General features: G+C 32.9%; 11 protein-coding genes across 13 annotated transcripts in view; 7 read left to right on the top strand and 4 right to left on the bottom strand.

The window, feature by feature from the left end:
* The first annotated feature begins 1,003 nt into the window (after positions 1 to 1,003).
* On the top strand, positions 1,004 to 9,858 carry LOC131603647 (puromycin-sensitive aminopeptidase). The gene is made up of 32 exons (XM_058876046.1): positions 1,004 to 1,259; positions 1,465 to 1,545; positions 1,656 to 1,700; positions 1,863 to 2,000; positions 2,104 to 2,179; positions 2,271 to 2,347; positions 2,592 to 2,705; positions 2,838 to 2,912; positions 3,016 to 3,123; positions 3,202 to 3,414; positions 3,506 to 3,567; positions 3,714 to 3,741; positions 3,821 to 3,907; positions 4,020 to 4,045; positions 4,277 to 4,340; positions 4,493 to 4,573; positions 4,738 to 4,785; positions 4,888 to 4,906; positions 5,070 to 5,074; positions 5,180 to 5,191; positions 5,278 to 5,334; positions 5,460 to 5,569; positions 5,643 to 5,723; positions 5,838 to 6,021; positions 7,015 to 7,163; positions 7,273 to 7,411; positions 7,510 to 7,656; positions 7,773 to 7,854; positions 8,111 to 8,286; positions 8,739 to 8,966; positions 9,142 to 9,213; positions 9,340 to 9,858. Exons 1-32 carry the CDS (start codon positions 1,182 to 1,184, stop codon positions 9,418 to 9,420), a joined length of 2,943 nt encoding a protein of 980 aa, XP_058732029.1. The 5' UTR covers positions 1,004 to 1,181; the 3' UTR covers positions 9,421 to 9,858.
* A 9,897-nt stretch (positions 9,859 to 19,755) lies between these two features.
* LOC131608059 (clathrin light chain 1-like) lies at positions 19,756 to 21,753 on the bottom strand. The gene is made up of 3 exons (XM_058880000.1): positions 21,349 to 21,753; positions 20,620 to 20,773; positions 19,756 to 20,518 (listed from the first exon to the last, which is right to left on the bottom strand). The coding sequence occupies exons 1-3, from the start codon at positions 21,723 to 21,725 to the stop codon at positions 19,964 to 19,966; spliced, it is 1,086 nt and encodes a 361-aa protein (XP_058735983.1). The 5' UTR covers positions 21,726 to 21,753; the 3' UTR covers positions 19,756 to 19,963.
* Positions 21,754 to 38,407: 16,654 nt separating this feature from the next.
* Positions 38,408 to 40,927, top strand: LOC131603646 (uncharacterized protein At1g76660). The gene is made up of 2 exons (XM_058876045.1): positions 38,408 to 38,738; positions 39,310 to 40,927. The coding sequence occupies exons 1-2, from the start codon at positions 38,601 to 38,603 to the stop codon at positions 40,546 to 40,548; spliced, it is 1,377 nt and encodes a 458-aa protein (XP_058732028.1). The 5' UTR covers positions 38,408 to 38,600; the 3' UTR covers positions 40,549 to 40,927.
* A 22,221-nt stretch (positions 40,928 to 63,148) lies between these two features.
* Positions 63,149 to 64,841, top strand: LOC131603645 (BTB/POZ domain-containing protein At5g41330). The gene has a single exon (XM_058876044.1). The coding sequence runs from the start codon at positions 63,336 to 63,338 to the stop codon at positions 64,704 to 64,706; it is 1,371 nt and encodes a 456-aa protein (XP_058732027.1). The 5' UTR covers positions 63,149 to 63,335; the 3' UTR covers positions 64,707 to 64,841.
* A 1,807-nt stretch (positions 64,842 to 66,648) lies between these two features.
* On the bottom strand, positions 66,649 to 68,278 carry LOC131605920 (uncharacterized). Its single transcript, XM_058878208.1, has 5 exons — positions 68,139 to 68,278; positions 67,575 to 67,944; positions 67,363 to 67,432; positions 66,827 to 67,227; positions 66,649 to 66,687 (listed from the first exon to the last, which is right to left on the bottom strand). The coding sequence occupies exons 1-5, from the start codon at positions 68,276 to 68,278 to the stop codon at positions 66,649 to 66,651; spliced, it is 1,020 nt and encodes a 339-aa protein (XP_058734191.1).
* A 15,957-nt stretch (positions 68,279 to 84,235) lies between these two features.
* Positions 84,236 to 86,447, top strand: LOC131603644 (cytochrome P450 86A22). Its single transcript, XM_058876043.1, has one exon. The coding sequence runs from the start codon at positions 84,643 to 84,645 to the stop codon at positions 86,194 to 86,196; it is 1,554 nt and encodes a 517-aa protein (XP_058732026.1). The 5' UTR covers positions 84,236 to 84,642; the 3' UTR covers positions 86,197 to 86,447.
* A 22,353-nt stretch (positions 86,448 to 108,800) lies between these two features.
* LOC131603642 (mitogen-activated protein kinase kinase kinase YODA) lies at positions 108,801 to 115,771 on the top strand. The gene is made up of 12 exons (XM_058876041.1): positions 108,801 to 108,960; positions 110,743 to 111,481; positions 111,584 to 112,315; positions 112,527 to 112,614; positions 112,839 to 112,901; positions 113,031 to 113,191; positions 113,287 to 113,362; positions 113,496 to 113,555; positions 113,647 to 113,754; positions 113,878 to 114,114; positions 114,369 to 114,472; positions 114,774 to 115,771. The coding sequence occupies exons 2-12, from the start codon at positions 110,898 to 110,900 to the stop codon at positions 115,507 to 115,509; spliced, it is 2,949 nt and encodes a 982-aa protein (XP_058732024.1). The 5' UTR covers positions 108,801 to 108,960; positions 110,743 to 110,897; the 3' UTR covers positions 115,510 to 115,771.
* A 66-nt stretch (positions 115,772 to 115,837) lies between these two features.
* On the bottom strand, positions 115,838 to 118,452 carry LOC131603643 (short-chain dehydrogenase TIC 32, chloroplastic). Its single transcript, XM_058876042.1, has 8 exons — positions 118,282 to 118,452; positions 117,967 to 118,198; positions 117,497 to 117,576; positions 117,106 to 117,259; positions 116,863 to 116,941; positions 116,559 to 116,643; positions 116,299 to 116,345; positions 115,838 to 116,189 (listed from the first exon to the last, which is right to left on the bottom strand). The coding sequence occupies exons 1-8, from the start codon at positions 118,385 to 118,387 to the stop codon at positions 116,025 to 116,027; spliced, it is 948 nt and encodes a 315-aa protein (XP_058732025.1). The 5' UTR covers positions 118,388 to 118,452; the 3' UTR covers positions 115,838 to 116,024.
* Positions 118,453 to 121,524: 3,072 nt separating this feature from the next.
* Positions 121,525 to 125,677, bottom strand: LOC131603641 (UDP-N-acetylmuramoyl-L-alanyl-D-glutamate--2,6-diaminopimelate ligase MurE homolog, chloroplastic). Its single transcript, XM_058876040.1, has 5 exons — positions 123,702 to 125,677; positions 123,428 to 123,544; positions 123,104 to 123,279; positions 122,184 to 122,329; positions 121,525 to 122,032 (listed from the first exon to the last, which is right to left on the bottom strand). Exons 1-5 carry the CDS (start codon positions 125,530 to 125,532, stop codon positions 122,014 to 122,016), a joined length of 2,289 nt encoding a protein of 762 aa, XP_058732023.1. The 5' UTR covers positions 125,533 to 125,677; the 3' UTR covers positions 121,525 to 122,013.
* A 9,345-nt stretch (positions 125,678 to 135,022) lies between these two features.
* Positions 135,023 to 137,345, top strand: LOC131608058 (uncharacterized). Of its 3 annotated transcripts, XM_058879997.1 has the most exons (5): positions 135,023 to 135,115; positions 135,507 to 135,741; positions 135,893 to 135,969; positions 136,072 to 136,522; positions 136,631 to 137,345. In XM_058879997.1, the coding sequence occupies exons 2-5, from the start codon at positions 135,591 to 135,593 to the stop codon at positions 137,224 to 137,226; spliced, it is 1,275 nt and encodes a 424-aa protein (XP_058735980.1). In that variant the 5' UTR covers positions 135,023 to 135,115; positions 135,507 to 135,590; the 3' UTR covers positions 137,227 to 137,345. The 3 variants fall into 3 exon arrangements, with proteins under 3 accessions (XP_058735980.1, XP_058735982.1, XP_058735981.1); XM_058879999.1 differs by lacking the exon at positions 135,023 to 135,115 and having other exon boundaries at positions 135,364 to 135,735; positions 135,899 to 135,969; XM_058879998.1 differs by lacking the exon at positions 135,023 to 135,115 and having other exon boundaries at positions 135,368 to 135,741; positions 135,899 to 135,969.
* A 2,935-nt stretch (positions 137,346 to 140,280) lies between these two features.
* The window catches only part of LOC131603640 (uncharacterized), a 2,888-nt gene continuing 1,723 nt past the window's right edge, over positions 140,281 to 141,445 (top strand). The window contains exons 1-3 of the mRNA XM_058876038.1: positions 140,281 to 140,923; positions 141,052 to 141,302; positions 141,400 to 141,445. The exon at positions 141,400 to 141,445 is cut by the window's right edge and continues 330 nt beyond it. Coding sequence (XP_058732021.1) covers positions 140,372 to 140,923; positions 141,052 to 141,302; positions 141,400 to 141,445 — 849 coding nt within the window. The 5' untranslated portion in view covers positions 140,281 to 140,371. The remainder of the gene's footprint in view (positions 140,924 to 141,051; positions 141,303 to 141,399) is intronic.

The raw sequence follows: 141,445 nt of genomic DNA, 5'->3' as shown, positions 1-141,445 counted from the left end.
TTATTTAACTTTTATTAGATTTTGGAAACAATTGAAACAAAAACATTGAGAAAAGCAATGAGAAGACAACAAATTGAATGCTGAAACCATAAGGCATCCACGTGGAGCAAGAGGGGCATAATAGTATTTGGTAGAACATTAAACTTTCTTATATTGTAGATAACTCGATCCAGGCTTAATCTTAAGAATCTACCGTACCTGAAATTGACACACACTAAATCAGAAGATATAAAAAAAAACCAAAAGAGAGAAGAAGATGTGGTGATGATGTTGTTACATAATAAAGGTTGAGGAAGACGAAGAAGAAGAGGAAGGTTGAGAAAGAGGAAGAAGGGGAAAGGTGAGGAAGAGGAAGAAGAATAGGGCACACAAAGAGATAGAGAAAAAAAAACAGAGAATGAGATAGTGGAAAAGGACGTGAGAGAGAGAAAGACAGGTTGAGTGTTGAAGATGAAGAGAGAGAAATGGAATGACAGAGTAGAGAAAAGAAGTGGTTATCGAAATGAGAGAATTGAAATGAGTAAAAACCATTTGAGAAGCAAAAGTGATGGTTTGGGTTATGACAAGACCAATTGAAATTATATTTATTTAACTTTTATTAGATTTTGGAAACAATTGAAACAAAAACATTGAGAAAAGCAATGAGAAGACAACAAATTGAATGCTGAAACCATAAGGCATCCACGTGGAGCAAGAGGGGCATAATAGTATTTGGTAGAACATTAAACTTTCTTATATTGTAGATTTACAAGAAAACATGTTTTTGCATTAAAAAACTTTTTATACAAAAAAAAAAACCTTAAAATCAAGAAAATAAATGATCATGGACCCAATGTTCTAATCTCTCTCTATATATTCCATTCTTGTTTCATCCATCCCTACAATCACTTTCTCCGTTCGCCGCACTTCATCGTTGAACCAGGTGAAGCTCAAACACTCCTTCTCCAGTGTTCACCGATTTTATTTATTTTTATTTATTTATTTTCCCCACACAATATAAATGCATCAGGTTTATAATTATCCAATATTTTCCTTTGAATTTTTACGTCCATAATCGATTTTTACCCCACTTATCCTTAAATCCACTTATAAGACTCAGGATTCTCTGCCGTTAACTGATCTAGGGTTTTTCAAAGTTCCTTTCTTTTTTTCTGGAAATCCCAATTAGGTTTTCGTCACTAATGGCACGTTTGGTTCTGCCATCGAAGACTTTCGCTTTTTCCAGGAAGAGTCTACTGGGTTTGATCGCACCTGCTCCTGTGTGTGATTGTTTTGTCCATGCATCCATTTCTTCACTCCTTAATTTCTCTGATTCTGTTTTATATCATCAAAAGATTCAAAACAGTGATGAAATGAAGTGTTTACAAGTTTCTTAGCTTTTATGAACTGTTGCTTAAGTCATTTGTATAGTTTTATTGCTTTTCAAATTATGGAATTTGATGATTGGTTACTTCATTTCTGCAGATTCAGTTTAATTGCGGCGGTAATTATTTTCAGAAAATCTCGAAAAGTAGTGTCCGATATAGGCATTTCCTTTCATCAGAGGTTTTTTTATATTCATTTCTTATATTAAAACTTAAAATTTTTGTTTCATGACTTTACTCAGTTTACTGAACTGATTGGTTGATTGATTGGTATGATAATGATATTCGCAGGTCATTCTCCGAAAGAATTGTTGCCAGTTTTATTCTTCTGTACCAGTAAGTTTTTGTGCTGGAACTTTAATGTTTCTTGTTTATGTAGCTGTGTGTTCAAAGATATTATACTCTGCTTTATGTCGATAGCCTCGTTTGGACTTTGTGATTTTGTAAAGTTTTCATGTTTAATTAGTTGGTTATTTATGTTCTTGTATTATTTATCAGGCTGTTAAGAAAGCAAGTAGGAAGTTAATTTGTTCGGTTGCTACCGAGGATTTAGCCAAGCAAGAAGAGCCGAAAATGGCGGCGCCAACAGAAATATTCTTGAAGGATTACAAAAAGCCTGATTACTACTTTGAAACTGTAGGTTTATATGAGTTTTTTTTTTTAGATTATGTTTCATTCACACTGTTGCTAATTTAAATTTTTTTCATTTCTTTTCTTGTGCTGCATGTAACTATTCCAGGTGGATCTGAAGTTTTCATTGGGAGAGGAGAAGACAATAGTTAGTTCTAAGATTGCTGTTTTTCCTCGCACTGAAGGTAAACTTTTATGGTTCCATTCTTGGCTTTGTAATTTTTTCCGATCAGCAGAAAATATATGCAGCATTAATCACCCTTTGTTATGAAACAGGTTCTGCTCCCCCACTGGTTTTGGATGGACAAGACATGTCTTTAGTGTCGGTTAAGATTAATGGCAAGGCCTTGAAGGTATGCATATATTTTTGAGCTGGGCACTACCCGCTTTGCCAACATAACCACTGATGGAATTTCTTCGTCGTCTTGCTAGTTTATCAAGCAAGGATGTTCACTTTTTATTTCCCGATTTCTTTGCCTGCTGAAATGTTAGACATTGTTCACTTCAGAAACACTATACGAATAGCAATCATGAGGGATTGGAGGGTTGTATAGATTTATTTTAAAGATTAATATATTATCTTATGTTTATCCACAGGAGGAAGATTATCGTGTGGATTCACGTCATCTAACAATCCAGTCACCTCCTAGTGGTAAATATGATCTTGAAATCGTTACTGAGATTCTCCCACAGAAAAACACATCACTAGAGGTAAATAAAATTCTGCTTGAGCGTTGTCTTCTTTGTATGTATTGCTTCTTATTTTCTGCATTGCTCCAATTCAAAGTTTGAAGAGAGGAGATGGCGGATGTGCTTACTTACTATGAATTTGATTTCCTACAGGGGCTTTACAAGTCATCTGGGAATTTTTGTACTCAATGTGAGGCAGAAGGCTTCCGTAAAATTACATATTATCAGGTTGGCGTCTCAGAAGAGTTAATATGATGATGATCAGATCCTTACATTTTAAAATTAATTTCCACATCAAATTAAGGTATCCTAATAACCTATCATCTAACAGGATCGGCCGGATATAATGGCAAAGTATACAGTTCGCATTGAGGGAGACAAATCACTGTATCCAGTATTGTTGTCTAATGGAAACCTGGTTGGACAGGGTGACTTGGAGGTGGTTTTTTGTTACATTGCACAGGCTTCCTCGGTGGTTAGTTCACTATTTATAGACATTAACTATGCCTTGCTGCAGGGTGGTAAACATTATGCTATTTGGGAGGACCCCTTCAAGAAGCCTTGTTATCTGTTTGCTTTGGTTGCTGGGCAACTGGAGAGCAGAGATGACACATTTATTACCCGCTCAGGTAGGAAGGTGTCACTTAGGATCTGGACGCCTGCAGATGACGTGCCTAAGACTGCTCATGCTATGTATTCTCTGAAAGCAGCTATGAAGTGGGACGAAGATGTCAGTTATTATTTGGTTTTTACTTTTAGATAGCAACTACACAGTTTCAGATTCTGAAGAATTTTTCTGTTGTCATATGCTTTACAAACAGGTTTTTGGACTTGAATATGACCTAGACCTCTTCAATATTGTTGCTGTACCAGATTTTAACATGTAATTTCTGTCTACCTTTTTGTTTGCGATTTTTCTGTCATGTAACCTTACATGTATTGCGCCATCGTACATTTTATTAGATGATATATCATGACGAGATTAGGTTGCAGAAAGTAATATTGTTTTCTTGTTTTTGTAATGATCAGGGGGGCCATGGAAAACAAAAGCTTGAATGTAAGTCTCCTTGTCATATTGTTTTGGCGGGTTGTTTGTCTTAACTCTGACATTTATACTTCCCTTGGCTTATTTGTAGATTTTCAATTCCAAGCTTGTATTGGCATCTCCAGAGACTGCTTCAGATGCAGATTATGCTGCAATATTGGGAGTTATTGGCCACGAGGTTTGTAACTACCACATATCAGCAAATGTGTGGGATCTTTAGTTTTTGAATAACTCAACTTCCTTGGCATTTGTTAATTGCAACTAAAGCTTATTTCTTATCTAATATGCAGTATTTCCACAATTGGACTGGCAACAGGTGACGCTTCTTATGATCTTGCTATCTTAGTATCATTCAAATCATTCTCTAATGTTTTTTCCTACTCGCTTCTATTTATGGATTTATATTTGAGATATCAGAAACCTGACTTTTCCACATGAAAATATTTGACATTTGAATTTGAGCTCATGCAGTGCATTTGTAATTTGTATTTTTATATCTTTCCATTTTCACACGTAATTAAATATTTTTATTTAATAATGATATCAGAGTGACATGTCGCGACTGGTTCCAACTTAGTCTGAAGGAAGGTCTCACTGTTTTTCGTGATCAGGTACTGTCTCCTGTACTCAGTTTCTATGTTTCAATTGGGACATCATGGTATTGCTGGATCAGGCTTTCTCCCACTGTCCAAGATTCCCCCAACATTACATTTCTTTTTTTGAGTATTTTAATATAATAATGCGCTGCCTCAATTATTGGCAGGAATTCTCATCTGACATGGGAAGTCGTACTGTAAAGCGGATTGGTGATGTTTCAAAACTCCGGAATTACCAGTTTCCACAGGTTACATATCCTTTTCATTTTCCATTTCTGATTATTCCTTTGTTCAAATTCTGTATTGGAGGATTTTCTGTCCCAATGTTATTTATAACTGGTACTGTCATTATTATTCATCTTTTACTGTCCTTTTTAACTAGAATTCTTATACTTTTATATTCATTTTCCAGGATGCAGGTCCCATGGCCCATCCGGTGCGGCCACACTCTTACATCAAGGTTAGAATTTCCGTCACTCTCATCCATTTGTCTCCAAAACTCTCCCTTAACCCCCTGATGCTTTATAAGTTTGTATTTATATATATTTTTCTTTCTTGACAGATGGACAATTTCTACACAGGCAAGCTGCTTTATTTTTAGAATTTCAGATTGAGTCAATATCATATTTGAAATTTTACTCCTGTATGATGATTTCTTGTTCTGTTATTGCTAACTTATCTACTATCTTGACAACCTTCTCAATTAATATCTGATTTGGCTCTGTCTTCAATGTCAAAATACAGTCACGGTATGTTCATGTGTTTTTTCTCTCTTCAGATTTTGATCAGTTTGCTCCAGTTTCTCTCATCAAGATATAGAATTGTTCATAATCATATTTTCTTTTCTTTTGCAGGTCTATGAAAAGGTGTGATATTTCCTTCTAAAATTTTAATCTCCCTCCACGTCCATTAGTTTTCTTGGACAGTTTGTTCTTATGATCCTATGCATCAGGGGGCTGAAGTTGTTCGAATGTACAAAACCTTATTGGGAAGTCAAGGGTTCCGAAAGGTAAGAATGCTTGTTTATCCATCCAATGCCTATGATAATTCTCTTACTTGCAATGTCATGATTCTATGCTATCAATCTTGTACTTCATTTTAGAATTCAACTCTCACAGATTCTCTGTATTTCAGGGCATGGATCTATATTTTAAGAGACATGATGGGCAAGCTGTAACATGTGAAGATTTTTATGCTGCCATGCGGGATGCAAATGATGCAGATTTTGCCAATTTCTTATCGTGGTTTGTATTTTGGGTTTTCTTTTCCAGCATTATTATGCTAATTTCATACTCTGACTGATCGGAAAATGTACAGGTACTCTCAGGCTGGGACTCCTATTGTTAAAGTCAATACTTCTTATAATGCAGAAGGACATACATTTTCCTTGAAGATTAGGTATACAGACTTCAACTTTTCATTTTTTCTGATTGAGTTATCGGTAATTAAATTTTGACTTCTATTTTTGGTTATTTATCTCTGATAATATGTTTGATGGGGACACTTCTGCAGTCAAGAGATACCACCAACTCCAGGGCAGTCAGTTAAGGAACCCACATTGATTCCTATTGCAGTAGGTTTGCTTGATTCAACTGGCAAGGACATTCCTCTTACCTCTATTTATCATAACGGAGCTTTGCAATCCGTTTCAAGCAATGACCAATCAGTCTCCACTACAGTACTTAGAGTCACTAAGGTGGTTTGGAACTTTTCTTTTAATATGAATTTCTAACTCATGTTTTAAGCAGGTCTCTTAATTGTACCTTTAATGTCAACCAAGGCCCCAGCTTTTAGATGCATTTAAATGTTTCGCTTTCTTCGATGTTAACCTTATATGCATTGTTCTTAATACTGCCTTTCTTTAATAGGTTAATATTTAAATTTCTGAGTATTTAGGTTCAGTTAGTTCTGTTCAGACTGGTTTCCTGCCTTCTCATCCTTAACTAATTTTTTTGAATCAGAAAGACTCTGCTATTCTGTGGCTATATCTTTGTTCTCCTCAAGAATTGATCTTACCCCCTACCTTTTTAATATGGGATGTCTATGGAGATGAGGGTTATACTTTCCAACAACAGAAGCTTTCTGTTCCGTGTAGACATTGATGAACCTTCCAAATTTAAAAAAATTCTAATACTATATTATCAGTTAATAATTTTTTCTTAATATATTAGTTTTCCAAAATTTGTCCCTTGTCACATATGCTATTGAACTGTTCCCATGCTAACAAATTTTTCCAAAAGAGAGTCATATTGGATAGAACATTATGGTGGAACTTGATCCATGTAGCCGATCTCACTTAGTGGGATAAGACTTGGTTGTTGTTGTTGTTGATGTTGTAGAGTCATATCAGTCAATTACTCCAAACACCTACATCCATCCTCCTCAAATTGTAAACTCCTCTCATAATACATTCTTTCTAATTTACTAATTTTTTCTCCTTTCTCCCAATACCTATGTTTTTCTCATCTTATGAAATATAATTTGAAGTGAAAAAAATGAATGCAAGATTTTAAAACCATGTTGCATGTCCCTTCACTTGTCAGAGTTGCTGAAAGAAATGAATTATCTTTTTTATCTTCCTAATATTCTCAAATATGACAGCTATTATGTTGAAATGTTATTAGATGCTGTTCATGGTGGAAATTTTCATCATTCATTTGAATGACAAGTTTGTTTGTATCTACTGCAGAAAGAAGAAGAGTTTGTATTCACTGATATCTTTGAGAGGCCTGTTCCATCTTTGTTAAGGGGATACAGTGCACCTATCCGTCTTCAATCTGATCTTACTGATGACGACCTGTTTTTCCTATTAGCCAACGATTCTGATGAATTCAACCGGTTTGTTTTCTTCAAAGTTGCATTTTTGTTCTTTTTACAGAAGCATTTTGCTCTTTTTTATTTGATAACATAATGGAAATTCTTTTTCTGCCTTGTTTAAATGACTTAGATGGGAGGCTGGACAAATTTTGGCACGAAAGTTGATGCTCAGCTTGGTGGATGATTTCCAAAATAATAAACCATTGGTTTTAAATTCCAATTTTGTTGGTGGGTTCAAGCGTATACTAACCGACTCAAGTCTGGACAAAGTATGCTTTGAAACCTGTTTTACGTTTTTCAGTTTTTTCTTGTGGGATTTATATCATATGATTGCATTGATTGAACATTATGCGCTTTTATTATCTAGGAATTTGTGGCCAAGGCAATAACTCTGCCTGGTGAGGGAGAAATAATGGACTTGATGGAAGTTGCAGACCCTGATGCTGTTCATACTGTTCGGTCTTTCATCAGGAAGCAGCTTGCTAGTGAACTGAAATCAGAGTTCCTTAGCACTGTATGCATTTTTTCATCTGAAGCTGTCCGGGGTTATTAAAAGAAACTCCTTTTAGTCTTCCTCATATGAATCTCTTCCTTATTTCTTAATGCATATTATTGTTTACCTTTTTGCAGGTAGAAAATAATAAGAACTCCAGAGAATATGTGTTTGATCATTCAAACATGTCTAGACGAGCTTTGAAGAATGTTGCTCTTGGTATACATTTTTGTTTTTGTATAGTTTGTAATTTGTGTATAAATCAGACCACACTCACCTATGCATAACCTGTAGAATAAATACAATACATGCTAATTGATATACCTTGCTAATTCAAATCCTTATCGATGATTGTAATACTAATAATAAATAGACGTGTTTTATATTTTTATTGTAACTATTTTACATAGAAGATAAATTTTCATTCAAATTGGTAGCAAGTCATCTCTTTAATTTTTGTCTGCGTGATTGGCAGCTTATCTTGCATCCCTTGAGGAACAAGAATTCACCAACCTTGCTCTTCAAGAATACAAAACTGCTACAAATATGACTGAGCAGTTTGCAGCATTGGCTTCCATAGCCCAGAACCCTGGTAAAAATCGCGATGATGTTCTTGCTGACTTTTATGAGAAGTGGCAGAATGATTACTTGGTAAATCTCTATCTCTATGTTAAAAAAAAACTAGTTTTGATTTGTTGTTAGGAATGTGACAGTTTGATCTTTTTGGCCAATTTCGTGGGGGTGGTTGTTGGGCATGTTTTTTTTCTTCTATTCCTTAACAACATATCCATGCTATAAACCGTAACTATTATCCATGAAGAGCACCAAGGCACCTTTCCTTCTTACACATTACCATGAATATGAAGAGAAGCTCTCCTTTTTGATGCATTATCTAGGATGAACACCGTCCTTTTGCCACCTAACCTAGCTTTTCAAAACGTTCTTTCATATTTTGGCTGGTTGACTGCTAATGCAATCTCTTGTTGTACTTGTCTCATCCAAATATGGACAGCTCAGTTTTTTATTGTAAAAGTGATTTGGTTTATGCTATTAAATTGTGAATTATTTTGGATTGCTAGTTTATACTTGACCTTCCTTTCCAGGTTGTGAACAAATGGTTTGCTCTTCAAGCTGTGTCTGACATTCCTGGTAATGTTGAGAATGTGCGGAAACTGTTAAGCCACCCAGCATTTGACTTGCGCAATCCCAACAAAGTATACTCTCTCATTGGAGGTTTCTGCGGGTCCCCTGTGAATTTTCATGCAAAGGATGGGTCTGGCTATGAGTTTTTGGGAGATATTGTGCTGCAACTTGACAAAATAAATCCTCAGGTCTGTTCATATTACCTTTCTTTAAATTATGGGTTCTTTTACGAACATGTTAGATAAAATCACTGCTGTTGCCTAATGACTTGAGGTTTTTTGAGATGATTGGTTCACGACAGTATTGTTGTCAGTTACATGGTCTTTGCATAGTAATTTTTGAATTTGATTTTGTCTAATGTAGGTGGCCTCAAGAATGGTGTCTGCCTTCTCAAGATGGAAGCGTTATGATGAGACCAGACAAAAACTTGCAAAGGTAATACAGTTATTATTTTTTGCCACATTAGCTGTTATTTTGTAAATTGCGTTACTAGTTCGCATAATAACAATCTTACCTCCGGCTGTCGTGACTTTTAAAAATAATTGTGTTGTGTTGTTACAGGCCCAGTTGGAGAAGATCATGTCTACTAATGGCCTATCAGAGAATGTGTTTGAAATTGCTTCGAAAAGCTTAGCTGCTTAAAGTGCCAATGGGGTTGGTAAGGAAAACTACAAAGCTGTCTTTTAAACTGTTATGGCGTATTTTTAGCCAAAATAATTGTTTCTGGCTATACTGGTAGCCCTTACACATGCAGCATCTCTCAATTTGGGGCGGTTTCCTTTACCCGATTTCATATCGATCTTCCAAGGATGTATGCTCTATTTATGCAATAAGGCGGAGAACAGAAGTTTATCTTTATTTGATTCCCCAGGCTCGAAGTTTATCTTATTTGATTCCCCAGGCTCAACATTATAACGAAAGTTAGATTGTGATAACTCAGATTGTGATAACTCTGCTATCTTATTGGTCATTTCATTAGCAAAGTATTTATATTTAATCAATGACTATCGAAACTTATATTTGAACTGCGTAATGGATACACAATAAATGATAAAGAAGTCAATTGAAGAATGCCATCAACTAGTCGTTAGTTATGCTCATCTACATTAGTAACCATGGTACTTAGAATGCACTCCCATATATTCATGTTAGCTATGATCAATTAAGTCAAGTGAGCATTTATATACTTCATGGTATCATCAGCTTTTTGACCCTTCTATGACGCGTTCTAACCTTCTATGTTCATTCGAGCGAAGAACCTTCATCTGTAAATTACACTCTAGTTCTTATCGACTTCAATTATCATTCTTGGACATGTTCACTTACACTAGTTCTCATCGATTTCAATTTTATTGATGGCACCAGTGATGTTCCTACTAATCCTTTTGATCCCAACTTGCGCTCATGGAATATGGAGTAGATGTAACATGTTTGTTCATTCATGAATTAAGAATTCAATGTTTGAATCCCTAGTGTTCATGGACAATATTGTAGATGCGTGGAATGATTTGAAAGAACGATTTTTTTACAAAATGATCATCTCATTCGAATTTCAGAACTACACTAAGAAATTTACTTTCTTAAACAAGATCTATGACAGATTTTCTTTTCAAATTTGAAAGTTCTTCCTGAGGAATTAAAACTCTACTTCCCCATTCCAACTCACATGGAGTCAAGTGCTATTTTTTTGAAGCCATGAAAAGTGCTGGTAGGAATTACAAGATTCTTTACTCATCATTTTTCTCATTGTTCTCAATAATAACTTTTGTAATTATCAAATTCAAACATACACATTCCTACCTTTCAGATTTTATATGTGCAATATTTCAACTAATTCAGTATACACAAACTCCTCATGTATGTTTTATCCTATCAATTCTTATCATTCTTTTGACACATTTATCACAAACACATTGGGAATACACTGCATATATGACACAGCATCGAACCTAAATCACATGATGAAGCATGTAAGTATGAGCATTGTTTAATGGCTATGAATTGTGAACTAGACACACTTGCTAAAAATGGCACCTGGAGGTTTGTTGATCTGCCACCTTATGTCAAATCTATTGGTAGCAAATGGGTTTATAAGGTCAAACATAAGATTGATAGTACAATTGAGAGGTAGAAAGCCAGATTAGTTTTTAAAGGTTACTACCAAGTAGATGAATTAGATTTCTTTGACACATTATCACCTATTGCAAAGTTGTCAACCTACAAGAGTTCTTCTTGCAAATTGCAATTGCCTCAATCAATAACCGAAACTTGCATTACTTAGTTAGATGTTAAAAATGCATTTTTCTATGGAGAATTGCAACAAGATATCTACATGGCCATATCTAAAGGTGTCATATATATACTAAACCTAACTAAGTATACAAGTTACTTAAAAGCTTATATGGCTTCAAGCAGGCTAGCAGAAAATGGTATGAGAAATTGACTTCTTTATTACTTCAACAAAGTTACAGACTATTCTCTCTTTACCCTACAAATTAATCACAATTTCACGTATGAGGAGGGATATATTTACTCCAAGAGTAAGTGTAGAAAACTTACTTGCTCCCGAAATAACTTTACAATCCAAGCAAATCTTTCTATCCGACTTCCTAATAAGAAAGAAATCTATCTGAAAACATGTCACCCTCTTTTATATGTGATAAGATGCTCACCTCTTTTTCTAAATCAGATATTTGGTATAGTAAAATCCAAAGCAGACGAAAACTCGAAGATGAATTTATTGGTATAGTAAAATCCAAAACAGACGAAAACTCGAAGATGAATTTACCCTCCACATTTATTTCCCCTAGACCATACCCCCACGCATGCTCGCAAAACCTCTTGCTACGCTTCCTACATGACCATTTAAACCCCCTCCAAGAAAAAACTTCTCTCCTTGGAGTATATCCTAACGTAGGACTTCTAAATCCTCCCAAAACCTATTCTGCAGTGCATAAGCACTAGTAACATACTAAAAGAACTTTATCATTTTTTCAATCTCTTTTAAATCCTCCTAAAATTGTACCTTAAAGCATTCTGTTAACCCAACATTCAGAGCATAAGCACTAATATTTCCCTTATTACCATACTAAAAGAAGTTTATCATTTTTTCAATCTTCTCTAAAGGAAGCAAGTAATAGAAAAAAATAAACAAACTGTTAAAGAATGCAAAAGTGGATTAAGAAGTCAATTAAAGAATGTCATTAACTAGCCTTTAACCATTTCTTATTTTCTGTAATGACATTGTATAGATTGCTAAAGAAGTTAGTTTGTTATCAGTTTTAACTATGCTTCTCTATTTGAGTAACCATTGTACCTAGAATACACTTCCATTTCGTGTATATATTCAAGTTAGCTATGATCAATTTAGTCAAGTGAGCATTTCTATACTTAATTTTCAATTTTGTTTTAGTTTTCAGTTATGAAATACATTAGACTTCGTCACTATTGACATAACATCATTGGATTTTTGATTATTTTTCAATGCATTCTAGTCGTTTCTCTTCATCACATGTTCTTGCCTGGCTACTGTTGATTTAATTCTTGATCAAACAAGTTCCTTCTATGTTTATCCAAGTGATTGCCGTTCATTTGTCACTATCACTCTAGTTCTCATCAACTTTATTTATCATTCTTAGACATGTTATATGTGTCGTGCTCAAGGAGGTAAGGTGAAGATCAATTTCATTGATGGCACCGTTCCTACTAATCCTTTTGATTCTAGCTTGCACGCATGAAACATATGTATCATACTTGTTCATTCATGGATTATGAATTAAGTTTCCGAATCGCTAGTGTTCATAGAGAATGTTATAGACACGTGGAATGATTCAAAAGAATGTTTTCACAGTCATTTGCAATTTCAAAATAGCAATAAAAAATTTACTCTCTTAAACAAGATTCAAGATCTATTACTGATTTTTTTTCAAATTTAAAAGTTCTTTAGGAGCATGCAGGGGCGGATGCACATGGTAGTTTACTGTGGCTAAAGCCACACTAGAATTTTCTCTATTTATAGTAGTACTATGTAAAGTGAAAGGTTATGAATTTTCCTTAAGAGCAAAAAGAAGGACAAAGGATAGGTTCTGAGGGGCTGAATTCATAATATAGATCAAACTAAATATTAAAACAAGTAGTAGCAGCACGTGACTGTTTGTAGCTATAATATAAAATAATGATGTTAAGCAATTGTAGATGTGACCAACCATATAAGTACATGTTGAAACGTTAAGTTATTTAAAAACAATATATAGCTTGTTTATATATGAAATCAATTGAGTTAATTTATTTATTGTCATTTCAATATTAGCCAACCATTGATGGCTGTTGAATCTAAAACTAAGGGAAAAGCAAGTAGTAGTGGTGGTGACGTGGGTTTCTTATCCTTTGATTTAATGATACAATAGTTTTAGAGGAATACAACACAATCAACAAAAAGATCATAGGTACATCCCTTTATAGATTTAACCATTACTGTTATTGATCAATAAGATATATAAAGTATTGGAATTTTTTAATAATTGATTATGAACGGTTTAATCTAAGTTTCATATCTAGAGAATATATTTGTCAAATAAGGTTCATTTGATTCACTTAAAGTGTTTGATATGAAATTATTATTAAACATCGTTGAAATTTATTCAAATTATTTTATAGACGTGTTAGAAATCGTGGTTCAACATCAACTTAAGAATTATGTTAGAAATGTTTGATGTGACCCAAAATAAGTTAATAGATTTTTTATATTTTTGAGAAAAATTTGTGAAAACAAATAAGTGCAACACATCTGGTATGATTTATTAGTTTTTGAAATTGGCTTTAAGCTTACCGATAGCAACTGCAAGCGCCGAACAAATTTTTTCCCTTGTGAAATTTGTGAAGAATGAGTAGTGTAATAAAATGAGTGATTAATGATTAAATAACCTTGTAACTTTTATAGAAAGATATGTTTTTGTAACAATTAACAATGAAGTTATTTTATCTAATTTTCAAAGAATAAATGGTAGATAATTTTCAATTGTAAATATATTGTATTAAATAATATTATTTTTTTATTTTTTTTTACAATTTAGTTCATAGTTTTTGTTCATGTTTAGCCACACCAATATGTGACGTCTGGATCCGCCACTGGGAGCATGATACTATGATGATTGGTTCCGGTAATTTTTATGCTTGTGTCATTGATACCTCAAGACCAGTCACTCTTCAGAATACCTTTACATAAAACTAGACAAAACATTATCAACTTTATTAATTTAATTGGAACAAAATACAAATGGTAAAATAAAGATTGTTAGGCCAAATAATAGACCAGAACGGTATTATGTATCAGAAAAGTTATGCAAAAACATTTTGGTCTTATGCAGTGTTACACATCTAAGTTCATTGTGAATAGAGTTCTAACTCCTATCATTCACCATTCACAATTTATATACTTTCCATAATTATTAATCACACCAATCAAATACCTAAATACCTAAAGCATAATTATGACATTTAGGAGGTCAGATACTAATTGGGTAGGATGCAATGACAATAGAAAATCTATCGCAATGTATTGTTTTTCTAAGAACATTTATGGAAATTCAAGAAACAATTGACAATATCTAGATCATTTTCTGAAGGGTCATGCTAACGAGTGCCCCAGGGACACTGGTTAAGCATTCCAAATAAAGAAATTATTCTAGATCAATTCATTGAATAAACATAATATTCTTTAGTAAAATTAATTGTTTATAATTTCAATGCATTGAATACATATATTTTAGGTAAAAAACTTATCTTTTTAATCTATTAAACAATGTTCTACTTACCTTTTTAATCTCTTAACCAGTGCCCACGGGGCACTCGTTAGCATTACCCTTTTCTGAAAAAATAGTATAGGGCATTATCTACTGTGAATTGATTTGACAACTTTTTTTATGAGAGAACCTAACATCTAAAAACAATTCTCTCTACACCCTTATGCATTGGAGCGTACATCTCCCAACGCAACAAATTTCATTTTTTACAAAAATTTAGTTCGGATATATATCTCCAAAGTTTTTTTTATCTCCGAAAATACCATTTGTTTCAATTTCTATCAATTTCTCAACAAATTTGAATAAATAACCATATAAATTTTCTTAAAATATAAATTTTCTATTATTCCTATAAATATTAATATTATTTATTATTTACTATAATAATTATTTTTTGACTAATATATAATTCACATAATAATAATAGTTATAATTATTTTCTTGACTAATATATATTTCATATATTATTATTTTCGATAATAGTTATTTCCTATATTACTATATTAATATTTTAGTAATAAAACAAAACGATTTAGATTGATATATTTTAGTAATAAAACTATGTAAAAGAAAATCTATCAAAATACACTGAAAACAATAATATTTTATTTATTTTAATTCAATATTTTTTTGGTACTAAATTATAGTATTATTTTAAATCAAGATTTATTATTATTATTTTTATTAAAAATGAGTTATTTGTTGTGCTCCTCTCAAGGTCTCAGTTTCGAAACCCATTTTATCAGAAAGAAGAAGAACTAAGTGACTTTTTAAAAACACCAACCTCAAAACTCAACAACTAAATTGAGCATGTTTGACAAATACAAAACAACAATTTCATAACTAAATTGAGCATGTTTGACAAATACCATGCTCCAACTTGTGGAGAAACTTTTAAAAAAAATGCCAATACAAATTTAAAAAATGTCTGTTTATTTCATCAAGTATTTGAACTAAAAAAATTGCGTTGAATTAAAAAGCCTCATAGGCATGTGTACTCTTTCTGTTGAAACTGCCGACATGCACAATATAACTCTCACCTATCTTCCCATTTATTTAGCCAATTAAATTTAAAGACTAGTTTTTTCCTTGATCGGTTAACAAGTACATACATTATAAGTTTATTGTTACTTTCATGATACGGTAAAATCACAATTATATAAGTAAAAAGTTGTTAAAAATTCTAAAAGTGTGTTTGAATGAGATAATTGAAATTTTTTTAAAAATTTAAAATTCAAAACAATTTAAATTATTCTATTGAAATCTATTTATTTTTAAATTATTTTGTTTTGATGGAGTATTAAGATAATTCATTGTTAGATTTTTGAGATTATTTTTTATAAAATTTAAATTTTTTGAATCAAATTAAAAAATTAAAAAGTAGGAATCAATTTGTAATTTTTAAAAATTTGAAAGACCAAATTGCAATTTTTAAAAAATTTTTGGGGTCAATTTTATAATTTTGGAAAATATGAGGATCAATTTGTAAAATATGAAAAAATAATAGTAACAAATACATTCTATGGAATATGAGAGGAATTTCAAATTCTTTGATTTTTGGTATCATTTCAAAATGATTAAATTTAACTTAAATAAAATACTCCATAAATTTCCATCATTTTAACCATTCTTCACTTTTGTATCCAAACAATAAATTTAATGCAAATCATTTTAAATTCCCTCAAAACATTACGTTACCTTATTAAAATACACTCTAAAACTTATGCGAAACCAGAAACCGTATAACATAATGTGTTTCTTTTGAACTCTGTTTGCGACACATTCTACTAACATCAACAGAATTTTTGAAGGGTGGGTAGAATATTACCTGCCAATTTTAGTCTGTCTTGTTTTGATTTTTGGTGTTGAAATATTGAAGAATACAAGTGATTTTTATAACTAAGGAGAACATTAAGTAAATCATAATCTATTTAACACCGACACTTAAAAAAATTGTGTTTGTGTCAGTGTCGGACACGACACCGACATTTACGATTACGTTTAATTTATTTAACTTTTTAAATTATTACAGGTGTCTCCGTGTTAGTGTCAGAGTCATGTTCGCGGTGTTCGTGCTTTATATAATGCAAGAATATGAACATATTTGATAAAAACATAAACGCTAAAAATAACCAAACTATTACGTAGTAAGTTAAAGGATACCAAGTTGCCCATAAAGAGGTAAAATGTGTTAAATTACCTAGCTAGTATCAAGTTACGAGCTAACTAAACTCATTTTGAAAGGAGTAGAAATCAAGCATAATGTGCTGCATGGTTGTTGCACCATATGTGCTAGTTATACTATACCCTGTACCCTTATCAGGGAGCTTGCCTCCTTATCAGGCTATCTTGTTGGACCTTTATCAAGATCCTTGTTGCCTTATTAGGTTGTCTTGCTAGATCCTTATCAATGATCCTTGCCGCCTTATCAGACTATCTTGCTGGTCCCTATTGTTGCCGCCTTTAGGCTATTATCTTGATGAGGAGTCGAGGTTGCTCTAAAAGGCTATCTCGTTCGAGTCAAGATTGAAAATTGTCACCGTTCCTCAGAGTTAAGTATCACGGGTCATTTCCCCCAACTCAAAAAACAAATAACTAAGAAGAACGAATAATAGAACGACGATAACACGAAATCAATAAAAATATAATCGAAGGCGTGAATAATTCAAGAAACCCGCTAACGAGAAAACAATGCAGATAATACAAGAGAAAAGGCCTAGTAGTTGAACGAGTAGGACTCCTCTTTTCAAGTCTCGGCAGAGTGAGTGGCCTTTTCAAGTTTCTCACGAAAGACTCACTTTTTCAAGCTCATATGAGGGAATCATCTTTTCAAGTCTCGCCTAAAGGATTCGCCTTTTCAAGTCTCGCTTGAGAGACTCGTCTTGCCTCACTTTTCAAGTCTCGCCTAAGGGGCTCGACTTTTCAAATTCTATCTCTGAGGGACTCTCCTTAACAATTCTCGTCCGAGGGACTCAGTTTTATAAGTCTCGTTTGAGGTACATGTCTCGCCCAAGGGACTTGTTTTTTCAAGTTTCGCCTGAAGGACTCAACTTTTCAAATCTCGTTCGAGGGATTCACCTTTTCAAGTCTCATCTAAAGGACTCAAATTTTCACGCCATAGGACCTCATCTTTTAAATCTCGCTCGATGGATTCAAAGTTTTAAGTCTTGCTTGAAGGACTTGCCTTTTAATGTAACGACGGAGGAACTTGATTTCCTAAATCTCACTCAAAAAAGGAGTATCATCTATCTTGTTTAATCACTTCGTCCTTCCCAAGCCCCGCGCTTTAGAAACTGTTTAGTTAGGTCCTAAAAGAGTACAACTCATAACTGAATCAACCCAAACAATGTCTTAAAAGAGCCATAAGACGAATCAGGCGGACACTATATGCAGGGGCGGATCCAGACAATATATATTGGTGTGGCTAAACATAAAAGAAAGTACGAATTAAATCATATTAAAAATGAATAATAATATTGTTTAATGCAATATATTACAATGAAAATCTCCTATCATTCATTTCTTGAAAATGAGATAAAATAACATCATTGTTTATTGTTCCAAGAACATTTCTTTCTATAAAAGTTATAAGACGGTAATTTAACCGCTGATCACTCATTTTGTTACATAACTGACTCTTCACAAACTTCATAGCTGAAAAAACACGTTCCACGCTTGCAGTTGCTACCGGCAAGACTAAAGCCAATTTCAAAAGCTTATAAACCATATCAAATGTGTTGCACTTATTTGTTTCCACAAGTTTTGCACAAAGATCTGAAAGTCCTTTTAACTTTGCAAATTTTGGAGAAAAAAATAAGGGGTTTTTAGATTAGGAAATATGAGAATAAGAGACAAGTATGAGAGATGACAGGGTTTGAGAAGAAGAGAAAAAGAAGTTATTGCGTGAGAGAGAAAGAAAAATGAGAAGAGATAAGAGAAAAGTGAGTTGGTGTGTTGGTAGTACTTTTTTAATTTATAAATTAACTTAATTTTAATACAACTAAATATTATATATAATATAAAAAAACTGAAAAATCTGGTGTGGCTAAAGCCACACCCTGCCTCAAGGTGAGTCCGCTCCTGACTATATGGCAGGTCATGGATCGCCCCACAAGATCCACCTTGCTTAAGGCATGGGTCGTCTGACCCAAACTTATGTTATTAAAATGACAACTACACTAATACATGTGAGGCCACGTGTTCTTTAAAGGGTCGGTATTTACTACTTCACCAAGAAAGAAACCACTCTTCCTATTCTTTAAAAAAAACGAGTCTTTCTATTCTCACGTCATTGCCAAACAGTTCTTCACCCACAATTTGACCTATATATATATATATATATATATATATATATATATATATATATATATATATATATATATCAACCTCAATATTGAGAGAATGAATTTAGTATTTTCAAGAAATTCAGGCTTTCGCTCAGTTCATCATCGGCGTGACCCACTCTATTGTATTTTTTGCAAGTACTATTCTAAAAGTTATGCATTTTCAAACCAAAATTTGAGGCTAAAACACTAAGAAGTGAGAGCAATATTAATGACATTTCAGTGTAGTAAAATGGTAATATATTCTTCTCTCCAAATATTTGCAGCCAGCTAGTGACACTTGTTGTAACTGCCTAACTCTTCTAACTTATCATAATATCATATCTCAGATGAAGACGTGAGCAAATATTTCTCCAAAGGATTCTAATAGCACAAACTCTTTATCTGATTTCAATTTCATTATTACACCTCATAATCCCATTCAAGGAGCCATAATGAGTGAAATCTCAAATAAGTGGCAGCCTGAAATTTACAATGAATGAAAGTTATCCATGGCAAGGAGTTGAACACAAAACCTGAATTGCAATGTGAACCTTCTGCAACAACTCTGTGCTTTTTGGTGATCATCACAAGTAAAAAAATTCACATGTTATAATGTATCTCCTGCTAGACTATGATTGTCTTTTTCAAAAATTTCTTAAAGTTTGATCAATTCAATTGTCTCAGATTTCTTACTAGTTGAGCTGAATTAGTTATATCATTATAACAGTGCATCTGTTCAACCAGATCACCAATGAAACAAAGTTAAATGAGCAACATAAGCAAATATGCAAAAGATGAGAGAGTGGAGACAAATTGTACTTTCATACAGTATTCCAAAGTGGAATCACCACAAACAGATTTGCATCTAAAACCTACAAATCTAGGACAATAGTTTAGACTGATGCTCTCAACAGGCCATGCTGCAAAGTCAAAAGTATCTTCTTATAGCCATCACTTATTCTCAACGAATGTAAGAATCTAATTTAGCAACGACGAATGAATAGGTATATATATAAAAAAGAATTGCTAAGAAAAAAGAATTTCATTTTGTTCACATCACTAAGCTGCTGGTGGCTCAGTACTAGCCACTTGCTCACCCTCAGCTGCAGGAGGATCTTGCAGTTCACCATTAGTAGCAGCAGCAGCATCTTTTTCTGGTGTAGTTGGCTTATTTTCTGCAGAATCTGCGGTGGCCGCAGCAGTTGGTGTTGAGGTTTTCCCACCCTTGTCATTTCCACTTTCCTTTGCATCTTTAGGGTCTTTGCCATCCTTTGCATCTTTAGTGTCTTTGCCATCTTTGTTTTCTTTTGCATCTTTTGCATCTTTGCCATTTTTGTTTTCTTTTGCATCTTTTTCTTCTTTTGGCGGGGGAGGCATCATATGAGATGGAGGGTTTTGCTTAAGCTTCAAAATCATTTGGCGCATTCGAGCAAGATCGGTAGGTTTCCCAGGCTTCGGACCTTGAATAACATGAACCGAAGGTTTATTCTCGGCTTCTTTTTTCCCTCTCCTCTTCTCGATATTAGGAACCTCGCGAGGAATGATCTCAGCTATCGCTTTCCAGTAATGTTTGTCAGCTTCTTTGTGAAATTTCTCTTGGTTGGCCAAGTATATCTACACACACATACATACTCATACTCATTCTCTTCATTTGCATGATGCATAAAACAGAAAAGGCCTATACAAATTGAGAAGAATAAAGTTTAGTATCATACCTTCTCTTTTTCTCTGTTGTTCTGTTTGTTTGTCTCACAATTGAGTTTTCTTTTCTCATGGAAAGCTTCCTTATAATCCTCAGCTTCCTTTATAATCTGATTTCTCATTTCCTTTTCTCTTTTCTCCTTTTCCTCAAGATGAATCGCATTTTTCCTGCATAGCTTCAAGTTATAAAGATTCTACTATCATAAAAGCAAATGCCAAGATATAACAAATACTGAAATACACAACCACCAGGACCGCCCATTAGGGTATGCAAGACGGCCTACAGCATAGAGCCTAGTACTTTTTCGTGATTAGGTTATGGCAAGGTCTTCATGCACATATTCCATGGTTAATTTACGGTTAAATATGACTCATTACAAAAATTTCACGACTCTTTAGCTTCTCTGCTTCTTATACAGCGCCTCTCTAAAGTTTGAGACGACTCTCACAATCATCACAGTAATACTTTCTTCATCACCATACAAATTCAGTTCGATTTGATTCTCGAAAAGACACAACACAATAATTATACAACTTTCATTAGGGTAAGAAAGAATGTAACTAAATTTTGATCTACAAGTTTCATGCACATTATAGATAAACTCTTTCAATAATGTAACATATGTACTCATATCTTAACGAGTGCACGCAGATTCAACTATAAATCGATCCATGCATGCATGATAGAAATTCATATACCAATTATATAAACATTAACGTAAGAAAAAGAAAAGAAATGTAACCGTCGCCATTCACGTCTAGCATGGCCTTCTTCTTGCATTTGTGTAGGATCAGGGAGAAGAGGGCCTTCAGAAGAGAACAATCCATCGTCAGTTTCGTTGGATTGAAAAGGAGTAACGAAATCAGGGTTAGGAGTTGAAACACCGAATCCATAAACAGTAGGAGAATCCTGGCTGTTGTTGTTGTTGGTATTGACGGCGAGGTTGTCGTCGTCGGAGTTATTGGTAGGGTAAGAAGATCCATAATCGTAATGCTGTTGAGAATCGTAACCTTCATAGTTCATGGTGTTGTCATCGTCGTAAGGTCCTCCTGTGGTTGGAGATTGATGATGATGATGATGATGTGAGTGCTCATCCTCGAACGAGTCCAGAGACTCCATAGCTGTCTTGCTTTACCTTCGGATCACAATTGTGAGTTATGTTTGTTTTGGTTATTCATCAATTGCAACAACCATTACTAACTTGGAATTGAAACGTGTCATGTATTACATATCTTTCGATTGTTTTTGTTGACAAAGACATATATATACACATAGCTCAAACTATATTATTAAAATGTACATTTTTTTTTGGGAACTAAACCTAGATAATTTGTCACATTTTTTTTAAGGAAATGATATTTGTACAGCAGGGATTACACTTACACCGTACAACTATAAGGTTTTGCTTTTTTAGAATATTTAACAATTATATATATTTTTTTAAACACACCAACACATTTTGATGTTGTATTTCTATACGGTGTAGAGGTAAGAAGTTGGATTTTTGATGTAAAGATAGCACCTCTCTTTTTTTATTGCGCATATGTTTGTCCATTTTTTTCTTTCTCATAGAGTTTAGATATATTCTTAGAATAATTGGTATAACAAACTCATATTGCTTGAGGTGATATCACAAATGGAGATACCGTAAAATCTATACATGATACAAAGGTTCAAGAACTCGAGCAAGATGACGATGATACTCGTGAGCTTTTCCCTCTTATTTGGAGTGGTCCAAATGGATGTGGGTTAGTGACCCATGTGTTTGTAATTCTTTGTTGTTACCCAACAAAGAGAATTATGTCCTTCATTGATTGTGTGAGAGAAACAACAAGAAAAAGCTAGAGAGAAAACATTATTTCCGCACAGTGTTTATAACTCATTGGAGCAAATTCTGAGCGGTGGAGATTGAATTCTGAGCTTTGTAAGTCAGTTTGCCGAATTGATCTTTGAGGTCAAAATTTCTTGGTGTTTTTGGTTTGTTTTGTCCCTCTCTGTTCTTGTTGTATTCCAAGATTGATTGTAGATCTTAGTGATGTTTATGTATGCCTCTAACTAGTGTTAGAGAGAACCTTGCTTGTACCCATTGTTGATTACAGTGGAGATTTTAAGTGGCCTGTGGGTCCTGTGGTTGTTTACTCCTAGTTAACAAAGGTTTTTCCACGCTAAAATTGTGTTGTGTTGTGTTGTTTGGTGTGTTTTTTTTGTTGATTGTCTCTAAGTTGCATGTGATATTTAGGAGAGTTTGTGTTGTTGATTTTTTCATTGCGTTGTGGATTTTCTCCTAACAAGTGGTATCATAGTCGTGACTTGATTTGTGTAACAATGGAGACAAACACATCTAGAATGGTGAGTTTGAATGGTTCTAACTATAATATTTGGAAATGAAAGATTTGCTCTATGTGAAAGGTTTTCACTTACCGATTTTCTCTAATGAAAACTCGATGGAAAGAGTGATGAAGAATGAACTTTGTTGCAAAGACAAGTTTGTGGTTATATTCGCCAATGGGTGGATGATAATGTTTTGAATCATGTAAGCTCGGTGACTCATGCTCGCTCTCTTTGGACCAAACTTGAGGAGTTAAATGCAAGAAAGACGAAGAACAATAAGTTGTTCTTATTCAAGCAATTGATGTCATTGAGGTATACACCAATGACCGATCACTTGAACACTTTTCAAGGGATTATAAATAAATTCTCGCCGATGAATCTTACGTTTGTTGATGAAATTCAAGGTTTGTGGCTTCTTGGTACTTGGCCTAATTTTTTAGAGACTTTTAGGACATCCTTGTCTAACTCCGCTCCGAATCGTATCATCTCGATGGACTTGGCTAAAAGTAGTGTGTTGAATGAGGAGTTGAGGCATAAGTTACAAGGTTCTACTTCATATTCCGAGGTGTTAGTTACCAAATCAAGGGGGAGACATCAAAGTAGAGGTTCAAGTAATTGTGGAACTTCACGTGATAAATTACAAAGAGGCTCTAATAGATTCTTTCATATTGAGTGTCATCATTATGGAGAAAATGGACACATAAAGAGGTATTGTCGTAAGTTGAAAAGGGAAAACAAGAAGAAGAACTACAACAACGAAAAAAGGAAGATAACAATAATGAAGATGTTGCTATTGTTGATGATTTTTGTATTGTTTGTGATAGTTGTGTAGAGAATGACAATCTATCATGTGATAAGATGGATTGGGTGGTTGATAGTGGTGCTTCTACTCATGCAACCTCAAAACGTAATCTTTTTTCAACTTATGAGATCGGTGACTTTGGGGTTGTTCGTATGGGAAATAATGGGCAAGCTAATGTCATCGGAATGAGAGATATTTGTTCGATCCAATCTTTTATCTGTTGAAAATTTGGATAATGAAGGATATGATAATTCTTTTTTGGGCATTGAATGGAAGTTAAAGAAAGGCTCAATGATGGTTGTTAAAGGAAAAAGGAATTCAAACTTGCATGTCGTCCAACTTGGGGTTTTGAAGTACTACATTAACACTATTGACAATGATAGCTCATCAGAATTATGGAACAAGCATATGAGTCATATGAGTGAAATTTTTTTAGTATTTTGCCTAAGAAGAATGTGTTGTTTGGTATTTCCGATGCATATTTGAGAAAGTGTTCACATTGTTTGGCAGGTAAACAAAGGCGAGTTTCATTTATGTCATTTGAACCAAAGAGAAAATCATAAGTGTTGGATTTAGTATATTCCGATGTATGTGGTTCTATGAAGACACGACCACTTGGTGATGCATATTACTTTGTGACTTTCATTGGTGATTGTTCTTGGAAAACATTGGCTTATACCTTGAAGATGAAAGATCAAGTGTTCGATACCTTCAAGTCGATTCAAGCATCAATTGAAAGAGAAACGGGGAAAAAGCTCAAGTGTATTCAAACCGATAACGGGGGAGAGTATATAGTGCCTTTCGACAAGTATTGTCAAGATCAAGGTATACGTCACAAAAAGTCTCCTCCAAAGACACCATAGTTGAATGGGTTAGCCCAAAGAATGAATATAACTTTGGTGGAAAGGGTGAGATGTTTACTTTCTCAACCAAAGTTGCCGAAACACTTTTGGGGAGAAGTATTGAGCACGGTTGTACATCTTTTAAACCTCACTCCATGTGTTTCGTTGAAGTTTGATGTTCCAAATCATGTTTGGGGTGGTAAAGATGTTTCCTACACCATCTTCGGGTGTTTGGGTGCATGGCTTATGTGCATATTCTGAAGGATGAGATATCAAAATTGGATGAGAAGTGAAAGACATGTGTGTTTTTTGGGTATGGACTTGATGAGTTTGGGTATCGATTCTTTGATCCGGTTTAATAAAAGCTTATTTGTAGTCATAATGTCGTATTCATGGAGGATTATACCATTGAGGACATCGAAAAAGTTGATAATAAATATCCGACTTTTGAAGATGAAGAAATGGTTGATACAAACTCAAATACTATTGCTCCTACCATTATCACTTTCGAAGATGTTCAAACTGAAAATCAAGGTATGGATTTGAATGTTAATAATGTTTTAAATCCTAATGATATTGTTGATGTAGGTGCTACGGAAGATGTTGTTAAAAATGAGGTTGATCAAGAGGTTGAAAATGTTGAGAAACTGATTGCTTCTAATGAGTTGAGGAGGTCTACTTGTGATAAAAGGCCTTTCGTTCGATACCCCTCGAACAAGTATGTTTTTCTTACCGACAGTGGATAACCCGAAAGCTTTAAAGAAGTTTTTGAGGATGAGAACAAAAAGGAGTGGATGGATTCCATGGAGGATGAAATGCAATAACTTTGTAAGAATAATACCTTTGAATTAGTGAAGTTTCAAAGGGTAATAGAGTATTAAAGAATAGACGGGTTTATCGGATTAAGCAATATGAGTGTACTTCTCAAATAAGATTCAAGGCTCGTTTGGTGGTAAAAGGTTTTAAACAACAAAAAGATATTGATTTTGGCAAGATTTTTGCTCCGATTGTGAAGATGCAATCTATTCGAGTGGTTCTTGGGTTAGCCACTAGTCTTGATTTCGAAGTAGAGAAAATGGACGTGAAGACGGCTTTCCTTCACTGTGATCTACATGAAGAAATTTACATGGAGCAACCTGATGGATTCCTAGAAAAGGGAAAAAGAAGACTATGTTTGCATGTTGGTAAAAAGTATTTATGGTTTGAAACAAGCATCTCGCCAATGATATCAAAAGTTCAAATCAGTGATGATTAAACATGGGTATAAGATGACCAAGGCTGATCATTGTGTGTTTTTCCAGAATTTCTCCGAAGGTGATCTCATTATTCTCTTGCTTTATGTGGATGATATGCTAATTGTTGGAAAAGATATTTCAATAATTAAAGATTTGAAGAACACTTTGAGTGAATCTTTTGCTATGAAGGATTTAGGAGAGGCTCATAAAATTCTTGGAGATCGAAATGAGAAGTTGTACTAGTCACAAGAAAAGTATGTGGAGAAATTTCTTCGGTGTTTTAGTATGGATAAGACTAAAGCAGTGAGCATTCCACTCGCTTCTCATTTCAAGCTTAGTCATAAAGTATGTTCATCTACGAATGAAGAAAAATGGAGTATGAAGAATATTTTGTACTCGTCGGTCGTTGGTAGTTTGATGTATGATATGGTTTGTATAAGACCCGATATTGCTCATGCCGTGAGAATGGTGAGTCGTTATCTCTCAAATTCGGGAAAAGATCATTGGGAGGCAGTGAAGTGGGTGATGAGATATTTGCGTGGCACTTCGAATTTGAGACTAACGTTGGGATGTAAGAAGCCTATGTTGGTTGGATGTACAGTTTCAGATTTGGGCGGAAGCCTGAATGATCAAAAATCTACTTCGGGATATATGGTGACTTTTAGCGGGGGAGCCGTGGCTTGGCAATTATAGTTGCAAAAGTGTGTTGCACTCTTTACTACCGAAGTCGAGTTTATAGTCGTCGTGGATGTGTCAAAATAATTGTTATGGTTGAGGAAATTTGCAATGGAACTTGGTGTGAAGCAAGAAAAGTATTTCTTATTTTGTGATAATCAAAGTGCCATTCAGTTATCGAAGAATTCCTCCTTTCACTCGAGGTCGAAGCATATTGATGTTCGTTATCATTGGATTTGTGATGCATTAGATTCTAAGTTGATGGAGCTTGATAAGATTCATATCGATGACAATGGTTCAAACATGTTCACAAAGGTGTTGCCTAAGGAAAATTTGAGTTTTGTTGTATGGAAGCCAGATTGGTATTGCCCTCAAACTAGTCGGTCGAGGGAGTTTGTTGGGTTTTTTTCTCTTATTTGGAGTGGCTCAAATGGATGTGGGTTAATGACCCATGTGTTTGTAAGCCTTTGTTGTTACCCAACAAAGATAATTAGGTCATTCATTCATTGTGTAAGAGAATAACAAGAAAATCTAGAGAAAAAAACACTATTCCCGTAGCCTATTTTCTGCACAAATTAGTTTCAGAAAATCGTAGCTTGCGCAAAATCTAATGGTCGGGTCATCTTGAAATATTGGGACAGTGTTCATGGCTCATAGGAGCATATTCTGAATAGTGGAGATTGAATTCTGAGCTTTGTAAGTCAGTATGTCGAGTCGATCTTTGAGGTCAAAATTTCTTGGTGTTTTTGGGTTGTTTTGTCTCTCTTTGTTCTTGTTGTATTCCAAAATTAATTGTAGATTTTGATGTTGTTTATATAATGTATGCCCCTAACTAGTGTTAGAGAGAATCTTGCTTGTATCAATTGTTAGTTATAGTGGAGACTTTAAGGCCTACGAGTCCCGTGGTTTTTTACTCCTAGTTAACAGAGGTTTTTCCATGCTAAAATTGTGTTGTGTTGTTTGGTGTGTTTTTTGTTGATTGTCACTAAGTTGCATGTGATATTTGGGAGAGTTTATGTTGTTGAATTTTTCCGTTGCATTGTGAATTTCCTCCCAACAAATACCAAAGTTAAAGACGAGTATGATAATGTGACCTTAGTCAAATATTAATTAAATGTATATGATTAAAAAAAATTCTTGCTAGAACTCGGTTGGCAGAGGTTATGCTCAAAGTCTGACATTTTAGGTTAAAAACGACATAGTCTTATATGCTAAGGGCATATTTATTTATATATGCGAAGAGATAGCCAATTCAGATATAAGGCTCTTTATTGATATGGGTTGAGGTCGTCTCAAAGTGATACAAACTGATTTAATATTTATTTTAGTCCAAAACTGCCAAGCATGAAAAACCATATAAAAGAAATACTCCTTCCGGCCATAATTATAAGCAAAGGTTCTCTTTTTTTAAAGTTTATTAAGTAATGAATGTATCTAATCTACATAATAGACCAGATACATTTATTATTTAATGAATCTAAAAAAATATTTGCTTATAATTATGACCGGAGGGAGTACACATATTAGGGTAATAATAAAAAAGCGGACATAGAGACGCATCACTTACATTAATTAACGCTAATATTAATATAAAATTATTGAAAATATTTAATTATTAATGGGCTATTTATTTCTCTCATGCCACAAACTCACCTCTTTTTAACACTCCAAATTAGTTTCCAAGTTTTTGTATTTTAGGATGTGTTACAAATTTATACTTACCAAAAGCTTAACCAAACACATACTAAATTCGTTATCTAAAGAATAGAAAATACATCTGTGTATATAATTTCAATACATGGGACTATATAATGACAACATCTTTAACATTAAAAATTAAAATATTATTTTTCTATCTAGAACTGAATGGTATAATAAATAATTAAGTGCATAATAGAGACAAAACTAAGTAAATTATGGAGTATAACTGTTTTGGCAGAAAAATTCTGTTTGGAGGCTTATTTTCTTTACAATTAGTTATTACTGTATTATTAAATTTAAAGGTAAAGTTTGATAGATTAGCAATAGCATGCTTTGGTAGGTGACTATAGTGGGATCTTGCATTTAACAGATTTAAGGCTATAATTGGCTTCTATAAAGTTTAGGTAGATAATTAATTATTCATTGCGTGTTCAGGTAAACAAAAATTACTACTACTATATTACTAGTACCAATTTACAAATAGCACGTGTTAACTAATTAAATAACAATAACTATTCTTTTTGTTGAATATAAATAACAAAAATGCTAACATGGGCTTTACAAATGAAAAATATTACAAATTGTAGGTTTAAATATTCAAAATATTATTCTTTTTTGTATAAATAAAATATTATACTTTATTTCAAAACACACAATTTCTATTTTTGAAATCACCACCTTATAAATAAACTTTATGTAAGTTGGGCCACTTTTCGATATCCTGGAGTTGTTCAATGTTTTGGTTTTTTTTCAAACATGTTAGTTCAACAACAACATAGCAAAATTTCAACCTCGTAGATAAACTATAAATGCATTATATGCATATACAATAAGGGTTTTGTCAAGCTTAAATATAGTAACCTTTATAATTAAATAATGTTGGCCAGGGCCGGCCCAAGGGCAAGCCAAACAAGGCGATTGTCTTGGACCTCACTTTTTTGGAATAGAAACAAGCCTCTAAATAAAATGGTTAACTAATATATACAATAGCAAAATTATTATTTTCATAAGTTTCCTAGTGGCGCAGTGGTAGTGACTACACAAAAGGTCTCTGATTTTCATACAAAATATATAGGTTTCATTTTTTATTTGATTTTCATATGTTATGTAATTTTCTTTGGTCTTAAAATTTTTAACTAAGAATTATTATTTTTTCCACACGAAATAAAAATAAGTTTCTTCAACTACTAATTTTAAATTAAATTTCTAAAATAATATATGCCTTTAAATTTAATTTTTAAAATATGTAAATATAATAAGTAATAATTTTTATTATGTAGTTTAATAAATAAATAAAATTAGTCAGTTTAATTCACGTTATTAAGATATTAAAAATTAATATGATGATTTTTTTAAATTTAATTTAAGATTAAATTTATCAGTTTGATATGTTTTAGAAATATTAATTAATTTTATATTAAAAAACAGTAATTTAATTAATTTATTGATTTTTTTAAAAATAAAAAATTAATCTTATTTATTTATTTTTTTTATTGTAAAAAAGTTTTATTGAAATTTTTGCCTTAGGCCTCCAAAGTTGTTGGGTCGGCCCTGATGTTGGCATATTTCCTTAAGTAGGCCATGCATCTAAAATTGTTTACTTTACAATTAATCATGATTCGTCATGCCAAATTTTGTCAATAAATATGTAGAAACATTTGATTATTGAGATATAGATTTAAATATGTTTTGGGCCGCTCACAAGATTCACATATCAAAATCAAAATACAAGCAAAGCACATAGGAATGAATATATGCGACCTCAATCAAACTCGGAGCACACAATTCCGACGTCCTTCCAAATTCTCACCGTTATGGCATTAGGATCAATGCTACCTCCAATATCCTCTTGTGTTGGCATTGTGCCCTCATAGCAACTATGATTGAGACCAGTTATGACTAGGAGTGGAGATTTTGGTGAGTGTCAAAGTGATGGTAATAATGGAAGGTGGGGCGCAAGTTAGTTTTACGGGGTTCCATGATGGACGTCACTGTACTTTATAAAAGTTCAAATGCGTGAAACTCTTATGCTTGTAGGAATGACTAGAGGCTTTAAGGATTTTCGATGGTTTTAGGGCTTGCTCGCAGAGGTGAGAAACCTTGTTTTGAGGTGATGGTGTTGAGGAAAAAGCAAGCTCACGTGAGGTAAAAAACTTTGTATTTCTTGGGTATTTCGTGTGTATTGAATTGTCTTTTTTCATTCTAGAGATGAGATATTTATAGAAGTTAATGAGCCTGGATTGAGGGCTCTGAGAAGTTGCAACTGCTCCATCTTGACTAGGGAGGTTGTTGACTTCCTATTACTTAGGGAATCGTGACCATAGCTTCTCACACATGCAATTATGGGTTATTTAAAAGTCATTGTCCATGTTTCTCCTTAAGGTGGTCCTCATACTACGTGAGGGTTATGCGTATGATGAAGACAAGTCATGTGCCTCTCCATTTCTGACTTCTCACAAATATATCACTACATCTTGAAAGAGATGAACTTGATGATTCACACTAGGCAATGTTTGTCTGATGACATGAAGATGTCATAGTAACACCCGATGGGAGATTGTTGACGAAGACATGGGGCAACTGTAGAGAACAGAGAAAGAGCTTTTGAAGTTTTACAAATGACGAAAATAATGATTTATATCCAAAAGCCCTTATATATATATATATATATATATATATATATATATATATATATATATATATATATTCTTTAAGCAATTGTTCGATCCTTGATAACATGCATAGGAAAATGTGACCACACCACTGACGGATGTGACCTTACATCGAAATCTTTAGAACGCTTGTGTGCCATAAGATAAAAATGCATCATTGCTGATAATCTTAGAGCCACGCGTCACAACTCTCTAGTAAGGTGTTATGAGTTACAAGGAAACATTTGATGCACATGATCCTAATGTCACCGACCTCATAACTATCTGTCTCCCTTCAACCAAGAGTCAGACTGAGATTCCACGCGACAAAACTCTAGTTCTAACAAGCAGGAACAAGGGTTTGGGGGCAACAGTTTTTGGCAACTCACAAGAGTCACATGTCAAGGCATATATACAAGTAAATCACTAAGGAATAAATACGAGCTCAATCATATTCGGAGCACACAATTTCGATCTTTTACCAATTTCTCATCTTAGATCTAACCCGACGATGATCTACACGAGACGCGAGATTAAATGGGAGTAATTCTACCCACCTTCTCTATATAAAACCCTTAACGTGTTAAGACTCAAATATTTTACTCATTATCATTCTCATATTACTTCTCTTTCATTCACTTACTTAGACGTTTGAGTGCTAACCTTATAGGTTCGTCCGCTTCGTTGTACCAGAATCTCACTCCACCGTTCCTGAATACTATTTTACTCATTCATCAATTATTTTTATTTTTAAAAAGAGATACAACCAGCGACATGCAAGTCATTTACTGATGAAATTCTAACCATTATATTAATAGATAAAAAGATTACCCAATCAAATTTATTTAAAAGTTTAGTAAATATAATATGATAAATTGAAAAACGTTATCACTAAATTTTGGTGTAAAATAACTTTAAAGTAAATTTAATATTTTATGTTATTATTTAAATTGCTTAAAATATCAATATTACATAGAATTTAATAATAATAATTATTATTATAATAAATGTAACAATTTTTTAAAAATACTGATAGAATCGAAGTTTTTAGCATAACATGAGATTTATTTCCATGTCTATAGTATTTGACGCATTCATGTAGTCAGTACTCTCTAAAAAATCAGACCGCTCGCCCCGCCCCGTCTTATGTCCGACAAAAAACGAGCGGGACGGACAAACCCGCCAAGTGAAATGGGCATAAAAATCATGTTCGTCCCGCCCAGATGGCGGGCGGTAGACTTGTCCGCCTATTTTTTAATAGATTAATAGACTTTTTTTACCTTTAAATTAAATTTTCCACTTAGTTTTTAAAATAATTTTTTATAAAAGCATCTTTTTAATAAATTTTACTTAAAAAAAATACACATATTTACAAATAAATGTATAAATTCAAACCATCAGGAATTGGAATTATTAGAATTAGAATTAACTAAAAACTGACGGATTTAAGGCGAGACGGACTGGACGAATAGGCGAGGTGGATTTTGGCAGACGGCGGGCTTTGGCGCGGCGAGCTTTGGCGGACGACGAGTTTTGACGGGGCAGACTTTGGTGGACGAAGCACCCAAAATCTCAATCCAACTCATTAATTTTTGGCGGGTGCACGGACCGACCCGACATGCCACAACCCGTTTTACCCTCCATATATATATATATATATATATATATATATATATATATATATATATATATATATATATATATATATATATAATTTTCTTTAAAAACTCATGTAATCATGTTAATTTTTAAGTGAATTTATCTTAGCCATATTATTAACAATGATAAAGGGACAGAATTTGGTGTCAAAGTTAATGTTTGACACCGATGTCAAATGATCCCACACACACACACACACACACACACACACACATATATATATATATATATATATATATATATATATATATATATATATATATATATATATATATATATATATAATAAAATTATTTTTCATTAATTTTATGAAAAAAATAAATTTAAAATATCAAAAGATAAGAGTATATTAAATACTTAAAGATATAAAATATTTTGGGCTCGACCGACAGTCACAAACAGCCCAATCTATACCTACTCCGGGACAACTCAATGACCTTATCTCAATCACTCAAGGGCAGAAAGGTCGTCACCTCCCCGATCTGATACTAAGGCCGTTCCTCCGTCCATGACCAGAGACAACTCAAGCTTTAGTAGTCGGGCATCCGACTCCTCGGATACCGCCCACAGTTCCTTCGTGTCGATCAGGAGCATCCTTCTGCTCGTCCAACGGCTAGTTCTGAGCAACTTCCCAGGATTTCTAGATTTGCTCCTAGAATCCTGGCAGTCACGCGTTTTGGGCCTAAATCCACGATCCAGCCTAAAACACTGACCATTGGCCATGCGCTGGGGTATTATATAAATTCTCTCCCTCGAGAGAGTCATGTAACACAATTTCAAAGCCCTAAACACCAAAACGTATAAGTGCTCCTACTTACTTGATCGTCGGAGTAACTTGCAGGTACACCCCCTTCTCTCCATCATCCACACTATGCAAGACGTCCGTGAGCCTTTCTGGTTCTGATCCTCTGGTCAGTATGTAAAATATCATTAATAATTCTTTGATATTTATAAAACAATTTATATTTTGGTACACAAATTTTTTTCTAAAGCAATTTATAAAAAAACCGGAATGAATATTTAATAGATTGATTATAGTTAGATATAGATTGAAAAAACTAAATTTTATTATAACTTAAAAAAAATTGTTAAAATTAAAATTGAAATCATTTAAAAAAAAAAGGAGTTTTTTTGTTTTTTCATCACTGACTTAATCCGGTTCGTAAGTCAATTATGATATTAAGTGATTCCATCACTTCAATCACCACTAGACCAGCACAATTAGAGTTGTTAAATAGGTCGGTCCGACTCAACCCGTTTTTGCCCGATAGGCCAGTATATTTAAATGGGTTGGGTCGGCCCGGTCTGATTGCTTAATGGGCTGTATAAAATGAGCTCGACCAATTTTTCAAAGGTCCGTGCAGCCCAATGGGCCAGTCCGGCCCGTATTTTAATATTATAGTTTTAATTTTATAAAAAGGGATGTAATGGATAAAAACTACATAACATTAGTAGAGAGTCATCATAAACTTAGATAAGTGATGTTTAAAATATTTATCCATAAATATGTATAAATACCACAAAAACATTTATGTAAAAATACAAAGTAACTTAATATTATCACCATTACTTATCAAATTTTCTCTTCATCTCATCACCATATTTCGTTGATCACATCGTCTTGAAAATATATCTTCATCCTCTTTAACTTTTCTTTATCAATTGAAAACACTTTTGTGCAATCATATCTTATTTCAATCTTTTTTCTCTAAAATTTATCAAAATTTTTTTTAAAGTATTTTACGGTTCGACTCACGCTTTATAAATCGGCTTGATGAGGCGAGTCTATTTTAACATCTCTAAATACAATTGATACTTTACTACTTTTTATTTTTTTATGGATACTACCCCTTTACATATACAAGGTTTCAATTTTAAAAAATTACTATATTGAGTGGGTACTTTTATTATGTCATGGATTTCAGTGAAAATTTACTTACCAACATAAATTTGGATTAAGGAGGCAAGTGTGCTAGTTGTTGGAATTTGAAAAGTGGTGGGTGTAAACGGTAAAGGTAGTAGGAGTACTAAAAAGGAACAAGTTTGGAAGTTGCGGTATAGATAGCGGTAGGTCCCAGTATGATAATGCGCACCAAATGAGTATGCACACGTGCACTCCCACTAACGTAACTCATTACTCCTCTTTCATTTTATATACACTTACTTTTCAACAGCATAACAACTTTTTTAAAATAAAAAAAAAATTTAACCCAAAATATTAAAAGACGAAAATTTGTATTATCAGATTTACTTTTTTTTAATCTCTAATTTTCGTTGTAATTTCATTTTTTTTATAATAATATCAAATATTAACCTAAATAAATTTGTTTACTATATTGAATTGTGGAGTCTCAAAACATGACTGGCTTTTAATAATAATTCAACCAAATAAACTGACAAACTTGACTTAAATAGTTTGGAATCAATACACAACAAAAATATGAATTTTTAAACAAAGAAAAAGGCAAAAAAGAGCATCAAAATAAAACAAAAAATTAACATCACATGCAAACATACCACTACAGTAGACACTTTGTTTGAAGCACTAATCAAAAATATCTAGAGTTTAAACCCTAAACATGACTAGTAATAGTATTAAGTTTCTTAAACCTACTCCATTAATAATTAATAAATGAATAAAAGATTAACTTACTTTATGAGACTAGTCAAAATAGCATCTTCTAGCATATGACAAAAATAAAAATAAAAATAAAAACTTGTCATCAAGGCTAGTTGGGTTAATCAACAACATTGGTAACATCATGTGGTAATCACATTAATAATGATAAATAGAAAATTATATCTTAATATATATAAATCCAAGGTTGTCATGATGGCAACCCTAGCCACATGTCACCTTGGTAGTATCTCTAAACCAAATTTGTCACATGTCACATCGATAATAAATCTAAACAAAAATTATAATTTTGACTTTTATTAATTTAACTCTATATAAAAAATAAAATAAATAAATATAATAATCGTAATAATAATATAATATGAAATCACAAATAATAATAACAATTATATAAATATGTAATATATAATATCTAAATATATAAAACATTTGAGAAATAACTTATTTATGTAAAAATAAATTTTTCTTAAATTATATTAAAAACTCTAAATAACTTTTATATAATTAATTTATAATAGAGAAAAAATAAAAATATATATAAATACGATTTTAATTTATTTGCAGCAAATAAATATATTAAATAAATTTTTCTTAAATTATATTAAAAACTGTAAATAACTTTGATAATTTTTTTCTATTTTGATCACACTAATTTTCCAATTTTTCTGTTTTAAATAATTTGAATAATGTTCTTTTTTTAGGTATTGCATAAAATAATTTAAATAATTTGAATAATTTTCTAATTTTTTCTGTTTTGGTTTTAATTTAAAAAATAAAAAATAAATTTTATTTTAATAATCACTAAAATTATAACTAATAATGATATGTAAGTATAAAATAAAATAAAATTTCATTTTAATAATTATTAAATTTTAACTAATACACTTTAATGATGATTTTATCTTTAATATTTTTTTATATTATTAGTTTATAAAAAAATCAAATTATTTTTATGAATTTCTAAATTTGAATATTTTATTTTACAAAAATTTGTCTTAATTGAAAATTAAAAAATTCAGAGGTTAGATTATATAATATTGTTTCTATAGTGTATATTAGTTATATTTTTTTTGTTTTTAAAATTTTATTATTTATATTTATACAAATTAATATTATAATATAAACTAAAATGTATTCATGTAATATTAAAAAAATATAATAATAATTATTTAAATTATTTGAAATTAAAAAAATAAAAAACAATTTATATCTATGAGTTTCTACAAAAATGTTTATTAATCATAAAAAAATCTAAATTTTAAGTTAATTATATTATAAAGAGTATGTAATAAGTATTCAATTACGTTTTTTTTACAAATTGATTACATTCATGTAGCATAAATAAATAATAATAAATAGAATAATGAGTAAATGGACAAAATAAATAACAATTGATAAATAAATAGTGATTAATCCAATAATCATTGTTATTTATTTTATGTAACGTAAAAGAGTTAAAATTTTAAATTCTTCTATTTTTTATGGAATGTTTTAATGAAATGTTGTTAATATTATTAATAGTATTAATAATAGTCTACAAAAACGGTTATAAAATAGTGTCTTTTTATATTTTTACACACCTTTATAATCACTCCTGATACTACCTTCATCATTTACCAATTTCATTTGGTATCATTTTTCACCTATTTGTTCTTTTCTAGGATTTTCATATCTCATAACAACGATTTTTTTTCCAATTTCATTTGCTAACATTTTCTACCCATTTATTCTTTTCTAGGATCTGCATGTCTCAGAACTATTTCAATCAGTAAGAATATTTTTTTCCTAATAACTATTTATAAATTTGTTTATCTTTTTGTCAAACTTCATACACATTTATTTTATTTTCATATAAAATATAATATATATTTTTGCAGGTTTCGCGAAGATAAAATATTGCAAGGAAAATCATATTTACTTTGAAAAACCTCTGTCAAAAGTGATTCAATGGAGGCACTTTTGGGGGGGAAATATTTAGATAAAATTTTCTAGAATCTAAAAATTAGAGCTTAAATTGTAAGCAACCTAACAAATCTTTGGAATATAAGAATAGTGGTCAAACTGTATGTCACCTAATAAATTCTTGGATATAAGAATAGGGGTCAAATTGTAAAGTCATTTAACTTAAATCTTTAGGATAGGAGAATAGTGGTCAAATTGTAAAGTCATTTAAATTAAATCTTTATGATATAAGAATAATGGTCAGATTGTAAAGTCATTTAAATTAAATCTTTAGGATATAAGAATAATGGTTAAATTGTAAGTCATTTTACTTAAATCTTTAGGATATATGAATAATGGTTAAATCGTAAGTCACTTAACTTAAAAATAATTTCACATCGATACATTGACAAATTGACAAGCCAATAACATATCCTACAAAATTTTACATAATGAAATACATATTTAGATTTTCTAATTTATATTTTTATATTTTCATCTTTTATTTGTTTTGTTTTTATTTTTTGGTTTTTTTTATTTCTTTAAGATAAATCACGCTCTCCCACTATTGAATCACGCTCTCCCACTATTGAATTTTTTTCTTTTATGTATATTCGATTTACAATAAACCAAACAACATTATACATTTTGTTGATAATATGTGTTTAAATTTATTATTAATTTAAATACAAATGATTCACGAAAATATTGATATGGTGTAATCAACAAATATTTGAGATCTATAAATATTATTTATTTCGTTAAATAAAATTTATATTCTATGTTCTTTTATTTAATTTTTAAATATCTTAATTGAAATTTATTATATTTTTATTAATCTTATAATAATTATTTTTAATAGTGTTAGCTGAATATATTATTATTAATTATTATTAATTCTTATATCATTGTCGCTCATTGTTGCTCTTGAGATTTATGAGACTGTTGTTGACATAAATACATCTATTTTTATTATATTCATTTGTACTAAAATTAATTTAAATTGTAAGTTAAATGCTAAAATTAATATAGTTCAAATAGTTTTATGCTCATAATGTTAAAAATAACTTACTTATTTTAATATATAAAGTGAAACATAATAGATTTTCTGATAACCTTAAAAAAACAATATTATAAAACATTTTTTACATTATTGTTTCTCATTAAAAAATTAATAGTATAATTATAAACATAATTTAAATATATGCAAATAAAATATCAAATATTAACTATTATTAAATAATGCAATTTTATTTCTAATATACCCGTGCGGAGCACGGGTCGACAATCTAGTAATATTAATAGAAGCAAAGTCTTTGTTAAACCACACGAGTGATTGCCGTGTTTGACCTGGACTCACATAACCTTTGGCTTATACTCTCTCACACGACACAAACTACACGCCAATCTCAGATTTCACTTCTCAACTTTTCATTCTTCCTTCTTCTTCATCAATCAATCTATCACCACATGCTTCTTCTACATGCTCATCGATCTTGCTTTTTCTGATCGCTGAAACATGACGAGAGTTAACAGGAATCATGGAAGAGATTCCAACAACAACAATAACAATAACAATAACACTTTTGATACTATAAACGCTGCTGCTTTTGCTATAGCTTCTTCTCAGAATCGCGTTTCTGAATCTGTTAATAAGGTATGTATAATCCAATTATAATAATCACTTTTTTTTTATGGTTAACAAGTTAGAAAGTGTTATTGATTTTATGAAAGTGAAAGTAGAGTAAATTTATGTATTTACTATTATCTATTTTTTTTTATTCTTTTGATGATATAAACTTTTAGCCTTTTTTGGTTCAACTTCAATAATTGATCTCTTTTCCAAAAAGAAGACATCTTTTTTGTTTCCATATATGTCTATGATTTTCTGTTTTCAGAAAATTGTCAATTTTGTGTGCTTTTTCATTATTTTTTAATAATTGAGATTTTATTTTATGGTAATCAAATTGATTAATACCAAAACTTTAGATAGGAGTAACTAAGAAGTTGAAAATTGGATCAGAATCACAAGCTTAAAAAGTGATTTTGTATGTTGTAGGATTAATTTAACTACTGTTTAATGTTAATTCTCAAAATTAAGGTCTTAGTTAATTTCATTTTTGTGTGTGTATAATTCAGTTATGAGTAACTGTGATTTTTCAATGTAACTCATAACAATGTGTTCTATGACTGAAAATTAACTCAGCTACTTGTATTTGTGTTTGCAGAAGAAAAAATGGGGAAACTGGTTGAACATAACCGGGTGTTTCGGATATCAAAAGAGCAACCGAAAGCGAATTGGACATGCTGTTCTTGTTTCAGAAACAACAACTGCTGGAACAGACGCTGCTGCGGCTGCTAATGCTGTTAGTTCAACAGCTCAAGCGCCACCGAGTATAACACTTCCCTTCATTGCTCCTCCTTCATCTCCGGCATCATTCTTTCAATCCGAACCTCCTTCAATCGCGCAATCACCCGTCGGTTTAGTATCTAAAACTTCTGTATCTGCAAGCATGTACTCGCCTGGTGGACCTAACTCAATCTTCGCCATTGGCCCTTACGCGTACGAACCGCAATTAGTTTCGCCGCCTGTTTTCTCGGCTTCGTCGACCGCTCCTTATACTCCGCCTCCCGAATCTCTCCAATTGACCACGCCTTCTTCGCCTGAGGTTCCGTTTGCTCAGCTATTTGACTCCAATAACAGAAACTCTGAGACTTATCAGAGGTTCCAAATATCTCACTATGACTTTCAGAATTATCAATTTCAACCTGGGAGTCCGGTTGGTCCGCTGATATCACCAAGATCCGCGATCTCGGTGTCTGGTACCTCGTCTCCTTTGCCGGATGAGTTTCAAACAGCAGACACTGCTAAGCTTCTTAAACTGGATAAGCTCTCAATTTATGGAAAGCAGAAGTCAAATCAAAGTTCTGGGACTATAACACCAGATACTGTAAAATCCACTACTACTCAAGCTGGTTTTCATCCGAATAATTGGGCTTCTGATATCAAAATCTCCCCTTGTCCAATCAATAACCGTCGAAATGAGATTAGTGTAAATCATAGGGTCTCATTTGAGTTATCCGCCGCTGTGGAAAACAAGCCAACAGCATCATCAGCATGGACTAAAGTCCTGTCGAAATTTAAAAGCGACGCTGCAGCATCAACAGGCAAAGAAGAGAATGACTGTGATGACAAACAAGTTGTAACAGAAACTCTTATCGATGCGCCGAAGCAAACAAAACCTGCTTTGGTTGGAGATGATGCAACAGTTCATGAGAAGGATCAATCATTAACCCTTTCTTCATCTTCTACAAAAGAATTCAATTTCGATAGCGCAGAAGGAGGAGATTCTCATGCACCAAATATAGTTGCTGATTGGTGGGCTAATGAGAAAGTTGCAGGGAATGAAGGAGGGACCTCAAAGGATTGGTCTTTCTTTCCAATTATTCAACCTGGTGTTAGCTAGCAAGTAAAGGATTAACATATATAGTCGATTCTTGTTCGCAGGAACTTCGGAAAACCCAACAGCAACACCTGCTAAATTGAATGGTGGTGATTGGGGAGACTAACACAGTGATGGTTTGGATTTTGGACACAATGGCCCCAAAAGCAATAGTGAATTTGAATAATTTGTGTTTGGAAGCTTCTTTTCCCACTTCAGATGCACTTGTTGGGAAGTATACTTTTGAAAAAATATACAATTCTTTTTGACAAAGTGTGGTGTCAAAGAAGTTACTTTTGTGTTTATGTAGGTTTTACTAAGTTTGGATTAGAAATAGATGTATATACATTTTAAGTGTTTGTACTTTATCCTTTGTTGATTTTATCTATAATTTTATTTGCAATAGAGGTTATTATAAGTCAGCTAATTAAAAGAGTATATTACTATATTACTAATGATAATATTTGAATAATCTAGAATGGATAACTTTTATTCACAATGACGATGTGCAACAGAGAATTTTGAAAAAGAATTGGAGAAAGTCTTTTGAAAACAAAAGAAAATTTTTAAAGAGCTAAATGTGAAGATGAGAAGAATATAGAGATTACCTGGGACATAAGTTAACTTATTATTGATTAATCAATTAGTTAGTTGTAACTGATTTGGTTTTCTATAGTTAGTTATAATTAGTTAGAGTTGGTTAAAGCAACAACAAACCCATCTTCTATATAATATGTGAAGTAGCCTTGTAATGTGCTTAGATTTGTGAAATGAAGTTTCACACTCAATGAGTTCTGTCTATCTTTCTTCTTTAATGGTGTTCATGCTTTAACCTTTCACATGGTATCATCGACATGTGATTTGGATTCACCATAGCCACTGCACTTTCTAGCTTCACAAATCTCATCTTCTTCCATCTTTTTACCTTTTTTTTTTTTTTTTAGATTTTGTTTCTTCAACTATTTATGTTGATAGTTATTCAAGCACCAACAATGGTGGCTATTTTTCATCAAACATTAATAAAGGTTATCAAAATACTACTTTAAATCCTTACTTCATTCACCCTAATGAAAACTCACCACTTGTTTTTGTTACACTGCTATTGAATGCTAACAATTACCACTTTTTGTCAAGATCGATGACTATGGATTTATGTTCCAAGAACGAGTTTCACTTCACCAATGGAGCTTTGTCAAGACCACCTGACGAGGAACTTAATTTGATATCATGAGATATGTGCAACACTATGATCATGTTTTGCCTCAACAATTCAGTTGATCCATAAATTTCTCAAAGCATATTGTGGATGAAGACTCCATCCAACATTTGGAAAGAGCTTAAAGATAGATTCTATCATGGAGACATATTCAAAATTTCAAATATTCAGGAGAAAATATACACATTGAAATGTGATTCCTCCATCTCTTACTACACAAAATTGATAATATTGTGGTAAGTATTGGACAATTTTCATTCTATTCATGTTTGTGAATGTGATATCAATTGTCAAGTTGTTCACAATATTCGTAGTTACAAGGATCCTGATCAAATTAATTAGATTTTCGAAAGGCTTCAATGGACAATACTATGTTATTAGGCCTTAAATCATTTTAATAGATCATCTTCCTAACATTTTCAAAGCATACTCTTTACTTGTTTAACAAGAAAGACATAATGTTACTCCTTTAGATGAATTCAAGATCTTGGCTTTGTCTAATGGTTATTCTCAGGATAAATGGGGCTATTCTTTTTGCAGAAATAATATTAGACGTGAAAGGGAATATAGTGGTAGAGGAAGAGGAACAAAAATTTGCACACATTGTGGAATGACAAACTATATCATAGATAAATGCTTCAAGAAGCACGATTATCCATCACATTGACAACAAATTGGTACTATTAATAATTTGGAAAATGATAATAATTAAGATGATGGTTCTCATTCTAAGATCAATGAAGAACATCGGAATGTGCAAGATTCTAGTCTATTGGTCTTCACTCTAGATCAGCATAAGGCCTTATTGGCATTTGATCAAAATTTCTTGTTGAATAATGTTATATACATGCCAAAGTTATCTCTTTTTACCTCATATTTGTCCCAAAATTAACTCAAAACCTTAAATGCGAACTAACTATTGATTATTCAAATTACTTGATACATAATACTTACTTCAAGAAGATGATTGGTGCAACTGAATTGAGAGGTGGATTGTACTATTTCACCCATCCATTAATTACCCTCATACACACACCATCATCTTCTAATGTCCACTCTACAAAAATCTATACCTTAAAACAGAAGAAACTTGAGTCAATTCCATTAAGAATTATGCTTTAGGCCAAAAATTTGATTGTAATATTTGGAATTTAAAATTTGATTATCCTTCAAATAACAAATTGATTGAAATAAATAAGAATTTTACTGTTGTTAAAACTGGGCATGACTCCTTGGAATGATTTAATGCAAAACAGAAAAGACTTCTTTTTTTCAATAGTACTCGTAAATTTATTGTAAATTTTGACTTACTTATTATGGACATTTAGAGTCTTTTATGAACTCCTTCAATGAATGGTCACAAGTATTTTTTTTCATAGTGGTTGATGATAAAAGTAGGTTCACTTGGATTTTTCTCATGAAATGGAAATAAAAAGCTTCTAATCTCATTAAATCTTTTGTTTCTAAGATTCATACTCAATTTCAAGCAAAAATCAAGTGCATAAGAACAATTAGTAGAAATGAGCAAAACCAACACATCCTAGCATCACTAGACCTCTTTTACTTTAAGCATATTTACCAAAACATTTCAAGTCTTAGGCAGTTTGTCACACTGTTCATCTCATAAATAGATTGTTAACTCCTTTTATGCATAACAAGTTACCTTATCAGGTTATACATAATTCCTTACCTAGTATATGTTTTTTTAATGTCTTTTCCTTTTTATGTTTTGAGGGACAATGGATTTTAGATCCAAAAAATGTATATATATTTGGGTTTTAAAATTGGTGTCAAGGGACGCATACTCTTTAACTTGCATGCAAAATAAAATTTTCTCTCAAAAGATGTCATGTAACATATTTCGTTATCAATCAAAGTCACAAGAAGAAAATTTAGATCTTAATTCATTTTAAAAAGAGTATTATGAATGGAGATGACATATATAAGATAAACCAATTCATAATAAGACTGTGACATGTGATGATAATTTAAACATATCAGAAAATTAATTTAAATCAAATGGATTGAGGCTAGAATTGTGATAGTATTTCAAGCACTCTTAAATTGTCTTAAGAGTTTATACGCAGGAATATCTAGGATAATTCAACCTATACCCAAGTTTGCACAACACCGATAAAAACTCAAATGTAAGGAAGATGAAATCCAGAATTTTGTGTGAAGAAGATAAGCTTTTCTAATGTATTTTTTTAATTCATGATGCTCAATTTATAAGCCAAGTAATGTTGTTTCACAAGATTGTGATCCTTGATGAAACACATCTTTTCAGCAACACATTTTCATGAGTGTTGCAACTTTTCGCCTACTACAAAGAATTTTCAACCATTTTTGCTTGTGCTAGTGCCCCCAGAAATTCTTGGATTTCTTGCAATATGAGATTGAATGCCATAACTCTAACTTGTATTTTACTTCTTATTGGTGCTGTTGGAAAATTTGCATAAATTGGATCGCATACTTGGTCACCCGATGCTATGGAGGGTCCCACCCCTATATCCACTTTGATTCATGCAGCTATTATGGTCACAACTGACATTTTCATGAAAGTAAGGTGCTCCCCTTTATTTGAATACCCACATACGACTTTGATTGTTATTACTTCTACAGGAGCTACAACGTTATTCCTTGTGGCAACCACTAGAATATTACAGAACGATCTAAATATGGTCATAGCTTAATCAACTTGCACTCAATTAGGCTATATAATATTTGCTTGCGACGCTTCATAAATGTTGTCTATTCTGACTCCATTCTGTAACACTTCACGAAATGTTGCATATTTTTGAATTCAAAATACAAACTGCCTACTGCAACATTTCATAAAGTGTTGCCTGTTTTTGAATTCAAAATACAATATGTCTACTCAACACTTCACTAGTGTTGCATAATTATGAATTCAAAATACAATATGTCTACTCAACACTTCACTAGTGTTGCATAATTATGAATTCAAAAACAGTCTTCACTTGCATATTTATTTGCCATTTTAGAACACACTCGTGGTGGTTAATTATTATCAGGGTTAATACATATTTTTCTTTTCTATATGGGGCGAATCTGAAAAAATTCCCTTTAAAAAAGCATAGATTCTCCCCATGGATGTTTCTAGATTCCCCTTTTATACCCCCTGAATGGACTTGATCAAAGGAATTTGTGACATGGCACTGCTATGTGGCATTTTTTTAATTTTTAATTTTTATTATGATGTGGGTTATCCACATTGATATTTATTTAAAATTTAATGGACACAAAATATTTTATTTATAGTCAATAAAGATGTTATTAAGCACAATATCCATCAAGCAACCAATTAATTTTTATTTAAAATTATAATCAATATATAACCTATTTTAAATTAACCTAAAGCGTAATTTAATATTTATTATTTTAAATAAATAGAACAAAACAAAATAGTTATTGGGAACTAGGGATGTAAATAGATATTCATGGGGACGGATAGTAGGATAATCCATGTCCACCCCGTTGGATAAATATGATATCCATATATGCCCAATATCTGTGCGGATATCCGCTAAACGAGTAATCTGCGGGTTTTAAGGTATCCGTGGATATTTACAGATACCCATGGATAATACTATTTTTCTAAAATTATGTTTTAAAAAAAATATTTTCAATTTCTTTTAAAAACACTAGACGTTATTATCGCATAACGTTCATACAAATTTCTCTAATTTTAACAACAAAATTTTATCAAATTAATTTCCTTCATTTTCACCAAAGCATAATATCCAATACATTTTATTTTTAACAAAAAAGTAATATATTGTGATTGTGAGTTATGGTGGAAGAGCGGACGACGGAGGAGTAGAAAGAATGACACTAGTTGGAAAGAAAAAGAGCGATACTAGTTGGTTGTACGATGGAATTGTTGAAGTGGGATATGAAGTATAGAAGAAGCTTAAATATGAAATGACCAATAAGATTTGTATAAAATATAAATGTTTTCTTCAAAGAAAAAAATATATATGTAAGGAGACTAGTTTTTTTTTGTTGGTATAAATCGGGATATCCTCTGCGCGCAACTGCAGAGACTAATCCCTCGAGTCGGGTAGGACCATATAGGCGGTAAAACTCTCCCTCGGGCAGGGATCGAACCCAAAACCTCTGGTTAAGCTGGAAGAGATCCTTGCCATCTCACCCAAATGCTCTTGGGTAGGAGACTAGTTTTTTAAAAGATGAAAAGATAGTGTATAATAAACAAATAATATTCAAGTAATTTTTATAATTTATTAACGAATATGGATATCCGCAGGCAAGATAAAATTAAACACATATTCATATTCATTAATAAACGGGTATTATAATATCCACTTATTTTATCTATGAATATATATTAAACTACCCGCCTCATACGCGTGACAATTTTATCCACAGATATCCGCGGCTATGGATATTTTTGCCATCCCTATTAAAAATAAAATATTAATCTCTTAACCAATTAATTATTCTGACAATTAATAAATAAAAAAAGTCACATAGTAGCGCCACAACAAAGATTCCTTTGACCAAACCCACTTAGGAGCTATAATAGGAGAATCTAAAAATTCCTTTGACCAACATAGTACCCACTTAGGAGCTATAATAGGAGAATCTAAAAATTCCTTTGACCAACATAGTACCCTTTTTATTTTTTGGATTCGCCCCATATAGCATATTAACTCTTATTATTAATTACAACAAAATAATTATACATAAGACAAGGATTAAGAAAATTTCTTTACCCACCTCCCTATGGGGGTCACCCCCAGTGAAATTCCCAACTTACCCCTGCTTCGGAGATTCATCTCCGAAGTTTTTTTTTTTTAAGATTTTTATAGATTTCGGAGATGCATTTCCGAAATGCATCAAAATTCATTTATTTTTTACAATCAGGTAAGAAAACCATTACAGGACTCAGACGGTTACCTTCTAAGAAATGTGGTAACACTTTCCTACTTAAAAGCCTACGTAACAAAAATTGGGAAGCTCCACAGCCACGCGCTAATTCCATTTTGTTACTTACAGTACGTAGTACGTATTTTTATTAAAAGAATAAAAAAACCTTTTGAAATTTCGAAGTTCCCTTTTCCTTCTCCCCACCACTCTCAGACGGTTAACTTCTAAACACTTTCCTATTTAAAAGCTTCTCACCCATTTTTCTTTCAAAATATCTCAAATCATTTTCGATCCTAAGTCTTCTTCTTTGCTTTAACGTTTTCTATCTCTTGTTACTGCTTTCATCACAATGTCTCGCCGCGGTGGAGGAAATCATCCCGAAAATCGCCGGAGTCAACCATCTCCTGCACATTCTCAACAATCATCCGTCAATGCTGCAGGATCAGGCCGTGGTGGTGGTGGCCGTGGCTCTCGCGGTGGACGTACCTCCGGTTCTTCTTCCTCCGGACATCCACCTCCTCCGTCATATGCTCCGGCCCCGGTTACCTCTCCTCCGTCTGTTGTTGCAGCTCCGGTTGTTCGTCCATCTGTTTCAGCGCCGTTTGTTCCATCTGTCGCAGCGCCGGTTGCTTCCTTGAGTTCGCCTCTGATCTCCATCGAGAGCCTGACTGCCGAAGTTAAACAGAAGGCTACTCTAGAGTCGGCTACGTCGTCTCAGAAGGCAGTTAGGTTCCCAAACCGACCTGGTTACGGTCAATTGGGAAGGAAAATTCAAGTTCGTGCTAATCATTTTCAGTTGCGAGTGGCTGATAAGGATCTACACCACTACGATGTAAGTATAGTTTGCTCATAAGTTTTTTGTTGTTGTTTATTATGTTGGTAAGTTACAATGTGGTATGGATTTCTAGAGGATCAGGACTTTCTAACCTGTTGCAGCGTCTCCTCCATCGTCTTCATCCGATTAAATAAAGCGAATCGTTCTTGTTTGTTATTTTTCTTCTGTCCAGACCTTTTTTCGGAAGTGCATTTCCGAATTCCTCCAAGGGGGGTGAATTCGGAGATGAACTTCCGAGAACACCACATTTTCTGAAAAATAACTTTATTTCGGAGATGCATCTCCGAAATCAATATTTTATATTAAAAAAACACTTTTTCGGAGATACATTTCCGAAAACACCTTTTTTTTCAAAAAAAGTACATTTTCGAAAATGAACTTCCGAAAATAGGGGTATTGTGGTAAATTCACCAGAGGTGGCCAAGAAGGTTAGGAGGTGGGTGAAGAAATTTTCAAGATTAAAGTATACTATTTACTTTTACGAAGATAAATAGATAAGTTACCAAAATGATTAGGTTTGACCGTATCAAAAGAGAGGAGTGGAAGGTAAATCAATTCATAAGAAAGAGTTGGGATGATCTTTTGAATCAAATCTCAAAAATTTATAGGAGCGATATCCGGAGTTGAAAGAAGTCATTGCTCATCAATAATACTCTGATGGTAAAGCTCAAGGCAACTTTGTGAATATGAAAATCTTTGAGGAAAGATAAATGTTTCTAAATAGAGAAATTAGTAATTATGGATTGTTAATGTCCTTCTTCGAATGTTTAACTCCACTTATTGTTCAAGATATTTTGCAAGATATGCCTACACGAGAAAAAAAAAAAGAATTTTTTGTAAATAAAATAAGCGGAATCAAACACTCGAAGAGATACAAAATACAAGGAGTCCTAAAAAAAAGAAGAGAATTTTAAAACTTGTTATCCAATACTAAGGCTATGTTTGGGAGTTTGGAGGGGAAGGGAGGGGAGGGCTTTAAAAAATAGGAAGAATTGGGTGAAAAGGCTAAAAAGATTTTGGGTAGGAGGGTTTTGGAGGGTTTGAGTTTATTCATAACATCAAAAACCTCATAAAATGGGGGAACTCAAAAATTATATTGTAGAAGAGTTTTGGAGGGTTTTGAAGGGCTTACATAAATTTTACAAATATCTTTTAGGTTGTTATAGTATTATAAAAATTAAAAATTTATTAATTATAATGACTCTTTTATCATTCTAAACAAAATCATTTTTTTTAAAAATATCAAATAATTTCCTATACTTTTTTAAAATTTTGATTTTGGAAGCCTTCCCCTCCCCTCCCCTCCAAACTCCCAAACATAGCCTAAGGGTAGAAAGAAGTTGATCAAATAATAGGGTGTGAGAACCATGCCACCTCAAAATTTTAAGGTACATGAGCATTGGTTAATAATATTCAAGTTGTATCAACTAGAGGATATTATTTTGACTCAACGACCCTACTTTATTGGGGGGTGTGTGTGTGCAAACAACTAGGCTGACATTGTGATGCCATAAAAAGTCAAGAATGAGATGAATTATGCATAAAAATATTTTTAGTATTGTCACTTTTATAAAATTCTATTTGTTTTCTCAAAGGTAGTAATGGTTGTCACTTTAACGACAACTACAACGACTATCTTTAGAACTAACTACAACCAAATTAAAAAAAAATAGAGTTAGTTGGCAGCTTAATCCAAAGAAAAACCATTACTAGATATAAATTTAAATAATTTAAAATGAATAACTTGTATTTACAATAAAGTTGTGCATAGACAACACTACCTCCGTCCCAAATTTTAAACCACTTTGAAAGAAAAAAAATTCAAATTATAAATTATTTTACTATTTTAAGATAATATTAACATATTTTTCAAAAAATTATATTTTATATTAATTATTACTCTTTATTTTCTAATTTTAATTCGTGTAATATATCAAAGCATTTTGTAAATTAAGACGGAAAGAAGTCATTTATATAATGTTTGTCTTTACTATAAATAAATAGTTAACACGAGAGGAGAGGATCATACTAACATATCAACGCTCTTTTTTTTTTAAAAAAAAAATTAATAAAATTAATGGTAATATCAGGATTGTCTTCGAGGATGTGCAAAGCGGATTATCGCATATAGTCTCAATTTTATAAGACTTAAATTATAGTTAAATAGAGTTTTTAAAATTATTTGTCAGGTTAAATAGTGATTAAATAAAATCTCTATTTATTAGGCCATGATAAAATTGTGACTAATCTATACACTCCTTTCAAAAATTTGGGACGACTTTGAATAATACTATATTAGGTTATTAGTTTGAACAATTTTCATTTTAGTAACAAATTATAACGGACCACAGTGCGGTTACCCTAACTCAAAAACTTGAAAGCATGAAAATGGATTCTCTCCTTCCCTTTCTCTCATGCTTCCAAGAGAAGGCTGAACCTAAATAACAGTAGAGATCCAAATAGAAGCATGAAAATGGATTCAAATAGCATAATCATTGATGTCATGTCACCGTTTATAAACGTACTCCGAAGCCATCATGTCACAAAACAATAGATAATCAACTTACATTGTCGTGCTTTAGTTTGCAAACTTGTTTCTGTCTAACAATGCTCCTAAACTTGAATTGGAATAAAAATATGTATAAATAATCAAATTTGAGGTATATTATAGTGTTTAATCGAACTCATTTAATTTTTTTAATTGATTGATAAATATTGAGAATTTCTTTACCCACCTTCCTATGGGGTTACCCCCAGCGAAAATCTCATTTTACCCCGCTTCGGAAATGCATTTCCGAAATACTTTTTTTTTCTAAATTTTTCCAGACTTCGGAAGTGCATTTCCGAAAAAATCCCAAAAATTGAGATTTTGACTAATTCGGAGATGCATCTCCGAAACAACAAAAAAAAATCTAAAAAAATCCCAAAAATTAATTTTAGAATATTAATTAATTCACCTATCATAAATTAGATATGATTTATGAGTAATGAATAATAATAATTATATATTTTGATATAATTTATGAGTTATGAATATATTTCTATCCTGATTCATATTTTAAAATTTAAAATAATTTTAATTAAAAAAATTAAAATAATTTCACTTACAAAATAAGTTATAATTTTTTATTTATATATTTATAATAATTGTTATATATTTATAAAAAAAATTAAAAAAATGAGTGTTTTAGTTTATATATAATTATAATAATTATTATATATTTATAAAAATTATTATATATTTATATAATAATTATAAAAATTAAAAAAAATGAGTGTTTTAATTTATAATAATTATTATATATTTATATATTTATATAATAATTATTATATATTTATATATTTCACTTACAAAATTAATAATTATGATTATATATTTATATATTTCTATTCTGATTCATAATTAAAAATGAGTTATAATTTTTTATTTAGTTTAAAAAAATTAAAAACAGATTTTGTTTTAATTTTATTTAATGAATAAATTTTATATTTAATTTTATATAATTCAAAATTTACTTATGAAATTAAGATGTTTTTGATTTATATAAGTTAGTAAAATAATTTTTAACTTTAAAATTGTTTAGGAAATTTTGATTCACCTTGATTTTATTGATTCACCTTATTTTATTGATTCATCATGATTTTATACCCTATTAATTGTATTTATTCACCTTGATTTTAATTTTTTAATAATTACTGTATTTTTTCGGAAGTGTATATCCGAAACATTCCAAGACCAAAAATTGGAATATTTCGGATATGCATCTCCGAAGACATTGTGTTTGGACCTCTAAGGTGAGTCAATACCTTTGGTTCACTTTCATTTTATACCTATTAATTGTATTGATTCACCTTGATTTTAATTTTTTAATAATTATTGAATTCTTTCGGAAACACCTTAATTCCAAGACCTTTGATTCACTTTCATTTTATACCTATTAATTGTACTAAGGGGTTACAGAGATTCATCTCCGGATTAACCTTTAAAGCATATAGAGATGTATCTCCAGACTAAATTTTAACATAATAAGAGTTTCTCATAAATTTCATCTAAGGTGTGTGAAAAAATGCGAACACTGGGGACAATTATCGTAACTTTAATTTTCAGTAATATTATCGTTGTAATCTTCACCCGATTAAATAAAGCGAATCGTTGTTGTTTTTCATTTTTCTTCTGTCCAGACATAAATTCGGAGGTTCATTTCCGAATTCCATCATGGGGGGTGAGTTCGGAGATGAACTTCCGAAACACCACATTTTCTGAAAATGTAACTTTATTTCGGAGATGCATCTCCGAAATCAATATTTTATATTAAAAAAACACGTTTTCGGAAGTTCATTTCCGAAAACACCTTTTTTTTCAAAAAAAAAGTACCGTTTCGGAAATGAACTTCCGAAACAAGGGGTAATGTTGTAAATTCACCAGGGGTGGGCAAAAAGGTTAGGAGGTGGGTGAAGAAATTCTCTAAATATTTTGAAAATATAGATGAATTTTTAAATAATTAAAATGTGTAAAATAATATAAATATTTAATCGGATTCATTTAAAAAAACTCAAATAGATTCTTTCCATGTGAGTGTTCTAAAGGTCTAGTCCTACTAAGAACATCCATACAATACAAGTTACTGGCTGGTTCCTGATTGCTTCCTTTTCCATAAAAAAGTGTTTACTGTTTTCTTAGAATAATATTAATATATGTGCATGATTGAGCTTGACAGTTACATTTTGAATTAAAATGTTTTCTATATCTTATAGAATAATAATAATATGTGCATGCTTGAGCTTGACAATTACATTTTGAATAAAAATATTATCTTACAATTCAATCATTCATTTCAGCAGCCATGAGAGAGTCTGTGTCATACATTATTTAAGAATAAATATATTATCAATATACACCTACGTTTTGATATGATTGTGGGATCATATAAATTTGAATCAAAATTAAAATTTTATACTACCATTTTATGTTAAAGATAATTGAATCATATAGTGCAAAGGTCGTGGTTTTAAATGGGTCGGTCCTTTAAGTTTTGGTGCCTTGGGCGAATTAAAAAAGTGGTGCCTATTTAATTTTTTAACAATAAATACATAAGGATAAAAGAAATAATTGGATAAAAAACACATTTTCATTTGACATTGTACAAAAAGAATAGAAATATAAATCTTTGAATCAATGTTTATACTACATCAAAACATAAACCATTATAAAGAGACTTATTATTCTACTTCTTCTTGATCCCGTCTTTTTTCCTATAAAAAATTGACCAAATCTTTAAAATTATTTAAATATCACCCTCTTAGCATTTTTTGTTGCAAAATTGTTAATAATGATTTCGAAATGACTCTTCAGTAGACTCAAGATTCAGTTGTGTGGATTGAGATGAATTTTCATCATAGTGTTGTTTTCTACTAATTTTATGTTTTTGAATAAACACACATGCAATCTCTATTTCATTCTCAATCTTTTCAGCACTAGCCTTAGCATTTACAAATCCAAATTCTCTATATTTTTCAAATACTTGATCAAACCTTTTACTAGTTCTATAGCCACATCAATACACATGTCTTTTTTTTTTTTGCACAATAGTTAACAATTCAAACTAAATAATCATAGCTACTAAAAATTCAAATTTTCCAATTTCATGAGTTGCTAAAGATTCGACTTCACTCTTAATTTTGAGATCAATTATAAAATATTTTTTATATCATTGTTTTAATTTTAGTATCTCAATTAAACTCTTTATTTGCTAAAATTATGGATATATTAATTGATTTTATTTTAGAGAAATTAATTGTTTTTATTATACTCTATATTTTATTTATGAGAAATTACATTCTTTTACTAAGTAGTGCCCCTATAATTTTGTTAACCAGTATTTTTTTTATTTAAAAAAATTAGCAAGTGTTTTTGTAATAGAAAATTCTCTTTTAATATATATAAGGGTAAGATATTTTTTTGGTGCCCCTAAAATTATGAAGCCCTGGACTCCCGCTCTGCAAACCCGTGCTCAGGGCCACCCCTGATTTTAATTGATGCTCTTCTGAGCTAGGTTTTGTAGTTGAATTATTTGTAACTATTTAGATTATTGTTGAACTTTTTTACATAAATATGATTAGATAAACAATCACTTCATTCATAATTATTTTAAAAAAAAAAATCATATATAAATATAATTTATTAACTACTTGAATGAGTCACTTGATTAAAATATATACCATTAGTTCAAACTATTTTAAGAGCATATTCATGTACTATCAGTATTCAAACATTTGAATTGTTCAACTTATAACAATACTACAAATTAGCAACCATAAAAACGTGGGATTGAGATAATTTTAATCCTCTCAAGTTTTATTTTACATAATGATCGTCTACCATTTAAGTTAATTTTCTACAATTTTATTTAATAAAATATATCCTTTCTAAAATCAGAAAAGTGTCCACACAAAAAAAAAACTTCAATATGCTTCTAATTTTTATATATTTTGATTTTAGTTTATGTAAAGAAAAACTTATATCTTACAATTTCTTTAAAATTTTGGAAATTATGAGCTTCAATATCCATCCAAGAACCATCTCAGTTCTCTCAATGCTCGTGAGACTCTTTGATCCTCGCTAATTTTTTCTTTCTTATTTATGCAGTGTTATATATTGTTGTTGATTCTTTTGTGCTTCTCCTGCCTTCGGCTTCCTCCGCCATGTCAATGCTCCCTGATAACACACTATGTGTGAGGTATTTTACCTTTTAGTATTAGATTTTATTTTGTTAAGGAGTAAACTTTTAGAATAATTGAAGTTCATTTTGTTGTTTTTGGTAAGTTTGTGAAGAACATAATAAATGCTCTCATTTGTGAGCTTTTATGTGTTTGTCACTTGTGTAAGATTGCTTTCTGAAGTCTTGCCACGTCAGAACTGGAGCAGCATTTTAACTTCAACTTTCAGCTAAGTGTAAATTTGATGTGATTGTTAGAGGTTGATTTTATCATGCATTATATTGTTATAAATTTGATTATTTGGCAAATCATCTTAAGAAAAGATGAAGGCTTGTTGATGTGAGGAATCCATCAACAGGTAGAACTCATGATAAATATGATTGAAAATAGTAGGATATGCATATTCACTAGATTGGCTACTTTAGGCATAAAGAGCTTCAATCTTATGGGATATTCAGAATGAAGCAAGACATGTTTTAAAGTTAAACGTGAGGCTTAGGAATTTGTCCTCTTGTTTTCTAGCATATGTACTGATGTTGTAGGAATACACCATAAGATCACATTTTGACCTCATCTGGCACGACATATCACATCATAAATGCATACTAGATAAAAATATATTAATGGTTCATTGCCCAACATATTCTCCATCATTGATTTCACTTATCAAAATTAAACTCAGTTCTATAATTTTTTACTTGCTCATGCTCATTCATATTGTTATTTTCTACAATTATTGCTCATTGCCCACTATCTTTTATGAAAAATATCAATAATAGTTATTTTTGCTCATGCTCATTCACAAAAGATAGTTTTGCAAATCAATCTAAGTTATTACACTCCTTGTGGGAACTATATTCTTACTTTTATCACTTGCGCGTTATATAGTTTTCACCCAACACTCCTTTTCATAGGTGTCCAAATCTTCTAGTGAGGCTTTCGTCCCATTTTTTCCTCGATCTTTCTTTTTATCCCTTCCCTTTTTGTTCTTCCTACCTCTCCCATGGAGAAATCTCAGAAAATCATTGAACTAAATCCCAAACAAATGAATCTCATCTTTACTGAACCACCAAAACACATTGGTACTAGCTATGACACCAATTGTGTGTATATACCTCCACCAAATAGAAAATCAAGTTTTTCCCAAACTTGCAAAACACTAATCAACAATTCATCATAAGAACCAAGAATCTAGAAAACATTATAATCCATAACAAAATTCTAAGCCCAAACCAGAAAATTAATCTAACACAGCATATTCCATCATAAAATGACTCAGATCAGAACAAGGATGACCCTGAACCAGACATCTTCTTCTTGGAAGAAGAAGAAATTCAAGAAGCACAAGATTCTACTTAAGACGTATTCATTCAGTTCTTTAAGGAACAATTCAAGTCCTCTAAACCTAATAGTCTTAATTGGTCCAAACCGATGATCAATGAGAAGCTTAATGATGATATATAAAATGATCTAAACAAGCCCTTCATAGAGGGAGAAGTCTATAAATCCAAGAATAATATGAAATTTATGGCCGCCCCTTGGCCAAATGGTATCCTTGTCCCATTCTATCAAAACTTCTAGTACATCGTTGGTATCAAAAATTCCTACCTCTCTCACAATAATTATCACTCTAAAAAAACATGAATGTCACCTACATTACCCTTCTATCTAAGACAAAAAATCAGAAGACCTTTTCTGATTACAAACCCATAGCTTAATGTAATGTCATTTTTAAAATAGTGACAAAAACCAAAGCTAGTAGTGTAAAAAAATTTCCATTACATCATTAGTGAGAACCAAAGTGCCTTTGTTCATAATAGGTTAGTTAACAATAACACTAATATAGCCTTTGAGAGTTTCCATTATCCGAATAGAAAGAAAAAGAGCAATCAAGGATACATGGGCATCAAAATGGATATGGCAAAAGCCTATGATAGGTCGGAGTGGGACTGCTTGTGATTGCACTTGCACAATCCTTGCACATGTGGCACTATTTATGATCTTCGCAAATACAAATACCAAGGTCGTCGTATCAAGTTCCTTAAAGGCCTTAAAGATACGCTATCAACAGTCCATTCCCAAATTTAGTTGTTGGATCGATCCTCTTCCTTCCTTGGCAAAACCTTTTTTATGGTTCTAGGTTAGGAATGTCGCTCATTTATTCCCAAACCCATTTTTTTAATTCTTTTGAGCTTCCTTCTCTAGCTATGACACCAATTGTGTGTATATATCTCCACTAAAACAAATGAATCCCAAACAAATGAATCTCATCTTTACTGAACCACCAAAACACATTGGTACTAGCTATGACACCAATTGTGTGTATATATCTCCACCAAACAGAAAATCAAGTTTTTCCAAAACTTGCAAAACACTAATCAACAATTCATCATAAGAACCAAGAATCTAGTAAACATTATAATCCATAACAAAATTCTAAGTCCAAAACAGAAAATCAATCTAACAAAGCATATTCCATTAGAAAATGACCCAGATCAGAACAAGAATGACCATGAAGCAGACATCTTCTTCTTGGAAGAATAAGAAATCCAAGATGCCCAAGATTCTACTCAATGTGTCATCTTGGTGAAAATCATTATAGAGTAATCTATGCATAGAGGCTTAATTCAAAAGGCTATGTAAAATTATTGGTGCAATCCTCTAAACCTGGTTGTGCCTGAATTTGAACCCTTAGTGTTCAAGATAACCATGGAAAAACTAGGAGATCACAAATGTATTCTCAAAGGGAGTCCTTAGATATCTAGGAACTCCTGGATTATCCTACAAGAATGGAATGGAATTTCACCTTTAAGTGACATGGAAGTCACCAAAGTCCCAATATGTAATTGCACCTTTAAGTGACATGGAATTCCTACCTCTCCAATTTTCCCCCAAGTTTCATTTTGATAAAAGTAGTACTAATACCGATTGTATTTTGAGGGGTACATGTTTTTATGGATACTCTAAAAGCAATCAATAAAATCAAACTTGTTCTCTTATATCCAACCTTGCTCAAAGATATGACTATCCTAACTAGCTTTTATTTGATGACCATAATTTAGTAACAAATGACAAGGAAAATGAGGGAGGGGTAACCCTCTTTATTTAAATATTACTAACTTTATCAACAACACTTTCTCAATTTGTCTACTTAATGATTTAGGTTTTCATAGCAACATGGAAACTTGGAGTAATTACCAAGAGGGATCTTATTTTATTTCTCCCGCATTGGGCAAGTTCATGGCTACTTATGAATTTATTAGTCTCTACCCTTACTATTATAACAACCACCTTCCTAGACAGAGTTTATATCACAACCATATTATACTCAATTTCAACAATACCAACACTCATACCTAGGATGGTCCTTGAAAGAGAAAATCCAAAAGGTTCGAAAGACTTTGGATCGAACATCTAGATATTAATAAAATAGTAAAATATCTTTGGAGTAAAGGAATGAGGACCGTATAAAAAATCTCAACTAAACTCTCAATAAGACGTGGGATTGAGGGAGAAACATCTATGGCAACATAGGAAAAAACATTAAAGATTTATATAAGGATCTCATTTTAGCCCAGAACAAAAACAACTTCAATAAGAAAAGAATATCGTAAAGCATATCTAGAATGAGATAGATACCCTTATGCATCATGAATAATTGTTGTGGGATCAAATAGCCAAATCTAACTGGCTAAAATAAGGAGATTACAACACCAAATATTTGCACAACAAATATAATCAGAGGAAAAACATCAATATATCAACTATATTTCTAACAAGGATAACAATATTACTTATGAAAAAGAGGAGATCCAAGATATATTCATTCAGTTCTTTAAGGAACAATTCAAGTCCTCTAAACCTAATAGTCTTAACTAGTCCAAACCGATGATTACTGAGAAGCTTAATGATGATATATAAAATAATTTAAACAAACCCTTCATAGAGGGAGAAGTATATAAATCCAAGAATAATCTGAAATTTATGCCCGCCCCTTGGCCAAATGGTATCCTTGTCCCATTTCTATCAAAATTTCTAGTACATCGTTGGTATCGATGTCATCTCTACCTCTCTCACAATAATTATCACTCTAAAAAAACATGAATGTCACCCACATTACCCTTCTAACTAAGACAAAAAATCAGAAGACCTTTTCTGATTACAAACCCAAAGCTTTATGCAATGTCATTTTTAAAATAGTGACAAAAACCATAGCTAATAGTGTAAAAAAAATTCCACTGCATCATTAGTGAGAACCAAAGTGCCTTTGTTCATAATAGGTTAGTCAACAATAACACAAATATAGCCTTTGAGAGTTTCCATTATCTGAATAGAAATAAAAAGAGCAATCAAGGATACATGGGCATCAAAATGGATATGGCGAAAGCCTATGATAGGTCGGAGTGGGATTGCTCGTGATTGCACTTGCACAATCCTTGCACATGTGGCACTGCTTGTGATCTTCGCAAATACAAATACCAAGGTCGTCTTATCAAGTTCCTTAGAGGCCTTAAAGATCGGCTATCAACAGTCCATTCCCAAATTTAGTTGTTGGATCCTCTTCCTTCCTTGGGCAAAACCTTTTTTATGATTCTAGGTTAGGAATGTTGCTCATTTATTCCCAAACCCATTTTTTAATTCTTTTGAGCTTCCTTCTCTGGCTATGCATTTTCAACCGTTCACTAATTATGGGGGAGCTCTAGAATCACATTCCTTTCCCTCTCATGGTTGTGGTCATTCTCACATGGGTCGTGGCTTCTCCTCTCAACATCCTTACATATTACGATCGCAATAATCACAATGTGGACACATGTTTTATGAAGCACATTTACCCACCAGATTATCACTACAAGAACCAAAATCCCCCAGTTAACAACGCCCTTACCTCCAATCTATTGATGCTTATACTGACTCTCCCCAAGATTCTCAGCACTTTCTTGCCACCATCCAAAATCAATGCATTCATATTCTTCAAATTCTTCACCATCAACAATCTCCTTCTTCTGCCCCCGCTCCTTTTGATGGAGTTGTTCTTCTTCATGTCAACTATGTCTCTATCTCAATGGATGGTAAGTCATCAATATATTGGGTAATTGATATAGGTACTACTAATCACATTACTCCTAATTTACATGATTTTAATTTTCATTCCTATATGCCACCTATAAACATGAAACTTCCAATGCACCACTGTCTTGACTAACATTGTTGGCACAATGCATCTTTCTAACTCCTTAATTTTATCTAACGTTTATTACATTCTAACTTTTCATATTAACTTGATTTTTTGTATAAATTTATTGATTCTTCTGTGTGTGCCCTAACTGTTACTAATAAACAATGTGTCATTTTGCAGAAAAATTCTACGCAAATGATTGGTTTAGCTTAAATATGTGGAGATATCTATATCTTTAAAGCTCAAGCTACTTTATCTCTCCATATTTAACCTTTTACTTGCAATATTGTTTCTCATTTTCATTATACTTATTGGCATAGACGCCCAGGTCATTCCCCTCAACCTGTTCATAAAGCTTTAGCTTCTCAATATCCTAATATTACTTTCAAGATCAATAAAGATTTACCATGCCATTTTTATCACATGGTTAAGAAAAAACACTTATCTTATTTTGATAGTACTAGTCTTTCATCTAATCCTTTTGATCTTCTTCATGCAGACATTTAGAGTCCTTACTCAACCCTCTCTGTCTCTAAACATAAATATTTTATCATGCTAGTTGATGATTACACTAGGTTTACTTGGGTTATTTTTATGACACACAAAAGTGAAACTAAGACACGTTTAATGAACTTTCTTTCCTTTATTCATAGTCAAATTTCTACCAATTTTAAATGCTTGCGTACTGACAATGGACCTGAATTTTTAATGAATAATTTCTAAAAATCAAAAGGAATCTCGCGTCAAAGATAATGCGTTGAGTGTCGTCAACAAAATGAAATTATTGAGAGGAAACATAAACACATACTCAATGTTGCAAGATTCTTTTTCTTTCAAACAAATTTTTCTAAAAAAAATTGGCACCTTTCCATTGCTCGTGTTATTCACCTTATCAGCAGTTTACCTCCACCTTTTCTTAATCATAATACTCCTTATTTTCTCTTGCACAACAAACTACATGACTATACAACTTTAAATGTTTTTGCTGCATGCAAATGTTTCTACTCTTTCTAATAATCGAACCAAGTTTGATCCTAGGTCCCATAATTGTGTTTTTCTAGGTTATATAGAATGCACAAAATGTTACTTTTATATGATTTAAAAAATAACTATTTTCTTATTTTTAGGAATGTAACATTTTAGGCAACTTGCTTCCCTTTCACCCAATCTCACGTTCACTGCCCCTACCCCCTCTACCTACCTTATATCCTAATAATACTGACCTTGAGCTTGTTATTTCTCCCCCACCTCACATCTCCCAATTCTCACACCTCGTCTCACCTCTCCTCCCAAACTCAACTCCCACTCCTACCATTCCGAGTCACAATTCTCCTCCCCTTGCCCCTGTCCCTCAACCCTACCCATTATTTGAAAATCCACAAGACAAATAAAAAATCCTTCCTACCTAAATAACTACCACTGTAATCTCTTTGCCACTAAAACATCACCCTCCCTTGTTCCTGCTCCATCGAAATTCCCATTTTCTTTTGTCCTCACTTATAACCAGTGTAACAATAATTACAAAAAATTTTTGCCTCTCCCTTTCTTCCACCATTAAACCAACTATTTTTTTCCAAGCTAGCAAACATGAATACTGGCTCCAAGCCATTAAAAAAAATTACAAACCCTTGAAATTACCAACACCTAGAGCATTGTTGACTTTTCTTCTCACAAAACACCAATATGATGTAAGTGGGTCTACAAAATAAAATATCTAGTCGATGATAGTATTGGCAGGTACAGAGTTAGATTGGGTGCAAAGGGATGCCCTTCACTAGAGGGTGTTGACTACTTTGACACTTTCTCTCTTGTAGCCAAATTAACCACTATAAGAACTTTTTTTTCTTTAGCTTCTATTAAAAATTGACATCTAGAACAACTAAATGTGAATAATGTCTTTCTTCACGAAGATCTAAATTAAGAAGTCTATATGACCATATCCAAAGGTTATAAACTTCCCCATTTATCTCCCACTATAAAGGTTTGCAAACTTAACAAAATTCTTGACGGTCTCAAGCAAACCAACATGGTATTCTAAATTATCTGACACTTTAATATATCTTGGTTATACTCATTCCATTGCTGATTATTTCTTGCTCACTAAATTTATTGATAACAACTTTATTGCATTATTAGTTTATGTAGATGACATTGTCTTAACATGCAACAACATTAATGAAATCAAACATGTTAAATCCATCCTTCATAACAAGTTTCATATCAAGCACTTATGTCCTCTAAGATAGTTCCTTGGTCTTGAACTGGCTCGACCTTCATCAATTATTCTACTTAATCAATGTAATTACACTCTTTAATTACTAAGCAACATGTGTATGTTAGCTTACACATGTTAGCTTCTAGACCTTACAATCCATCTATAAAACTTTATTGCATTGATTCCACCCTCTTTCATGATTCCACATAATATCGTAGACTAATTGGCCAATTAATTTATTTAATCATCGATGTTTCATTTGATGTCCAACAATTTAGTCAATTTGTTTCTAAACCTACTGATAATCATTTCAAAGCAGCAATAAAGCCCTTCAATATTATAAAAACTAGCCTTGCTTAGGGACTATTTTATCTTGCTAATTATGGCTTAATTCTCTCTAGTTTAACAGATAGTGACTGAGCCAGATGCCCCATAACAAGAAGACCCACAACTGATTTTTCTATTTTTCTTGGCAAATCTCTTATCTCGTAGAAGTCAAAGAAACAAACAATGGTATTCCACTCCAGCTCAAAAGTAAAATACAAAGCCCTTGTTGTTCTCACATGTGAAGTCCAATGGATGCACTACCTCTTTAAAGATCTACACATCAAATTCAACAAGTCAATCTCCATTTGCTGTGAAAACTGATCTGCTGTCTATCTCCCTCACAACTCATTTTTCACGAACGCTCAAAGTATATCAAAATCGTCTGTCATGTCATCAATCTCTTTACAATTTCATCTATTGCTCAACTTGTGGATGTTCTGACCAAATCGCTTTCTACACCCGTCTTTTCTTCCTTTCTTACCAAGCTAAGAATTGTTTCCATTCAGAGTTTATAGGAAGGTATTAGAAATTACCGCTTAATTTTTATTTCTTAATTGGCTTTGTTAGTTCCACCTATATAAGCTAGATTGTAGTTTGTTGGTTTCTGTTATTATTTGTATAAATACACCGGTTCAAAATGTGTACAAGACACTATTGATCCTATAACAATTGACATTATTGGAGCTGTGATATTCTAATATTTAAATTATATCTTTTGCATATAGTCACTTAAAAAATATCATTCAATTCAGTTAATATCATTCAATTCAATTCAGTTAATATCATTCAATTTTTAGACCTATTTGCATACTTTATTATTACATCCAGAGAATATCGAGAAGTCAATTTTCAGCGCAAAGAAAATAGATAAGTCAGTCTAGTCCATTTCATTATTCTCCATTAAAAAAAAACTACAAATATTCTAGTAAAACAAAAACGTGGGCATCAAATTTGACTTTCAACCCTCCCATATGTATCACAATATACTCTACCCAGCCGCATTGGTCTGACTATTTTTATTTCACTTTTATATATTTTCTCAAAAACATTATTATATTCACATTAATACCCTTTCAACAAATAAATAAATAAATAAATAAATAAAAATACCAGAAATGGTCCAATTTGTGCGGCTTAGGAACCAGAGAAGAAAGAGAAAAATATTATTATAAAAATAAACACACACGTCGAGCATGACGCTCACAACAACAAACTAGAAATCGTTACGTTTACTGAACTCCAGACTTTTTATACATTACACCTTCTAGACACACACCTATCTCAAAACTAACTAACAACCCAAACCCTTTCACATATATATATAACCACTTCTTCTCTATTCAATACTCATTCCAATTCTATCATTCAACTACACAACAGAACCAAAGCATTAACCCAACTAAAAAAAATAAAAATGCCACCATTCGCAGGCAATCTTCTCGAATCTCAACCAAGATCAGACTCCAACATAGTCACCATCGACGTCGGCGGCCAAATGTTCCAAACCACCAAACAAACCCTAACCTCCGCCGGTCCTAAAACCTTCTTCTCAAGAATCTCCCAAACCTCTCCCCCCTTCACACCTTTCATCGACCGAGACCCCGAAATCTTCTCCCTCTTCCTCTCCCTCCTCCGCACCGGTAACCTCCCTTCCAAAGCCAAATCCTTCGACCTCCAAGACCTCATCATCGAGTCCCGATTCTACGGCATCGAAAACCTCCTCGTTAATTCCTTCTCTAACCCCTCCCAGTTAGAGCCTTTCAATCTTCAGAAATCTCTCCAATTACCGCTAAACGGTAGAGACTCTCCCTCCGCCGTCGCAACCACCTCTCACGGCTCTCTCCACGTCGCTCACGGTAGCAAGATTACATCCTTTGATTGGTCACTACGCCGGAAATCTACCATTCTAACGCACTTCACCGCCGTTGATTCTTTGCTAGCTTTATCTCCTTCCCTCGCCGCTGCCGGTGCTAACGACTTCTCCGGCCTGCAAATTCTCGATTTGGAAAACGGTTACGTTAAGGAGACACTCAATTGGGAGAACGTAACGAAATCAGGATCCACCGTTCAAGCTATTGGATCCTCCCCGGAGAATATGTTCGTCAGCTTTGAATCCTCCCGGAGAAACTCCAATTCTATAGTTGTTTATGATTTGAATAACTTGACACCTGTAACTGAAATCGGTCACAATGAGATCTATGGCGCCGATATTGATTCGGCGATCCCAGCTACAAAATTGCAGTGGATTGAGAGTCACAATTTGTTAATGGCTTCCGGATCACACAGCGGGCCTTCCGGTGTTTCCGGTAATATTAGGTTATGGGATGTTCGTTCCAGGGACGTTGTATGGGAGATTTCTGAGAAAGTTGATTGTTTCTCCGATGTTACAGTTTCTGATTCGTTGTCTGCTATGTTTAAAGTTGGTGTGAACTCCGGTGAAGTGTTTTATATGGATTTGAAGAATTTAGGCTCTGAGAAAAACTCATGGGTTTGTTTAGGTGACAAGAGAAAAGTGATGAATGGTAAGAAAGAAGGGTTTGGTTGCAAAATTGAGACACAAGGGAATCAGGTGTTCTGCAGTAAAGGTGGTGATGTGGAGCTTTGGTCAGAGATTATAATGGGGGGTTCTAGTAACAGGATTTTCAAGAAGAATTTGATGGGGAGAGGGCAAGATATTGGTGGTGCTAAGATTAACAATTTGGCATTTGGAGGAAGTAGAATGTTCTTGACAAGAAAAGATTTGCAATGTGTTGAGGTTTGGCAGAGTTCTTCAAGGGAACTATGAGTTTGAGATGTTGATTTTATTCTTTTGTTTTTGTTATGAAAAGATAGTTAGGAAGCTTCAATGTTGTGTACATTTTTGTTGAGTTGAAAAATTGTTTTAATCTTTTTCTCATAGTGGAAAATGCTGAGTTTCAAATGGACTGTTTTAACACAATTTATTAACTTTTTTTAGCACCCTCAAGTTTATAGTACTATCTCAATTTTACATCTTTCTTTATCTTCTTACACTCTCTATGACAATATTGATTCACTCACACTATAGCATACTTGTGTTCCCAATGTAGCAGTGATTTCATTTTCAAGACAGAAGCTAGCATTATATTTTTGTGGTTGGGAAGTGTTTATTTTGATTGCATTGAGAATCCTCAATTTGCTGTCATTATCAAGGTTGGTTGATTTCCTTGCTGTAAAAGTAAAAGATTGGTTGTAGGTGCACTTGGAAATATGAGTGAATTAGTTAGTAGTTGTGTATTGTTTGCTCATAGGGTATTAGTTGGAGATGGGGAGGTTTAGGGTGTCTGCCAACAAATCTGTTTAACAGCTTCTAATAATACATCTTATAATATAAGTTAAAAATTAGTAATGGTGTAAATTGGGTAGGTTTGGGTTGGCATTGGTCAAACCCAAGATCCAACCCATTTTGGACATTTCAGTTTGAGTGATGTAAATTAATCACCCGTTATATTAATGGACGGTTTGAATAAACCCACTAATTTTCGGATTGAACTGGGTAGTGAGTTATCCAAATAATTTTTTTGCTTATTAACATTAAAAGACTAAATGGTAAGTTATCATATTTTTTTTATATAAAAGTTACTCAAAATTTATATCTTCTTAAGAAAAAATTACATAATCTAATTTTACTATCTTTTAACATTATATAATAATAAATGATAATATCAACTAATAAGAATTATCATAAAATACTAGTAACAAATTAAAGTTACATGACATAAAATTGTATTAGCATCAAAATAACCAAAAATGAAACATTCAAAATTAACTAATGTCATGATTCACTAAAATAGTAAATGTTTAGAGACTAAAATTACAACTTATAAGTTAATATTCATCAAAATTATTAAAATTGTAATAATAAATATTTGATTAGCGAGTTTTTTGGGTTTGGATTGGGTTATACCTGAAACCCAGATTTTTAATGGTTTATTAGTTTTGAAATCCATATTCACCCAATTATCCTACTCAACCCACTTTTGTGGATTTGACCGGGTTTTGTGGGTTGACCCAACTCATGTACACCCCTAAAAATTAGTATAACAAAATAAATGTATGGGGAGGAATTATAGGGGTTCTTTGTTACGGGTTGACCCACAAATCCGCTAACACAAACCGAACCAACTCATGCATTTACGGTTACGGGTATACCCAACCCAATCAGTAACAATCCATACAGTTTTGGTTCGAGTATCGAGTTTGAATTTTACAACCCGTTAACTCAACTCATTTATGTGACATTAGTAATTTCTTAATTTTTAATATTATTTTAAATAGAAATATAAGATTATTATCTCATTATTAACCATAATTTTTTCAAAAAAGTTTTATTCTCCACCAATAATACTACTAGATCAATGAGTATACGTAATTCTAAGACTAGATATTGTTTCTTATTTTCTTATGTATCCAGTGGCGGAGCCAGAAATTTTATGTAGCCTGGGCAAAAAATGTAACTGAACATTACATGTGACAATATATAAATAGTCATAAAGTGTGCTACATAAGAGAGATGAAACTTTCCCTGCGAATAGTGTGCTAAATAAAATTAACAGGTAAATGCCCTCTCTGGGACTTTTTTGCGGTGAATGTTCGAATAATATCAACATCTTTAAGTGACTTGAATATCTCCCGCTCGGTGTAACATATCATCAAGTCATTGAACCACACATCGTTGATCTTGTTGCGTAAATTAGACTTGATAATCTTCATTGCTGAAAAAACTCTTTCAACGGATGTTGTCGATACTGGCAATATCAAAGCCAACTCAATGACCTTGTAAACCAATGGAAATACCAAATGTTTCTCAGTTTGAACCATCTTCATAGCTAAACTTTGAACATCTTCACAAGAAGTAAAGGAAGCATGCTTTTTCACTTGATGTACATAAGTCTCAAGTTGCTCCCTCATTGTTCCACGGTCATCATCAGAAAAGTCTGCATGATAAATATTAGCAAGACGAGCAAGCTTATCAACATCAAACTTGGAAAAAGAGTTCTTGGGGTCAAGACATGAGAAGCAATCCAGCACAATGTTACTTCCTTCACAAAACCGGTGATCCATCTCCACACATATTTTGTTAACGGCAACATAAAAAATCTCTGCACGATAATGGTGAAGATTAGTGACAGTCCTCCCTTCTCTTCTTGAAAGTCTCCGAACCGGTATTTCTTCATCCATATTTGGCACCGGAATACTTTGAGCAAAACAAAATTCTTGGACATCAATAAATAAATCATCCCAACCAGTCTCTCTCAATGTAGCCAACCAAGCTTTAACATCATAAACTAATTCCATAGCAAACACAATATTAAGATCTTTTGTTTGCAAGATTTTTGAAATTTCATTGATGATACCAAACAACTTTAACATAAGCTTCAAAACGAAAGCAAATTTAAAGATCTTCATTTTTTCTATTAAACCCGCCGCTTGAGATGGTCCACGTCCATCTTCGTCAATAATACTAAGCACCTCTAACACGGAGGACCACATCTGATCCAAATGAATCGAGGTAGTATAATGTGAACCCTATTTAGTATCTCCGGGTCTAGCTAGACTAGATGATTGGTGCAAGCCCTTTCCTCGAGATATCTCACCAATCTCTCAAGTCTATTCAAAAAACTTGGTGTTGTACCTCCTTCAAAGTATCCTTTCTCTTGTAAGATGCACTTGTTGTGGTTACAATCAAGGAGATGTATTCAAAGAAATCTTGAATAGATGAGCAACTATTAGCAACGGACACAACCAGCAATTGCAAACGGTGAGCATAACAATGGACATAGAAAGCATAAAGGTTTTCAACTAGAATTTTTCTTTGTAAACCATTAAACTCACCTCTCATATTTGAAGCTCTATCATATCCTTGCCCTCGTATCCTTGAAATAGATAACGTATGACAATCGAGAATACCATAAAGAGCACCCTTTAGTGTCTCAGATGTAGTATATTTAACATGATGTAAAGTAATAAATCGTTCCAAAAATTTCCCTTTGTCGTTCAAGAACCTAGAAAAATAAATAAAAACTCAAATGTATTCATCTATGTTTGAATGAAATTTACAAGTTTAAGTTAATAATTGTAGTAGTTTCAATAACAAATTCATTGTACTAACCTCAACATCACCGCCATTTGTTCTTTTACAGATATATCACGTGACTCATCAATAAGCACAAAGAATTGTCTATCACCAAGCTCTTACATAATCACCTTGGTAACTCCATGTGCACAACACGTTGCAAGCTTCTTTTGAATGTCACCGGAAGTCATTGTGCAATTTTTTGGACCACGATCAAAAGCATCTCTTACTTTTTCATCATTAGATTTTACCCAATCCACCATCTTTCTAAAATTTCCCTTGTTTAGAGAAGTAGGGCTTTCATCATGGCCACGGAAAGCAATGCCTTATGCTATGAGATATCTAGTACAATCTAAAGAACAAGTTAAACGAATTTTATACAATTCTTCTGATTCCCTAGTTGCTCTAATAAAGATACTTGTCACACTTTGTCTTTGATTATTATAATCATCATAGTACTTCATACATGAGTTGTGCTTACTATCATAACTACCAATATGATCTTTAAAGCCTTTAAATGCATGCTTCTAATATTTAAATCCGTCTATGAGTTTTAGATTTTCATTTTATTCTTTTGTTTTTGTTATGAAAAGATAGTTAGGAAGCTTCAATGTTGTACATTTTTGTTGAGTTGAAATATTGTTTTAAACTTTTTCTCATAGTGGAAAATGGTGAGTTTCAAATGGACTGTTTTAACACAATTTATTAACTTTTGTTAGCACCCTCAAGTTTTTAGTACTATCTCAATTTTACAACTTTCTTTATCTTCTTACACTCTCTATGACAACATTGATTCACTCGCACTATAGCATACTCCCTCCGGCCTTATTTATAAGCAAAGGTTCTTTTTTTAAGTTCATTGAGTAATATAATAGACCAGATACATTCATTACTCAATGAACCTAAAAAAAGAATCTTTACTTATAAATAAGGCCGGAGAGAGTACTTGTGTTCCCAACGTAGCAGTGTTCTCAAGACAGAAGCTAGCATTATATTTTTGTGGTTGGGAAGTGTTTATTTTGATTGCATTGAGAATCCTCAATTGTTGCTGTCATTATCAAGGTTGGTTGGTCTGTTTTTGTTGAGATTTCCTTGCAGTAAAAGATTCGTTGTAGGTGAACTTGGAAATATGAGTGAATTAGAGTAGTTGTGTATTGTTTGCTTATAGTATATTAGTTGGAAATGGGGAGGTTTAGGGTGTCTGCCAACAAATTTGTTTAACAGCTTCTAATAATACATCTTATAATATAAATTAAATTGTAAAACAAAATAAATGTATTGGGAGGAAGTATTTAACTTAAGAGAAATGCTTGGTTTACACTCAATTTGACACTTACACCGTATATTATACGGTCTATATATACTTTCTATTTTTTAAATAATATTTTATCTAATTTTGAAATGTGTGCAAGGCTAAATCAATGATATGCATACGGTGTAGATTGCATATGGTGTAGAAACCAGTGTCAACATAGCATCCCTCTTAACTTAAACATCTAAGTCCTTTTGCATACCTCCCTCTTTGATTGCAAACTAAGCTGCATCTATTTGTTGGTAGTACTTTAAAAAAATGGATAAAAAAGAAATTTTTATTAATTTAAATCATTCATTAGATACCTTACGATTAAAATAAGTCATTGAATAAAAAATAAATTGAAAAACTATTACAAATGTTATAATATGTATACTATATTTAAAATATTGAGTTGCTACACTGATCACTTAAAAAAATATAGCTAGAATTTCACCGTCGAAATGAGAACATGCAAATGTGGGTCAAAACAATCAAGCAAAAATAAATTGTAGTGAATAATTATGACAAAGAATGAGACGATACTCAAATGTAATACTAAATTTGGCAGTTGGTAGTTTCAATGAACTTCAAACCTCCTCATTTAGGGAACTTCAATGAAAGGTGAGACCCCTTATATAAAAACACTAAAAAGAAGACTCTGACACTGTAAGGTACACCCTCTATATCATAGTTGGTGATGCTTAAGTGGAGCCAAATCCAACTCAACCGAAAAAAAAAAGGCATTTAAACTTCACCTAAGGATTATTCAAGAATCCATCAATTCTGAAGACCCCTGAAATCATTTTCACAACATAGGACCATGAAGGAGCGTTATTCATAAGAACGGTCCAATGGTGATAGTGGTACAAAATTTTAATTGGAACACCAAACAAGTTTTCTATTGGAAAATCTTTAAAGGTTTGAAGATCGCCCTAGATCAACTCCAATAAAACAAGGACCCCTTGGTAGGATTATCAAGTGAGCAGCCAAACGTAAGAGGTCACACAACCCTTAACACAATATTTAATGCAAGTGGAAGTACAAAAAACAATGAAGGTGTATTGCAATCATTGGTAGGATTATCCCTATTCACTTTATATTGGTAGGTTTGACATTTAACGCGTTTGAGGGTCTCCCTAATCACTTTATATTTGATTCAGAAGTACCCATTAGAAAATAGTGGCACTTAAATAGTAAAGGGGGCCATTGAATGAAGTACCAATTAAAATATTGAGATGTTGTTTCTATGTTAATTGGAAGATTATAAAAAAAAAAAACATCTTCACCTAAGCTAAGCTTGCCCAATGTGAACTACACATATGACGTGATCGACTTAGACCCACGTGATGATCTGGGAAAGAAGAATATGCCACCATTTAATATTTGAAGATAAAAAAATAGAAAAACACGCTCCCTGAAGTTCAAATTACCAAAATCGCAACTTCTTTGGAATTCACAGAATAAGAGTAAATAGTGATTATACTTAGAGAAAACATACACCTATTTGTGCGGAAGTTGTGTGATATGTCATGATTCGAGGAAAGCGTTATAAGCCACAAGTTGTCACTCTTTCATATAGTCAAGTTGGTAGCTCAAAGAAAACGATGCATGTGCCAAAAAAAGAAAAAGAGGTAATTGGTATACGAAGAAGACACGAAGTTAAAAGACACTAGTTTCACTAAAGAGAACAAGTATCCCACTTAAATGGAGAACTTAGTAATGATGAGGAAATCCACTTTCAAATAGAGAATGTGAGTATTCTTCATTGAGTTAAATATATGACCTTTTGAAAAGATCCATACCCCTAATTGTGCATTGATAATTTGACCTGCAAAGCTTCAGCTCACAAAGTCTTAATCTTTATTAACACATTCTCGCGTATAACTAAATTAAGATGAACCCTAAGATACTCCTAAAATGGCATTCTTGAAAAACATGTGCAATTACAACTAAGAGATTCCTTATAAATTAATTAATTAATCAATTAAGAGGTGCTTAAAATTTTTAAATAAATAAAAATAATGAGGTGAATGTATTATCTTTTAAAAATAAAAAAGATTAAATTACATATAAAAATTAAATAAAAAGATAAAATTGTAATGGAGAAATTTAAATTTTTTTAGTTAAATGTAATTGTGAAGAATGAATTGAATGTAATATTTTTTTTAATAACAAAATCTATAGTTAAAAAAAATTAAAATAAATGAAACATGGAAAAAAAATTGATAGCAACTGTTTGAAATATTGCAATCAATACTCTTCATTATCATCTATATATATTTGTGTCACTGGAGAACGCTGCTAGCTGAAGCAACAACAATTTCATGTTGGTGAACTCCATCAATTGAACTGTAAAATAAAAATACTGGTTTTTGGTTGCTCCATTCTGACAGACAGGCTTGAAAAACTACAGCTGAAATTTCTTTAAGAGAGTTAAATTCTTTCTCTGCCTCCTAAATCATGAAAGGGGTGTTAGCTATAGTTTAGTTTTATTTGAATTACTCTTTTAGTTTGTCATATAATAAGACCTATTCTTTAGGGAGTTATATATTCTGTTTTAGCCACTATGCTTAGTTTCAGTTATTTCCTATATTCATGTAATGCTTATTAAATAGCAGTTGCTTTGTTTAATTCAATAAGAGATTTTCCTCTCTCAATCAGTTCTAAGCTTTTTCTAAGTTCTGTTCTTATAAGGGGGGTATGGATTAGAAATGTCCTTACAAATCTTGAAACCTCTGGGCCTATATCTCTTGCTGGACTTTGTTTCTTTGTTTAAACTTTATCATAACTTAATAAATACTTTTTTCTATACCCACCACTTATTCCTTAAACTCACCATGTATTTTACAATATCTAAATTTGTTCCTTCATCATATTTTTGTATTTTATGTCTCCAAAACAAAATAACCCACTTCACTCTAATTTACTTACTATAAACCAGAATTTTCCAAATAACATGAATTACTTTAATTGAATGACAGTAAAGGATGAGAATTATATATCACCATAAAATATATAATAAAATCAAGGTTTAAATAGTCTTTTGATCCCTTAAGTTAGCGAGTTTTTGATGTCCCCATATGTCCATTTCTTGTTCACTTTGATCTCTGACGTTAAAATTCTGTTACAAAAAACGCCTATGTGGCAAACGTTGCTGACTTGACGAACATATTATTATTTTTTAATTAAATTCCACTTAGGCTACCGTGGCTGACGGGGCAAGTTTATATTTTATTTTTTATTTTTATTGAATTTCACGTAGATTGTTTTATTATTATTTAATTATCGAAATGTTAAATGATTTAATTTTTAAAAAATGTTTTCAAGGGGTATCAAACTCCAACCATTCTAGTCATAGCATTTACACCTTTCCACTCTGCCACTTCATATTTTTGTTTAACATATGCATTGGATATTTATATATTACATAAACATGTTATTTATTGTAATATTTATAATATTTCAATTACACTGTTAATTATATTATTTATTTAACATAAACATTACATTTCAATTATGTAACATATTATCTATACATAAACATATTATTTAGTGTAATATTTCAATTACACGTTAATTAAATAGTTAAAATATTTATTTAATATAAACATATTTATTTAATACGAAAATATTTATTTAATACGAAAAATATTTCAAATGTAAAAATGATTTTTAATACGATCAACAATTAAATATACATGTTGATTATAAATTGATTTTTTCCAATGTAAAAATGATACAAAATATTTCAAATTTTTTTTAAATACAATCAACATTGGAGAATACTACTAGTTGATTAAAAATTGATTACTTTAATATAAAAAAAAATTAAAATAATCTATTTCTTTATAAAATACAATCAACAAAGTATACTAATTGATTAATTTTTTATGGGTAATGCTAACGAGTGCCCCAAGGCACTGGTTAAGAGTTTAAAGTGGTATATTTTGTTTATTAAATACTTTTATTAAATATAGTGAAAATTAAAATGATTGACTATTGTAAGAAATAAAAGGTATGTTTTTCTTAAAAACACTTGTATTCAATGCACTACAAGTTTAAATAATTGATTTATTTATAGAATATTTTCTATATTTGGAATCCTTAACCAGTGCCCCTGGGACACTCGTTAGCATGACCCATTTTTTATTTATTTTAATATTTTAAAAATAAAATAATTTTTAATTAATTAGTATATTTAATTGTTAATTTTTTTTAATAAATTAAACAGCACTTAATGAATACAAATATGATACTACATTTTAATGCATTTAAAAATAGCATACGTTACTGTAAAAAAAAAAAAGGATACATTGCATTTAAAAACCAAACAACATTTAATACATTTAAAAACCAAACAACATTTAATACATTTAAAAACCAAACATCATTTAAAAATAGCACAAGTGGCTTAGTGGAAAGGAAAGAAAGCAATCACTTAAAGTGAGTGGGCTTGAAACCCATTACCCACATTTTTGGAAATGTTATCATTTGACACTACAGGGACTGAGAAATTAAAAACAGAAAAACATAAGCTTATGTGGAATTATTAACATCATCATTTTTTAATAGAAGTTGGACGTCAGGGACCAAAGTGAACAAGAAATGGACATGTGAGGATTTGGACAAAATAAAAAGATATTGGGATGAAAATTAAAAACTCGCTAACTTACAGGGACCAAAAGACTATTTAAACCTAAAATTAACTATAGTTTTTTATTTTCACATTATTTCCATATATTTATTTTTTCTTTTTAGAATTTCAAAATTTTATATAAAATAAATTTTAACAAATATTTTTGGAAGTTATAATTATTTACCAAACACAATGTCAGGAATACAATTTATGATAAATGGTTATGATACATAACAATACCTAACTGATACATCATCAATTTCCTTTGCAATACTTTCCAACCTATTCATCATATATTGTCCTTTCTCATCTCCCACATCCTCATAGAACCAATCGAAATAACCACACATTCTTTGCAAGGATCCTTGTAATTTTTATTGATGTATCAAAACGGGTTTTTCATATTTGGACATAAATCAAACAAAACTTAGGACTTACCTTAAAATTTGGACAATTCCAAAAATTCTTTCCAAAATTCTTAATTATTGTTGTTCTACGAAGCACAACTATGTCTCCACAATAACAAATAGGTTCCCATCGCGAGCTTGTGTACACATTGGAATCACAACTTTCATGGCTCATCTGTTTCAATAATGATGAACCTTGACCATAATTCATGCTTCGGTTTCACGATGAGCAGTAGGAACACGATGACCTCAATAAGAAAGAAGTTTAAGAACACGAACCTGCCCTAATTTGATATAAGATGTTGAACACGAAGACACGCAATGGTAAACGAAGAAGCACAATGGTAATAAGGAAGATGAAGTATATATGCCAACTCAGCTGCCACATATGCAAACATAATTGGACGTTTGATGAAAACAAACAGAAAGGACTCATATGACTCTATTAAAAAGTTAATAGACCAATGTGACACGATTTAAAATTAAGGGACCAAACTGAACCCATGAATATATAGTTAAAGGACCAAAAAAAAGTATTTTGTCTTTCTTTTATCAGTTGAATATTGCCTGATGTTAATAATAATATTCATTAGAAAGATACATTAGATTGCTCGGTAATAAATATTATTGGACCTACTTTAATATTAAGGTGTTACTTTGGGTATAAGTAATCATGTATTATATATTTTGATGTCCTTGACCTTCTTTTGAATTTGTGATATTTGTATGATCTTGATGAAATGGAATCCATTGCAATCGAAAATTTCCCGCATTCACACTGTCAACACATTATTAACCGCTTGATTTTGATCATACGGTTAGAAAAAAAAAACAGATTTCTTTTATCCAAAATTATCAACTTTAAATAAGAACCAACTGATCTTGATCAATTGGTCAATTGCGCTTGAATGCATGAAAACGTGATTTAGTGACTGCAGGCAATCTAGGTCTGATCTTGATTCCCTATCTCAAGTTGTACTTATCTATTTAATTTGATTATTATACTCTTAAAAATCTAATTAAAGTAATTTTAATAATTAATACTTTAAAAATTATAAGGGTCTTGCTAACCAGTGCCCTCAGGGCAATGATTAAGCATTCCAAAAAAAGAAAATATTTTATAGAAAATATAATATTTCGATTTTCAAGACATTAAATATGCAGATTATCGAGATAAATTTTCTTTTTTTGGAGTGTTTAACCATTGCCCTGAGGGCACTGGTTAGCATTTCCCAAATTATAATTAAGACTATAAAATTCTAATTATCTTATAAATCTATGAGACAGGTTGTTGTAACATTGCTGTTCGACACTACTATAGTTACTAACTCTACGTCTGCTTGCCATTAACAATATTGTTCTGATTTCATAAAGACAAGTACCCACTTCTATACAAAAATATACTAACCAAAACATTGGTCCCTCTTTCAACAAAAGTCTATATCACAACCAAATAATCAAACTCTTAAAACCGTCATTCTAGCCTTTCAATTAATGCTAGCTGTATTATTTGTATGACTAATTATACTTATTTTAAAATGTTTTTAATTTGGAATGGAAAAAGTACTACCTAGTTATTCATCCTAATGAAGGATATTCTTGTGTGGCAGTTAAGCATATGAGGCAATGAATGGAACTGGTGGAGGTAACTGTATTATCGGTGCTGTATTAATTATTGTTGTGACTACTTTAGACAAGTTTATTATTGTTATTACTTTAATATACTACTCCTAATTATAGTTACTAGCTAGTGTTTTGACTAAGCTCCACAAAAATTGTACTAGTATAAAATAAAACCATAGAATAAAAATAAAATTTAATTAGTCGTTTAATTTATAAATAATGAATGAATACAGTTCTAGATGGACCACGGTCCACAAGATTGATCCAATCTACATGGTTCCATCCTCTTCATAAAAGTGCAAAACATAAGTGTATGTTACAGTGATTGAGGACATTTCGAAGGATAATAAAGTTCTGTTGTGTATTGCAACATAATTTATTTATACCATGTGATGTATCGAAAAAGATTTCATCCACTTTCCTTTCACTGAATATGTGGTCTAACGTTTAAAAAGAGTTAAATAAACCGAATCATTTCAATTAATTTTAAAATTAGAATTGCTTTTGTGGAAGTTTTAATGGTGAAAATAATTTTTGAAAAAAGTTTTATGCCTCATACAAATTTTTTTTAGAAAAAATAAATTGTTTTAATTGTAAACTTTTTTTTAAAATTAATTCAATATAATTTATAAAATTTAATTAAGAATTATTGTTAATTATTTGGAATGAGAGGAATTTCAACCCGAGAGAGATTTTCAATGTAAGAATTGTGGTTTTTTTCAAATGTGTTTGTTTAATCTTTATTGTGTGCAATTTCTTTCTAACACATTATTAAATTATTTTACCCGGGTGTAAAATTTTTATACTATGGTTGGATTGATGAAATTAAATTGAATTGAATGAAATAATGTTATGTTTCATTGTTTAGCACTACTACTACAAAAAAAATTCACATTAATTGGGGAATGGCTTTTATCTTGAGAGTTTGAGGTAATGTATGATGTTATTGAAAGTGCGCCACTTTTCAATTTGGGTCATTAGTTGGAGCAAAATAAAGTGATATGCACCACTTTCCATCTCGTTTGGAATGCTAACCGAGGGAATAAGTCTTACTTTTACCATAGGGTGGGATGTTAGTCAAGGAGACATGAATTATTTGTTACCTCGATTGAGACTGTTATCTTAAGAGATATGAGGATAGTGGATCACTTTTCACATCAATTGTGGTGCTAACCGATGTGAAATCCCTCGTATTTTTAAAATATTTTTTAACTTTTACGTATTTTTGATTATAACTTGTAGATTATTAAAACATAACTTAAATAATACATTTTCTAGTATATTTTCAAATGGCTACATGGTCAAAACAAAACTATACATACTTATATCAAAACCTAAATGGCACCATCATCATTTACATTATCAAACTGTCTCTTAAATCTTAAAATTATTGTGGGTACACTTAGAAAAAAGATATTTTGTGCTTACACTATCATCATCAAAATCACTATCCTTCAACTTGTCGCGTGACTCCTCACACTTCGGACATTGATTCAGTTTTTCATACTTCTTCCTACATATTATACAACCATTACGATATTCTTGTATTTTAATATAGTTCATACCCATTGGATACAATATCTTATTAGCCTCATAATTATGGTTCAACAACATGTTACCTTTTGTAAGCATGTCTTTCAACAATTCAAACAATTTAGTAAAACTTTTATTCGTCCATCCATATTTTGCCTTCAAATTAAACAGTTTTAACACCACTGACAATCGTGTAAATTTGAGCACCCTAGATATAACGCCTCTTCCTTATCATTACATAAAGTATCATACACATGGGCTCTCCTAAAACAATCTTTTCCAATATCACAAACCATATCTTCTAGTCGATTATCCATATCTAAATCAACTTTATCTTTGTGTGACGGGATTGGAACTTTTGAAACCTCCCCATGCCATGTTCATGTCGTATAATATTGACAAATTCCATCACAGCATAGATGATTCAATATTTCTTGTTGGAACAAGTTTGATTCGTCAACTAATCTTTGAATTTTTGATGATAACAAGTACATTTGTATAAAGAACAATTTTGTACTCTAACGATTTACTTAAAGTGTGCAGATATTACTTATAGATTCGGGACTCTAAGTATGCAAGTTTTTTATCTTTCGACAAGTGTAGTTTTTGGACTCTGAACAAAGCATCTATGAACTCTGGGCAATTAAGACGTATTATGAACCATTGAAGAAAGAAGTGTTTACAACGACAAATCTGCTTCTATAAAGCATTAAGTCATCTAGTCAACGAAGATTATCAATATCGACTCTGATAGCTCAAGACTCGGATTTTCTCTAACACGGAAGACTTACTGTGATCAAGCTTCACCTCAATCTATCAGAAGCCTCTGACTCAAGTGGTTAGAAGTGAAGAAAATTAGTAACTCTGGATTATGACCAAGCTTCACCAAAATCTATCAGAAGCCTTTATCTGAAAGAGTTTACTACGAAAGGAGATGGTGTGAAAATATTAAAATAGAACAAATCATCATCATTTCCGCTACCTTAAAAAAAGAACAAAATAAGTGTTGTCAATACCAACTTTTGCAAAATTCCCCATCCCCACCTTCCACTATGTTGCTACTGCCACTTTACCACTGCACTACTCAATGTCTCCATGCAAGTTGTGGTTTATAAATTCTAACTTTACCCTCCAATGGATCTATTTCTCATCTATTTAAGGGGGTGTTTCAAGCCATGGAAATTTAGAGAGAGAGAGAGAGAGAGAGAGAGAGAGAGATTTAAAAAAGAACAAGAACATGAAACACATAAATCATATTCAAAGAAGTTAAGAGAAACACTTGAAAAAGTCGAGCATCAACACAAAGAAGAAAGCTGTTTTTTTATTGAAAGCTTCATAACTTTAATTCTTTGTAAATTTCATTGTATTGTAACTGTGTGTATCAGCTTTTCGAGAAGCATCTTGTAAACACAGACACTTTGTAATTCAACCAGGTTGGTTAATATTCCTTGGGGAACTAAAGGTTTAGTCAAGATCCTCGAGAAGTATTTGACGGGTAATCATTGAAGTTGTAATCAAAGGGTATTTGATTAGTGGATTAAGTCTATGTTGAGAAGAAAAAATCACCTGGGTAGGGTGGGTTGGAGGTAGCCTAGTTAACGGTCAACCAGGATAAAATATTGTGTTCTTTATCCTTATGTTATTTTTCAGTTTGTGTTTGAGTGTTTGAAAAAAAATCTTTTAATCTTGAAACTCAATTCAATCTCCCCTTTCTTGTATTTCATTGAACCTTCAACTGGCATCACATCTTCAGTTCTGACATTGATTATTATCAAAACACTTAGCCGTGTCAGATAAAGATCCATTACTTGAAACACAATAGCGGAAGTTCCACCAGCAAATGCCAACAATGACAAATATCATTTTGCTGCTAAACCTTCAGTCTCTGATGGTGAAAAGTTTGACTATTGGAAGGATAGAATTCAAAGTTTTTTCCTTGAATTCGATGCTGATCTATGGGATATATTAATAGATGGTTACACACAAATTGTGAATGCCAATGGTGTCAAACTCAATAGAAGTTATATGAATAATCAACATAAAAGGGATAACAAAAATCATCATAGATTTAGAACCATTTATGTTGAAGCCATCTATATAATGAGTATGAAAAGATAACAAATAAAGACTCTGCAAAGTCTATATTTGATTCTCTTAGGATGACTCATGAAGTAAATGAGCAAGTTAAAGAAATCAAGGCCTTAGCCTTGATTCATAAATATGAATCCTTCAAGATGAAAGATGATGAAACTATTGAGAGAATGCTCTTAAGGTTTCAAATTCTGGTAGCAGTACTGAAAATTCTAGACAAAGGCTACACTACTGCATATCATATAAATAAAATCATCAAAAGTCTTCCAATGAAATGGACACCTATGGTGACTACACTAAAGGTGTCAAAGAATCTCAACATTACCACTCTGGAAGAAATTGTAAGTTCTTTAAGGAGTCATGAAATAGAACTTGAGGAAGATGATCCTCTGAAGAAAGGAAAATTTATTGCTCTGAAATCCAAAAGCAAGTCTAAAAAGACTAAAACCCTCCAAGCAAAAGAAGAAGAAGAAGAAGAAGATTTAGAAGAAGATTATGATGTTGAAAAAGAAATGTATTTGTTGTCTAAAAGAATTAATCAACTTTACAAGCAAAGACAAAATATGTTCAGAGGATACAAAAGATCTTGTGGTCATTCTGAATCAACATCTAGCCAGAAGAAGTATGGAGTTAAGAGAGAGGTTACTTGCTTCGAATGCAAAGAACCTAGTCATTTCAAGAACAAATGTCCAAGACTCGGCAACGAAAGACCAAAGAATAAGTAATTCAAAGATAAGTAGAAAGGTCCCATGGAAACATGGGATGACTCTGACTCCTCAAAAGATGATTTTAAAGAAGAGCAAGAAAACATGGCATTAATGGCAAAGGAAGAAGCAAGCAACTTTGAGTCATAACTAGAATCAGACTCAAACGAGATGTCCTTAGCAGCCAACTCAATACACTAGTCATGGTACCTCGACTCTGGATGCTCTCGACATATGACGGGAAGAAGGCATATGCTCTAAGACTTGGAACTTAAGCCTGAAGGCTCTGTAGGTTTCGGAGGAGATCAGATAGGAAAAATCATTGGCTCCAGAAATTTTGCTAACGGTACTCTACCTTCGTTTTCTAATGTTTTATTAGTTGAAGGATTAATGCGTAACCTTTTACCCATAAATCAATTAAGTGATAATGTTTATGATCTTATCTTCAATTAAGAGTCATGTAAAGTTGTTATTCAAAAGGATGGTTCTCTATTATTTAGAGGCAAAAGGAAAAATAACATTTATAAAGTCAATCTTTCTGATTTAAAAAGTCAAAATGTTAAATGTCTTCTATATGTAAATGAAGAGAAATGGACCTGGCACATGAGGTTAAATCATGTTAGCATGAGAAAAATCTCAAAGCTAAAGTTTGCGTCAGATGCTCTTTGTGAAGCATGTGAGAAAGGGAAGTTTTCAAAAACCTCTTTCAAAACAAAGAATCTTATTTCTACTTCTAGGCCTCTGAAGCTCTTACACATTGACCTTTTTGGGCCTGTGAAAACAGCCTCTGTCAGTGATAAGAAGTATGGATTAGTCATATTTGATGACTACAGCAGATGGACATGGGTATAATTCTTGAGACACAAGGACGAGTCACATTCTTTATTTGCCATTGTCTGCTCTCAAGTGCAAAATGAAAAAGAAGTGATCATGGTGGAGAATTTGAAAACAAATATTTTGAAAAACTTTTTGTTGAAAATGACATTTTTCATGATTTCTCTTGCCCTAGAACTTCCCAACAGAATGGAGTTGTAGAACGGAAAAATTGTACTCTACAAGAAATGGTCAGAACCATGATCAATGAGACTAATGTGGTAAAGTATTTATGGGCAGAGGCACTTAACACATGCTATTATATTCATAACAAAATCTCGATTAGACTAATCCTAAATAAGACTCCTTATAAATTGTGGAAGAATAGAGCATGTCAAACATTACAGCCATTGCAGCCATGTCTCATTGCCTGTCTGCTGATGATGTGATGTATTTTTTGTAAATAATTAACCTCCAACATTCAAGTTATTTCCCACTTATTAGCAAGGTATGCACAAATCTCTCGTTAGAACATCAATCTTCAGAAGAGAATAATGTACTTGTGCTCTGTTACCCATCGCAGGCTTCTCATCATTTCTTAGTATCTTGGTTTTGACATTGGTACTTTCCCTTTCATTTATCTCGCAGTCCTTATCTTTAAGGGTAGGCCCAAGGCTTCCTTTTTGCAACAGTGGTTGATAGAATCAAAGCAAAGCTAGATGCTTCAAATGAATTCTTACTCTCTATGGAAGGCAGGTTGCAACTAATAAAGAGTGTGGTGCAAAGCATGTTTTTCTATTCAATCATCATATACTCTTGGTCAATTTCTTTAATAAAAGATCTAGAGAAATGCTTAAAAAAATTATGTGGAGTGGAAATTTAGAAGTTGGAAAGCTAGCGGTTGTCTCTTGGTTTAAGGTTTGTGCTTTTATTAATGATGGTGGCTTTAGATGAGATCTCTTATTCCTTTGAACGAAGCCTCTAACCTTAAGCTTTGTTGGAAATGGTGAATTCTAGTGATTAATGGGCTTAAATCCTCAAAAATATGGTGATTAAGAATGATAGAATTATTAACTACAATATTTATTCTTCTATCTGGAGTGGTCTCGAGTCCAAAATACATGCTATTTTGGATAGATTTTGCTAAATTATTGGTAAGGAAAATAATATCAAATTTTGGAAGCATGATTGGAGTGGAACTACTCTGATGCACCTTTCGAGCATCCAACCTTCTTGGATGCAATCTCTGTAGCATCTGGTGTAGAAGTTCATTGTCAACCATCAATAACATATTCCTAGGGATCTATAGATGAAATTTCCTAATATATTGCATTTTCTTCACAAGATAGTTATTCCCCTAATATGAAAGATGATAATTTAATTTGGAAACAATCCTCATCTGGTACGTCATCTTTCAAAGACGCTTATAACATCTATAAACTTCCTGCTAATACTTGTATCTGGCTCAAAGTTGTTAGGAGCAGTGTAGTGCCTCCCTCAATCCCCATAATAAGATTTTTTTTAATGAAAATTTACTTTTAAGAGGTTGTAACTTACCCTAAATTTATAACTTATGCTTCAAGCTAACTGAATCATCTAATGATCTTTTCCTGTAGTGCTCATTTTCCTTAGATTTATTGAACAGATTGAGCTATATATTACTTATGAATATCTTCTTTTTTAAAAACAAATTAATGCTAATATATACAGAGACAAAATATGTACATCGAAAGGTTAGACCTGGCCTAGAGCAAACCAACAGACAAGAATATAAATAAAAAATAAAGGACTAAAGCTGAACAAAAGTGAATAACCTACCACAATGATCATCCAACCTCCATCCTGCTAGCAAAATCAAGCAAACTGATATTGAGACAGGTCTAATTTATTCTGAAAGAACTCTGATCTAATGAATTGAGGAACCTCATCCCACCATTGAGTGTCCAACAACTCATGATTATGGTTAGCAAACCTATATACACACTTATTTCCTTCTATATAAATATGAGTGGAACACTTTAGAATACGCGGGTTCTTGCAGTTATCCCATCTGTTCTGAAGTTCATAAGATATTAAAGACTCGTTACTAATGCCCTGAAGATCGGCTTTGGAGCCTGCTTCTATCCTTAATTTAGACCAGCCTTTAATCATCGTATTTTTTAACACTACCATAATAAAGAGAAATTTTGCATCCAACTTTTTTGGGCCTGAAATTCGCCAAAAAAAAAACCCAAAGAATTTTCCTTTATGGTCCCTTTCAATGGTCCCCATGCGGCTAAGTTATCTCCAACGGAACCATTTGTGTTAATTTTCGTCCAATCCCAATTTGGTTTTTGCCAAATAGCGGTAACAGTTCTTAGAGTCCTTATATATTTTACTTCAATATGCAATATGTCCAAGATGTCCCACTCTAAAGTGTGTTGTGCAAACCATCCATGTGAGAGGGAAGAGTCCATCTTAGTATGTGTCAAAATGATTCACAAATGAATTGAATCCTAGTTGAGAAATTGTTGAATCGTTTGTCATTTCTAGCAAACCAAATGTGATGGATCGTGTGCTACCAAGCCGCTAAAGCCGCGTCTTTAAGTTTGAGATGCCACCCAAGTTAGTCATCACAGAAGATCCTCAACAGACTTTGATAAAATCCATATCTTAAATCTGAAAGGTATTAAAACTCCACACACTCGACTTTCGATTATACTTGACTCAAATTTACTTGAGTCAAATTATAATTGAGTTAGGAGTAATATTATTTTCACATTAGTTATTAACTAATCACATGGCTATAAAAGAAAAAGTTATGCAACTCCCTTCATCAGGCTCATAACTATTGTTGTGAATAGGACGAGACATAACAAAACCTTGTTCAAAAAACAACATCATTGGTAGTATTTAAACATTTGTAGATGTTGGACATGATTTAATTTGGCGTCCACATATATTAAAACCAAGGGACTGTTGTAACCCAATGTACCAACACTTTCACATTAGAGATGTACACTTTTATCTTTATAGGATAGCTATGTCTTTGGTTTTACCTTTATACATACACCTTTATATTTATATACACCCATGTCCCAACTAAACTAACAACTAACTCGGTGGACATTGATGAGGGCGGTCTTATAAGGCTACTCACTCAAAATCCTATAGAAGAAGAAAAAATTGCAGCTTAACTTAATTTCAACAGCACCACCCAGCTTCTCTACTCTTCATTAATTGCCCCGCTTTTTGTTTCACCGTCTTTTCTTTTCTATAAATCATCACTTTTTCTCACTCACAAGCTGCTCAAAATAAGCTCTTACATCTATCTCCCTTCATCTTCTATCATAGCCAAACTCTTCAACACTCTTCTCACATTTTTCACATTCAAACATCAAAAACCATACGTGCATTCAAACATTAACGTTAATTTTTTGTTTTAACTTTTGTTGTTCATTCATCCCTGCAACAAACGTGTTCGCCGGGAAAATTTTCAGGTATAACAAATAAAGCTGTGTTTTCGGTTATTGGGTCCCACAAGCACATGGATGAATCAACAGCATTAATGATCTTAACGGCAATAGCGGCCTACATGATATGGTTCTTGTTCATCATACGGTCATTAAAAGGTCCACGTGTCTGGCCCTTAGTGGGCAGTCTACCTGGTCTCATCCACCATGCCAACCGCATGCACGACTGGATCGCTGAAAATCTCCGCGCGTGTGGCGGCACGTACCAAACCTGCATCTGCGCCGTTCCATTTCTCGCTAGAAAACAGTGCCTCGTGACGGTCACGTGCGACCCCAAGAATCTTGAACACATACTCAAACTCCGTTTCGATAATTACCCCAAAGGTCCTACGTGGCAGTCAGCGTTTCATGACTTGCTTGGAGAAGGTATCTTCAACACAGATGGTGACACGTGGCTGTTCCAGCGTAAGACCGCCGCACTGGAATTCACCACGAGGACCCTACGACAAGCCATGGCTCGTTGGGTTAGCCGAGCTATAAAGTTTAGATTCTGTCCAATTTTAGCCACGGCTCAGAAAGAAAACGTTCCGGTGGATCTTCAAGACCTTCTCCTTCGGCTCACTTTCGACAACATATGCGGCTTGGCTTTCGGTCAAGACCCTCAGACTCTAGCAGTCGGACTTCCGGAAAACGGCTTCGCGCTTTCTTTCGATCGTGCCACGGAAGCCACACTCCAACGGTTTATTTTACCTGAAATCGTGTGGAAGCTGAAGAAATGGCTTCGGCTTGGAATGGAAGTGAGCCTAACAAAAAGTTTAAAGCACATAGATCAATATCTATCCAAAATCATTCAAAACAGGAAACTTGAGCTACAGAGTGGAAGTGAAGCGTTAAACGACGACCTTCTCTCGCGTTTCATGAAGAAGAAAGAGTCTTACTCTGAAGAGTTTCTTCAACACGTGGCTCTCAATTTCATCCTCGCTGGACGTGACACGTCATCGGTTGCTCTGAGTTGGTTCTTCTGGCTCTGCATTAAAAACCCACACGTGGAGGAGAAAATTCTGGTCGAGCTTTGCACCGTTCTGATGGAGACACGTGGAGATGATCTCTCCAAATGGACGGATGAGCCTCTCGCTTTTGATGAAGTTGATCGTTTGGTTTACCTGAAAGCTGCTTTATCTGAGAGTTTACGTCTTTACCCTTCTGTTCCAGAGGATTCAAAACATGTGGTGAACGACGACGTTTTACCGAACGGAACCTTTGTTCCGGCGGGCTCCATGGTGACGTATTCAATTTACTCCGTTGGGAGGATGAAGTTCATTTGGGGAGAGGATTGTCTTGAGTTTAAACCTGAACGGTGGCTTTCAACGGACGGTGAGAATATGCAGGGCTCTTACAGGTTTGTTTCGTTCAATGCGGGGCCGAGGATTTGTTTGGGGAAGGATTTGGCTTATCTGCAGATGAAGTCCATTGCGGCTGCTGTGCTTCTGCGCCACCGTCTGACGGTTGTGCCGGGACACCGTGTGGAGCAGAAGATGTCGTTGACGCTGTTCATGAAGTATGGATTGATGGTGAATGTGCATCCAAGGGATCTTGCGCCGGTGGTGGAGAAGATAAGCAGCAACTAAGGGTTTAGTGATGGAACTATAACACTGAATTTCAAAGAAAAAAAGTTGTAGTGAAGTGAGTATATTCATAAATTAAACATAACATCACCTGTTTTAAATAAATTATATATAATATTGATGTTGAAATAAAATATAGTGTTTTTGTTGTTAAAAGTATACTACTAGTACTAGCTATTTACTTCTTATAAAGTGATGATGTAACTTTTTTGTTGTTGTTGGATAATGATGGAATGAGATTTTTGTTTTGTTTACCCTTGCTTCAATTACAAGAAACTACAACTAAAACTAAAAAAATATTCAACTCAAGCAAGAAAGCTCTTTAGAGCATCATTTTAGAGAGATTGAGGATTTTATTGAGCACAGTATGTCATACTATATTTTGTAAGGATCATAATTAGGTTAGACCCTCTATGCTTAGTTAGAAAATCCTTATATGCATTTTCCTCTAGAAAAAATGTTTAATTACAACATTTCCTTTAGTTAAATGAAATCTCTCACATTTGCAATTAAAATTGAATAGAGGGTTAATATCTATTTTGCCTCCTGCCATATAGGGTCTATTTGAAAAATCCCCTGCGAAAAAAAAGTTGCAATTCGTCCCCTAACATACGAAGATTCTCCTATTTTACCCCCTCGAGGAATCTAGTCACCAGAAATATTGACGTGGCAATTTATTTTTATTTATTATTTATTTTTTATTATTATTTTTAATGACGTGGTCGGAGTATGTGGCATTTTTATTTTTTTTTATTTATTTTAATTCCACGTGGCAATTTTCATTATTATTTTATTATTAGGTTGTTGCAATTCGTCCCCTAACATACGAAGATTCTCCTATTTTACTCCCTCGAGGAATCCAGTCACCAGAAATATTGACGTGGCAATTTATTTTTATTTATTATTTATTTTTTATTATTATTTTTAATGACGTGGTCGGAGTATGTGGCATTTTTATTTTTTTTTATTTATTTTAATTCCACGTGGCAATTTTCATTATTATTTTATTATTAGGTTGTTAAAATGGTAAATATTTTATTTATTATTTATTATTATTTTTAATGACGTGGTCGGAGTATGTGGCATTTTTATTTTTTTTATTTATTTTAATTCCACGTGGCAATTTTCATTATTATTTTATTATTAGGTTGTTAAAATGGTAAATATTAAAGCTTAAAAAGATAGTCTCAATGGGACTTGAACCCAAGACCCAAAGCTTACACAAAATCAGTATAACCACTAGACTGCACGTTTTTGGTTGACTTATTGGTGACTTTGGTAATACTTATTAGATACTGAACCAGTTAATATAAACTAAATCATTATAAACTAAAAATATTTTTATTTGGTTCAGTTAGTATAAACTAAAAATATTGCAGGGGGTTTTTCAAATGACGCCTATATGGCAGGGGGGAAATAGGTATTAACCCTTGAATATACATGTGACATCATAATTGGCTTGCTAATGATATATGTATGGTGGTTTTTGAATTCAAAGAAACAATCACCTTCAGGATATCTTGATCCTGAGTCATTTTAAAGCCAAGACAAAGGATCATCAGTGCAGCATGAATTATATTTGTATTCCTTGAGAAGCTATCGAATTCTATGATCCAATGGTCATAGTTATCTCTAATCTAATCTCATGTTCCAACCCAATTTTCACTCTAATTTCAATTTTTATCCACAATCAATACAAAAGCATCTTTCTGAGAATCATGTCATTGTATTGAGCTACTATTAGATTTTTTCTGCGAGTTTGGACGGGAGGGGAGGGAAAAACTTCTGAAAACGAAATTTTTAAAAAATATAGAAAAATATTTGACATTTTTTGAAAAAATGATTTTGTTTAGAATCATAAAAGAGTCATTATCATTACTATAATTTTAATTTTTCACAGTACTATAACAACTTAAAATATATTTTAAAAAATTATGAAAACTCTCCAAAACCCCTATTCAATACAATTTTTTAAGTCCATGGTGTTATAAATAAAATCAAACTCTCCAAAATTCTCCTACCTAAAATTTTTCTATTCTTTTCATCGAATCTTTCCTATTTTCCAAAGTCCTCCCCTCCAAACTCGTAAACAAAGTTATAGGGGAGTTTATATACAAAAGCATCTTTTTGAGATTCATGTCATTGTATTGAGCTATTACTAGGGGAGTTTATAGAAAATAAACTTACTTGCACTATTTTCGTAAGCACGTGATCAAGTATAATGAATTCTTTATCAATGCAAACTAAGTGTTGAAGCATATCTTAACAATTTTGTTGATGAAAAGAAAGAAAATTTATTTCAAATTTGTCAAAAATCAAGAAGCTTAAGAATGTCTGGTTTGAACGGTTCGCAGATTAATGGATTTTGTTTTGGGCTTTATTATAAATTTGTTGGATTTTAGCAATTATAAATATGCATTTATATTATTATTAACAACTTAAGATTTATAGGGTTTATGGTCTTCTCAAGGAAAAACCTAGAAAGATTTTGGAAAATCTTTGAAGTTATTTAAGGGCATTGGAAAATAATTTTAAATATTGGGTTTGGGTGATTCATATATTGGAGAGGTTGGAAAACAATTGGCTTGGTTCTGAAGGCGAATGTTATTTTCTTGTAACTCATTTGAAATCTCTTCTAACAACTTTATGAGTATAGTGAGTTGGAGAGTTACTCTTCCCCCAGAGTACATCTTGTGATCGAACTAGGTAAACAAACTTTTCGTCTTTTCTCCCTTAATTTCTGCTTACTGATTATTATTATTAAATGCCATTTATTTTGGTTGATATTGTTCTTTGTTTCACATATCAAAACATTGATTTGAATTGAACCTTATCATTATCACATCACAACACTAAATATCTTCCCCTCCAAGTCCACCATAAGTCAGCTAAAATAAATTAGCATTTAGGCCCTTCAATTTTCTTTAATCTAGTCGAAGATATTTTGATTATGATTGAAAGTTTTATTAGTAAAACCTAGAACTCTCCAAATATTTTTGGTTGCAGCATAATCCATGAGGTACTGAAACATGTCTTCAGTATTTGTTAAACATATTGAGCATTGATCTAATTGAGACGTGTTCCTACGGTGCATAAGACTAAGGATATGAAAAGCCTTAAGTCAAATGGTCCATATTAATAGCTTAATTTTTCTGCACACTTTAGTCTCCAAACCAAGACCAAGTGGTATCCTGAATGCTCATAAAATTTTCCCTACAACCATTTTATTTCTTGTAATTGTTGTGTAAACACCTCCGATGCTTCCTTGCCAAATGTAACAAATTCGAGACATGATCATTTATAATTAATAACTGATTACAAATTATTTCAATTAGATTTATAGGCATGTGGTTTACAACTGATGCTGATGACATTCACCATCAATCAAAATATATGATTGTCAAATGTGTATCTTGAATTGCAACAAAATTGACCTCATGGAAAAGATGTTCTTTTGTGATCCATGGTGCATACTGCAAATTCTACACTCACTAAAAGGAAGACATTCAAGAGACAAGATTGAATTTTATGAAGAAAGATTGGCTTCGACGAGTCCGAAGATATCTTCGACAAATTACTAGCTGAGAAGCTAGTCACACTAATAGGTTGCTTATTCTATCTGGGACTTAGAAATATTTTAATTCATTCAGACTCGGTGTTAAACGAAAAGGATTTCGAAATAGGCCAATGGCGGGATTTTTAGCCTTATCTGTCCTTTGAGAGGGACGCTTGGAAACTTGCAAGAGGTGAAGCGCATGCAGACAGAAACGTGTCATCTTGTGAATAGAAGACAGTTGTAATTGAATTAGTATATATAGGAGTCTTAGTAAATAGATTTTTAGTGCGTTCAACATTGTACTATACTAAAAAAATACTCAAAGTATCTAGCATAGTGAGAAACAAGTCTCTCTGAGAAATGCACGTTTGAAACACCATTTTTTCAGTTATAGAGCAGTTATTTACATTCAAAGTCATTTATATTCAAAGTCATTTACATTTCTTGTCCAATTTATCTTTTTTCAGTTGAAACCCTTTACATTTCTTGTCCAATTTATCTTTTTTCGCCCTTTACCTTTAAAAGCAAACCTTTTATAGTCATTTATCTATTTTCCTTTAAGATTATCTTTACATTTAGTGCCTAGAAAACCTAAATACATAAAAACCGAACACATATGTCTTAGGATCAATCTAGTCGACTCTACGAGTAATCGAAGTGTGTAAATTTGGAGGACTAATGGTTGTTTACCAAAATCAAGGGTAAACAAATGGGCATGCCCAGTGGGACCCTTTAAGTCCGTTTCAATTTTTTTTAAATTTTTTGTTAGTTTTGTAAGTTCTACATATTAAATTCCTCTCAAACTTCGTTGTATGAAATTGAGGAGTGGTAGAGTATCCAGAAGTAACTAACCCATACCCAGAAAGAAATACGTTAGAAAGATGATTAAGCCACCAACTAACAATGTAGAACAACCTCCCCTTTCGACAGGAGAAAATACGACCACGTCAAATGTGTCCAAAGCAATACCCTACTTAGCGAGTACGATGGAAATATCGTCAAATGCGCAAAGTGGGTCAATTTTATCTCCAGTTCGAACACAGGGTCAACCAGTGACCCCAAGACCAGTGGGAAATAATAATGTTAGGCCACCTTATGTGCCTGGATTCACAATGTCGTTAAATGGTCGCAAACAACCATATGGCATGTCAACTTCTATGATGACAAATTTGCACAATAGTGTATCAACATTTGTTGAACATGTGGTGACAATGTTTTTGCCATTACAAAGGTCGGGATCGGTCGTAAACACTCTGGGTCGAAATACCCAACCCCCTAGGGCAGGATTTTCTGCCCAAATGCCCGCATTTACAAACCATTATGCGACATTTTTGAGACAGCAAATGGATTAAAGTTACCATGAGATGGTTAATATGCTTACCCAACACATGGGTACAATTTTCAACCCTTTAATACATAACCCCACCCAAACCAATCAGCAATTAGCAGCGCAGATAATGAAGGAGTGAAAAACACTAGAAATGGGGATTTGAATAGGGGTTTACACCTAAAACTTTTCCCTTTAAAAGAAGTAGTTTCTTGATAATAAAGATAGATATGCAAAAAGGGAAGAACAAGGTATGTTTATACTAGTTCACTTGAAAATTATCAAGCTAATCTAGTCCACCCGTGAAGGTGATTTCGCCTTATCAACAAGGTCTTAATCCAATAATCTCAAGATTATTACAATGCACAAATTAACCGCGAGTGACTAACTTACAACCTCCAAGACACACTAATCTTAGACTTCTTAAGAATTTTGACCAACTGGTCTTTTAAGGTAAAGATCAAACTACAGTTTAAGAAGAGATTTGTTTACAATATGTGCTTCTACATAAGCTGGAGTAAACAGTTTAATCAGATTCTAGACTAAAGAGAATGAAAAGCTTATGAACAGTCTTTCAAGAATATATGAAGAGTGTATGAATTAGCAGCCTTTCTCTTTGAGTCTTCAAGCCTATTTATAGCCAAATAAAATAATATATTTGTTGGAGGGCATTTCTGGAATTTCCATAAAGTTGGCAGCTTGAATCATGGGGGACAAGATAATACGCCACGTCTGTCCTTTCATGGTAGTGGAACGAAACATTCGCTTGTACTTTGTACTATGTACCACGTAACGTTATCTTCTATTCTCCTTGGGTCGTCAGAACTTCAAGTCTTCAGATTCTTCATAACTTCGTCTTCAGAATCTTCAGCACTTGGTCTTCAGTACCCTTTATCTTCAGAAACATAAGTCTCTAACATTTGGACTGTTCTTCAGAACCTTTGTCTTCAGATCTTCAGAACTTGGTTTCTTTAGACAACGTATCAGAGTCACAAGTTCATAACCTTCTAAAGTGATTTGCTACTGTTCATCAAAACTTGTGTAGTGCAAAAGCAGAACTTGGTTTCTTCTGATATGTTAGCCACGCCTTTCATCAGATTCAGAACCTGTTTGTTAAATACTCAAAATAACAAACATTAGAGTACCAAAATTATCCATACAAACATACTCATTGTTATCATCAAAACTCAGAGATATTATTGTAGAACCAAATCTTGTTCTAAAAGATGATACAAATTACAGATTTCTTTGGCGCTCCTCAAGAGCCAATTCGACAACCCCGTCGGGAGAGGATGTTAGAAAACCAAGGACCCATCCTAGAAGAGGATTTAACTATCAACCACAATCAAGGTTTTTGAGCTCTTCCTGATGCTCGTTAGCCTTTTGAATCTTTGCTTGTAGCTCTTTGATTTGTTATTTCCATTCAGAGACATTGGTAGCACAAAGGTTGAACTCCTTTTTACGTGTTGAACATGATTGTTCTAGAGATTCGACCTTGTTGGAAGAATTGGCAACTTCATCCCATGTTGCTTCTTGGGTTTCCATCTTGTTATTTATCTTGGTCGTGGCATCTTGCTTGTGCAAAAGATCTGCAAAAATTTGATCAAGGAGGAAACCAAGTTCAAAAATGATGTCTGCTACCTCAAGCAAAATATTTAGAACGTCTACTTTCTTGAGCAGTTCTTTGATTCCATGTCAAGCACTTGCATTTCTCTCCAACAATTGAATCAAATCGTCATCAAAGACCGTTTTTCTAATCTTATGGAGAATTTGGTGAGTAGGTTCGACAAAGCGATGACCTCTAGAAGTAGTTGAAGAATTAGACGTAGAACTTGTCCTTGTACTCATCATGGCCTTCAACTACTCAGCAAACTTAGTCTTTTTCAAATTCTCTAACTCTTAGGAGTAAGAGGAGTATTTGTGGTTGACCAAGGAGCCCTAAATTTTTTAACAGTCCCAAAAGACTGAGTAGCCTCAGAAGTAGCATCTGGTTGAGGATTTTCCTTTTTGGGTTCTCCTTCATATTCAGGCTCTTCATTGGCATTGGACATAAGTTCATTTCATATTTTTGCTCCTTTTTGAATGGAGTAGGAATTTTTGGAGAAGAGTCATCAAATTTGGGTTGCTCTTTAGTGTTTGGCATTTCCATGGTGTTATGTTCAAAATATCCTTCATCATGGTCGGTTTCAGTAGATTCGGTATTGACTTCCTGTCCATTCTCCTTCGCACTTTGTTGAATTGCCTCCCAAGTAATATAATGGCATTTGACATTCCTTTATCAGTATCCAGGTCACATTGACCCTCTTTATCTTTAGTGTAAGATACAAATGCTATGATCTTGTTCTTCTTTTCAGATTTATCACTAATAACCAATTCAAAAGTTTGAAGTGACCCAACAAGTTCATCCAATCTCATGTTGCTGATATCTTGTGCTTCTTCAATGGCTGTTATCTTTATGTCAAATCTCTTAGGTAGAGATCTGAGAATTTTTCTGACCAGTTTTTCTTTTGTCATCTTCTCTCCCAAAACACTAAATGAATTTTCTATTTCAAGAATATTCATGTGAAAATCATGAATGCTCTCGTCATCTTTCATCTTTAGATTCTCAAATCTGGTAGTTAAAAGCTGAAGTCTAGACATCTTCACTTTAGATGTGCCATCATGAGTGGTTCTATGAATTTCCTAAGCATATTTGGCCACAGTAAAAGTGTTTATCAACTTGAATATGTTTTTGTGAACTCTGTTGAATAGGTAATTCAAGGCTTTGGGATTTCCAAGAGTCAGTCCTTTTTTTGCTTCAAAGTCTTCTTCCCATCTATGTCCTTCAGAACAAGATGGTTCCAGCCTTTTATGACAACTTTCTAAGTTTTACTATCCATAGATTTTTAGGAATTCCATCATATGTGCCTTCCCATAGTCATAGTTGGTGTCATATAAGAGTGGTGGCCTGTTATTGAATCCTCATTCCTTGTCCATGGTACTAGAAGATATCTTGCCTAGAGCTTACCCAAAAACATAACAAGGTGTCTGCTCTGTTACCAATTGAAATTATGGTACACAAATATCAGATGTCGGGCCAGATGTCACAACACTGATATCAAATCAGTCACAACAACATGAATAATTACGAGCAAGGTAAGCAGCTGAAAGTAAATAACACACCGATAATTGTTAACCCAGTTCGGTGCAACATCACCTACTCTAGAGGCATCCAAGCCAGGAAGGAAATCCATTATAAAAGTATTAGTTTGAAGCCCAAGTAAACAATCTTCGGTCTACAATCTTCATACCTAATCACTACCTGAGCTATTTCTATCTACGACACTCCTAGATATGAGACCCCTCTCACTTCCCTTCAATAACATAATTGTGATAACAACTTTAATCAAATAACAGAAGAAACACTTCCAATACAACACATAATCCACTCTTACTTAAGAGCTCACGAGTGATTGACAAATTACAACTCAAACTCAGTCCAACTCTAATATCAAGATGATAATAGAGGGGCTCACAATAAACAATGAACAAACTAAAACCCTAAAAAACTCCTCAATAAAATGCATATCCAAAACAGACTACTGTATAATTTTTGCAGAATCTTTGGCACAAAAATAGGAACAGAATATAATGTTTCCTAAAATATCTCAACATCCTATTTTATGAAACAAGTGCACCACTGGACTAGAAACAATTGTTCCATAATTAATTCTTCTTGTACTGCGAAAATATGAGAAATAAAATAGTAGAGAATCTCATAATTAAATAAACCAAATCTTCCAAGAAGTAAAAACGCAACCTGCTACAATGTCTGATCAACATGTCACGACATCCTGCTCAACATCTGATCAACATGTCACGACATCCTGCTCAACATCTGGCTGTGATACATGTTTTAACAAAATTTCTACCAATCATAAAATCATATAACTAACATATGTCATTCAAGTGCTTTGTTAATTATTGGAAGTACAAAACCATTATAATCTTCAATTTTTGATCTATTAGTTGTCCATCTTCAATTTTTGATCTATTAGTTGATCTATTTGTCTTGATCCAACTAAAAAACTATTAAAAGTTCATGACATATTCTTCACCAACACATCACATTTAGTATTAAACTTGAATTAAGACATAATTCAATATCTAGGAGGAATCTTTAACAAGTACTTGTAGACATCCTTATTAACCTTCCTAATTTCCTTCATTTTCCTTTCGATTACTTTAGGATAAGTTTCTTTAGCTACCCTCCATACAAGCTCCTCCAACTGCTTACCAGGAAACCTCTTTCTAAATTTGTTCTACAAGTGTCTAACATAAAATATGTGATCAGCTCCAGGCAACAACTTCTCCATTGCAGGTAATTGACCTTACACAAATTAGTCACAGACATGTTTGTTACAGTTACTAATTTATAAAGGACATATTTGTTATAGTTACTGACTTTTACAAGGAATGTTTGTTAAAATAACTAATTTATGAAGGGCATAATTGTTACAGTTACTAATTTATGCATGACATGTTTGTTATAGTTACTGATTTATGCATCAGTAATGTTTGTTACAGTTACTGATTTAGGCAAAGTAATTAAGAAATATACCTTTTGTTGACCTGACATGAAAGTGAAGTGTTTGGCCACTTGTTGACCTCCTAAATTATGAACTAGCAGTTCGAGGAACCAAACATGTGAGTCTTTAGTCTATGCTTCAACCACAACCAATGCAATTGACATCATTTGATCATCGGGATCTTTTGCTACTATTATAAGTATCTTTCCTCCATAAATGCCTTTGAGAAAACAATTATCAAGTCCTATAATTGGTCTACACACTAGAAAATTTTTCTTACATGTATCAAGGCACATATAAAGTCTCTGAAAACTTGGTAATAATGGTCTATTGAAAAATTCTTCAGGTTGTTGCTCAATTTCCTCTGGTTGTTGTTTAGTTGCTTGGAATTTTAACTTAATTGTGTTGTTTGAATTTGATCTCAACAAATCATATGTGTAGTCATACAATCTACGAAATTGCTCTATGAATGGGCCTTCCGTGCCCTATGAGCTTTCATCCTACTCATACCAGTATTCCATTTCCGACGCACTTTCTCATAAATTGAGTAAGTTTCACATCTGGGTTAATTCTAATCGTTGAGTATAACTTCTTACCAAGCCATTTAGTGTTAAACATCCTAACATTATACTCCATATTTCACATGTGATTGTCAATAAGTTTTCTCAATTTCCATGCCTCCTCATTTGGCAATTTTGAACATAAAGCAACCCATCCACACCCTTTATTGCCCTCCCACTCTAACCCTTGTCATATCATTCTTAAGAAACTGTAAATCTATACCATTATTAACAACATAATTTGTAATTGCTTCTTTGAACTCCTCTTTTATTGAGAACTTGGTTTTTAATTCCCATTTATAGTCAGAAAATTTCTTAGGCATGCAAAATTATGGGTATTTTTCCTTTGAACCCTCATTTGAATAATCACTACTCATATCCTCATTAGTTCTAAATCTTCAGATACATAATCAATATCTAACAAACCCTATCTACCTTTTTACCATTATCATTGTATGTGATCCAAAATCAAGTATATCTTCCTCACTTTATGGAATCTCATCTATACCAGCAGAACTTCATTCATCCACCCTTATTTTTTTTGTCTTCTTTTTTTCTTTTTAGAACTTCATGCTGCAATCTTTTTCTTTGGTATAACACGCATCATCTTTTTATCTTTAGGTGTTTCATCCACATCTAATTCATCCATAGGTTGATCATTTTGTCCAGGAACAAACCCCTTAATCTTATCAACACCTCATAAATTCCATTATTTAACACCTCATTATCGAAGTCATCAAACCTGGTGCATTATCATCACTTTGGTAATTTAGATAAATTGGTTCATTTGGTCCAATTGGATAAGTTGGTTCATTTGGTCCAATTGAATCAGTTGGTTCATTTGGCATAATTGGATCAGTTCGTTCATTTGATTGATTTTGGTCACCTGGCTCACTTAGTTCATTTTGGCCATTTTGGGCCTCAGATTGTGGTCAGTTGGGACAATTGTGATAATTGGGGCATTTTGTTCATGTGGGTGTTCAAATTCTAGTATTATATCATGTTGGGAAATAGGGTGAACAATGAATATGTTTACCTTTCCATTACACTTGGACCAATTCAACAACTCTATTGCACCAAAGTCATCTCCTAAACACTTTAATGTTCCGACAAAATCATACCACATTTCAAGTACCCCAGAATACCCTATTTCTTTTATGACACCCAAAATTTCAAAATAATTCCATCTATCCTCATCACACTTCTAGTTTGACACTTCGCCACCTTCATATTTGGTACCAATAAAATATCCCCCATGATGAAAGTCAACATAAAATACATCCATTACCATTTTAAACACTTACTTGCCAGAGAACAGAACACGTCATTTTAGAAAACAATCAAAAATATGAGAACCACAAAAATAATGATCACATTTCAAGTAGAAAGTTCATAAAACAAAACCATGCATTTAACCCAAACGAGAATCACAATTCAAACATAAAGACCACACATTTAGGGAAAGGGGAAGCATACCTCAATGATTCGAGCATTTGACCCAAACGATTCCTTTGTTAAACCCTACATTCATTGACGATTCCACTGTTAAACCATTCTTTGCCAAAGTATCTCTCCTTCTTTCCAACCTTCTGCGTTAAACAATTATGAGAGACGAAACCCTAGTGAAACCCTTCTCATTTGTTTTTATATTATTAAATCTAAGCCACATACCTAAATCACTTGACTAGTGATTATCTCATTTATTCCATGTCAACACCGTTAATGACAAGTCACTCACGTTAATGCCACATATGCATTTTTGTAACATAATTTTTAGAAAAAGGTAACGGTTTAAGCATTTAACATAAAGAATCATGTTGTTACAAAAAAATTTAAAGGACCAACATGTTACAATAAAACAACTTAAAGAATCGTTGGTGTAATTAAACCTAGGTTTTTTCTTTACCCACCTCCCTATGGGGGTCACCCCCAGCGAAATCCCTCATTTACCCCTGCTTCGGAGATGCATCTCCGAAGTAATTTTTTTCCATATTTTTTTAGGTTTCGGAAATGCATTTTCGAAATCACCAAAAAATTGGTGTTTTCGGAGATGCATTTCCGAAATGAATGAAAATTTTAAAAAAAAACGTTATTTTTTACAATCAGGTAATATTTCGGAAGTTCATTTCCGAAAATAATTCTGCATATACAATTTTCCCTCCTTCACTTTTTCATCATTTTTCTCCCAAACTCCTCCAAACCCTCTCCAAAACTCATTCAATCTCAATTCATTTTTCGTCTCAAAATCAAGTTTCAAACCGTTGATCACGTTAAAGGGAGCATAGTAAGCTACAATTTGAGGTAAACATCTCTCATTTCATCCCCTATTTCACTACATTGATTGAACAAAATTCTGCTGAAAACTGCGATGGTTCGGAAGTACATTTCTGAAATAAGTTACCTAACAAATTTCGGAAATGTACTTTCGAAATAAGCCCTGGCAGTAAAAAAAACAGTTTTGGCCAATTTTGCTAATTTCGGAAATGCATATGTTAGGTATAGTGCATCCGGACAACATTGTCGACGATGACGTAGTAGTTCCGGAAGTTGTCAACGTCAATAACGATCCAGTTATCGACGCTAAATCTATGATCAATGCGGTTGATGTGCGACAACAATTTACAAATGATCGGAGCTTTGGTAGTCGTGAACAATTGCTTGATTGGGTTCGACAAGAAGCTAGTAAACTTGGATTCGGAATTGTTATTTTAAGGTCCGATAATGGAAATAGTATACGAAAAGCTTTTGTCGTTTTGAATTGCGAGCGGGGTGGAAGTTATGTACAAACAAACCGGGTGTTAAAACACGAAGACACGGAATCGAGAAAGTGTGGGTGTCCGTTTAAGTTGCGCGCGACTCGGAGGGTTGATGATTTGTGGCGTTTAACCGTAATTTGTGGAATTCATAATCATGCCTTGGATGCCAAGTTACACGGACATCCAATGGCGTGTCGTTTGTCCCGCGAAGAGAAGAATGTGATTTCGGATTTAACGATAGTCAAAGTGGCGCCTCGCAACATACTTGCCGATTTGAAGCGTAAAAAACCGGATAGCGTTTCAAATATCAAGCAAGTTTACAATGAACGACACAATCTTAAAGTCTTGAAAATGGGCCCTCGGTCGGAAATGCAACAACTTTTGAAACTATTAGGCGATAACCAATATGTGTCAAGCTTCCGTACGTCCGAGGTGTCAAACCCCAAAATTTGTCCATACTATTTCTCATGTGCAAGTTCAAATCAATACACAAAGCTCCAAGACACACTCTCCTAAAACAAGGCTCAGCAACTAGGGTTTGGGTTGTTCAAAGGGAAATCAATGAATCAATAGCTCCAAGGTATCCCATATGGCTCAAAATATCTCATATTACCTCCATGACAAGTATCAAGTCTCAGCTTAAAGAATTGGTCACTCAATTGTTCAGAAAGTCAACAGTCGACTGGGTTAACATAAAAGTCAACTATGGTCAAAGTAAGGTCAAAACTCCTGATTTTTTGTCAATATCCTCATATTGAATTATCATTCATCATTTGATCAAGGATTGATCATGATTCATCAAGGAAAGCTCTAAAATCATCAAAACTCAAACTTTCTAAATTAGGGTTTTTTGGACCTAAAGTCAACTGAACTTTGACCAGCCATAACTTTCACATGGAACATCAGAAATTTTCCATCCAAAGCTCAATTTGAAGGAAATTGAATTCTCTACAACTTTGTCTCTCACATGTCAAGGCTAGAAATGCACCATTTAGGAGATATGGGCCAATACATTACATGTCCTCCAAAAAAGTCAACGAAAACACCTTTTGGGGTAAAGCTCATAACTTGAGCATGGAATATTTAATTGAGATGAAACCAAAAGAATCATTTAGAGGACACTCTAAGCTTTCTAAAAAGCTCAAGAACACTTCCATACAATAAAAAATGAAGGAGTTATGACTTGCGCAAGTTGGGCGATTTTTGAGAAATGCACATGGAGCAAAATGAAGAACTTTGAGTTTTTAAATCGATGGGCCTAAGATATGGATTCAAAACACATCCATGGGCTTCATATGCACTCCTAAACTAATTATTTTGTTTTTATAGTATTTATTTTATTTATTTGAATTTTAATTCATTTAAATGCAAATAAATCATATAAAACATGAAATAATAAGTTTTTAATCAAAGATTCAATTACCAATCAAATCCAATCATCCAAAGATCATAATATTGGCCAAATTTCGTGATTAAAAAGATTGGAAAGAGAGGGATATGATATCGAGGCAAAAATAGAAAGAATATATGATTTTTTTCAATCAAATTTCTCACTATCAAAAGACTTGATTTTTATTTGATTCCCTCAGCATATATTAACCCTAATCCTTCCCCTATATAAACACACATTCTCAGCAGCCAAGGAGGACGAAAAAAGAGGGTCAAAGACAAGGGCTGCCACTAAAAAATTCTCAAGAGAAAACTCCACCTTAAATCGAGTTCCCTAGACTATTTCAGGTCAAACCAAAGCTTGCAATTGATCCCTGAGATTTCCCACGTTTGAACCAGACTGAGAGTACGAGTTTCCAACACTTGAAGCCGGTCCAACCATGGTCACCGTGAGGTAAGTTTTTGACGAATTCAAAATCACGTGTTTATGAGTTATTTAACCGTTTTGTTTGTTGACATGTACTAAGTTCGAAGTTTGGGAGAGATCCACGTTAGAATCTTGAGGTTTCCACGTTAGAATGTCCAAGCACCATAGTTAGGGCATGGAGAAACTTGTTGTTCGTATTCACGTTTGTAGGGCTTCCCATATCAAAACGACGTTACCATTGAGTTTGTAAGAGTCTATTTAGTGGATCTGGAGCTTGCCTGCGCTTTTTGTTTCATATTTTGCAGGTTTCAATTTGATGCAATGGCTGGCTAGGAATGTGTGGAAAATCCGCAGGTAAATGCCTCGAAAATTTTGCAACAGATTCCGCAGGTATCGGCAAGGAAGATGATGAACAGTAGAAGAAGTATTGGACCACACGCGCAGCCTTTTGAATGGTCAGTCCATCCTTTCCATTTAGTCTCTCCATGCGTGGCAGCCACCGGTTGGTTGGTCAAAATTTCCAACTCCTCTCTCACCCTGTGATTCGTCGTCCAATGCACATGGGGGCCCACTTTGACTTCTTTTTTTGAATTAACCATTAAACGTATGTTTTTTATTAATTGTTTGTTGTTGGTTTTCTTTCAGCAAAATCAAGATAGTTCAAATGGCAACAAGGAAGCGTGAGGAAGGCCAAGGGTGTGGGTTCGATCCCCACACCACACATATTATTTTTCCAGGTTTCTGTAACAGATCCGGTGCATACTCCCAACGCTTGTGTCCTGTACACCCTTCATCTTCCAGCCATTTGATCATCTCACAGACAGATCCAACGAGCACAAAGCTGCAGGCACATCATATGGACCTCCAGGCTTACCACACCTAAGCAGAGCTAAGTATTTTCTAATTCTTTTATTTTTAATTATACAATTCCTTTTTTCCATTCTTTCTATTTATTTATTTATTATCATAGTTTTTTTTTAATCAAGGCTTATCACATAATAATTTTATAATTTCTTTTTTTTTACCGAAAACTCCATTTTTCTAATTTTATCAATAATTATTTTTAGACAATAAAAATTATTATTTTTATATATACTATTAATCAACTAATTTGTTAACTTCGATGCATTTATAAATCCTAATAGCCTTAGATTTACTGGTAGGTTTGCCCATTAACCTTGGGTAACTTTTATCCTTTTGGGGTTTGTCTTGCCATTTTGTTTGCCTCGATCTCTGTTTTAATCTGCCACGTTATAATCGTTGAGAATTTTAATGCACTAACGCAAATTTCTCTTCTTTGTGCCCAATTTTCAGGATTAATCAAAGATCTTTCAGCCATGCGCCACCAATCGAAAAAGCTAAGTTCTAATCCTTTTCTTATTTAAGTGTTATTTTACCTTTTATTTTATTTTTTGCCTTATAAGTTTAAATTAAGGTTTATTTTCAATACCAAGGAATTCTCCATACACTCACCCTTATTTATGTTCCGTTTAATTCTCAGATGTTCAGAGTCGATCAAAGATTCGAGGAAGATGAAGGCGTTCAAAGATATTTAAAACTAATTATTGATCCTCTTATTTTCTGCCTTTATTTCCCCCTTCCCCGCAGGTGTTTATTGTAATAGCGTAGGACTTTTATTTTTTTGCCTTTAATTTTTGCAATTTTAAACTGCGTGGTTAGTAATCCTAGGGAGTGCAAGACTATTAACTGAACGTAGAATCACCTAATTACAAGATAAATGTCATCGAAGTTAACCACATGATTGTGCACCCACACACCTTTAGGGTAATCCCTCTGGTTGCCTTGTTGCCTTATTACTGTTGCCTTGTTGCCTTACTACTGTTGCCTTGTTGCCTTATTGATAATGCCTTAAAATAGTCAAGTCCCTCGATTCCGAGGATACCTAAAGCAAACGTTGCCTTCAAAGTTATTGAAATTCCCTCGATGTTGCCTTATAAAAATGATTGTCCCTATTGCTAAGGTATCCTCGCATGATGTCTAAAATTAATGACTATTATATCCTTCCCTTAGACTACCTGCCCTCTTTATGGCATGGGACAGTCTTATGGCGAACGATAATTTCGATGACCCTTCACATCCAATTGAAAGACTTCCTGCCCTCTCATGGTATGGATAGACCCTTTCGCCCGAAAGACTTAAAGAACAATTTTTCAAACTTAGGATAGTTGCTATTAATTGCTTGCTCTTTTTCAAATTCAAATTCAAAATCTTTTCCCACTTCTTTTTCAAAGAAACTTTTCAAAAAGACTACGCTTATTTACAAGCTAAAGTTCTTATTCAAATTTCTTTTCACACCCTACTTTTCAAACAATTCAAACATTTTGAAAACAAAGTGAGCTAAGCAATTAAGAGCCCATGGATAACCATGGATGCAAAGGGTGCTTTACACCTTCCCTTTGTATAACTTACCCCCCGAACTCAAAATCTTAAAAAGGTCTTTTCCTATTCTTTTAGCCTTTCCTAAAAATTGGATAAAATAAAAGTCGGTGGCGACTCTTGCTTAACCGCGACATTTCGATTAAAAAAGTCAGTTCACCGTATTACACGAGGACAAAGTTATGGTGCGTGACATTTTTTGGACTCATCCCGAAAGTATCAAATTGTTCAACATATTTCCAACCGTTCTTGTGATGGATTCGACGTACAAGACCAACAAGTATAGGCTTCCTCTTCTATAGATTGTCGGTGTGACCTCGACGGACAAGACATATTTGGTCGGGTTTGCTTTTTTGGAGTGTGAAAAAGAAGATAACTTTACATGGGCTTTGGGAATATGCAAGTCTTTGTTGGTTGATCAAAAGGTCATGCCAAATGTCATTGTCACCGACCGGGACCAAGCTTTGATGAATGCGGTCGATATCGTCTTCCCGACATCGACCGCATTACTTTGCCGGTATCACATAACTTGCAACGTGAGAAGTAAGCTCAAACCCGCGGTTGGAACAAAAGATAGGCCGAATGAAAACGGTAAAGTTATCAAAGTCGGTGTTGTGGTGGATAGGATTATGACCGCATGGATGGAGATTTTAGATGCACTATCCGAAGAGGTGTATACCGAGAAATTGGTACACTTTAGGTCTTTGTGCGTTTCCATTAGGACTTTTTGTCATTATGTCGAATCCACCATCCTTGACAAAGTAAAGGAAAAAGTTGTATGTGCTTGGACGGATAGAGTAAGACATCTTGGTTGCACCACGACTAACCGAGTTGAATCCGCACATGCGGTCTTGAAGAGGTGGTTAGGTGATAGCAAGGGAGATTTGTATCGGGGATGGGACACCGTGAACCAAATGCTCCAAAATCAACACAATGAAATTCAAACATCGTTCGGTCGGAGCAAGACGGTTATGGAACATCGGTTTAAGGGCCAAATTCTATTCTCCCAATTGATTTACAACATATCACGTTCGAGTTTGAATTTTATGTTGCATGAAGCGAAGCGGGCGGAGACTACGGGGCCGGATAGTTCCAAATGTGGGTGCACCATTAGAAAGACATACGACCTTCCATGTGCTTGTATACTTTCTAAAAAAATGAAGTTGAATTCACCGATACGCATGGATGAGGTAATCGACCATTGGAAGAAGCTTCGTTTTGATGATTTTGCTCCGCCGAAAGAAAATGATTCCAAAATCACCATCTCCGACAAGTTGGAAGTGATAATGGATAAGTTTGCTAAAGCGGATGACACAATGAAAATGCACATAAAGGAACAATTACGAAAAATTGTTTTTCCGGAGAACACCGATGTGAAACCGCCATCTCAACCGGTTAAGACGAAAGGTGCACCGAAAAAGTCCAAAAATACACAAGAAGGCACATCAACAAAACGATCTCCTTCCTACTTTGAACATGTTGATGCATCGTTCCCGGATTATATTTAAAATATATATCTATAATTAAAATTATATAATTTTAACATTAATGTTCTAGTTTAAATTAATTAAATTTTGATTTCATTAAATTTTTATAAATATCTATCTATATTAAATAATTTTAATATTTAAAATTAATAATACAATTTAAAATTAGATTTGTTTTTGGGCCTGTTTGTTTCGGTTTTAAAAAAAATAGATTTTTTTCTTGGTATTTTTTAAAATAGATTTTACAAAACCGTTTTCCAAAATATTACAAGTTTTTTTATATTCGTTTTTCTAAAATGAAACACTATTTTTGACATCCTATAACATAAACCCGCATTATTGAAGACCAAAACTTAGTCAAAATCGTAATTTTTTCAAAAAATTGTATTTCAAAAATAATTTTTATGAAAATCAATTTGAAATAGCTTCAAATTTAATCGATTTTTTGAAATTTTGATATCCAATTTTTTTCCCATAAATAGATGAAATACCTAAAATCACACTTTAAGAAATTTTCATTTGAAACTTTTGTAAAAAAAAAAATTCACAAAATTTTGTAATACTATAAAAATTATTTTTAAAAAAAGCCAAAACAAACGGGCCCAAAATTACATAAATTAAAAAATATTAATAGTTATTTTTAAAATATATAAAAAAAACCAATTACTCAACTTCCAAATATTAAATTGGAACTAATGCATTCAACTACTGCATAAAAAGATTAAGAATAAAAAATAAACTTGTTAATATCAATAATATTAAAAATCACAGATAGATTAAAAAAAATGGTATGATAGAAGGAAACAAATGGCTAGGTAAGATCAATTCATATCATTAATGTTTTCATAACTTTTATTGTACATTTTAAAAAATAGTTATCATCTTGGCGATCTTAAATTTATAATAAATAGATAGATTAATATCTAATAAATTAATAACTCTTTAAATAAGAGTACAAAATAATAAAATAAATTAATAAATTAGATAAAAGGTTAGACAAAAAAAAGCGAAAAAAATTAAAAGAAAAAAAGAAAAATATTACTTTACTAATATATATATATATATATATATATATATATATATATATATATATATATATATATATATATATATATATATATATATATATATATATATATATATATATATATATATATATATATATATATATATATATATATATATAGGGGACGACTCAAGTGAGAACACTTGGTTATTATAACAAATGAGAACAATAAATCACGACCATTAAATTTTGATTTGTTGATTTTAATGAACTGGATTGGTTTCTCTTTCTATGTTGATTTAAAATAAATATTAAGAATCTAGAAAGAGAAACCAATCCAGTTCATTAAAATCAACAAAATCAAAATTTAATGGTCGTGATTCATTGTTCTCATTTCTCATAATAACCAAGTGTTCTCACTTGAGTCGTCCCTCTATATATATACATATATATATATATATATATATATATATATATATATATATATATATATATATAGGGACGTATCAAATGAGAACTTTGACTATAATGAAAACTAAGAACTTTTAATAATAATCATTAGATTTAAATTAAATGACTCAGATTTATCTCATATTTTAAAATATTTAATTAATGTTAAGTGAACAAGATATTTATGTAATATGTATTTAAAATATAAGGTAAATCTGAGTCATTAATTTAAATCTAATAGTTATTATTAAAAGTTATCAATTTTCATTATAGCCAAAGTTCTCATTTGATTTATCATATTTATTTAATGATAGATTTTATTTAATATATCATATTTATTTAATGATAGATTTTACTACCATATATATTTTGACATCATAATACGAATAGCTCATATCCCTTAATTATACAATTGTTTTTTATACTTAAAAATAATTGATTAAATAAATAAAAATGTGATTTTCACTTTGATAAAAATTATGAGAATTAAGGTTAGATAAAATTGTATCCAATATTTCAAATGGTTTAGGTATTAGTAATAATAGATAGATATGTTTATCATGAATATTTAATTTTAAGTATAAAATTGATTTTGGTTTTTAAAATTTTCATAATTAAGAACTGAATCTAATTTTGATTTTTAAAAGTTTTAAAATCAAAAACATAAAATAATTTATATTTTCAAAATTTTAAATTAAAAAATATAAAATCACCCAACTTAATATTATTGATTGTCTTTTTTATCTTTTTATATTGAAAATGGTTTGAATTTAATTTCAAATTCCTTTTCCTAACCATTTAACTAAGCAGAATCAATTAGCAAACATTAATTTTAATATAATTTCATTTTTTTTAGAGAACTTAGATACAATTATTTAGATGTGATTTATACTATTTTTTAATAAAAATATGACAAATATATAATTTCCTCCTACACATACGCATTGTTTTCCTATTTTTACTCTTTAAAAGATATTTAAGTATATTTGTCATATTTTCGTTGAAAAATAGTATAAACCGCATCTAAGGAATTATATTTAAGTTTTCTCCTTTTATTTTTGTATTAGGATTAGGAGAAAACTTATCTATAATTTCTTAGGTGTGGTTTATGCTATTTTGTCAGTAAAAATATGACAAGTATATTTTAACATCATTAAGAGGGTGAAAATAGGAGAAAATTAAGAAAAAATTATACACTTATCATATTTTTATTGAAAAATAGTATAAATCACACCTAATGAATTATATCTAAGTATTCTCCTTAGTATTATATAGAATGTATTTTTCAATTTTTTCGTTGGTTTTTATTTCTTTAATAATACTTATTAATTTAATATAATATTTCTTTTACTATTTTTTATATATACTTTAGATGTAATAGATTAATATTCTATATCAATATATTATATATTATATGTATATTATTTTTTATTATTTTTAAAATATTAATAGAATCTTTTGCAAATCTAAATTAGATACCAAAAAAGTAATTTCAAATTAAAATATATTAAATTAAAATTAATTATTATTATTATTTTATAAATCATCATAATAAAATTAAAACTTAATTATAATTTTGATCTACTTATTTTATATGATTCACAAAACTAATATAGTATTTTAAATTCAAATAATTTTGCTCTTCTATCATATTTTTATAATTAAAATTAACAGTAAAACATAATAAATCATTGTATAAATTTTATGTATAAAATTTTATAAATAAATAAATTAAAAAAATCATATTATTTTTGTTGTTTAAAAAAGTGAGAGGAGTAAAAACTATTTAAATTTAATATAAAAATAAATATATTTAAAATCTTAAGTACTAAAAGATTATGACAATATCATATTTGTAAAAAGAAACATAGCATTAATAAAAGGAAGGAAAAAAGTTTTAAAAAATATTTTTTTTTGCAAAAAAAATGATGTATTCTGTACATAGTATTTTGTACATAGTTTGGTTCATTCCCTTTAGTCCTAAAAAATAATATTCACTTCATTTAAATAATTCATGAATATTTACACATTAGGAAAACAATTTAGTTTTTCTAGAATTTTACAAATGTTATAATTTATTTCCATAACAATAACACTCTTTTTAAAATAGTTTTTTTATTTTACTTAATATAAAAAAAATCATAAATACTTTCTAAACATTATTAAAAAAATAGAAATAAATAACTTAAAAAGAAAGTTATAAAAAAAGAATAAAAATCCAAATTAATTAAATGCTTCTTATTTTAAGTGTGTCCATAAATGATCCTAATCCTAAATATAATAAAAATAAAAATAAAAAATAAAAAATAATCAAAAAGTAATATATATAAAGTATCATAGATCAAAAAACAATATTATATGGATTATTTAATTTAATTTAATTTAATACAAAAAAAAAAAGAAAAAAGAAAAAAAGGAGTAGTACTATATACTATGAAAGAGATAGATAGTTAAGTAAGTTTCCGTTAAAGATGGGAAAATAATCTCCTGTTTCACGATCCACTGCACTCACCAACTTATTCACGTTTTAACAATTCAGATCTTTTGATAAATCACACTTGGTCCATCCAACGGTCATATCATAACCGCAAGACAAGTCATGCGTCGCACGGAATCTTTTATTTTTCTTTTATTTATTAACCATCAATTTTTTTAATAATTTCCCACTAAATTTATTGCTTTAGAAAAAAAAAAACACTAAACTCTGAAGTGTTGCATTTTTTCATCCCATTCTCATCTTTCTCATTTTCAATCCTTTTCTTCTTTCATTCTCTGCCTTTTCAACTTCCGTTCGTTGCTTCGTTTCGGAGAAGGCTCTGCGTTTTGATTCCGGAGAAACACTCTGTGAGTATAAGTAGGGTTACGTAGTGTGTTTATCTCTATTGCTGCAATTTTGATTTTGTTTTGTAATGGTTTGAAGTTTGAACATTGTGTAATTGTTGAAACCTATCGCTGTTGAAGATCATTTGCATGTTTTTTGTTTCGGAATTTGAATGTGAATGGTGGTGATTTGTGAACAAGAATTGCAGTTTCTGTAGGTATTGTTTTCTGCATTTGCTTGCTGATAGTGTTTGGTGAAGTTGATTTTGAGTGTAATTTTCGTTTCTCATGTTATGATTTTAATTTATAGAGTTTGTTGAACAATTAGATCTAAATTCGAATTTCTTTGATTTTTATTACATTGTTGTGTAATTTTTTTTGGCCATTTTGTCGAAAAAAATTTTGAGATGGATTGTGCTATAGGAGAAGACCTAATTTTCGTTTGTTTGTTATGGTGGCAACTTTGTTCTGCAGAAAGGGGTGGTGATTAATTATTTGTGATTCTGTACATTTTTGTATTTATAAAGTACAATAATTAAAAAGTAGGAACCAGGAAGGGTTTTTGACAAATGTATATTCCATTTTAACCGTCTTTCTTTTTACTGCTTTGGCAGAAAACATATTGCTTTGGTTAGAATCTATGTAGCACCGACACATCTAAAAAAAGATGTGTCCGAAACCGACACTTGTGATTACTATTAATTTATTCATGTTTTTAAATTATTATCGGTGTTGACGTGTCAGTGTCGGTGTTGTGTTTCCGGTTTCCGAGTTTCATAGGTTAAAATAATAATTCAAATGCCAATATCTGTTGAATTATCCAACTTTAGGTGTGTATTTTTCTTGTTGGGTTCTGAATCAGTGTATGGTGGACTTTGCCTAGTTATTGATTTTGAAAAAACTTAGTTCCTAAATTATCTGCCTCGCTTCTTTGCTAGTTTTTCACTCTTTGCATGGTATCAAGGAACACTTTAGTGTTAACTGTTTTTAACTGAATTTCTAAATCAACTAACACTGATGGTTGACATAGAAGTTCTCGTATACGTATATCATCACGCTTTCGAATTTTTAATTAGAGAATTTTCCTGGTTCCTTAAATTTCTGTTTAGGATTTGAAAGCATATGTAACGCAAGTTGTCGTGTAGCGCGATCCAATAATTGCCAATGTACAGCATAAATCCAAGACTTATTTAAACCTCAATGATTTGTTATATGGTGTCTTCTGTTTAATGGATTCAGTAATTGTCGCAGCTTACACCATAAATCATAGATTTTGTAAATGTAGATATCTGATATTTGATATAATATATCTGTCGTGTAGCGAGATTCAATAATTTCCCATATTGATGATCGGTTATCTGATATTTGATATAATGTATCTGTTGTGTAGCGAGTTTCAGTAATTTCCATGTTGATGATCCCCCATATGGTATATGTATCTGTCGTGTAGTGGGATTCAATAACTTCCCGTATAGATGATCGGTTATATGATATTTGCATCTGTCGTTCAGCTATACTCAGTAATTTCCATATCAGTTATACGATATCTGTATCTGTCATGTAGCGGGATTCAATAATATCCGTATAGATGATACTATATGATATCTGTATCTATCATGTCGCGAGATTCAATAACTGCCATAGTCTGCGACATAATTCCAAGACTTAAATGAACATAGATGATGCGATGAACCGTTATATGATATCTGTTACTTTCAAATGACGTTGTACTTTTGTATTGATACTTTGTTTATTAAATGTTTATTTTTGGAGGGAACAAACTAACATTGGGATTTTCTTTTGCAGATTATTATTGTGTAACGGACGCCGTCTACTGAACTGTGTTTAAACATTTACATCAATGACTTTGCTGCAGCATCGAACGTGAATTACACTCACATTTTGTTGATTTTTCCTGTTTTCTCTTTTTCTGTGTGTTTGGTGCAAGCTTTTCCGAAGACATGGCACCATGGTGGGGAAAGCCTTCGTCCAAAGAGGTTAAGAAGAAGAAGACAAACCGGGAAAGTATTTTTGATATGATACAGCGAAAATTGAAAAATGTTTCTGAAGTGAAGAGCAACTATAAATCAGGAGGGTCTCGGGGACATCGTAGTTGCAGTATCTCTAAGAAGGGATCTAGATCATTCGGACCTTCAACAAGATCATCATCGTCCTCTCCAACTGTGTCCCGCTGTCTAAGTTTTGCAGACCATCATTATTCTCGGCCATACCCAGTGATAGGCTCGCCCCTTCATACTGTTAGTAATGCAAGTTCTGGAATTATTTTAACATCAAAACTGGAAAGAGCCACAGAAGATCCTACATCTAGACCATCTATATATTTTCCCCTTCCAGAACCTGGTTATCTGACTATGAAAATAGAAACAGAGCCACCATTAACAGACGTGGAAGGAGATCTAGTGACTGCATCTGTTTCCTGTGACAGCTCTATTGATAGTGGTGACTCGTCTGATTCACATCTTGTTAGTCCTCTGGCATCTGACTGTGAAAATAGAAACAGAGCCACCATTAACACTTCTAAAAGGTGAGTTTGTTTACATTTAGATACATATATTTAAATGCTCTTAATGTGTTTGCCTTAGTTTCTGTTCATTCCATTACTAAAATTATTTCTATGTTTGTAAAGTGTGGCGAACAGAGATCAGTCACGGACTACTATCCAAAGAAACTCAAGAGCATCCTCAAAACCAGGTCATAAACTGCGCAACAATAAGCCACTGTCTAGCTCGCCAAAAGGGGTTCCTTTGCATCTGCAAATAGGTCGTGCAGGTGGTTTTTGCAGTGCACCAGATAGTTCAATGTCTAGTCCTAGAAGTCCAATGCGAGCATTAGGTCTAGAGCAAATGCGAGCATTTGGTCCAGAGCAAATGCTAAATTCAGGATTATGGACAGGGAAGCCTTATCCAGATATAGCTTCTGGGCACTGCTATAGTCCAGTTTCAGGCCATAATTCTAGTAATAATTCAGTTGGTGGGGATCCGTCGGCATTTAGGGCACCCAACAAGTGTAGTGCTGAGTGTTCCCCAATACCTAGTCCCAGGATGACAAGCCCTGGCCCTAGTTCCAGGATACAGAGCAGTAATGTCAGTCCTCTGCATCCAAAGGCTGGAGGTGCAGCAGCAGAGTTGCCTACTAGAAGACCTGATGTCAATAAACAACAAAGTCATCGGTTACCACTTCCTCCAATAAAAGTGACTAAACCTTGTCCATTTTCTCCTACCTATTCTGTGTCTTCAACTCCTTCAGCCCCTAGAAGTCCTGCCAGACCAGAAAATTCAACAAGCCCAGGTTCACGCTGGACAAAAGGACATTTGCTTGGAAGGGGAACATTTGGACATGTTTATCTTGGTTTCAGCAGGTTTGTATTAAGTGTGTTATAGAAGCAAATAGCATTTAAATTTGCATTTGTCCATGTTTTATTCTTTATCTGTTATGTCAACTCTGGCCCTGATTCAAAATTGATATTCGATGTTTTTCAAATTTTGTCCTTTATCCACATTTTTTTTTTAATTTTACATTACTTTCTTTCAATTTTAAGCTTGGCTTAGTTCAACTTGTGATTTTTGTAGAGAAAGTGGCGAGATGTGTGCAATGAAGGAGGTAACCCTTTTTTCAGATGACCCTAAATCACGGGAATGTGCGCTACAACTTACCCAAGTAAGCTTGCTAGTGTTAGCTGGGTGAAACACTATTTATTTACGTGCCTAGCCTCTCACTTTTGTTTTCTTTTGGGAAGTCCAAATTTTCTCTAGTTTACAATCAAGAATACACATGTTGACTTTCCCCCAATTTCCATTACTTTTCTTTGAGAAAAACCCTAGGATAATTTTGGACTGAGTGTGCCTGATAATGAATATTCATTTATGTTGTGGAATTTGCAGGAAATTGCACTGCTAAGTCACTTGCGGCATCCAAATATAGTCCAGTATTATGGGTCTCAAACGGTATTTTTTCAGTTATTGTTGTCAACTTGTCATTTAGTAAATGATTTCACTTCCAAGTTTGCTTGCTTACAATCAATATTTAAAAGTTCAGATTGTGTTAACTGTTTTTTAAAATTTTATACCCAATAGGTAGATGACAGACTTTATATATACTTAGAGTACGTCTCTGGTGGGTCTATCTATAAACTGCTTCAAGAATACGGACAGTTAGGTGAAATTGCGATTCGGAATTACACCCGGCAAATTCTTTCAGGACTTGCATATTTGCACGCAAAGAACACTGTTCACAGGTGAGTTTGTGATTGATGATAAGGTAACATGTTTCACATCTTTAATTGATGTTGTAATTTTGTATTACATTTTGTGCTGGTTCGGTTTTGATCAGGGACATCAAAGGAGCAAACATATTGGTGGACCCTAATGGACACATAAAACTGGCAGATTTTGGGATGGCAAAGCATGTAAGAGCATTTATAATGATGTCTTCATGTGTATACTATGCAATCTCTTTGGGATTGGATAATTTGACTGGAGTGAACTATCTCTATGCTTAAACTAGTATGCTGTGGTGTCTAATATTTGCCTATTTTGCAGATAAGTGGACAGTCTCTTGCATTTTCTTTTAAAGGAAGTCCTTACTGGATGGCACCTGAGGTAAGTATGATTCCTGCATCCATATAAATTTTTTTGTTGGTGATTTTCTCTACATAATAATCTTATTTTAGTCACTTCCTCAAATATATAGGTTATAAGAAATTCAGGTGGTTGTAATCTTGCTGTTGATATATGGAGTCTGGGCTGCACTGTTCTGGAGATGGCAACAACAAAACCACCTTGGAGCCAATATGAAGGGGTAAATTAATTTTGAAGAATATTGTGATACAGATATATGAATCTTTTTTGGAGCACATGCTTGTATAGAAACAAAACATTGATTGAATAACCTGTTTCTGTTGTTTCACACTAAATGCTTCAGGTTGCTGCCATGTTTAAGATTGGAAACAGCAGGGAACTTCCTAAAATTCCAGATCATCTATCAGAAGAAGGGAAAAGTTTTGTCAGGCTTTGTTTGCAAAGAAATCCACTAGATCGGCCTTCAGCTGGTCAACTTCTAGAGCACCCATTTGTTAAAAGTGCTTATCTGGAAAGACACTTTCTGAATGCTGATCCTTCAGAATCCCCATCTTCTGTTATGAATGCAATGAGATCACTGGTAAAAGCAATTGAAATGTTTTGACCACTTTTGTTATTCAATTTCTTCATTTATTAAATAATCTTTTCTTTGCGCAGTTGCATTATTTTTCTATGGTGGATCATCACATCTATCATTTTGTTTAGGCAGATGTGTTCTTAGTTGTTAGGTTACAGATGATAAAATACATGTTCGGTATCCCGAAAGTATGTCTTTTCATGTTTGGATTTTCTTAGATTGCATCTTTTATTGATCACTTGAAACTGTTCTTATAGGCAATTGGATCTCCCAAACATAAACTATGTTTAGACTCGGAAGAAGTAGCTGGTATCCATGGTATCCCTCCAGCTAGAAACTTCAGAACCGGATATGAATCAAGGTGTCTCACTCGTTCTCAAATTCAATTATGCATTCACAGACACATGTCATCACCGTGTTGAAAATTTCGTCTGCAAATTGCCCTGTGCTATTTTTTTGTGAGAATTTCCCAATCCATCATCTTCTTCCGGTTGAATAACAAAAATATTTGCAGTCAAAATATACTATTGTTTTATTGTGTGCAGATTTTAGTAGATATGGTCGTGGATTGAGAAATTAAATTTGGACCTGTTAGTTAGATTTTAAAAATTAATTTTCAAAAAATTTATATCATAAAAAAGTATTTTTGCCCTTGTTTTCAGTTATGCTCATAAATCAAGGATCGTTTCATGTCCCGTTTCTCCATCTGATGGACTGCGTGTGCCTCCCAGAACAATAAATCCGAGTGGCAGGATATCTCGCTCTCCAACGCCTAAACCTCATACCGCATCTGGCCCTTCTACTCCATGTCCCGTTTCTCCATCTGATGGACTACGTGTGCCTCCCACAACAATGAATCTGAGTAGCAGGATACCTCGCTCTCCAACGCCTAATACTCATACCGCACCTGGCCCTTCTACTCCGCAAATCTGTATCTGTAGATGTGGGGCAAACCCATATTATCAAACAAAGCAGCAACCTATATTCCCTCATGAACTGGGTATGACCCATAAATCTCCTACTGGTAATCAGTCAAATAGAAGAACTGTTTGTCAATGTCAGGGTTCAAAGCATGGTCAGTTACAAAGAAATACGAAACCCACCATTCAGTCAAATGGAGGCGCTGCTTGTCAATGTCAGTGTTCAAAGCATGGTCAGATTCAAAGAAATATGCAGCAACATAGACAACAACCTTGCTGCCCCCGGGATATAATTTCACCTGAAAATAATGCTGTTGCAAACCATAGTAGGAGAGCCGTAGAGGGAGTCCCAAGAGAATCTCGTAATGGGAGGTCGAGTAATTGTGTGTCCCGACAACAGCGGGTGAGAGATAATGTGCGGCCAAATGCATCTCGTAAGTCAAGTGCACCAGTGGTTGATCGCACTAATGGCCTGTGATTATAGCAGTAGAATAATAGGAAATTTTTAATTTTACAAAGTTGATGCTGCACATGCAGCATTCTCAATCCTGCTTAAAATATTTTTTAATTTTTTTTAGGCAAAGCAAAATTGTACATCACACTTTGCGCTGTTTTGTATTTTTTCATTGTAGCTGCAAAGGGTAGTAGTGCCAAATGCCAATACAGATACAAATGTCTATTGTAAGGACAAACTCATCAATCACAGTTGAATCAAGCAATATTTTTCTCCATTTACTGTATATTTGAATAAGCTTTTTTTCCAAACAAAATGCACCATTATATACTTGATTTGAACAATAACCATCTCAACACTGAACTGGATAGTTCCGAGCTCTTGATTACTAAAAAGATTCAAGATGCAGAAATATTTATGACTACACATTTCTAAATCGCTGAAAAGCTTTTTCTAATACAAATTAGTTGTTTCTTTTGCACATATGAAAACTTGCTCTAGTTCAGTGTGGCAAGAGTTGAGTCAAATAAACGTCAGAGCTACTTCGTATTAGACAAACTTACACTTAATTCCCATAGTTTTTGTGCCAGCTCTGTATCTTTAGCTAAAGTGGTTGGGTTTGCCTTATTACTATCAGCAAAGTACTCCCCAGATATTCCCTTGACCTGTGGGTGCAATGCAAGATAACATTGAGTTGCAGCTCCCTACAAACAAACATGCATGCACAATTCAATGTAAGTCTACCGCGTGCTTGCTAGGTAACCTTAACACAGACTGCCCTATAAATTTGTGAGTGCGCCTGTGATAAAATACCTGTTGCACATTTTTAAGGAAGTACTTGCCCACCATATTAGCAACGGCTGCAAAAATCAAATGCAACATTGACAAAAGTAAAACACAAGGTGGAAATATGTAGAACATCAGCTAGTATAACTTATTTAACAGCAAGGTTATTGTACATAATATGAATCTTGTACTTTTTCAGGTTAATAATGTTAACCAATATGACCAAACCCCAATTGAATATGATATCAAACCTATTTCAGACAATAATGAATGGTATAGATACTAACCATTAAAATAACCATGGTGCCGCAGAATATTTGTTATAATTGTACCAGGATGAAGAGAGTTAACTGTTATTTGCACCGCTTCTTCCTGTCAAACAGAGACATATGCAAGGTTTCAGCATCTACTCAACCAATAAGTTCACAATTTAGTCAAAGAAACCAGAGTGACTGAAAAATCCATTACTACTATGGGACGAATCTATGCGATAGAAATAAGTGGCATTTTCCTTCACCATCATGATGCACTAAAGATTGCGTTAAATAAGGTTGAATCATATGAAATTGCATAAGCAATTGTGACTAATACCTTTAAGCGCCTTGCAAGCTCATTGGCATGCAAAATATTCGCAAGTTTCGATTGTCCATAAGCAAAATAACTGCTGTATCTGTAAAAATCAGACATGGAAGGAGGAAATTATACAACTATGGAAACTTAAAACACTAATCACGAAAAGTTATCATTTAATAAAAAAACTTAATTAATAGAATGGGCCTTGTAACAGATAAAGAGAGAATAATTGTAAATTAAACATTCCAACTAGATGATTACTCAGATTCATTGTTGATCTTATCAAAACGAATCCCTTCACTATATGCAAATTTGTGAGCCTCCGATGATACAATAACTATCCTTCCTTCCCGGTTGCTTTCCCTTACCGTTTTTTTCATAGTCTCTAATAAAAGGTTTGTCAACAGAAAATGGCCTGCAAAATATAAGCAAGTAAATTACCTTCACTTTTTTTTATGTATTATTAGAGAGTAAATATCAACTTTCTTTCACTTGTACCATTTAGAAAGATATATGTTCTAATGTGAGGAAACTATGCAATCATATACCATATTACCGAGGAAACTATACAATCATATACCGCATTACTAAGGAAACTATGCAATCATATACCGTATTACGGAGGAAACTATGCAATAATCTATCGTATTACCTAAATGATTGGTTGCAAACTGCAATTCAATATTGTCTTGAGAAAGCATGAATGGAGTAGCCATCAGCCCTGCATTGTTACTTCAAAAGAAAACAAAAAAAATATTATTTGTTTCAACTTTCAAATCCGCAATCGATGCATAATGGCATATAAATAGTTTTTCTTTTGCAGACTAATCCGAAGCTTAAAGAGTAAATAGCCAACTTGATCTTTGGTATCAATCTAGTCCCACACATTATCACTATCTCAAAACGATCTTCAAAATTGCAAAATGCTAATCTTCTTCGTCTCACTAACCGGATTTGTTATCAAACGAATCCGTGACATTATTATTCACTTAGTTTCAAATACATCTAAAATATTGCAATTTCAAATATCAATAATATTCTGACTAGATTGATACAGTTACAATTTCAAATAACAATTTATTCATTTACTCGAAATCAAGAAAATAACTAAGAATTTCTTACATTAGAATATTGAGTGGCAGACCGGAGGAATTAAAATCGGATGCAAATTTCCTAACAGACGCCAAGGAGCTGAGATCTAACTGAAAAACATCAATTCTAGCTGCAGGAATTTCCTTAAGCAACGTTTCTTTAATATCAACACCATTATTCACATTCCTCACAGCCATAACAACATGAACACCACGCAAAGCAAGAACCCTGGTTGTTTCCAAGCCAAGACCACTTGTTGCTCCTGAAAATAATAAATCACCAAAAATTCAGATCACAAATTCATCTATAAAAATCAACCACAAATATTCATGAACAAGAAAAAACCTGTGACGATGGCAGTGAGAGAGGTTCCATCGATTCCGTGGGTAACTTGATCGGCGGTTGAAGAAGCTGAGAAACCCGACGGTCCTTTCCAACCAAGAAACCACATTTTTGTGTGTAACTGTATATACTCAAAGTGTATAGTCAAACTTGAGAACAGGGTTTGAGATGAATATGCTATTTATTTATTTATTTATTTATTATGTTTAAATAGTTATAAATATGCATGATCGTATTTTTCTTTTTATGTTAGAAAAATATTTTGTAATAAAAGTGAGACTTAGTTGGAATCATGTGGTTGTGAGTTAAAGAATGTTAATGGATGGTGGGTGGTCAATTAGATGTAATAAAATTATCATGACTCATTTAATGTGCGCGAATGTTATTTTTTATTTGGTTTGACTAAATTAATTAGTGAAAATTGTTTCGGTTTAGTTTTAATTAATCATATTTAATTTTTTAATTTTATTTTACACAAAAGTCATATATATATATATATATATATATATATATATATATATATATATATATATATATATATATATATATATATATATATATATATATATATATATATATATATATATATAGGGGACGACTCAAGTGAGAACACTTGGTTATTATGAGAAATGAGAACAATGAATCACGACCATTAGATTTGATTTTAATGGACTGGATTTGATGTGAGAATATGAGAATGAATCTGAACCATTAGATTTTAAAATAAATTGTGTATATTAAGTGTCAATATTTTTTTCTCTTTCCTCCATCATTTATTTTAATAATGGAGGAGATATTTTAATAATGGAGGAGAGAGAAAAAAATATTCACACTTAATCTCTATCATTTATTTTAAAATTTAATGGTTCAGATTCATTCTCACATTCTCATATAAATTATTCATTCTCATATTTTTTGGGGTTAGGCTTTAGAAATTTTTAAATAACTATTTTAGACAATTTCTTTATAGACCCTTTTGGGGAGAACCCCTGCTGGAAAAAAGCGAAAATATATCATCTCGACGTAGGTTGCACTTTTGTCCACAAATAGTGCAATGCCTACCAAGAACATGAACTAGCACCGCAGAGCGCAGACACGATGATACTCTATAAAAATCTCGTCGTACCCTCCTGCTCAGACTCCGTTGTCGTCACCAAGTGGTTCTCATACAGCTCTGTCAAGCTGGAGAACCGGATATAGGCCCCACTCGTCGTCCGACACTCATAATCAGCCATGTTTGGGTCCATACCCAGATAGTCGACCATCCACTCAATCGCCTCGACCCTCTGTATCCGGGAATGGTGCAGTAGCCTCCCTCTGATCGGCAGGTGGAGCAGACACTGAACATCGTGCAAGGTGATCGTCAACTCCCCAACTGGAAAGTGGAAAGAAGACGTCTCTGTGTGCCACTGCTCCATGAAAGCCCCCTGCATGTCGTGGCTGATAGTGGTATATCCGATCATGCACAACCTGCCAAGCCCGAAACCAGCTACAACATCATTAAACCACTGGGCCTGTGGTTTAAACAGATCAAAAATCTTCCGCGCATGGTTCACGGATTTTATCATCGACCTTTCCTGTTACAGCAAAAACAAAAACAAAAAAGATTGTTAGTTAGACCGTTAGAATGAGTTATGTAATAATTGAAGACGAAGAGACTTGTACCGTCGCAAGGACTCAAATCTAGATGACTGGGTCTTATTTGCACTAGCATGTCGATGTAGAGCACATTATACAAACTTTCAACGTCCACGAGGAATGTTACTTCTGTGTGATCCGCTACGTTGACAATTACAACTAAATGTAACTTTTGCATTTGAGATTCCGTCCACCTTCTCGCAATCTCGAAATCCTAGCATCGATTTGTCTTTGTTTTATGATTTGGTGTCAATCTTTACTTGAATGAAGCTCTATGGTGGTGGATCTCTGCCACACGTCACTTTCAAGCGGGTCTCGCCGATGATGAAAAATATAGATGGTACAAGATCAGACAATTCGACAGAGTTCTTCGATACGTTAGGGGTGGTTACTCTCTCCATCTTATGGTGATTCTGGTATAGATCTACCTTTTGGATCAAGAATTAATTGTTTGTGAAATTTCATAAGAATTAGAGGTTGTTTCCCACAGACAACGTGATTGTTTCGTATTGGAACCAAAATTTGTGTTAATTGATGATGTTAAATTCTTGAAGCATTGGTGTTGATCTCCGATATGGTGGCGCAAGGTGGATCTACAAGGTTAACACTCCAACGTTCAAATGAGTTACAGAGTCCAAAATGAATAAAGTAAAAAGTAGTGATAAAAATGTGTACTTTGAATCTCACGTGTGCTAATTATATAGGTTGGATAATTTCTATTAGGTTATGCATGGTTTGGCCTTCACTTTGGCTCTTGGGCCAACATAAAATACTTTTAATATAATTAAAATAATTTGCACTCAAAAAACAAAATAAAATTTTAGTTTTAATTTTTGTAATACCTTTTTTTATTTTTAACATATTAGATTCACAAATTCCCATATTAGTTTCTAATTAAGATTTATTTACCCGATTCATCATTTACCCATTCATCATCCCCAACCATTTGGGTAATCTCCCATTGCCTTGCATACTCCTAGTATAAATAGCACTTCACTCGTTTATCTTTTATCTTTATTACGAGTTCTTCATCTTCTTTCCATCATTCTTTTGTTGTTCACTTTACATGTCTAACCTGCCTTTTTTAGCTTGAGTCAAAAAAAGCCCTTCCATCCATCATTCTTTTGTTGTTCACTTTACATGTCTAACCTGCCTTTTTTAGCTTGGGTCAAAAAAAGCCCTTCCAGATTGTTGGAGAGTTCGAGAGAGTCAAAAAGCATCAATGTAAAACTTTAACCACTCACACTTGCACCCAACACAGAGGTCACAACTAGTGCAAACTATTTCAAAAAGGTATTGTTGTACACGACCATCAAACATGTGTCCATTTTTTTAACTTCTTTTGACGAGCTTCAGAGGATATCTGCAAAGTAGAGCTTGCAGAAGCTGTCTGATCTGGTGGTGCAAGTGAATGGCTCTTTGGTACAACGTTTGAGTTAGCTTATTATCGCTCACTTCATTATTAATGTTCATGTGTACAACAAATCATACCGGAACCATGAAGACTCATTGCCATTGGTTTCATTCGAAGTTCTCACTGAATAGATCATGTCGACCTGCCTAATATTCAGATAACATCTCTTCAATATTTTAAGTTTTCCGTCTATCTTGAAACAGAAACAGTTTATTTTATTGGAATTCGACAATGTAATATATTAGACTTCTCGTACAATCATACCTGGTCTTGGATAATTTAGCTTGATTGATTGGACAAGAAGCTCAATTCAAGACTTCTGTTTATAATCTTATATTTGCCAAGGAGGAAGCAGGACTATTGTGTCACTCTACAACACATGGAATTACAATTACAGTGGCATGGAGGCCAGGGGGGAAAGGAAAAATAAATTAGAATCGGCCGTATAGACAAAAACAAGATGTTGGATATGATGTACTCTGCCCATGTTGGAATCTAAAGCTAGACTCTGGAAGACGGTGCCATTCAAACTTTAAAGCCCATTTTTACCAGGTTGACACCCAAGCTCCTGCAGAGAAAGACCCCTGTAATAACTGAAAGATCCATTTCCTTTTACCTACTTCATTTGTGTACTAAGGTAAACAAGTGATGCTGATCCATTGTTAGCACAACAACCTTTGGTATCAGTGGCTCTCTGGTAGCCTGCGACAATAAATGCAAGACAAAAAACAAAGTTATAAACTAAAGATATTAATTTATTTAGTTTCTAGCCTGAAAATTCTTATTTTTATTTGTTTTAGCTAGTCATGCCAGTTAAGAGAAGACGTTAAAAGCAGCAAACATTTGACATTACCGCCATGGAAATTCGCTCGTATCTATTCCAGCTTTGTGAAGCTCGTCAACATACTGCAATGCCTCCCTGCACTCTTCTCGGTCATCAAAGAAGTCTTTTTTTTCACCTTCTATTTGATATGTTTCATGGCCTTTACCAGCAATCACCTGCACCGTGCATAAAAGTGTACCCTTGTTCACAAATCACAATCCACAAGATTCATTTTAGCTATTTAATATTTTGCTGCATTGTTCTGAAATGGCTAACTAACAAAGATGCCTAAAAGAAGAGAGAAAGTCATTAAACTCCATTTGTAATGGCTTCGGGAATTTATTTTTTCAGACAGACGCTCTAAAACTTAGAAGACATTTCCAAGAGTAGACTGGCAGTCAACTGAAGTTTTCTCAGATTCAATAAACACAGATCATAAAGCAAAATGAGTTTGGCCATTCTCTGAGAGGATGCTGTTGCATCAAAAAATTTATCAGGAAGCAAGGTTACTTAAATGAGACAAAGATTAGGATCCCAACATTTGAGGGGTACAGGGAAGCCAGCTCATCCTAGCATCCAAGTTGTGACTTCATAGAATCACTAAAATGCCATGCATGAAACTGAATGTTGGTGGAGAATCATCCACGTGAATAGGAATTATAATTATGGATCATGACCAATAGTTATTCTATGTTTGTTCAACGCTTTTAAATTTAAGCTTCTTCTAAATTTGTCTCTCCACCAACAGATTTTGAATATAGTTTGTTTGTTTCCTCTGCAACCTCTTTTGGGAAATCTCCTTAGTTGAAATACCACTTCAATACACATCTTTTGTTCAATTTTTCCATATACAATACCAAAATGTTTTCAATTAAGCTACTTCTGCATCATGTTAACTAAAGCTCAATGGCATATTATATAACAATGTAGAAAGAAGATTTATAACTTACAACAACATCACCCTCTTCCCCCATTGCAACTGCAGCTCGTGCAGCTACCCTTCTAATGTCATGGAGAAAAAGCCTATGACCATTCGGAAGAGGAGGATAGTAGTCATTCTCTCCATATTTCAGGTACTCTTGCATTGTCCATCCTACCCCAGCCAACATATCATCCAAAATATCCACTGGATAAAAAGTAAAAAGTATACCATAATTAGGATTTACAAGCCCTGCTAGTTTAACATTTATGAAATTTGGATGTAAGCATGCAAATATATTTGTATAATGCTCTTCACAAGGTTATAGCTTATATTCCAATGTCAAAATACATACATGGATCTTCACTCTTGGGATTGTCAGATGTCAGCATGGTCACTTCACTTTTTTCTGTCGCTATCTTAGTCATCAAGGGTCTCTTCCCCCTTTCATCCTCGCCACAACAACCGATCACTTCAAAAGAAAAAAAGACTGTGACATTTAAAATGATGAAAGTATATTCCACCCAAATATAAATCTTCAAAATCCAGGCATGAGAATAATTATGCAGTTTCAGGCTTTAGCAGAAAATACAACAACGACTAAGTGAAAAACTGAAACACAAACATACCAGTTATAATCCTGCGAGGTTGAAGCTCTCTTACAGAATCAAGTAATCTAGACAAAGCATCTGGAGTTCGAGCATAGTCCACTACTACCCCAAATGCTTGTTCCTCATCAATTAACTCACACCTCCCAGGAACTGCATCAACCTCTTCAATCCCTCTAACAATGTCCTCCAAGGGTGCCCCAACAGCAATGCCAACTGCCACAGCAGCAAGAATATTGTAAACATTGTGCTTTCCTAGTAAACCGGACGAAATTTCCAGAATTCCAGCCGGTGTATTAACCAACACCTGCGTCTCAAACAGGGAGAGTTCAAATTTCAAGGGATGAACATCAGCATTTTTATTCTCCAAAGCAAATGTCACAACAGGAACTTCAGGACTCCCCAATGAAACAAAAGAAGACGCATTCGGATCATCTATGTTAACAACTTTCCTATGCCGCTCAGGATCCACCATCCTCGAAAATAGCTTAGCATTCGAATCTCTATCCTCTTCCTCCTCATCACCCGCCACCAAATTCGTAAAAACAGCAACATCAAAATCAACCTCATCATATTTCCCCTGCCCTGCACGACAAGAAGAAGCCTCAAAAACCACAGATTCAGTCCCATTGTGCAACAGCTTAGCCATCAAATTCTGAACCAAAACAGCATCCAGCATCGCATAAGGCGAATCCAACTGATTATCCCCATGAACATAACAAGCAATATCGTTAAACATCCCGGTACGTAAACCCATCGCTTCATACATACTTTTAACCAAATAAGTAGTCGTCGTTTTACCAAAAGTCCCCGCTATACCAATAAGCGCCATGTTTTTGGACGGATACTTATAAAACGAAGCAGCCAATGTAGCAAGAACAGCATTAGTATCTTCCACAATAACCAAAGCCTTACAACCCAAAGTATCCTCAATATCAATCTCTTTACTAGCCACAACAGCAATAGCTCCTCTCTTATCAGCCTCACTCAAAAACATATGTCCGTCATTTTTACTTCCAACGCAACAAACAAACAAATTACCAGAAGTAACAAGCCTAGAATCGTGTTGAATTCCATTGATCTCAACTTCTAAATTTCCGTAAACCGAAACAGGAACCACTTTGCTCTCATCTAAAAGCTCAGCCAAACTCATCTTAAACTTAGGTTCAACTATTCTAGCTTTATTACTCTTCCCTAAACTATCAAAATCTAAATCAAACAAAGAATCAGAATTAGAATCTAAATCACCATCTCCGGTGAACTCTCCCGGCGTTTCGTCGGAATTGACCGCAAGTCCTTTGAGTCGTTCGATTTCTTCGACGTCGTCGACTTCATCGGGTTGAAGCTCTTCGTTAACGACTTCTTCGACATCCTCTTTGGCGGGATTAGGTTTGAGAAGACCTTGTTTAACGAACTCTTTACGTTTGAGAGCGATAGCTTTGTCGATGTCACCGAACAAATCTTCCTGAGCGGATTCAACAGAGGAAGGTTCGTCGGGAGCATCTTCGGAGTCGGCGATGGCGGCGAGGTAAGTGGCTTGGTTGTTTTTGAAATCTTCTTCTTCCCGGAGGCGAGCGCGGTCGGCTTGGAGTTGGATTTGCTGGAATTTGGAGTAGCCGTGAGCGGTATCTTCGGCTACTTCCGGCGGGTCGTTGTCGGCGGGGTTTGGATAGGATTTGGCGTTGGGACGGACTGCGGCGGGAGGTCGGAGAGGAAGTAATGGATAGGATAAGGGACGAAAGAAAGGTGTAGAAGGGAGAAGAAAGTGTTTGGGTTTTAGAGTGATGGTTGAATTGGGTTTGATAATTGTGGGAGAGAGAAAGTGTGGGAGAGTGAGAAATGGCAAAGCCATTTAAAAGACTGGTGTTTGAAGTTGAATGATGGAATGGATTATGGAAAGTGAAGAGGAATGGGGAGGAAGTGGTGTGAGGGGTTTGTTTGGGGTTTTAGCTGGAGTTTCTGCTTACTAATATTATCCTTATCAAACATTACATATTGACGAATAACGACTCAATAATCAAATTCTACATGCTTTTATTGAAGTTGGGATTTATTTTGGATTTTTTTAAAAATATTTTTTAAAAATAACCACAATTTAAAAAATTTACTAAAATAACTACTTTTAAAATAAAAAAATTTGTCGCACAGAGGATGCGTCACTCTGTGTGGCACATGCATTGTAAATAAAGAGGAGGTGCCACACCGCATAGCACATGCTCTTTGTCATGACATATACTGTGTTGCATTCACATGTCAATGGTGCAGTAGTCATTCAATGCAACTACTCAGTTATTTTGTTTGTTTTTTTATAAATACAATCATTCATCTCCACCATTTTTCACACTTCTTATAATTTCATTCTTGAACATGTCTTTCAGTACCCCACTGATCAACAAAGATGCTCAACTTATTTTTTCGCCAACAAAGCCTACGGTGAAGATCAAACATTAGAATACGCAGACCTTCGAGCATTTTCAGAGGAGCCTGATCAGGTGGTTAGACGGAAATATTCATGACGATGAAAAGATCAGAAGAATTTATAGGCAAGAAACAGTATCAAACGAAAATGGAGTAACTCATTCCAGAAAACTTGTGAAAAACGACTATGACATTCTTAGGATGATGCTTGGACCAACAGATATTGTCTTGATGGTTGTAATCTCGTAGTTATTATGATGTGCTTAGTTGTTTTATTTGTCTATCGTGTTGTTATTTTTTTGTGTGGTTGTGTTAAGTATATTATACCCAATTGTTAACTTGAATATGAAATGAAAGTCTAATTTAAATTGAAATTTCTTGCTTACAACCAAAAAATTACATATCAAGACAGACATAAAAATTTTATGTTGTAGAGTTAAACCCAATATTCAGACAATTTTTTCGATTGTGTCCCGATTGACAGTATGTACTGCATAATCTTATCATTTTATTTGTCGTATCCATTTCGCTTTGAATACGGGTGTTGTTAGGGTGGTCCTTTTTCTTCCTTTGCATCTGGTCATTGTGTCAAACAATGGCCCCTTGATAAGCAAGCCAATAATCCTCCTTTGCTACCACCGAGAACATATTGATGTACACATTTAATACGTTTTTTACATTGTAAACGGGGGATAGATGTCTTCTAGGATCCAATAGAGAATGTGCACATGCTGCTATAACGTGAGAGCAAGGCTTACGAAAGGCTTGGAACTTTTCGCAATCACACCAAACTCTATCTAGTTATACGCAATAGTACCTTATTGGCCTACCCTTATTATGATTCATTGTCTCCTGTACACTGAATCAACCTTTAATACGGTCAAACACTGTAACACCATATGTGTTAGCTTTGGCAATTTCTTCTTGAATAAATTTCATAAAGCTTTCACTAAACAATTTCCCTGATTGCAACACTGACCACCATTTTAAACCCCTTGTATCGAACAGTGACCCCAACCTAAAATATATTGCTCTAACTAATGCGGTTATCGATAGGTTTCTAATGTATTTGAAGATAGAGTTCATTGTATCCACTAGATTTGTTGTCATGTGTTCCCATCGTTGACCATTGTCAAATACCCGGGTCCACTTCTCCACTAGAATGTTATTAATCAACCTTAATGCATTCGCATTTGTCAACCGGATCTCTTTGCGGTAGTGTTGGAACGATGGATCTGTTAAGGCATATGCCGCATTAATCACCTTTTTTCTAAGCACCTTGTCTTTTATCTCCCTCATGAAGCTTTGAGCGATATGTCTAATGCAATAGACATGTGTCAAATGGGGTTCTTGCCAACCGTTATCAGGGTTATTGTAAGAACTCTCAATAGAAGGATGTATGTCCGAAATCAAACAGAGGTTGGGTTGATGAGCAACGTGTAAGCGGAGGTTCTTGAGAAAGAAACTCCAGCCACCAGCCGTCTCACCATCAATCAGAGCGAAGGCAATTGGAAAAATTTCACTGTTGTCATCTTGTGCCACTTCCATTAGTAACGTTCCTTTATACTTCCCATACAATCATGTTCCATCATTTTGTATAATAGGTTTGCATAATGCAAAACCTTTGATGCATGGTTCATACGCCCAAAATAGACGATGAAATATTCTATTTCCACTAATACAAGTTTTGTCTGACACAAATGCTGAGAGTGTTTCCAAACTAATAACAGTTCCCAGAGCATAATATGTTAGTGTAGTAAAAAATCTTGGAAGTTCTTTGTACGAATCCTCCCAGTTGTCGTATACAAGTTCAATGGATTTAGTCCTCGCGATCCACCCCTTCCTATAAGTGGGAGTGTAATTGAATCTTGTAACTATATGAGAAATAACTGTACTCACTTTCAATGATGGGTTCTTACTAATGAAAGGCAAGATTTCATGGCATATTAATTGAGAGCTAAGTTTCCGATTATCCGGCGTCAGAACGCTGGCGATGCAAGTGTGGGGTGAATCAATAGTACATATTTCCCAGGAACACTTCTCTTCTTGTAAGATAAAGTTAGCCAAAACAGGTAAATTTGTTTTTGACGACATATAATGATATACCTCATGAATTGGTGCGATCTACATACAAGTCAACTGAAATTTCTATGTGATACTTTCTTATAGCTTGCACACATTCTTCTATTGTACGAAATCTATCTCCAACTTTTAACGCCCCTTCGGTCTGCATATTAGGATTATGAAAGATATATGAGGCTGGTTCGTCTTCTTCCTAGCTCAAGTTTGTCATGTGAACCAGAGGTTCGTACACATGGCTTGTAGGTAATGACTCATGCTATTGGTTTGCAGCGTCATTGTTCACCATGAAATCAACCGGTGTCCCATCATCTTCTTCTTCAACAATAACATCGACTTTGGTGTGGTCTTCGTAGTCAGTTTCTTCAAAAACTTGCGAGGGATCAAAGGTTTGAGACTGTTGAGGTTGTTGTTGTAAAATATATATCTCAATTTTGTTGAACCCAGAATGTTCATGAGTTCGATACATACTCTGAACATCATCATCGTCGCATATCTTGACTTGAAAATATCAGACTTGGTTGTTGTCAACTACGAATGGATTCTTGTAACTAATTTTCTAAGCCAAACCCGACTACAATTTAGCCTCTAGTCAATATGCTTCCACCACATCCTACTACAACACTGGTGACGTATATGATACCTCCCCTTCCTACCATAGCACCCAACTAATGTACAATCAAACATCACACCACCAAAGCACCCTACTATCATATGTCTTTTAAACCCCACAAGAACCATGGATTCACTTCCAACACGATTCATCAACCCAATTCTACCAACCACCCCACCCACATGTAACTCAACCGACTCGACCCAACTTCGATAACATGAGAAATATCTTGTTTTTAATGCATTTTATTTCATTTTAGTTAATTTAATTTTATTTGATTGTTGCTTAAAATATTAAAAAACAAAAAATATTTTTAATTTAATTTAATCGTGTCTTGGTGATTAAGAAAACGAATCGGGTCCTGTTTGTTGCATCCTGCAAATAATATCCGATTTATTTTTTGATCTCATTTTAATTATTACCCTTTTAACTACCCCAACTTTTTAGTATAAATAGGTCCTAAAATCACCCTAATTGACAACTAACAATTTAACTCAATTTCCATACTTTCATATTTACCAATTTCACACCATTCACAAGTTCACGTATCCAATTTTCAACAATTTTCCAACTAACTTTTTCACTATCAGCGATTTTCCACACCTCGCTAATATTGTAAATACAACAATTTTCTCCCAATTTCACATGTACCTATTCAACCATTTTTCATATATTTTTGCACTCTTATCTAACCACTATAGCAACACATAAACCTTTGAAAACGAAATACCAGTCCCTGCATAATTTTATTACACAAATTCATTCACTTTTATAAATCGCCTTCAAAAAATTTCAAACAAATCATCACTTGTTTTTCTCAAACATAAACCTTCAATTTTCAATACAAACTAATTACCAATAACAACACTACAACATCTTCATTCATTCAAATCATCCGAACAACATACAAAACCATTAAATCTTACAAACATAAACTCCCATCACTACTAACATCATAAACAATCACACCTTCATTAGCATACAAAACATCAAACACAAAATCTTTCATCCCACACAACCATTTTCAATTAACACAAACCTGAAGAAAAATTTTTTTTTCAAACATAGCATATAATAACCTGTAACTTTTCAAACTTTTAACTTCTACATAATATCACAACAAGTCACCACCTTGAACCCAAACCAAAACCAAAATCATTCAAATTTTAATTTGCAGTAACAAAAATAAGGAGAAAACACCAAAACAAAAAAAGAAGTGGGAGTCATAGTCGGGAACAGATCTGAAACCGACACTCTCAGCCACGGACGACACCACCAACCACACATAACCGATGAGAGAACCGCGACGCACCGACTCTGCTCCACTCCCGCACTTCCATGCGACTCAGCCACATCCACAAGCCACCACAATGTTCAGCCGCACGTTGCCCAGCCGTACATCTGCGCCAAAAAAGTTATAATTCACACTAACAAAGTTCGTACTAACTTGCAAATTCTCCTGTACATAGTCAACTATCAAACACAATCTTTTTCCAATCAAATTAATTCAACTCTTCGCAAATAAATTGGACAGGGTGGATGTACATCCACACTTTCCTAGAATTAATCGATTGGTCGGCGTACACCTCATCGATATGTTATTCAATTCAAAACTCATTTTAGCCCCTGGACACTAACTTAATTCAAGACAAATAATTTTCATAAACTCAAAGCAACCAACAAACAAAACTACGAACTACAGAGACTCTGACTTCTTCATCCCTTGATGGAGACACGTAGGCACACGGTTGCAAAACTAAGACGAGTCCACTAATTTCTTTTTCCAATTTTTACCCTCTGTAAATACCTCTTATGTAAATATCCGATAAATAAAAGCAAGAAATAATTAGGCAATTATTCCTTAGACAAACACCTTAAACCCTAATCTAGAGAAGGTTCCTCTTGAGTAAAAGGGAGGTAAGGGGTGTATAACACTTTCCTCTCACTTAACTGACCCCCAAACCCAATATTCGGTTGTGATGACGGTCTTATCTCTCCTCTTAGAGTTTATCATTATTTCCCTTATTCCTTATAAATGAAGAAAATATGGTGGCAAATCTGTGTTTTTTGTCGGCCGCAACAACTCTGTTAAAACCTTACTTCCAAATTGTGTGATGTGTTCATTTTTGATCAAGTGACAACAATCAATTATTTTATTATCTTTACTCATGCTCTTTTCAAAATTTATTATTTGAGAATCATATGAGAATGTCATTTTTATGTGAGAACATGAGAATGAATATGAACCATTAGATTTTAAAATAAATGGTGGAGATTATGTGTTATTCTTTTTTTCTCTCTCCTCCATCATTTATTTAAATGATGGAGGAGAGAGAAAAAAAGAATAACACATAATCTCCACGATTTATTTTAAAATCTAATAGTATAGATTCATTCGTTCTCACATAAAAATGACATTCTCATATGATACGTTCCTTATATATATATATATGAAGACTCAAGTGAGAACACTTTGTTATTATGAGAAATAAGAACAATGAATCACAACCATTAAATTTTGATTTTTGATTTTAATGAATTGTATTGGTTTCTCTTTCTATGTTCTTCAATTTATTAATAGAAAAATAATAAATGATGCATTGATAGTTTAAAAAAAATTATTTTGAGAGTATGGGTCTTGACGAAGACAAAGTAAATTTTTTTGGAGTGATTAATATTCAAGTGAAATATACTCTTCATACCAATCATTAGTTGGTCTAGTGGTGATTGGCGATAGACTTGGTAGGGTGAACCACAGTTCGATCCCCCGCAACTGCGATCCGGAGGGGTTGGAACCACTTGATGTCAGAACTGACCTCCGAACTCTTCATAGTAGAGTATGATAATTCTTTGAACTATGATTGTTGGTGTTGGTTGAAATGATACATATTGAATAAACTTCACATAATTTTTGTGTTCAAGTGTGGTATGTTAAGTCTCAAATCACTCATCCATTTAAGGGGTAAAATGTATGATTTATAAGAGAAATGGTTAATATAGCTAATGTCTTAATATTACTACAAATAATACATTGTATGACGAAACTTTCACCTCAGCCAGAAAAAAAGAAGGTATTATGCTTAGGCGCTCCATTTTTTTTTTACAATAATAAAAACAACATATCATGACACGCTTCGAATCCTAGCTTTTGCAGTTTATGTTTTTGTTTTTGTATAAGTGTAAACTAAATGAACTAACCCTTTGGTTTTTCTATATAATCGGGGGATCAAATAATCAGATTTCACTATAAAAACACTCATCAAACATATTTTAACCTAATCCTTACTTATATGAAGGCGCCCCAAACTCGCTTGCATCATTCTTTGGGATGGATTGTAAGACAGAAAAAAATCTTTAATGTTCTTCTATCTAGAACAAAATATTTTTTTCGCCCTTACAATTTATCTCACATAAGATGTTGATGTTGTTGTTGTATTTTTGCTCATTTGATAGATTGCAAGTACAAAAAGTTCAATCTTGCTTCAAAGATTTATTGTACATTTTCTCTGGTCAAACATACAGACTACTAAAAAATAGTGAATTTGAATGCAAAGTTATGACATTCAAGCATCATTCTTTTAGAAGTTGGAACTTAAAACAAAGAAGGGAGCTTCAACTTACACAAAAAAGAGAGCTTAACCTTTAAAAAGATTTGTTGTAAACAATTTATCTTAAATTTTGTGTAAACAATGTAATATTTAAAAAAATAAAATTTATTCACCTTGGTTTTAATCCAAACCGAGGTGATAGTTTAAAAGAGATGATAATTTACCTCGCTTTTATAGTTAAACTGAGGGGTATAATAATCATATTTTACTTTAAAAACACTTGTTAAATAGATTTTACCCTAATTCTTGGTAATATGAAGTCGTCCTAAAGAGAAGAAACATTTACCACCGCTACAACATATCTCTGAGAATGATTGCAAGTGTAAAAAATAAAAAGTTTCACTGGTCCTAGAAACAGATCTTTAGCATCTTGCATGAGACCTCTAGCATCCAAATCTTGATATCATCGAAGATTTATTGCATCCAATATATTTTTAATATTATGTGAAAACAATGTAATTAAAAAAAATAAAATGCACAATCACCTCAGTGATTTGTAATGACTGAGATGATAGTTAAGCATTTTTTCTATACATATACACCGACCTTAACAAATCTTTGTTGTCCATTAAATTATTATCAACGCTCAAGACGCTGCCTTTAGTGATCCGTGTGAAACCTAAGAGTAGAGTCGTATCAAATTATTGGAGGTCCTGTGTAGGTTAGTTATAGCTTACCTATGGCAAAAAAATAAATGCTCTGTTTAATCACGATTTAACCTGACAAATAATTTATTATGCTCTATTTATCTATAATTTAACCTTGAAAAATTTGAGGCCCTGTACGGTAGCCTACCTTACACGTCTTCAAAGACGATCCTGCTTAAGAGATATCCATTATAAAAGTATATTGAATATTGAAAATTTAACCTAAATGAAACATATGAAATCCTTGAATCGTAAGGTTTCAAATTTGAGAGATCAAGTCTCACATTATATATAAATGAATAAAACTTATATTTTCATAAGAGAAGTGACCCATCTACTTAATGGTTTAAAATTTTGAATAGAGAGTAGCATCTGTCTTACCATCTTGGAGCATTAACAAAACTCAAATCACATACATAAAAAAAAACCTTACACTTAAGCATGAGAAATTGCAAATTCATTAATTTAGCCTTGATGCATTATATATTCCATCTTGGGTTTTCCAATGAGTTTTATATCATATCATTCTATTATTATGGAAATTTTTCACAAAAGAATTGTGGAATTGATTAGTGTTAGCAAATATTTTTGTTCAGACAATAACTAAACCGAACTGAAACACATTATAATAAAATTTTATTTAAATTAAATCGAACTATTTCATTTTTTTAGAACTAAACTAAACTATTATTTCGATGCAACAATTCTGAACTCTAGACCGTATTAAATCATTAGTAAATTTTATTTCTAAATAAAACAGTTTGTTAAGGTGAATTGAACCGTTATACTTTTTGATTTTTTAAAAAACCATTGTAAAATTTTTATTTTTCTATTTATAGGCATTTTTTATTTTAGTTTTGTATTATGTTATGTAAAAATATTTATATTCAATTCAATTCAAATTAAATTCACAAATCTATAAAAAAAATCATTAAAAATAAATATTATTGGTTGTCATATCGCTTGGATTAAATTTTAGATTAATCATTCAAAATTAAATAAAATGAAATCAAAATTTTAAAAAATATTATTTGTTGATTTTTAATTTATCTAATGTTACTTATTAATTTAATTTAATATTTTTTTTACTATCTGATACACGTGAAATACATGTTTATGTTTATATAAGTCATCTAAAATCAAATTAGACTACATGTGATTTATATCCGAATCAGATGAATATTTTTATTCAAACTCGATTTAAACCATATTTCAAAGTTCAAACACCCTTTAGTTTACTTTTTCTTTTTGTTTTGATTGCATTTACATTTAATCTATCAACTAAATATCTAAAATATTTAATTTAAATTTTAAATTGTTTATCAAGTTTATATATTGAAAAGATACAATTTACTCTAAAAAAATAGTGAAATATTTAAATATTATGAAGTGATACTTAAATATTATCTAAAATAGTATTTTACCTTCAAAATGAAAATTAGTTTTAAAAATAGTCTACATACAACTATAATTAATCTATCAAAATTAATTTTAAAAAAAATCTTAAATAAACTATTTTTAAATTAAAATAAGAACCTTATATTCTATTTGTATAATTTTCAATGTTAAAAAATTAAGTTGTATGATAAGGGTGTACTTTAGAAAAAAATTTCCACTAACCCAATTTGCAACATAACACTATCCTATTATTAAGTACCAGGTGAGAATAGTTGCGTACAATAAAAAATGTCATTCACGTTACTTACATTTCAGTTAAATGTCTTCTACATATTAAATGAGTACAACAACTATAGCATTTTGATTGTTAAAGAAGCTATCATTCACGAACCTATCTTTGTTACGTACCAAATTCCCAAGGCCCCTCACAACGTGGGTGAATTAATGAAAATTGAAACCAAAACATCTTATCAACCAAATTAAGTACCCGCTCAAGATCGAAGATTCCCTCAAAACGACACAGTTTCGTGTATTTAAAGAAACCTCAATACATTGCCTTCACTTCAAAGCTTTCTTCAACTACTAAGTATTACTCTTTATATATTTTACAATTTCCATGTCTTTATCATGCTGTTAGTATACATCATCATCACTCCGTGTTTTGCATACAAGGTAAAAAGGCAGTGATTCTAGAAGATATAATTAATTTTTATTCAAATCTCAGTGTATCGTCACAGCAAGACACTATCCAGTGTATCGTGACAACAAGACACTAGGTCATACATGAACGTTCAATTATTGTTATAGAATCAAGCTCTTTAATTAAATTTGATTTTCCCGTGTGTGATTTTTTTTTATATAACTTTTTGAAGGGTCAACAGCTGTGAAAATTTTCATGTGGGGTTTTGAAATTAATTGTCATTTGTCAATTAGTACTTTACATTCTGATATATCTCAATCATTGTGTGGATGACATTCTGAACCTCAACGTGATTCATTATTTCTCATACATGATAATGATTAACTGATTAACCTTTTTTCATCATCTTTTGTGTTTCCACAGATTCTTCTGATTTTCCAATTGTGGCATGGTTGTTGAAATTGGATAAAACTAAAACATCTCGGAGAATAGTTTTTTTCTTCTATCATGGCGCGAAGATCTCCTCGTCTGGTAAACCAAAAATGCGAAACAGGTTGCACATCCCGAATGTTTGGAATCTTTAACTTTCATGAAGCTCGTTCTGATAGAAGATTGGTTTCCAATGGTAGCCATTTGAATAAACACACCACTGGTCAGAGTGAGTTCATATTTCATTGCAGCATCACTGGAAGTTTTTCTGAATTTTTTAGGTTTATAGTCGAAAATGTATGCGCTGTAATTTCATTTGAAGTTGTTACATGTTGAATCAAATCTTGATGTAAAATTTGGAATTGGTAATTTTTTTCAAGCTGCAGGAAATGGAAAATCCAAAATTAACTCGGATGTGCTTAGCACGGTCGATGAAAAGTACCCTCATGCTGCTGATGTAAGTTCTGAATCTTCGATCAAATGCTTATGAGTTATGTTTTAAAATTGGCATGTATTGTTGCAAGATGCAGCAAAAATGATAGAAACTTTTTTACTACAGGCAAGTTCGAGAAGAAAAAGAGGTTTAAGTTGTAAGAATATCTGCGTGGAGGATAATCAGATTGCAGATTTGGAAAAGGAAGTAACGAAAATGATTGTTAATCAAAGATTTTTTGACAAAAACTCTCGAGGCAAAGACGGTGTAGACTGTCAGCCTAATCAGTTCTTAGATGCTGTACAGATTTTATATTCAAACAAGGAACTTTTTGTTAAGCTTCTGCAAGATCCAAACTCTCTGTTGGTGAAACAGATTCATGACTTACAGAAATCTCAAGTGAAAGCGGAACAAAATGGAATGACTAGATTGAATAAAGCTCAAAACAGTGGCAGTTTTGTTGATAGGTCTAAATCGAGTTCAGATTGCGAGACTCAGTCCTCTAAAAGAATAGTAGTTTTGAAGCCTAAGATGAGTAATGTGAAAGAAATTGCTGACAGTAGATATGTGCTTATGAGTAAGCAATTTCTATCGCACAAGATAAAATAAAGTTGAACTATTTTCAAATCTTGTTTCAATACCAAAAAGAGATTGATTATAATCATAGATATGTTTTCTTGCACAGGTGGATCACTAGTACAAGCTATACATGATCAATTTGAAGAGAACCATCTTGCAGACATTGCAACATTCTCTTTGGATCCAATGAACAAATCAAATGACATCATAAGTGAAGTTCTGCAGGCTTTCAGCTTGAAATGCGATGAACCGATAAAGAGTTATTTATCAAACCTTTTGACGGATTCATCCACTTTTGAAGAACTGAATGGATTAACTGACCAACTTTCTGACAGTAAAATCTTGCATGACTGTATCATCCAATGTTTCATGGACTTATACCAGAGCAGTGGTTTTCTACCTCAATTTTCATCAAGAAATTCAAACTTCTTCCAACCATGTGTTGTGAAGAAAATTTTGGTTAGAGAAATTAATGAACTTGTTAACCTGCACTTTGCTCCTCGTCAATCACCAATAACGTTACAGCAGGTTGTTGAAAAGGACTTAGGAAGACGTGGATCATGGATGAATATCCATGTGGATACAGAAGACATTGCAATTGAAGTGGAGGAAGATGTTTTGGAAAAACTGGTTTTGGAAATAGTCTCTGATATGGATATCAGAGACTTGATACAATGCAATGAAACTATGTCAAAATCATAAAATTTTCGGTGTGATAGTATTTATATATTTTTTTCAATTGTACTCTTTTAATATTACAAGCATGACTGTAAATTCAATATTTTTTTACTTTATATTAATGATAGTGATAAGCCCCTCAATATTTAATAAGGATAATGCAATAAAAATGTTAATCTGACCGTAACCATCAATTCGATAAGCCCCTCAATATTTAATAAGGATAGTAATAAAAATGTTAGAAACATTTCTTATGTTTGAATTTATTTGATCAATACAAATGTAACCACTAACCATCAATTCGATGAACCACACACGGGTTAATACTCCGTTGAAGTTGTATAAATTGAATAAATTGAATCTCATATAAGGTGATAGTTTTTCTGTCTTGAGGCCCAACTTGACCAATAATCCTACATGCATAATATCATAGGATCTTTCATGAGATTTTTTGAAACATCAAAGTTTATCATAATGGCATTATCTATAAGGAAAATATAAAGAATTAGTGCAAGGCTTTTGAAAATGCCAAAAGCAATTCTAGAGGTGTAGAATCGATTCTGGGTGATTTTAAGATGTTTGGTTTAACAAAAGTAGAATTGATTCTGTCTCCAGAATTGATTCTACTTGAAGCTAGAATTTGTAGCTTCTGCCTCCAGAATTGATTCTGGATGAATTTTACACTGTAATTTATTATTCAACTCACTTTTACAAAAATGTATCCAAACATAAATCAATTCTGTTAAACTCAATTCTGTTAGAATCAATTCTACCAAACTCAATTCTACTAGAATCAATTCTGTCCACCGCCAATCCAAACACACACTTAGTAAATTTTTTAAAATCTATTACAAACAGATCTTTAATGGTTCACTTCTAAAATTAGTACTTAAATAGTTTTTCACAAATATTTATTTAATATAATCTAATTTGATGCATGTAATAAAAAGTTTACATCAAATAATATATAAAATTTATTTTATTATAAATCTAAATAAAAATTTATAAATAAATATTGCTTTATTTTTAGTGTTTTTTTTGTGTTTTTTTTTTTTGTGAAAATGGAAAAACAAAAAACGAACAATAACATAAATAAAAAAAACACCACTTTTTGTTTTAGTTTTTCACCACTAATTTAGTTCAGCTCAAAGATAAGTTTTGGTATCAAGTGATTCCAGTCTCCTCCCGATCGTAATTGTAAAGGAGTTTAAAACAATTCATAATTAAAAATTATAAGAATTATTAAAATTATACAACAACTCATAATTAAAAAAACACCACTCTTCCTTCCTATCTAAACCAGTTTATGTTTTTAAAATTATAATACAATTCATATTTAAAAATTATAAGAGTTATTGAAATTATTAAACAACTCATAATTAAAAAATATAAGGGCTAATGAAATAATTTAATTGATACGAGAATTTATTTTATATTCGGTATACATATAGTCTTGAGTTGAATATGGGACATTTATTTATAATTATATGCTTATAAAAAAGAGAATTTCTTTATCCACCTCCCTGTCTTCTTGGTCACCCCTGGTAAAAACCTCAAAATGTCCCTAAACTTCGAAAATGTATTTTTGAAGACACTTTTTTATGAAAAAAAAGGTGGTTTCGTAAAAGCACTTCCGAAAACATATTTTTTTTAATAAAAAAAATTGATTTCGAAAATGTACATCCGAAATAATGTTTTTTTTCAGAAAATAGGTGAATTCGGAAGTGCATCTCCGAATTCACCCCTTGGAAGAATTCAGAAATGTACTTCCGAAATAAAGTGTGATACAGAAGAAAAATAACAAACAACAACGATTTGATTTATTTAAAGGATGAAGATTATATCGATCACATTACATAAAATTAAAGTTACATATTCTTAAACACGGGTAGGTGAGGATGAGTCAACATTTTGATAACGCCGGGCCCCGATCTTTGAAGTTTCGCATCCAGCTCGATCGGACCCTTCGAAGAAAATCGGTCGAAAGTTGTCCACAAAATCGCTAAATCTTCGTCGTTCTTGACCTCGAATGGGGTGAACTCAACGTCTCAGTCGTCGTTAAGCGATGACGAGCGGTACTCAAGCTTGACAACCTTCCGATTTTCCGGATATTGCAATAGCGTGTTGAGCGACGTTATCAATTTCGAGAACGGCGTGTCGCGCAAGAAGCGGAATTGGAACGACATCGGGTAGCCACTGGTGAAGTAGACAAATGCTAGGTGGGGGTAGGTTTGTGTCATTGGTGTTTTGTGGTGTGATGATGATGAAAAAGGTTGTGTTGTATTTATAGACTTATTGGAGTAATAATGACCCAACAAACTTTATCTTACATTCAGTGGATGTTTCGGAAATGAACTTCCAGGCATTATTTCGGAAGTGCATTTTTCGAAATTTGTTAGGTAACTTATTTCGGAAATGAACTTCCGAACCATCGCAGTTTTCATCAGAAAAATCAGCAACAATGTAGTGAAATAGGGGATGAAATGAGAGATGTTTACCTCAAATTGTAGCTTTCTATGCTCCCTTTAATGTGATCAACGGTTTGAAATTTGATTTTGAGACGAAAAATTGATTGATATTGATGGAAGTTTTGGAGAGGGTTTGAGTTTGTTTTGGAGAAAAATGATGAAATAGTGAAGGAGGGAAAAATGGTATATGAACACATTATTTCGGAAATGCATCTCCCAAAACACCAATTTTTTAGAGATTTCGGAGATGCATTTGCGAAGTCTAAAAAAATTTAGAAAAAGAAATATTTTGGATATACATCTCCGAAGCAGGAACAAGTTGGAGTTTTCACTGGGGTCACCCTCATAGGGCGTCAATAAAGAAATTCTCATAAAAAAATATTTATAATTATATAGTAATATAAAAAATTACTAATATTTATAAATTAATATTTTTTAAATAATTAAAAAATTAATGCTTTTTTATTGACTTTAGTTAAAGTTACCCAACTTTTTTTAGGAGATAAAGTCGAAAAAAAAAAAAATAATGTTGTTAATTAATAGCGTCTGATATTTATTCTTACATTATTCAAAAATACAAGAAAATATCTATTAATAGTTTCCACTACGGCTGCATTTGCATAAACCCTACTCTGTTTTTTACTAACAAGTGCTCACAGCAACAGTAGCAGCAGCATAAACCCTAGTCGCTTCCAGCAGCCATGGCAATGGATCCCAAACGCGTCAAATCCGACCTTGTCCTCATCCTCGACTTCGGCTCCCAATACACCCACCTCATCACCCGTCGCATTCGCAGCCTCTCCGTTTTCTCCCTCTGCCTCAACGGCACCTCCTCTCTCCAATCCATCACCGAACTCAACCCTTCCCTCGTCATCCTCTCCGGCGGTCCCCACTCCGTCCATACTCTCAACTCCCCTTCCTTCCCCGACGGCTTCCTCCAGTGGGCTCAGGCTAACTCCGTCCCTGTTTTAGGTATTTGCTATGGTCTCCAGCTTCTCGTTCACCGTCTCGGAGGGGAAGTCCGCGTTGGAGACACGCAGGAGTATGGACGTATGGAGATTCATGTCGAAAATCCTTCTGCTCTTTACCCGTCAGATAAAGTTGGACATAATCAAGTTGTTTGGATGAGCCATGGTGACGAAGCTGTCACTATTCCTTCAGGTTTTAATGTCGTCGCGCGAAGCCGACAAGGCGCTGTGGCTGCTATAGAGAATCCCTCTGCCAAATTATATGGCCTTCAGTATCACCCTGAGGTATACACATAGTTAAATCATTATCACATAAGTGCTTATATGATATATCCGTTTATGTTACCAGTGCTTAATTGGTATTGCTATTGTGTTTATTTGCTTATTGGTGTTTGTTTTTGTTTTTTTTTAAGGTGACTCATACGCCGGAGGGAATGGACACACTGAAGCATTTTCTGTTCGATGTTTGTGGAATTTCGGCGGAGTGGAAGATGGAGGATGTGTTGGAGGAAGAAATTAGAGTGATTAATAATACAGTGGGGCCTGATGAGCATGTTATTTGTGCTTTATCTGGTGGTGTTGACTCCACGGTTGCTGCTACTATAGTTCATAAAGCTATTGGGGATAGGCTTCATTGTGTTTTTGTTGACAATGGCTTGCTCAGGTTGGTTACCACTGGTGTTAGATATTGGATTTCAAGAGGGAGTTTTTTTTTTTCCGGTTCTTGTTTTGTTTATTATTGTTGTTGCTGTTGTGTATAGGTTTAAGGAGCAGGAACGGGTGATGGAAACGTTTGAAAAGGATCTT

The sequence above is a fragment of the Vicia villosa genome, linkage group LG5 (genome assembly GCF_029867415.1).
Source record: "Vicia villosa cultivar HV-30 ecotype Madison, WI linkage group LG5, Vvil1.0, whole genome shotgun sequence".
Classification (NCBI taxonomy): domain Eukaryota; kingdom Viridiplantae; phylum Streptophyta; class Magnoliopsida; order Fabales; family Fabaceae; genus Vicia; species Vicia villosa.
Note: the sequence above shows the minus strand (reverse complement) of the source record. Positions and strands in the feature narration are given on the sequence as shown.

What these genes read in the sequence shown, in the direction of transcription:
- LOC131608059 (XM_058880000.1), bottom strand. Translation starts at nt 21,725, where the DNA reads ATGGAGTCTCTGGACTCGTTCGAGGATGAGCACTCACATCATCATCAT. An exon ending in GCTAGACGTGAATGGCGACG is followed by an intron (nt 20,774 to 21,348) that starts GTTACATTTCTT and finishes GAAGCTATGCAG; the next exon opens with GAAAAATGCGATTCATCTTG. An exon ending in ACAACAGAGAAAAAGAGAAG is followed by an intron (nt 20,519 to 20,619) that starts GTATGATACTAA and finishes ATGTGTGTGTAG; the next exon opens with ATATACTTGGCCAACCAAGA.
- LOC131603643 (XM_058876042.1), bottom strand. Translation starts at nt 118,387, where the DNA reads ATGTGGTTTCTTGGTTGGAAAGGACCGTCGGGTTTCTCAGCTTCTTCA. An exon ending in GTTTGCAACCAATCATTTAG is followed by an intron (nt 117,260 to 117,496) that starts GTAATACGATAG and finishes TATATTTTGCAG; the next exon opens with GCCATTTTCTGTTGACAAAC. An exon ending in GCACCATGGTTATTTTAATG is followed by an intron (nt 116,346 to 116,558) that starts GTTAGTATCTAT and finishes TGATTTTTGCAG; the next exon opens with CCGTTGCTAATATGGTGGGC.
- LOC131603645 (XM_058876044.1), top strand. Translation starts at nt 63,336, where the DNA reads ATGCCACCATTCGCAGGCAATCTTCTCGAATCTCAACCAAGATCAGAC.
- LOC131608058 (XM_058879997.1), top strand. Translation starts at nt 135,591, where the DNA reads ATGGCGCGAAGATCTCCTCGTCTGGTAAACCAAAAATGCGAAACAGGT. An exon ending in TAAACACACCACTGGTCAGA is followed by an intron (nt 135,742 to 135,892) that starts GTGAGTTCATAT and finishes ATTTTTTTCAAG; the next exon opens with CTGCAGGAAATGGAAAATCC. An exon ending in CAGTAGATATGTGCTTATGA is followed by an intron (nt 136,523 to 136,630) that starts GTAAGCAATTTC and finishes TTTCTTGCACAG; the next exon opens with GTGGATCACTAGTACAAGCT.
- LOC131605920 (XM_058878208.1), bottom strand. Translation starts at nt 68,278, where the DNA reads ATGGTGGATTGGGTAAAATCTAATGATGAAAAAGTAAGAGATGCTTTT. An exon ending in GAAAGGATACTTTGAAGGAG is followed by an intron (nt 67,433 to 67,574) that starts GTACAACACCAA and finishes CATTTGGATCAG; the next exon opens with ATGTGGTCCTCCGTGTTAGA. An exon ending in GGGAGCAACTTGAGACTTAT is followed by an intron (nt 66,688 to 66,826) that starts GTACATCAAGTG and finishes TGATATTGCCAG; the next exon opens with TATCGACAACATCCGTTGAA.
- LOC131603642 (XM_058876041.1), top strand. Translation starts at nt 110,898, where the DNA reads ATGGCACCATGGTGGGGAAAGCCTTCGTCCAAAGAGGTTAAGAAGAAG. An exon ending in GTTTATCTTGGTTTCAGCAG is followed by an intron (nt 112,316 to 112,526) that starts GTTTGTATTAAG and finishes TGATTTTTGTAG; the next exon opens with AGAAAGTGGCGAGATGTGTG. An exon ending in AGAACCGGATATGAATCAAG is followed by an intron (nt 114,473 to 114,773) that starts GTGTCTCACTCG and finishes CCTTGTTTTCAG; the next exon opens with TTATGCTCATAAATCAAGGA.
- LOC131603647 (XM_058876046.1), top strand. Translation starts at nt 1,182, where the DNA reads ATGGCACGTTTGGTTCTGCCATCGAAGACTTTCGCTTTTTCCAGGAAG. An exon ending in AGTTTTATTCTTCTGTACCA is followed by an intron (nt 1,701 to 1,862) that starts GTAAGTTTTTGT and finishes ATTATTTATCAG; the next exon opens with GCTGTTAAGAAAGCAAGTAG. An exon ending in TTGACAAAATAAATCCTCAG is followed by an intron (nt 8,967 to 9,141) that starts GTCTGTTCATAT and finishes TGTCTAATGTAG; the next exon opens with GTGGCCTCAAGAATGGTGTC.
- LOC131603646 (XM_058876045.1), top strand. Translation starts at nt 38,601, where the DNA reads ATGACGAGAGTTAACAGGAATCATGGAAGAGATTCCAACAACAACAAT. An exon ending in TTTCTGAATCTGTTAATAAG is followed by an intron (nt 38,739 to 39,309) that starts GTATGTATAATC and finishes TTGTGTTTGCAG; the next exon opens with AAGAAAAAATGGGGAAACTG.
- LOC131603644 (XM_058876043.1), top strand. Translation starts at nt 84,643, where the DNA reads ATGGATGAATCAACAGCATTAATGATCTTAACGGCAATAGCGGCCTAC.
- LOC131603641 (XM_058876040.1), bottom strand. Translation starts at nt 125,532, where the DNA reads ATGGCTTTGCCATTTCTCACTCTCCCACACTTTCTCTCTCCCACAATT. An exon ending in TCCCAAGAGTGAAGATCCAT is followed by an intron (nt 123,280 to 123,427) that starts GTATGTATTTTG and finishes CTTTTTATCCAG; the next exon opens with TGGATATTTTGGATGATATG. An exon ending in GGGAAGAGGGTGATGTTGTT is followed by an intron (nt 122,330 to 123,103) that starts GTAAGTTATAAA and finishes TGCACGGTGCAG; the next exon opens with GTGATTGCTGGTAAAGGCCA.